The sequence below is a fragment of the Calliphora vicina genome, chromosome 2, assembly GCF_958450345.1.
Source record: "Calliphora vicina chromosome 2, idCalVici1.1, whole genome shotgun sequence".
NCBI lineage: Eukaryota > Metazoa > Arthropoda > Insecta > Diptera > Calliphoridae > Calliphora > Calliphora vicina.
In genome coordinates, this window is record NC_088781.1 from 107,165,417 (window position 1) to 107,309,595 (window position 144,179).

Genomic DNA, 144,179 nt, shown 5'->3' on the forward strand with positions numbered 1-144,179 from the left:
GCTCAAATTTTTTAAAGTATAGCTCCAAAACGGAAACTAAAGGGCTTGCTAGTCAATTGTTTTATAGATTGTTCGGGAGTTGATCTGATCAGAATATTTCTGTTGAAAATTTAATGATGGACTTTGTTTTCGAATGTTTTTTAACATTATCAATACTTGAATTGTTAACTTCAACTTTATTTTTTGTGTTTCTTTAACAATTAAATATTAAAAAACTGACATCAAAACTACATTCTTTACCTTTTTTTAAAAAAAATTAAATTATTCGAATAATTCGATTAATTTTAAACGTGTGATCGAATTATTCGAACAAGTTAAAATCTCTTATTCGTTTTATTCGAACAAGAGAAAAATCGAATAATTCGAATACCCTAGTGTCCATATTATCCAATTCAGGCAAAAGAAGTTGCTAATAATCGACCTATAGCGCTCGCCGTGACCAATGACTCCACCAGCCAAAAAACGCCACCAAATAGTGAATTTGTCGGGATGCATTGGATATCGTCCCAAATTCGACAATTTTGTTTGTTGATGTACTAATTCATCCAGAAATGGTCAACATCGCTGAAGATGATTTTTTGATAAAAATTAGGATCAATTTACAAATGCTCAATTTTGTACGCGCGCAGGCCCAAGCCACGATGCAAAATTTTCCAAGTTGTGGTCGGCGAAAGGCCGAGTTCTTGTGAGCTCGTCTTCTCCTTGTGTTTTGCCATCGAACATGTATTTGTTCATTGTACGGCTAATAGTCCTCTCGGTATGACGATTATGGTTACCGTCAAATAGACAAAGAGCGCGCAACGATGGAGATTTGGCAAAACAAACTGTATAAATGACTGGCAATTGGACAGATGCAGCTTAAACATTATGACCGCTATCAACAATCAAAGTTCGGAAGTTCCAGTTGGAAGATCCTTTATAAATCACACTAGTGAATCTTGTTACGATCACTACACAGAAAGAATTAAATTTCTGATTCAATCAAGAAATTCACCCAATCAGACAAAATATTGTTTGCTTTAGGACCTATCACAAAATTTGTAAATTCAAACACGAAATTTTGTAAAAATTTAATTGAAAAAAAAAACAATTTTTTTTTTTAATTAAAAAAATATGATATTGAATAAAAATGTTGTTTAAATTTACACACAATTTCAAACAAATATCTGTTTAAAACAGACAAAAATTTCACTGATTTTCTAGAATTTCTTAATTTTACTGATTCAGTAAAAAGTTTGCTTGTTTTAAATAATATTTTTAAACAAAATTGGTATAGTTTCAATAAAAGTTTTTTAAAAATAAAAATGTCTGAAAATAGAAATGTAAGAAAATAAAAATAAAGAAAAAACTACAAATAAAAAAAGGAAATATGAAAGTAAAGAAAAACATTAAACAATGCTATTATCTGTTTATCAGACAATTCACATATTTTTGAAAGCCTTTGACAAAACTAAAACTACTTATATATAAAATATTTTTAACCAAATGATAATTATATCCACACATCATAAAATCACACATGCAAACGAAATTACCCAATGTGACTAATATGCACATGATAACAACAAACACCCTTATTTACTTGCTTGTGGTGTTGTTTTATTCCAAGTGTTGTATTAAAAGAAAAATCAAACAAAAACATTAATAGAATCTATAAAAATATTTATAGAAAATAAAATTACTTTCAGACAGGCGATTGTTTGAAAATATTTTAGCAATAATTCTTTCTGTGTATGTCATTGATCCTATTCCCCATGTATGGTCGTCCAATTTTCAAATGTTCGTCAAAAAATATATTAAGGACAACTAAATTTATTAAATAGTTCCTGTGCGTATTTCACTGGTTGCTTAGGTCAGATCAGGAAACTTTTTCACAAAAGGATTTGCAAATTCAAATGATACGATTTTAACGGCTGATTTAAAAGTAGCAGAATGCTTTCAAATGCAGTGCTGTAATAGAAAACTGTAACATAACTGTGGCCATTATTAACATTGAATAAAAGCTTTCGGTTGACCATTGATCGTAAGTTGGCAACGCTGTTTGCTGCGACCGTATATTCGAATTCGAATATTCAGTTAAAGAACATTGTAGAAAGTACACCTCAGATGGCGTATGTATTAGAAAGCTCTAGACAGTTAAAGAGCAATCTAGAATGCAGATGGCAGAGGTTGCAGTCGTGAGTGAGTTTATCAGAGACGCTATTCGAATAAACATCAACTGAGTGCCTTAAAGAGTGCTGTATTTTTCAAGTGAATTCGTGTACACTATAAAGTGTCTGTATTTCTGAGAATTTATAAACGTGTATAAAAAATATTGAGTGACTATTTAATTCTGTTGTTGTACATTTTAATAATTAAAGAGTTGTTACCATTTTCAAACTACTAAACGGCTTTTATTTGCAATTAAAAGTATCCGGTTTATTTAAAGGAAATAAACCAGCGTATTAAAAAGGTTAAAACGTAACAATATTATACAAATAAAACTGTAGAGCGAATGGAAATTACATTCATTCATGGAAATCTTCATTTTAATCAATTTCATTTTCATATATATTGTTTATTCCATCGCAGAATACACTTAGCACTGTTTATTTAATCCTAAAAACGGGTACTAGATCCGTTAGGGCACTGCCACACGTTCAATATATATTGTAGCATGCAGTATTAATGGATCGCGATCCAAATCACAGAATAACCTAATTTTGCGTTATCCATTACAATGGATCGCGATCCAAATATTACAATATATATTGAACGTGTAGCAGTGCCCTTAGATTGTGTTTCAGAAAATAATGTGGGACACAATACTTACCAAGACCATGGCCAACAAAGTAAGACCAAATTACTTATTAATTGTCAAACCTAATGTTTTAGGAAATTTTAACAAAACAAGGTATTAATTTACAATTGATTTGATCTCATTTCATTACATAATTTTTATATTTTCACCATAACATAACATATTAGCTTTTATTTTTAATTGAAGTTCCAGGTTTGCCTTTATCTTCTGCCTTGTATTCCAAATATACAATTAAACATAAAATGTATGCAATATGCCACCATAGAAGTTTATAAGAAAATAATTTTAAAAAAATCAAAGAAACCATCATAATATTTTATGAATTTTAACGATTTTGATATTGACTGATTCATATATTCTAATTTTGAAAATTATTTTTACTTAAAATATGTTTGAAACCCAAATAATACATCAGCTCACACCTTAAACTAAATAAAAACAAAGATATTGGAAAATATGTTAAAAGTCACTAAATTTTATGGGTGTTTATAAACAGATACAAAACTCGAATAAAATTCAATACTACTTGAAATTTTCAATAAAATCAACTGATGAATGTATGTTTGGCATAAACATTATAATTAAGTAGTTGGTGTAAAAGATTTGAAACACGGTAGAGAATTTGTAATAAATATTAATGAAATTATTAGGGACGGCGAATTTAGGAAATTCCTTTGAAGTTCAATTATAGGTTAAAGGCGGCCGCTTTAATCTTAGGGGTTTATGTGGCGTTAATGGGAACATAAAATTACAGCAATAAAGAAATGGAGTTATTGAAGTGGTAGAAGTCTACTTAATAATGTCTAGTCTAATACTTGAAGACACAAAAAATATGTACTAAATAGAGTTTTTAGGGGTTTTTAATTGTTTGAAATGTAGTTTTCTTTAAAATATGGCAACCGAGAGGGGCTTTAAAGTCTTTGTACCCTACACTCAGCAGTATTATATGGGAAATTGATTTTGAGACACTGGTAAAGTTTAATTAAAAAGGTACTACTATTTTTATAAACCAAAATAGGAGAGTTTTGTTAAATTTTCTGACAAATAGGAGATACTTAATAATCTTGCCATTAGAGGTGCGAGTTTTATTGGAAAGTGACCCCGATACTATTCCCAATATCCCGCGGAAAATAGTAGAGCTCTGAAAAGCCGTATTTTCCTAACATCAAATCATTAGTTTCCTATACTTCTTTTTTTTTTCTTCTATGTCTGTGGGTGGCTGTTTGGTGGAAGTAATAATATTTTGTTTTTTTGTTGCTGTTTGGCGCCACTTTAAATTATTTATACGAGTAATTTTTAATATTTTATTAACTTTATTTGTTTTTCTTTTTTTTTTTTGTTTGCAACACAATCACTCCGACTCCCACCACCTCTACAAAACAATTGCTTTGAACTCAAGTGCATAAACTGATAAATAATTATGAATTGAACAGCAACGATTTTGTTATGAATTCATAAATTTTCATAAATCTTGCCACTAAAATGTGTAGATGTGGATGAATGAAAAGATATTCTCAATACAAAATCAATGCTAAGCATTTCAGTTTCGCCTCAATTTGTTATTTTGTTTGATCTTTAAATAGCTACAAATTAGATTTTTCCTACAAGCATGAATGTGTGAAAATTTTTAAATAAAAAAAAAGCAAAATTCAATTGTTTGTTTTATTGTAAGGAAAAAAACAGAAACAACAAAAATGTTGTAGGTTTTTTTGTTGTTGTAAATATTCCAAAACAAATTAAATGTCACTTTAAATTAACCACAAATGAACGTGGTGCATGTGTGTGTGCGTCTGTGCCCAGCAGTTTAGCAAGTAGTCAATGTATCCTGTATAGACAGTATTTTGTTGCGTCATTTAACACGTATGTGCTTTTGTAGTGCAAAGAGAAGTCAATTGGTTACTCCATGCATATCAGGTAATCAAGCTTGAATACAATTGTCACTTATGTGTCTCTAAGTAATCTAGAGTGTAGTCACTTTAAACGTTTTTTGAGTAACTGGTTTTATGCGAATTGTGTTGATTTTTATATTTGCTTAAGTACACTCATATCTATGAAGCGTGAAGTCAATAGTCACTTTAGTGCCTCTAAGAAACCTATAGTGAAGTGAAGTACCAGAAGCCATCTATTGGAGAGTTGTCGGAGGAAGATTTGTTTATAAGCAATCGTTTATTGGACTGTCTGTGGTATGTCTTTTTAGCTGACTACCAGTTAGGTAGCTAGAAAGTTAACTGACGCTATGTAACCAGTATGTGAATCCAATGCGTTGAATACTTTGGACCAGCTATCGGACAGTCTCATTGTAATAAAAATAGGTCAATGCTTCGGACATGCACGTGTTAAAATAACTAGTCACGTAGCTCTTAAAGTAACTATTGCCCACCCTAAATGATGGGTAAAATCACTAGTTTAGGACTGTCTCCTAGAACTGCTGGGTATATAAAGGTGTTTAAGTGTATAAGTGTTTATGTGTGTGCCTGTGTACGAGTATTACTGTCGACAGTTGATAATTTCATTTGATTTTTCAACAATAAATTGTTTAATTACAAGCATTTTTTTTATATGTTCTCACCAATAACATGTTTTCATACATAAGCAATTGAATGTTTAAAAAATGAACGAATAAAATGTGGCATGTTACAAAAATAGGCGTGGATTTCCATTACAGGCACTATTGTATACATCTATACAGATTTCAACAGTTCCAAGTAGTTTCTGATTTTTCTTTTCGAAATTATATTTGAAAAAACCTATTCCTGAAAAAAATCGCTAATCGACTAGGATGAGGATGAAAGTTTTCACAGACAACTTTCCTAAAGAAAATATTTAGATGTCCACAAATGTTTTTTTTATAAAATGAGTTGCTTATTTCTAAAGAATAAATGTAGCTCCAATAATTTTTTAAATGTAGTTTTGAAAACTAAGACAATTTTTATTTTAACTAAAGGGTGTCTAAGTAAAAATGCACTTTTAAAATTTAGAGTAATTTCTTTGTGTGCTAGTGGCAAGTCAGAAATTAGGCAGCTGTCACATATTTATTATTCCGATTATTAAAAATGCACCGATTTACGAAAGAACAATGTTACAATTGTAAAAATTTATTACAAAATTTTTATACTGAGACCGGTCGCAAACTTCGAATAATTTTCAATCGATAAAGTGCACCTAATGTGTCAACCATTCAAAGAGTTGTCAAAAAATTTTAAGAAACAAGGTCGGTTATGGACAGTTAGACTCTTGTGCGTCAACGTACCGGTCAGGTTCTTGAAAACATTGCTGCTGTAAACAAGAGTGTCTCCGAAAACCCAAAAACATCAATTCGGCATCGTTCTCAACAACTTCAAATTTACGATGCACTGCGCAGCGACTTTTGACAACCAACCAACTTCATGTATACAAAATTCAGCTTACTCCGGAGCTCAAACCAGCAGACCATGGAAAGCGCCGGCAATTCGTTCAATGGCTATTGGAGAAAAGTGAAGTCAATACCAATTTTTCTAAAAAAAAGTAATCTTCTCCGATGAAGAATTTTCATCTGAATGACTTTGTGAATACACAAAATTGGGGCTCAGACAATCCTCCATCCATCCATCAGAAACCAATGCAACCACATTGTGTAACTGTCTGGTGAGATACAGACACATCTCCCTGAAAAAGTCATGGACAATTTCTTGAAAAGAGTAATGACCTGTCATCCGTGACATGGAGGCTATTTGATGGATATTTTATTTCACGCTTCATCGGAACATGTCTTCTTTACAATCCAGTTAAAAATCACGACTATCTAAATACATGTTTTTATTTTAAAATGAAAAAGTAAGAATGAAACACCCTTTCTATAAAATAAGTTAATCTAACCACTTTTTGTAAAAAAGCTTCACCTTACTTCATACGATAAGGCCCCGAGCGAATATAAACCTCTTCAAACACTCTATAGCGCAGATGACGTAAATATACGAATAAAATATTGAGTCATATTTTCCAATTCTAATATTTGGACCTCAAATATCCATCCGGTTTCGCCATTTGTCTATTTGGATCCGTCCGTGAACCAGTGAACTAAGGTGTTTCCGTCCACTGGTCACCTTTAACGTCAAAGGTCCTTTGTAATGCAAAAACCGGTAGTCTACAGTGTGGTTCCATGATGTCTGGATATACTAAATTAGTGAGGTCCTGTGATAGGATTTTATGTAGCTGTATCGCCTTAGTCAATCTTTTCGCAATAATCACTTCATGGTGACCTTTCAGACCATTATTATAAGAACCAATCGTCTATTTTATTGGCTCTGTTGAATAAATGTCTTACCTTAATCTTTAGTTTACCTAGTAGATTGTTCCATCGGGGTACATGATATATACATTAGAGTTCGTTTGTGACCAGGTCATGTCATTTGATTTTCGGGTATCATAATTTTTCTGAAGGTCTTTGCGCAAATAAAAATAATAGCGTCCATTTTTTTGGAAAATTTTCACTCCTTGTGGTGGTTCAACGCACCTAAAGACGCGCATTTTGAGCACATTTTTCTGTAGAGCAAAAACGGTTGATTATATTGCAAATCAGATTTCAACAGTCTCAAAACTTAATACAATCGATGTTTTTTGAATACTTAAAAATAGTTCCAAAAACCCACAACAGGGGCGCAAATTTCATAAAAAAAATAAAAAAAGTTTTTTAGATTTTTTAAATACACACGATGAAAGGCCATTTTAAGCTTATCAAAATTGTACCAATATTTCCTTTCTATGACAACCCGTTAAAAAGTTATGTGGTTTTAAAAATGTTTTTGTTAATAAAAAAATTTCTAAAATTTTTTTTAACAAATATTATTTTCTTGTTAAATAAATAACTTTGAAGCCACATAACTTTTTAATGCTTAGTGATAGAAAACAAATATTGGTGCCGTTTTGCTAAGCTTAAAATGGCTTTTCATCATGTTTAAAAAACTAAAATTCTTTTTGATATTTGTTTATGAGATTTGCGCCCCCTGTAGTGGGTTTTTGGAACTATTTTTAAGGATTCAAATAACATCAATTTTATTAATTTTTGATTCAGAATCGACTGGTGAAATCAGATTTGCAATATATTCAACCGTTTTTGCTCTACAGATAAATGTGTTCAAAATGCGATTCTTTAGGTGCGTTGAACCACCACTTGGAGTGAAAATTTTCCAAAAAAAAGGACGCCATTATTTTTATTTGTTCAAAAACCTTCAGAAAAATTATGATACCCGCAAATCAAATTTTTGAAATTAACTCTAATATACATATCTACATCCATTTCAGAGTTACATACGAGAAATTTCAGCTGTGTTTCTAGGATCTTGAAATTGATGTTCCTATACCAAATAGTTGTCTATTTCAAAGATCGGATAATGAAGAATAGGAATGGATATTTCATCAAATATGATTGCTCTAGAACCCTCCTACTCAGATAGAACTTAATGTTTGGCAGCATTTGATGGTTTTACGGTTTCTGATCCATTAAGCAAATTCTTTGCCTTTGCAATTGAAGACCTGCACCCAGGCATAAATGTGTAGCCTTGCGATTTTATTGAGTGTATTCACAACTGACATTAAATAGCTTCAGCTTATCAATGTAACACATTTCCAGTGACATTTTTACTAGATGTGCGATTACAAGGATTTCTTTATAGGTGATTTAGGACACAAATCCACAAACAATAAGATATCACTCATTTCAATAGCAGTATTAGGATCTAAATATTAGAGCTTAGTTTCCAAAACTACTACTTTATATTAAGCTAATTAACATATAGTTCTCTCTTTAAGTTCTTAGACAATTTAGAACTTAAAACTTCAATATCTTTATTAAACTACTTGTATAATGCGGAACTCTACAATCTTGCCTATTCCATTCCCCTAATCAAATTCAACACCGGCTGTTTAACGGAAACTATTATTTCCATATATTCGTTTAATATTCCTTTTTTAATTATTGTTTATACATATTTATGTATTTATTTGGTAGGTAATATTGATAATAAATTAAAACCACTTCAATGGAAAATAAGCGTATTTATTTTAATCTCATAACGCAAAAAAAACTGTAAAAATATAATTATAAATTATATTTAATTGAACATAACAAATAACTAGAATAAAAAAGGCTTTTTGAAAATTCTAAAAATGACAATACAAATGAAAATATTGTAAATTATTTATACAATAAAAAAAATTACAAACAAATAAACTAACAAACGATTAGAAGCACTTTTTTTTGCTACTGTTTGCCAAAACATTAATGGGGGATTTTCTAAATAAAAATGTACAATAAACATGAATATGAATTTAATAATGAAATACTACAGTAGAGGAGGATACACAGTAAGGGAATAAAATAGAACTGAACTACAACTGAACTATAACTGAACTATAACTGAACTATAACTGAACTATAACTGAACTAGAACTGAACTATAACTGAACTATAACTGAACTATAACTGAACTATAACTGAACTAGAACTGAACTAAAACTGAACTAGAACTGAACTAGAACTGAACTAGAACTGAACTGGAACTGAACTAGAACTGAACTAGAACTGAACTAGAACTGAACTAGAACTGAACTAGAACTGAACTAGAACTGAACTAGAACTGAACTAGAACTGAACTAGAACTGAACTAGAACTGAACTAGAACTGAACTAGAACTGAACTAGAACTGAACTAGAACTGAACTAGAACTGAACTAGAACTGAACTAGAACTGAACTAGAACTGAACTAGAACTGAACTAGAACTGAACTAGAACTGAACTAGAACTGAACTAGAACTGAACTAGAACTGAACTAGAACTGAACTAGAACTGAACTAGAACTGAACTAGAACTGAACTAGAACTGAACTAGAACTGAACTAGAACTGAACTAGAACTGAACTAGAACTGAACTAGAACTGAACTAGAACTGAACTAGAACTGAACTAGAACTGAACTAGAACTGAACTAGAACTGAACTAGAACTGAACTAGAACTGAACTAGAACTGACCAAGAACTGAACTAGAACTGAACTAGAACTGAACTAGAACTGAACTAGAACTGAACTAGAACTGAACTAGAACTGAACTAGAACTGAACTAGAACTGAACTAGAACTGAACTAGAACTGAACTAGAACTGAACTAGAACTGAACTAGAACTGAACTAGAACTGAACTAGAACTGAACTAGAACTGAACTAGAACTGAACTAGAACTGAACTAGAACTGAACTAGAACTGAACTAGAACTGAACTAGAACTGAACTAGAACTGAACTAGAACTGAACTAGAACTGAACTAGAACTGAACTAGAACTGAACTAGAACTGAACTAGAACTGAACTAGAACTGAACTAGAACTGAACTAGAACTGAACTAGAACTGAACTAGAACCGAACTAGAACTAGAACTGAACTCGAACTAGAACTGAAACTTAGAAAAGTTTCTTCTGCTTTGCTTTCCACTGTATTGCATATGACAATATGCATAGAGAAATATATATTAATTAAAATTATAGATATTTTATGCAAATACAATTGTTGAAAATATAAATAAAAAATCCCAACAATAACAATATACAAAATTAAATAATAAACAAAAAATTTTACAAAATTAAAACAATTGAAAATAATAAAATTTTTGGCGATTTGGAGAGCTGCGAAAAAAACTCAAAAAAGTGGAATAAATTATGTTGATCTTTTATTTGGATAAAATATTTAATTAGTAATTTTTTCTGAACAAAAAAAAAACAATATTTTTGTATTTTTGCAAAAAGAGAAAAATTTAAATAAATAAAATAAATATTAAACTAAATTCTAATCGTGTACATTTAAAATTTTAATGAATATAATCAATTTTTTTGTGGCAACATTTTTTTGTTGTTGCCAAAAGTGAATGTGGCAAATACATAGAAACAAATAGAAACCCATAAATGAAAAAAAAATATTTTAAAATGTTTTAGCATTGTTTAATGATGGTATTTGTGAATAATTTCTATGTATTATTATCCTTTTTTATGTAATATATTTTATAATTAAACAAACTAATGCAAATATCAATATTTTAATGCATACAAACGTGTGTGTATGTAATGCAATTATTGGAATACATATAGATATTAGTTATTTACAGTGTCTGAGAATATTATAGGTACAGACAAAGTGACAAAAATGTATGAGATCTAATTATACCAATAGAATGGAGATATACTAACATTGTCATATCGTTTGTAACACATGTTGCTCATAGAACCAAATAGTACCCAGCAGTTCCAGGAGACTATCCCGAACTAGTGAATTTAGCTATCATTTAGGATGACAACTAGTTACATAACTATCTACGTGACACGTGCATATTCTAAGAAATTGGTCATTAAGCCCTTTTGTATTACAATGAGATTGTTTGAAAGCTGATCCAAGTTAGTTAACGCATTGGATTCACATACCAACTACATAGTCAGTCACCTTACTAGCTACCTAACTGGTTACATTATCAGCTATATAACTAGTTATTTTAACATGTACGAGTACTACTAACCTCAAATAGTCAGTTAAAAAGACAATCCAATAACCCTAACTAAACCATCCTCCCACAACTCTCCAATAGATTACTTCTGGGGTGTAAAATAACTACTTTCATATTGGTTATATTGAGAGAATAATATGACAATTGACATCACGCTAGGTTACATGATATCTCAGTATACTTAAGCATAACTAAAATAAACTGTATGAGAATTATATCAACACAATTTTTATAAAAACAGTTTGAAAAAATTACTCACGAAAAGTCCTCATGGACTACACACTAGATTACCTGGGATGTATAAAGTAACTAATTGACTTCTCTCTGTACTACAAAGAGCTCATACGTGTCAAATAATCCAAAATATATAAATTGGAGTTAGACAAATGTATTAGTGTCTATAAGGGATACATTGACAGCTTAACTGCTGTGTATGTATATTCAGTATGGTATTCAATCGATTAACCGTTAATCGGTTAACCGATTAATTTTGGACGGTTAACTGTTCGAATAATTTAAAATTGCCGATTTTCAAATAACAAATAAACCGATTAATTTGTTTCGATTAACCGATTTACCGCAATTCCTTTTTTTGCACTTTAACATATTTTTTTGTATTTATTTTTCCAATTTAATTACAAATTTCAAATTAAAATTTCGAGAGAGTTTTTTCAAGTCAAGTTTTATTAAATCTAAAAAAAAATAAATTATATTCTTTTTATAAAAGATTATTTCAGAAGATCTCACTAAAATCCTATAAAAACTCATATGTGTATACAAAAAGGATCTCAAATACAATATTTGCTATTATTATACCCTTTACCTTCGTGAGAAGGGTATATATAAGTTTGTCATTCCGTTTGTAATTTTTCATTTCCGACCCTATAAAGTATATATATTCTGGATCCTTATAGATAGCGGAGTCGATTAAGCCATATCCGTCTGTCTGTCTGTTGAAATCAATTTTCTGAAGACCCCAGATATCTTCGGGATCCAAATCTTCAATAATTCCGTCAGACATGCTTTCGAGAAGTTTGCTATTTAAAATCAGCAAAATTGGTCCAAAAATGAGGAAAAAATCAGGACAACCTCGATTTTTGACCTATATCTGGATTACTAAGTCATTAATATAATATGGATATCTAATGATAGATATTTCATTAGATATCCATATTTGCAATGACGTATATAAGGCCATAGTAAGTTGGACCTACAATGGGTCAAAATCAGAAAAAAAAATTGAACCAGAATTTTTTTTCACAAAAAAAAAAAATTTACAAAATAAAATTTTTTTTCTTAAAACAAATTTAAAAAAAATTTTAAATAACATTTCAAAAAAACATTTTTAACAAAAAATTAAAAAAACAACTTTGGAAAAAAATTTTTGTTTACCTAAAAATATTTAAAATTTGTATTTTGAAGTATAATTTGGTGAAGGGTATATAAGGGTTTTTTGGTTGAATTTGTTTGTTTATGTTTTTGTACACAAAATTCGTGGTTGTATTTTCAATTTAAAATAGATATTATTCGGTTAATCGAATAATTTTAAATTAACCGATTATTAACCGAATAAATCTAAACCCCGATTAATTATTTGCTCGGTTAACCGATTAATCCAGGATCCCGATTAATTGAATACCCTAATATTCAGCCTAGAGGGATGAAAAGAGAGGAATGCAATGTTTCACAAATATGGTTTGTTGATTACAAATCTTTGGTATTGCAAATTGGCTAAAATCGGTGGGTCAAGTGGACCAATATGAGGGACAACCTATTTCATATTTTTCCATTTTTTTTCAATTACCACGTGACAATGGTAACTTTTCACCATTAATTTCAGTGGTAAAGAAGTAGTTTACAGAATTTCGTTGTGGCCTTTCAATTACGGAAGATGCTGCACGTTCACGACGTGGTATTGCCCGATCGGAGATTGAAAGTATGAGAGATTGTGGAAGCTATAGGCTTCTCACATTGCTAAGTGGTTTATATTTTGAATGATCACTTGGGTATAAGAAATCTCTCCGCAAGATGGGTGCCGCGTTTGCTCACAATCGTGTTTGGCATTGTTCAACTGCGCCTTTTCGTAACCGTGGACGAAACGTGGATCTACAACACACCAGAGATCAAACATTACCTGCCCTATTGTTTCCAAATTGATTTGACTTCAACGATGAAATCATCTCACAAACAAACACCTATTTTGATGATCTCGACAAATCTTATTTTTGGAAGGGGATAACAAAATTGAAGAAACGTTGGACAAAGTATATAGAGCTCAAAGGAGACAACTATGTTGAAAAATTAAATGATGATAATGATGATCATAATGTCACGGACTTATTGACACGCCTTCGTATATAGCTATCAACGCACAATATTTTATGACGATTGTCCTTTATAAGGTGATTATCTATAAGGCAATTGAACATTTTATTTTTTCTCTCCTTCTGGAAAGGAGAAACCATTGAAAAGTTGTTGTAGAATGCCAAAATAACCATGCGGTCCGATATTATATTTCTGACAACTTTAAATGAAATGTGCAACACTTGGTTGCATTTGGTTTTTAGATGACAGAGAACAATTTAAGAGCTTGAGAGCATCGAAAATCGAATAAGTCTAATATAAGGGTACCCAACTGTTTATTAAACAGAATAAAATGTATTATTAAACTCAGTCATTAACTACTTATGTATATAAACAATATAATTTGGACTTTATAAGGCTATTACAAACAAGGCACAATTGTGTTCAAGATTTTCGTGCGTACCTGCCCAGAGGGCCTAATCGCACGGTCCTCCCAACACCGGATAGAAGTCAATGCGTCTATCACCGCCAATGCATGACTTAATGTACATACATTTTGCAACTTTTCGTACATTGAATGCACGGATCAATGAACAAGCACCTTGCTCGAGAGCTCGGGCTATCTAATCCCTGCCATCTCATAGCTCAGCTAGTCAACAAGATAGGAGACAACTGCCAGACTAAGACATGCCCGCTCTGGTTAATACCAGCGTAGCACATGACCAAAAAGTGCAATATTTTTGAAGGACGGAGTTTTAAAGGGGCATATTTTTGAATCTAATAGAGATATTGACTTGAAATTTTTTTTGTAAGACCAAAAATTAACTTATCTAAACATAACAATATAGCTCGGAATAAATGTGGATCAAATTGTTCCTAATATTTGCAATCCTATTAAAATTTTGATATAAATTTTAGTTTTAGAAACTCAATGAATATGTAATAAAATCTTTATTTATTAACGAAACTCAATGAAATTTTCAGCATTTTTTAAGATTCTCATTCTAAATAACAAGGTGTAAAAAAACTTGTCAAAAGCTCAAAGGGAATCCAGCAATTCCTAAAAATTGGAGCGAAAATCCCAAAAATGGTATTTTTTACAATTTTGTCTATAGGGTCCACGTTTCCTTCGGGGCTGGGAAATACTTTAGGGATAAATAGGGAACACATCAGGATTTCCAAAACTGCTTTCTGTTATCTGATCCCAGCTTTGGGATTTTAGAAATTTTGATAAAAAATATGTCAATTTCCAAAGAGCGTAGGGCCGTCATGTTCGAAAAATAGGACGTGTTTTTTATACCAAAATGTTCTCCGCAAAGAAACTTTATAGAAAAACATAAAATTGTTATATGTTCTTAAAGAAAGTTGTTTTTTAATAAAAAAAGAGTTATGTCACCTTTTTGTCCAAAAAACAGCAAAAACATACTATTTTTTGAATTGAAAATCTGTTATTTTTGGATTCGTAATTGATATTGCTCTGAAATCTTTTGTATGTTGTTGGCAATTTAGTTGTCTAACTAACAAAAAAAATTCGAGTCCATTCGGTCCAAAACTGCGGCCTATATTTTTAAAAAAGCGGACCAAGGTATGGCAAAATTTTAAAATTTCAATTTTGAAATGCCTATAACTAGAAAATTATAAGAGATAAATAGCACACGCAAGCATGTTTTTTCAAGATCTAGCCGAGCGCTTTCCAAAAATATAAAATTCTTTGAAATCGGATGGGAAAGAAAAAAATGGCACGTGTTTAAAAATTTTACATGTCGAAGGTACCCTACTTTGAGCCACCATAGCGCCGCCCCTGGAATATTTGTAGGGCCCATTTTAATAACTTAAACTCGAATACTCCTTGGCTAAGCCCAATTCAAATTTTATCCCGATCGAACCAGCCGTTTAGAAATGCCAGATTTATTTCCAAAAAATTCGATTCTGCCCCACTGTGCAAGGGTAGGTTTGAGCCAGAAGCAGAATATAAAGCCAAGTATTCCTGTCTTCTGGATGCAGGCGCCAATTGGAGACACCAAGTTCTGCAAAGGCTCTGCTTACTGCTAGTGTGTAGCTACCAATGATGTCGATGTCGTTAGTATATGCAAGCAGCATGATACTTTTGCTGTAAATAATATCGGTGGTTTGATACGAATAGATGGTGGGTGTTGATTTGTGTTTCTTTGAACTTTTTCACGGTTTGGCGTAGTGTGAATATCTGGTCTATGGTGGACTTACCATAGATGGCTTCAATTGTTCACATATAACGCTAGAAAGTATTTTGTATGCAATGGAGAGGAGACTAAAGTTGGTGCAAAGGATAGGGTCTCATTTCTGGTGAATAGGGCAGAGTACACTGAGGTTCCATCCATCTGGCATGTATTCTTGGGACCTTACCAACTCTTCGCCGGTTTTAAACAGGCCATAGCTATTTTTACCTCAATATAGTCGATCGGTTGTATGTCGCCCGACACCAATATCATTGGTGTATTTAAATTTAGATGCTGTAAGTTTAATAATAATAATATGTATAAACTTTAAACATGTAAATACATTTAACAAATATTAATATTATAAATAAACTAAATAGTATGTGTATTTATTCATTTATTTATTATTTACACATGTATAGAAAAATGCAATTTATTTAACAAATTATCCCATTTTTAGTTGCTTTGTTTTGTCAAATGAGGTTAATTTGTGTTTAACCTGAACTGTTTACGGTCTTAGTTTGAGGTGATGATTATGATGATGAGTTAGTCAGTCGGTCATAATAAAAATATGCAGCCAAATAGTCAAATACACACGAGTTAAATCTGTCATAAATAGCACCGAAAATAATAATAAAAGGGCTGCCTACTATCAGGCGAGGGAAAACAATTTGTAAACGAGTACTAATTTACAAAGCCAGCGAGTGCAATATGAGGTGAGAGTGTATTGTATTTGTTGATGTTGTCATCAAAATAAAAATTAATTATGCATTCTATTGTGTTGAGGATTAATGTGGCATTAAACAACCTGCAGCATTTTTTTTATTTGTTTGTTTGTTGTTGTATTGTTGCCATATTGCCAGTTAGTCTAACTAACAGTTTGCCCCAACTACTGTCATGCCACCATCATTTATAATTAGTGTGTGTTTGTAAGTTTGTATATAAATTCTAATTGTTGTTGTTTTTTTTTAATACGCATATTGTATCCTTTAGGCAAATAAATATTACAAATATAATAATTAAACGACCTTATTTTGACAACAGCGATAACAATTCTCTCTCAAACTAACACACCATCTCCATTATTCATTTCACATAATGTTTATAATTTCATTTGTATGCGTGTGTCTGTGACATAATAAAAAGTTATTTTGAAAAAAAACATTACCAACATTGTATTAATATATTCATATTGAAAAAATTCAATTGCATTTTTTTCACCTTTTGAAACCACCTCAAAACGCCCACTTGCAAAAAATGTCATCATCTGCCCTATTCTGTTAAAAATGTTAGTTTATTATACATATCTTCATGAATTGAAGAGAAGTCACTTAAAGTAACTTTGTAGTTGAAACTTTATGTTTGGAAAAGGTCAGTATGATCCCAAAGATGCTAAATCTAAATATTTATATTTAACTTTGGGAACTCAGGCTTTGTAGGCTTCAATAGGATGTGAGATGCTTTAAAACTATCCTTAAATCTGCGATGCCAAGACATTAGATATGTGCTGAGGAACTATTGTATGTTACTTTAAGTGATTTAGAAACAAATTATATGATATATTTTAAATATGACAGAAATAGATGGATATGATTGAGTTTAATTATCGAGATATTCGAGGCATTTGGTCTAACATTCAATTCTGAAGAATTCTAGAAGCTTTCTTTTAATTGGAAAGATCTGAGCTGTCGCAACTTTCTTTGATGAACCAGGATAGTATGCTTTAGTCCAATTAGCTACTCACCGTAAATTTGAAGATTACAGAAACCGCAACGAATGAAAATGGACACGATTTGAAATCTGGAATGTCCGTACTCTTTTGGATACCATTTTACACAAGTGTGTAAAGAAGTTAAAAAATATAATCTGCTCGTTGTGGGCCTTTGCGAAACCAGATGGCCTTAATCTGGGGAGTTCGCCACATCACATGGTCTAACTCTCATATAATACGGCAGACTATCAGAGCAACCAAAAATTAGTGGGGTAGGCATTCTCTTATCAAGAAATGCAAAAGATGCTCTTATTAAATGGAAATCACAGTCCGACAGGATTATAACAGCCCGTTTTCGATCCGGAGCAAGAAACGTGTGCACTGATATGTACGAACCGATGTTGCAGAACCGTCGGTGAAAGACCACTCATACGTGATACTTCTGACAGGCGACTTCAATGCCCAAGTAAGCCCTGTAAATACTGGACTTGCGAGGGCAATACGGCGACAAGTTCTTGGTAGAATGGCCGAAAATGGCAAGCTCTTCCTGGAAACATGCATGAATAACAATTTGGTCATTGGTGGAATATTATTCTCTCACAAAAAGGTGCAGAAGGTTACCTACATCTCCCCCGATAACGTCACCGGGACTCAAATCGACCATATTGCCATTAGCCGAAAATGGAGAGGGTCTTTGCTAGATGTCGGAAACAAGCACAATTCGCGCAATTGGCATAATTCGTTTGAAAGTAGCAGCCATCAGAAGAGAAGATAAAGCCCAAAGAAATTGTAACATCGATAAATTGTAGAACTCAACAATCAAAGACAACTACATGGATGATCTCAACTCGTCCCTCCAAACGATTTTAAATAATACAGTGCATAATTGGAATGCCATTAAAACTTGTTTCGTTAACGCAGCCGACGAACAAATAGGTTATAAAGAAAATAAAAGAAAATAATGGATGTCTGACAATAGTTGGAACCACATATCCGAAAGATGAGACACAAAGGAGCTATTGGATACCGCCTGAACCCGTAATGAAAAAGCAAATCTGAGCTAGACAAGAATTTTAAAAGATCTGGCCAAAGAAGCCGAAACAGCAGCTGCAACCTATAGAACAAAATTGCTAAAAAACCAACTGAAAAATCGTTTGCTTCAGTAATGGAGATTTAGTCACATCCCAAAAAGACCACTATTCCTCGATGTTAGCGAAAGCGTCGAACACTGATCACATTCAGCACAGTGTTAGGGACGATATTCCCACAAACTGTCCAGAAACTGAAAAATAGTGTCCCTGAAAAATCACAAAGCTGCTGGACCGAATAATTTATCTCCTGAACTATTAAAAGCATCACCTGAAATTAGAGCTAAGTTTATTCACCACATTATAAAGAATCTTTGGGTAACGAACTTACTGTGCGATGACTTGTCATTAATATACCAAAAAAAAGGAGACATGTCACAATGTAAAAATTGGCGTGCCAAACCCATTATCTATATGGAGTACGCTAGCATGCAATGGAGGGCGCTAGCATGCATGTGGAGTACGCTAGCATGTTAAAGCCCTAAATCACAACTCAGACTGCCGAATTCTTCATGATGGCAGTATTAGTGACTCATTCAGAATTAAAACTGGAGTGAGACAAGACTGTATTCTGTCGTCCCTACTTTTTAATTTCGTCCTGGACAATATAATGAGAAGAGCCTCCTGTGATCAGGGGAGGGGGGATTCAGCAAAAGGATAGAAGATCTCGACTATGCCGACGACATTGTCTGATATCTCACAACTTCAATGATATGCAGAATAAGATCAATGCAGTACAAACTGAAGCAGCTAAGCCGGTCTTAGAATATATATTGCCAAAACTAAAGCAATGAGAATTAATGCTTCTAACAACAGACCATTCGCAATAGATGGGAAGAATCTTGAAGACATATCAACGTTCTGCTAATCTGACTATAACAGGAGGTTCTGCAGATGTCGTAAGAAACAGAATAAAAGCTGGCGATCAGCACATATTTCAAGAAGAACATATTTAATTCCTGCATAAAATCATAAACCGCAGGCTGCGATTTATGAAGACCTGTGAGTTAGGTCTTCATAAATCGCAGCCTGCGGAAAAATTTAAAAATATTCTGCCCAGTAACGATATCAAATGAAAGTCTATGGGTCCAAACCTACCAAAAACCCGTATATGTCTAGATCCGAAAAAGAAAAGGGCCATGACTATGATATACTATACGAAAGCCCGTTCACGATGTCACAAGAAAAGCCATCGAATGAAACCCTCAAGGAAGCCGTAGAAAAGGAAGACCATCTGACCAACAAAGACAATGGCTGGAACGAGATAAAAACACTTGCATCAGACAAATCAGAATGGAATAAATTTGTTATGGCTCTATGTTTAAGGAACTACGGGAACTTATATATAAATAACTAGATATTGAGGAATCCAATGGAGCCATTAAAGACAATATAGGATAGTATATGTACCATCTTTAGAGATGGAGAGCAGCTTTTTAAAGTCCAACGCTCAGAATATGCAGTGTAAGGTGTAAGTACATTCAGTGTACAATATAAGGTTTGAGACACCAATTTAAATTCTGGAATTACTCTCGAAACTTCCGGAATGTGACCATCCTACAGCGATAGTCTAAATTTTATATCTTCTGGTAAAATGAGTCAGCCCTTTAAATTCCATTACTACCAGAGATTTATAAATATGGAGTAGTTCAGAATATATAGAAGATGCAACAGATTTTCCTATATGATCATTTAAAACGACTTATAAATGCACACACAACTCCATCTATTCGTAACATGGGGTTGATGATGTTTTAAATATATGACCAACTAGATAGTTTTACATCTAAACTGGAAAATTTTCTCCTCTAAAGTTATTAATTTCACCTTGAACTCTCTGCCTTTATCCGCCAGAATGAGGCAGATCAACAATTTCTAATTTTCATTTATGCATAGAGAGTATAATATTAATTAATTACGCATAATGACAATTTGATAAAATTGAAAAATTACTTTTTTTTTGCGTTTTTGGTATAAAAATTGATTTATTTTAATTAAAAATTCACAAATAGAAATAAAAACGTGAGCGTGTGAGTGAAAGAGTGTCGGCTGTTATATATTTATGTGAGTTTGTCATACGTATTGCATTCAAAACAATGCAAATGTATTTATGCATTATTCTATTTTATATTATTCAATTCGTAATGTTTTTTTTTTACATTTTTGTATGTTTCTTTGATGCGTTTATGTGCACAAACCACTAATAATAAATTATAATTTATTATATTTAATAAATATTTGATTTATTTATATTTATTATGTTCATGTCTAAATGAAATTGCGATTAGCAGACCGTAAAAAAAATTCTATGGAATTTGTATTGATGTGTATCAGTGTATAGATGAAAATGACAAACGTAAATCTTTGAGTGTAAGAGGGAGGTAAAAGGGGAGGTTTCAAAGCTAATTATAATGAAAGTTAACAAGCTTCTTGGAGAAGAGACAAAACTAATCCTTAGCCATGAATTCCAAATACCAATCTGAAGGTCCATATCGAGGGAATATATTCAAAACCCTCTATCTTAGAGATATATGCAGAAAACAATTTTTAAAATGATTTTGGCAAAAACATTTACTTATAAATTGTATGCAAAACTTCTCACAACTCTAGGATGAACTAAAATTTTAATTTATTTTCTACATAAAATGCTAAGATAAAGGTATGGAACAAACTTTTGAAAGATATATCAAATTGAATCATATATACCCTCCGAATCTTATATACTCTTCACCAAATTATACTTAAAAATTTTTCTTTTTAAATATTTTTAATTAAACAAAATTATTTTTTTTTTAAATTGTTTTAAAATTTTTTTTTTCAATTTTTTGTTTTAAAGAATTTATAACCAAAAAAAATTTTTTTATAAAAAATTCGCATTAAAAAATAATTTTTCCCGATTTTGACCAATTGTATGTCCAACTTACTATATATACATCGTTGCAATGGACTATAAAATATCTACATTAGATATGCATATTGTCTATATTAATGACTTAGTAATCCAGATATAGATTAAAAATAGGCCATAAATCGAGGCTGTCCCGTTTTTTTCGTTATATCTCAGCCATTTAGGGCCGATTTTGTCGATTTTAAATTGCAAACGAGCGGGAAGAATTCCCATATATTGATGTATGAATAGAGATGCTAATCGGGACTGATTTTTGAAAATCCCGGAGATCGGGATTTGGTAAAGAAACCCCGGGTCGGGATTTCGGGATTTTCGGGAAATCTAAAATCCCGAAAATTATAAGAAAGAAACGTACATAATTATGTCTTTACAATTGAAAGTAAAATATTTATTTAGCAATTAATTTTTATTAGACACTAAAAAGCCTACTATTGCATCTATGGTTTCGTCTGCCATTCTGGAACGAATTTTGTTTCCGACATATGCTGCTGCCGAAAATCATCTTTCATATTGGCAAAACCGTTTGCAAATACTTATAACAAATCTGCAAGTATTTTCCTCTTGTTCCTTCAGAAATAAAGTGATCTATTTCTTTTGCAAGTTGCAAATCTACATTATAACTTGGTTTCGTTATTGTTATTTGGGTTTTTTACATTTATTAATAATATCTTTTAGCCTTTGAGCATTCGAAATATTTTCATTTTGTTCGAGCTCCTCATCTGAGATAAAATCAATTTTATTTGAAGAGGATTTAAATTGAGTTTTGTTAGATAACTTACAAATAAATGTGAAGAATTCATTTTCCAGAGCCCCACTCCAGGAAAACCGAAAATACCGCTTTCCTTTACTAACTATGTTGTAGCAGGAGTTGAGCGATATTCGGGCATGTAGAATGTCAAAAAGCATAAAAAAGGCACACAAAAATGACAATTTACCCTATTTATTTATGAAAAACGGGATTTGGAAAATCCCGAAAATCCCGGGATTTAATATTAAAAAATCCCGGGCTTCGGGGTTTAAGAAATCCCGAAACCCCCGGGTATTTTCGGGAACGGGATTCCCCGTTTAGCATCTCTATGTATGAATCATGTATTTAAGTTATTTTAGGGCTACGGAAAGTTGGTTTCAACATACAGACGGACATGGCCATATCGACTTCGCTATCTATAACGATCCAGAATATATGCACTTTGTGGGGTCGGAAATGAAAATTGTAGAAATTACAAACGGAATGACAAATATATACAAGGTGGCGCAAAAGTAATCCTCCTATCAGAAAATCCTATAAATTTTGCGATTGGCCCCTAATGTCAGTTCTGTTTTGAAATTTGTGTAGTAAACACATGCGTTAATAAACAATGTTAAGCTACACTGCTCCAGAACGCGGAATATTGCTGACTATTTATTTGACCAATAATCGGTCGGTGACTTCATCAAAAATAATCATGAGTGATGAGGCCCATTTCCATCTTAGCGGGTACGTAAATAAGCAAAATTTACGCTTCTGGGGCACTGAAAATCCGCGTGTAACCCACGAAGAGCCAATACACCCGCTTTTTTCTTCGAAGACGTCGCGGGCCAAACTGTTACTGTGAATGGTGAGCGCTACAGAGCAATGATCAACGAGTTCTTTTTGCCGCAACTTGATGAATTGGGATTGGAAAACATGTGGTTCCAACAGGATGGTGCAACGGCACACACTGCACGTGCGACAACCGATATGCTGAAGGATGCATTTCCCGGGCGCCTAATCTCCCGTTTTGAAGATTTGCACTGGCCAGCAAGATCGCCTGATTTGATCGCTCCAGACTTCTTTTTGTGGGACTTTTTGAAGTCGCGGGTTTATGTCAACAAGCCTCAGACTCTTGCAGCACTTAAAGACAATATCAGTCAAGAATGTGAGGACCTATCGCCGGAAGTATTGGCCAAACTGATGGAAAATGACATAAAAAGGGCTCAAATGACAATCATTTACATGACATCATATTCTCGACTTGATGCAAAAAAAATTAAAAGACCAAATAAAAATAATCCACAAGAAGAATCAAAGTTTTTAATTTTTTTTTTTATTTTACAGCCAAAAAACATCGGAAGTTTACTTTTGCGCCACCTTGTATATACCCTTGTCACTCATGGCTAAGGGTATAGAAAGTAGAAAATAATTAAAAAAACAAGTTAGAAAGTATGGTCGGTCAAGTCCGACCATATAATACCCTACACTAAGTGAAAGAGCAAAAACATTTTTCTTTTAAAATTTCAATAATTTATATTTTTGAGTGATTTTCGGAAGTGGGCTTTATATGGGGGCTATGACCAATTATGAACCGATTACCATGAAATTATGTCGTGTCATTTATGTCTATATGAAAGTTTACTATGTTGAATTTTTATGCACGTTAAAGTGATTTTCGGAAGCGGGTCTATATGGGAGCTATGACTAATTATGGACCGATCGTAACAAAATTTAGTGACATGAATTTTGTGTATATAAAACTTATTTCGAGCTTAATTTGTGGAGATACATTTATAAATTAAATATTTGTGACCGATAAACTCCAATTTCGGAAGGACATTTGTATGGGGGCTAGGTGAAATAATGCACCGATTTCAATAGGCTTGGTCCTTGGGCCGAAAAAATAACATGTACCAAATTTGATCGAAATATCTTCAAAATTGCGACCTGTAGTCTGCGCACAAGGTTTACATGGACGGACATCGTTTAATCGACTCAGAAAGTGATTCTAAGTCGATCGGTATAATTTAAGGTGGGTGTTAGACTAATATTTTTGGGCGTTACAAACATCTGCACAAACGCACTATAGTGGTGTAGGGTATAAAAATGTTCACAAAAGAAAAAATTTATTCATACAGTAATATGGGGGATTTCATGTCAAGTGAACAAATTTTTAAAACCGATGTCTTCCGATCGGGACGAGGTTAGTCCTATTGGATAGTAATATAGACACAACTTTTCAACAAGATCGGTCAAGAACTCTCTAAGTTAGAGGAAGTCAAAGTTTTACATGGTGACATGTGTTTTTTTCTCATCCATGTAGCTTATTACCTGTTGTTCTTATCAAAGTTGTCCCAAAAAGTTTAGATGGCTATCACTCAATCAATTTCAATCTTTCGAAAAAAACTTAAAATTTTTGACTTATTTTTGTGTCTTCCTTTCAAAAATATATAAAATTTTTAAGAATTACAAAATTTATAAAAGACATTTTGCAAAAAAAGGAAATAAAAAATGTTAGCTGATTTTTTTGGAAAATTTTAATTTTAAAAAAGCAATAAATATTTTGTTTATGAATCGCTTTTATGAAATTTTGCAGTTATATAGAAATTTTTGATCAAAATGCAAAAGTGAATAAGAAATTTCTGATTTGTTAGTGAGAATCTCACAATTCCCAAATATCTTTTAAAAAATCCCCAAAATGGTATTTTTTAGACCGAGTTCCGATGTATAAATTCCTTTTCCAAAATATTTAACAACATATTGGGGTATACAATACTCTATAACAACATTAACTGTGAAACAGCTTAAACTCAAGGTGATCAATATGGAAATAAACCATTCAAGTTTTTGCGTTAGATAATTCATGAAACTACTAGAATATTGTACTGTGTATATTAGGGTGGCCCTTAATAAACAAAAGTTGGATCTTGGCCAGTCTTACCCCCCAGTTTGATGAAGATTGGTAAAAAAAAATCATCCTGAACAAATTTTAGGTAAATCGGGGTTAGGTAAATTTAGGGTTAAGACAAGGGCAAGCCCCCTGAAGTTTTGATATGCATTTACAGGGGAAACAAATGCAATTTTATCAGTTTTTGTAAAAATTTTGCCAATAAATAATTACTTTTGCAATTTAATTTAAAAGAAACGAAATGTGTACGTAATTGTCGTTCTAATGAGACATAAAAAACAAAAATTGGTTAAAAAATATTAAAGTTATTAAAAATTCGCCAGGTTTTTAATGTGTCTCAGGCCACTTGAACAAGAAATGTAGGAACAAAATTAACATATTTTGATAAATATTAAAATAAAAGCCCATGTTTACTTAAAATATATCCGTATTTACTTGTATATGAGCTTTTGTCTTAGTAGAATACCGTTAACCTATTCGCAGCTATTACCAAAAAATATTTTTTTACGGCAGTTTCAAATCTCCATTTTCAAATTTTTAAAAATTTTGTTAAACAAATTTCAGAATTTTTCGATCATCACGTGGGGATTTATTTACAACATCAAAGGGAATAAAAATGTGAAAAAAATATGTCAATCCCTCCTGTAGTTTTTCCGTACCTGCGATTTAAATATTTAAATTTTCGAGAAAAACTAAATATTTGTTATTAATTTTAAGTAGAACATATTTAGGATATTATAGTCAAGATAAATTTAAATTTACTCTGGAAGTTTTACTAAAGTTGGAAAACGTTAAACCTTAAATCGTGAAGGTCAAAGGTCAAATTTTTCAATATTTGGAATGGAAAGATAGATAAATGATATATATTTTTGGGCCGATTATATATAACATGAAGTCAAGTATTTATAATAACAGCACAAAAATGGGAATTAACCCTTAATGGCACTTGGGATTAAAATGACACTCGACTTTCAAAATTTTTTCAGGATGAATTTTTTTTACCAATCCCAGCAAAAACTTCGCTTACAAAACTACAATTGCTACTTAAGTAATGTCTTTTTTAATAACTTTCTTTTTAAGTACACTGTTTTTGTTTTTTAGACTTTACTATAAAATAAACAAATAAAACAAAAAAACTGTTACTCTTTTTTCAATTTGCCCATTTTTTTATTGCATGTTTATTTTTAGAAAAACAGAAAAGAATATTGCATTACTGTGTGAAAAGCATTATTTGACACACAATAAAATAACTAAGCAGTGGTGTAGTGAGTACAACAACAGACTAGCAAAACGCGTGGTTGATGGTTCGACTCTTGGTTGCGACTTAATTTTTGTTTTCAAATACAAAATTCTATAAATAACTCTACTAACAAAACAACTTATTTCCGGCCAAAATATAAAGGATTACTTTTGGGACATCGCGAACAAAAATAATGACTTCTTTCAGTAGAAAAATAAGTAGTCGAATCGTCAAATTGCCCTTATTTTTCGGCTTATTTGTAAGTAAAGTTTTTGCTGGGATGTTCACCAAACTGGGGGATGAGACTGGCAAAAATCCAACTTTCTTTTATTAAGGGCCACCCAAATATATATACTAACAGAGTATTGCTGAGCAGACAGTTATTGTAGGCGTTGTTAGAGTTAACATCAACTGTATTACCAGTGTATTCTTGTAAATTATACAGTGTGTGTATTAAAAGAGAGTGACCCAGCAAAAACTTTTCTTACAAATAAGCCGAAAAATAAGGGGAATTTGACGATTCAACTACTTATTTTTCTACTGTAAGAACTCATTATTTTTGTTCGCGATGTCCCAAAAGTAATCCTTTATAGGTATTTTGGCCAGAAATAAGTTGTTTTGTTAGTAGAGTTATTTATAGAATTTTTATTTACACAAAAAAATAAAAATAAAATAAGTCGTAGTCCCGATTCGAACCTGCAACCTTCTGTTTGGTAGTCTGCCGTTGTGCTCACTAAACCACCGCTTAGTTATTTCATTGTGCATCAAATAATGGTTTTCACACAGTAATGCAATATTCTTTTCTGTTTTTCTAAAAATAAACATGCAATAAAAAAAATGGACAAATTGAAAAAAAGTAACAGTTTTTTTGTTTTGTTTGTTTATTTTGTTTTTTAGACTTTACTACTTAAAAAGTAAGTTATTAAAAAAGACATTATTAAAAAGACATTGTAGCTTTTGTAAGCGAAGTTTTTGCTGGGGACTATTTAAATTAAGAGTTATTTGCAATTAAAAGAATATGGCTTATTTAAAGGAAATAAACCACCATTTTTAAAAGGTAAAAAAAGTAACAATATTTTGTGTGATAGGAATTGTTTTTTATTTAAACAACCACTTCTCTAGATGTTGAAAAACACGAGAGCAACTGCTTTCGAGATATTCGTCTGCTAAAAATACTTAAGTGTGCGGCGTAATTTCTCAAGATCATTGATCAGCATAAATATACAGCACATGGATTATAATAACATGTTATGTAATCTTACCTTCTCTGTTGTAATCTTACCAGCTATTGATTGTGAATTTTGTTTTTTATCTTTTTTTTCTACAAACGATGACATGAAAATTACCAGTGCAATTATGTCAAACATATGTCTAAGCTAAAATGATATAAATACATAAGTACCTATTACAAGTTTTTTACAAAAATTTTTTTTTACTTTTTAATACATTATTTAAATATTGTAAATTAAACTCCTGTAATTTCATTAATTCGTTAAACATTTTTTCTCTCCAAAATCTACATACACTGCTACAAATACATATATAGTTTTATAACGTTCCCGAACGTTCGCCTGAGTGTTGACCACAATGATGGCTGTTGACATTTCAACAATTTTTATAGAAAAATAACAAAATGACATGAATAGAACAAAAATGAAATTAAAACAAAAAAAAACTAAATTAATTTAAGTAATATTAATAAACAGCAATAACAAAAAAAATATTATATAAACAAAATAATACTTAATAGAAAAAATGTGTATTTTATAGTCGTTTATTATAAAATCTATTTAAAATAGAGCTTAGCTGACAATGACAATAATGTATAATTTGTTGTTTAAAATAAAATATTGAAAAAATAATAAAAATAGCAACAACAACAACAATACTATGTTGTAGTAACCAGCAGCAAAAACTACAATAACAAGAAGTGTCATCAAATAAACATAATGAAACAGGAGTTAAAAGAGACATTTAAATGATGCAATGCTGGGGAAGAGGCTGACCAGATTGGATTTTGTAGAATGATTTTAGCTTAAATAAAAAAAAATTATGCCATTTTGTAAAACCAAAAAAAATAGTTCAACATTTTAACAACCAACATCCCCCCCATAAAAACAATAAAGTATAGTATGTTATCAATTTTATTGGCAAAGGACGAAACCTATTGAAATCATTTTTTCACCCAGCTCCGATAAAAATGTTTGAAATATATTACTACCCTTTCAAAAATTGCCACAAATAAGTTTTATTTTAAAACAAATCAAACTTAAATAATTGCACAGATAGGTCAATAACAGATCATGGGTCCCACAGAAGCCCTACATCCGAAAATTAAATGCCTACAAATCTCTCATAATTGTGTGTATTATGATTTAATTAAACCTTGATTATTTGTTAGTGGGAACATTTCCGAAATTTACTTTAACGATCAAGAGACAAATGTTGTCTGCTTTTCGCCATACTTTACAGTATAATTTCAGAGTATTCTGGGTGGACATTAGTATGCGGGCTAGGTGAAATGATGGACCGGTATTTGTGAAAACTTCCTAAAAATTAAGGCGAAAATCCCAGAAATAGTATTTTTACAATTTTGCCCATAGGGTCCACCTTTCCTTCGGGACTAAAAAAAAACTCTGGTGATAAATAGGGAACACATTAAGGTTTCCAAAGCTGTTTCCGTTTTCTGATCCATCTTTGGGTTTTAAGAACATGTGACCCAAATTTTAAATTCCGATAAAAAATAGGTCATATTCCGAGGGGTAGGACATGTTCTGTATAAAATGTCCTCCGTAATGATACCTTACAGAAAAACATAAAATATGTTCTTACAGAAACTTTTTTTTAAGAAAAAAGAGTTAAGTCACCTTTTTGCCCAAAAATCAACAAAAATTTACTATTTTTTTGAACTTTTAAACTGAAAATTGTTGGATCCATAATGGATATTGCTCTGAAATCTTTTGTATATTATTGGTAACTAGTTGAACTCGGTCCGCGTTGCTGGTCTTTAGAAAACATCTGTTTTATATTGCATCTCGATCTCGATTTTAATATACAGTGTCCGACAAAGTCGATGAACCAACCTTCAATGTTAATACATGTAGTGGCATTTCGGCTGGTTGCAATGAATTCAAAAATTCAGTATGGAAATTTCTTATTCATGCACCTAATATGCAAGAGTAAACAAAATTGTTTATCACAGACTGAAAATCAAAAATCTGACTTTACACTGTTACCCAAAAGGCTTTTCTGAAAAATTGGATTTTTACACGCCCCTCCGAACACATACCGAATATGAAAAATCTGACTATACAGTGAAATCCGCTGGGCTATTCCCTGAAAGTGTCATCAAAATCGGTGCAGCCGTTTTTTATATATATAGATGGCATTAGCGGTACAATGTAAAAATTTGATTATGCCACGCCCATCCGCCCACATACCGAAAATCAAAAATCTGACTTCACAGTGTTACTCGCTAGGCTATTTTGAAGATTCCCTGAAAATTTCATCAAAATAGGTGTAGCCGTTTTTGAGTACTTTCGGAACATACATACAAACATCCATTTTTATATATATAGATTTAGTTGGCCCAAAAGTACGGCCTATATTTTTAAAAAAGCGGACCAAGATATGACAAAATTTTGAAAAGCCTATAACTCGGAAGCAAACTTGTTTTTTCAAGACCTAGCCTAATCTTTGATATCGGATGCGAAACAAAGAATTGGCACGTATTTAAACATTTTACATGTCGAATTTACTATACTTTGATCCCCCTAGCGCCGACCATGGAGCATTTGTAGGATCCATTTTAATAACTTAAACTCGAATACTCCTTGTCTATGCCCAAGTCAAATTTTATCCCGTTCGGATCAGCCGTTTAGAAATGCCAGATTTATTTCAACAAATTTTGATTCTACCCCACTGTGCAATTGATCAGCATAAGGAAGATGAGGAGATATTGTGCAGTATATCCTGCCAATATCTGGCTTTGGTTAGCTACAAGGAAGATAATAATGGGATATCTATCATTCGTGCTTGGAGGAACTATCATGCATGAGCCTTAGGTCTGTCGAATGGCAAGGCAATGACTAAAACAACCGGCTCTTTGATCTTAGTTAACAAAACAGGATCAGATAGTTACTTAAATAGTGGCTTGCCATAAACCTTAATTAATATGTGTAAGATCATAAGTAGTTTACACGTGGTAGACAGTGGGAACTACTGTGTCATATCTACAAATAAGTGGTTGTTCCAAAGTAAAACGTATCCTAGAGAGATTGTTCAGCATCTATTGAAACAAATTGCAGTCAAACGGAGCACGGTCAGGATTATAAAGCGGATAAGATACAACTTCCCAACCACATCATTATAAATACTTTTTAATAGGTATTGAATATGAGGTCGAGCGTCGCACAGTGGGTTGAATCGCATCCAAATTGACTCTTAACTCAGGCAATAATGTTAGAATTTTTTTATATATTTATTTTTAAAGATTATACCATATTAAGTAAAAAAAATAGAAACAATTTTAAATAAAAAATTTTATAAAAAAAATTTTCAAGTCCATTGAAAAAATTTTTAAAACTGATGTTTTCCGATTGCACGAAAGATAGTCCTATCGGATAGTAATATAGACACAATTTTTCAATAAGATCGGTCAAGAACTCTCTGTGTTAGAGGGATTCCAAATTTGACACTTTGACCAAACAGGTGTTTTTTCTCATCCCGAGTTACCTCTCTTTGAGGCCTTGAGGCTCCGGCGCGTATTAGTGATTTAACTCCAAATTCAAAACTTAAACTCAGCTGCACCTCCTCTATTGTCGTAGGTAATTTTATTAAAATCGGAAAATACGTTTAGAATTTACAGATTTACTTCCATTTTTTTTTCATTTATCTAGTTTTTCATTTTCGCCACAGTGCAGCTCAAACCTTTTAATAAAATCTTAATTTTGAGAAAGGCGCGCAAACATGCGCAACATTTTTTTTGTTAAAATAAAAGCCTAAATGTTGTACTTTTTTATTATATATTTTAAAAACAAACAACTATAAACATATTTAGTTCTCATCCATCAAAAATTACAAATACTCTAAATTTGGAACATTTAGAAAAAAAATACTTTTCCAAAAAAATTTATATAAAAGATTCTTATTCATATACTCAAATATCTGAAGTTGATGGTTCCATCATAAAAAGTTAGCTTTTACATGTTTTAAACAAAAAAAAAATAATTTTAATTGTGTTTAATTTCAATTTTTATTACTTCATCTAAAAATACGAAAAATTTATCCACTTTGACAGTAACTGCAGAAAAAGTATGCAACCTAGAATAACGATTTTAGCTATTAGTGATGTAGAATTTTGTCTACTTTTAAGCGGTACCAAATCTAATAAATAAATATTAATTCTAAATAATCAATTAAGCGCCACTGAATCATGGCCAACGTGCGGCGTCCAGAATAGAATGTTCTGATTAGAATGTCTCGCCATTTCGTTAAGAGATACCTCGCATTCATGGTCCAATCTGGATGTAGACACAAGATAGGGATTTGATAGCAGGCTTAGCGTCAGTACAGATTCGGATATTCACACGAAATAACCTATAGTACTTCATCCAGTATACCGCCCTTTTAATGGCTGAAATCTCAGCTTGAATTACGCTACATTGATCCTGTAGCCTGAAACATTCTGAATAGCTTTCCATACTCCTACAGAGCTTAGGCTGATCGCCGAATTTATGGCAAATTGTATGTTCATGAGATCAGCCGATAGCCAGTGCAGCATAATGAATAAAATACGACACGGGGTGCTGCGTGGTGCAAACGTAATCATTAGTGCAGATATTCGCAGGATTTATTTAGAGCTTTCCACCATAATAGTGCTCCATACATTAATATGGGCTTTACCACCAAAATGTCATTTCGCATTCCTAGGGCTTATTCCCCAATGACCCTTCTGAAGGCATAAATAGCGATAGTCTCGCTTGGATATTCGGACACCAGGATAGCTTAGAGTCTAGAATGATTCCTAGAAGCTTCGCACTGTCGGAGAGCTTAAGTTCCACCCTGTTAAGGCCCGTTAATGAAAACGAGGGGATTTTGTACCTTTTTGAAAGGTGCACAAGCTCCGTTTTCTTAATGACTAAGTGTACTAAGTGAAGTTTGTAGACATAGTGATAATGTGTCAAGATGTTTCCCAGAAATAATGACTCTATTGGTCAGAAGTCTACATATGAAGCATATAATACACTAATATATATCCAGTCCATCTAAAATCGAAAGAATTGTCTCTGGCGTCGCATTGTTAAAGGGGTCCCTTCAATATCCAAGAAGGCCACCAATGCATATTATTTGTGCTCGAGTGATTTTTCTACAAATCCAACAAGCGAATGTAGAAACGACTGAATGGATCTGCCCTTCATGTAGGCATGCTGAGACAAAGAAAGTCGATCAGGATCAATCGATGAACGAAGGTGCAGATCAATTAACCTTTCCATGGTCTTCAAGAGAAAGGGCGAAAGACTAATAAGCTTAAACAAAAGGTCTAGTATTAGAATCCATCCCGGAGATTTATATGAGTCAAGGCCTATTTCAGTCTATTCTCGTTTATGAGAATTGATGAGACTTCAAAAGCTTGGTCATCCCAAATTATTTAAATGCAATCTAAAATAAAGTTTAAAAAAAAAATCAAATACATAATAATATATTAAAATTTATCTGTTTTTAACTAAATGCTGCTCATCTTGGGAAAGGGAATCTAAAGCACCCATTAAATGTTTAGCTGTCTTTTTTCATATTGTAGATTTATGCATAGAAAATAAACCTGTGGTTAAAATGACAGATCATTATATGTGCACTTTTGACATGAGTGAATTTGATTATCCATTTTTAAATATAAATAAATATGTATATACATCCAAACATACCAGTTATGTATATTTATGTACTTTTTTATAGTTTTGTAAAATTTTTGCAATTTAATACAAATTATTTACACTTAAACGCGTTTAATAGTGGCTACAAAACAGTTGACCATTATGTTGGATTTTTTTTTGTCTTGAATTGTGTTTTATGGGGCCCATAAATATGACGGTTTAGCAGAAATCATTTGAGCCAAGTAGGACACATGTATAGAGATCATTAAAATTCAGTTTTATGTGAGAAATAAAGATACAAAACGTGTAACTTAAGCATTTCGGAATAAAAAACTTGTGGTGGTGGATTTCTTTTGAAAAGGGAAGGAAGACCAGCAAAATATGTCTAAGGATTTGAAGGGAAATATTCGTCAATTCTGATTATATTACAAAATTAATCAGAAATTAAAAGTAGATCGTTTTGCAATGAGTTTTTTTTCCTTATCTACACTCGTGATTATTGATATTCACAATTAAACTTTTTACAATAACCAATTCCATATCGTCATAGTTCCCTAGTTTATTGAAAGTGAAAATAAATGACTAAATATAAACCAAGTAATTTACAAATAACTTTACTTGTGTATAAATTCTCCCATAATATTATATGAAGAACTCTTATCATTTCGACTGGTTATTTCATTTCCAAACTGTATGTTTGCTTGTATATCAGCTGCAAAGTGATTGATTTATACGCCCACCTTTATGAAAAAATCAATCATAACAATTGCCAGCAAATCTTATCTTCAATAAATTTGAGTGATTTCGCGCTCTGGTGGAATAAAAATTGGAAACGTGAATATTTGTTAGTTGGTTTAAAAAAAAATATGTTCATAAATTTGCTTTGATTGATAGCCGAATATTATTAATCGGTTTATTGCTCCACAGTTAGTAATAAATGTTAAGAGAAAACCAAAAGTTTTTAAAAGCATTGATTAGAGGTTAGTTAAGAACTACATACGAGGGATGTAAATAAAAGTATGTAAAGTGGGCTAGAGAGAAGAGTGCGGCTATTTTTAATAATATAAAATTTGTGTAAGGAAATCAAATGTAAGAACAAATTGTAAAGATCCCTATAACCGCTATTAAAATTATAATGTAGTTTTTTATACCGCCTTATAGATTCAATTTTATTTTTTCCGATCACTTTAGCGATCCTCAAAATTTTCAATAATTTTTCAGAGGTTTTGAAAATATTACATGCAAATGCGTATTTGTCATTAATATTTATTAAGGCTAGTGCACAATGGTTTATATATTGTAACGAAATTTCACATGGTTGGAGGTATTTTTGAAAATCGTGAAAAACCCAATTGTGATCCGAATGATCTGAAATTTAAAATATAAATAGTCCATGAGATGATCTACCCACAGGTCTTTGAAATATCTATCATTAGATATCCATATTGTCTATATTAATGATTTAGTAATCCAGATATGGGTCAAAAATCGAGGTTGTCCTGGTTTTTTCCCTATATATCAGCCATTTGTGGACCGATTTTCTCGATTTTAAATAGCAACCGAGCCGGAAGAATTTCGGAGATACTGATGTATCATTCGTGTATGTAAGTTATTTGGGGGATTCAGAAAGTTGATTTCAACACACAGACGGACAGACGGACATGGCTATATCGACTCCGCTATCTATAACGATTCAGAATATATATACTTTGTGGGGTCGCAAATGAAAATTGTAGAAATTACAAACGGAATGACAAACTTATATATACCCTTGCCACTCATGGTGAAGGGCATAAAAAGGGTATACAAATATATTTAGACAAATTTCAAGATATTGGGTTGTGGGACTTATATGGGAGATATGAGACTTATGAGTCGATTGTCATAAAATATTTTAACGTGATTTTTATGTATTTATATGGGAGCTGTTGCCAAATATTCAGTAGTATGATTTTAAAAATTACTGATCTGTGTACTATTTTGGTTCAATATATGAAACCTATGACCTATTATGGGCCTAAGTATTTGAGTGCTATTTTTGTACAATTTCATATAAACAACGCCATTAACAAGAGTAAACCTTATATGGGAGCTAGTACGATTCTTGGATACTAATTACTGATCGGTGTAAAATTTTGGTTCAGTACAGATTATTTTGGATATTTGTACAGGTTATTGTGTTTCCCGGAAGTGGTTCTTATATGGAGGCTATGATCAATTATGGGCCTATCATCGTAACATTTGGTACATCGATTTTTGTATATATCGAATAAATTTGTTTCGAATTTCAACCTGATAACTATATTTGTAAGAAATTTATGAGAAATTTAGTGATTTTCGGGAGTAGACCTTATATGGGAGCTATGGTTAAATATGGACCGATATTTACAGTAGTATGATTGCTGGATACAAATTACTGATTAGAGATTTGTATAAAATTTTGTTTTGATATTGATATTTTTCAGATATTTATGTAGGTTAATGTGTTTTTCGGAAGTGAACCTTATATGGGAGCTATAACCAATTATTGGCCGATCTTCATAGACTTAGGTATAGCGATTTTGGTATATAATGGGACTATTTATGACGAATTTAAACTTAATAGCGATATTTATAAGACATTTATGCTTATTTGAGTGATTTTCGGAAGTGAACTTTATATGGGGGCTAAAGTCAAATATGGGCCGATCCACAAAACATTTGGTATTGTGATTTTTTTAAGCACGAAACTTATGTTTCCTAAATTTTGTGTGGATACTGCAATATGGTAGGCTTTTACAGACCATAGAACCATATTTCGGGAAGAAATTTGTATGGGGGCTAGGAGAAATCATGGACCGATTCCTATAATTTTTACCAGAGTTAGTCCTTTAACATAAAAATAACGTGTGTAAAATTTTATATTATTATCTGCAATATATTTGCACAAATAAGGAAAACTATGTTAAAATTATCAAGTTTTTTTTTAGGTTGTCTCACATTTTGGTTCATAACTCTGTTCCACTGAACCGATTTTCAATACCAAACTGCTTAGGAGAACAATAAACAATTTTCTTGCAAGTTTAAAATGGGTATGAGATGAATATTTCTCAATGTTACACACGGAATGACAAACTTATATATACCCTCATTCACCACTTATGGGACGTTTTCCAAAAAAGTTCCAAACATTTCATTTATTGTAAGAAAAAATTTTCTTCGGGACTATATACAACTTGTATATGATCCGAAAAGAGAACTTAATGCAAAAGCGTGTGAAGTAAAACATGTCTCATTTAAGCGGACCTAGTCCCTCCCAGATCAATGCCAACTGGTCCAATTTTAAAACAAAATTTTAGCTTTGAGTAAAAAGTTCTAAAAATACAAAGCATCGATCTTCGAAAAAGCTACATATTTGTATAACCCTACACAGAGAAAACAGATTCGTGATAGCAACCGAATTTGTTGCCAATCGAATGATTCGGTTGCACACATTGAATTTTTCAGTTCTAACAACAGAAAGTCAGTTGATAAAGAAGAATTTCAGTTGAGGCAACCAAACTTTAGTTGTCCCTTCCAAAATATTGTAGACACAACCGTAAAATTCGGCAACTAAGACAGAATCATTCGATTGGCAACAAATTCGGTTGCTATCACGAATCTGTTTTCTCTGTGTATATGTTATTTAAAAACTCAGTTTTTGGAACACATTTTCCCCGATTTAGGAAGTTCGGTATTTAAAAATGAAAAATTACAAAAATTACACCGGTCCGATCGGTGCCGTTTGGAAATGCCAGATTTATTTCCAACAAATTTTGATTCTGCACCACTGTGCAATGCAAGAAATCTTTAGAAAATAAGATATGTATTGCTGAGCCTCTGAAATACCCTATCTGCTCGACTACCGTTACCTCTAAAATATTGGGAGTAGCACTTAAAAATGAGGAATTTACAATAGATGGCGTATCTTTTGAACGCGGTTTTTGTTTTTAATAACTAATATGCCATTTTGAAGGTTACATATCTGTTATTTATTCTCACTTAGTTATTAAACATTATAGTGTAAACAAAGCTACTTTAATTAAAAAAAAAAAAATGCCGCTGAACCATAGCGATTGCTAGCCGAAGCTTATGGTGAATGTGTTCCATCGGTTTCCAGGTGCGAGAGATGGTTTGTGCGGTTCAGAAGTTGTGATTTTGATACGGACACGGTTTTTTCAGATTGTTCAATAAACTAAACCGTTTTTGAGTTACGCGAATATATGTTGAGCAACCTCCTTCTTTTTCGAAATATAGTATACTTGAGTATACTTGTTATAATTGATGAATATTACTCATACGTTGACATGGTGTATGCGAAAACAAGTAAGAAAGTACTACACTAAGTAAAAGAGCAAAAACATTTTTCTTTTAAAATTTCAATAATTTATATTTTTGAGTGATTTTCGGAAGTGGGCCTTATATGGGAGCTATGACCAATTATGGACCGATCACCATGAAATTAGGTAGTGTGATTTATGTCTATATGAAAATTATTTGGTGACATGAATTTTGTTTATATAAAACTTATTTGGATCGGAATTTGTGCAGATACATGTATAAATTAAACATTTATGACCGATAAAGTCCAATTTCGGAAGACATTTGTATGGGGGCTAGGTGAAATAATGGACCGATTTCAGCCAAAAATAATATTTACCAATCGAAATGTCTTCAAAATTGCAACCTGTACTCTGCGCACAAAGTTTATATGGACAGCCAGCCAGCCAATCAGCCGACCAGCCAGACGGACGGACATCGTTTAATTGACTCAGAAAGTGATTCTAAGTCGATTGGTATACTTTAAGGTGTTAGACTAATATTTTTGGGCGTTACAAACATCTGCACAATCGCATTATATCCTCCCCACTATGGTGGTGTAGGGTATAAATGCAGCTGTAACTGAGAAAAAATTATTCTTAAAATTCATTTTTCTCAATTTTTGTTTCAATAATTTTTTTGGTTTATACTGAATTTTCGATGCTTTAAAGGTCAAAAAATTTTCTCCGTCATATAACCACGAATTCTGAAAATTTTAGTAAAATTGGATAACGTTTACAGGTTGCACACTTTATTTGAAATTTCTAGTTTTGAGTCGAAGTTTTGAAACAAATTAAAAAAATTAGTGTTGAAAAAATTTCAATTATTATATTAAAAGGTTTATAAGACAGATTTTCCATACAAAATCTGTTTTATAAAACTGTAATAAATTTAAAAATTGATTATGAATAAGGCCAAAGATGGGCACCCAGCGGCTTAAACTAATTCGGGTGGTGCTAAGCGTTGAATTCAGTGGTGATAACCGTTTTTTAGGTTAGTTCGTATTTTCGAGATATACCGTTATTTCGAAAAAGGAGGAGGTTGCACAACATATATTAGCTTAACTAAGAAACGGTTTAGTTTATTGAATAAACTGAAGGAAACGAAATTCCGCATATGATATGTTTATAATCTTCGCAGTCGTTTTAGAAAGATAAATGATTTTTTAGACAAATTTCAGAATTTTTAGTTTTTAAAACGGCATTAAAAATTGAAAATGCATATACGCTTTTAATTTTTTTTGCACATACAGAAAATGAAGTTCCAAATAAAACAAAATCTTTGAAAATCTGTCCACAACTCATTTAATTTTATTCACAAAAAATAATACAAATATCCCCTAATATTTTATCAAAATACATAACTCGTAGTTATTAGGTGCATCGTGCAGTGCACAGTGGTATAGAAAAAAAGAGGGAAATAAATCTGATTTGAATGAAATTTGATACGTGTAAAGAAGAAGTTGTCGAGTTTAAGGTTTGAATTTTGATTGCATGAGTCCACCAGAAGTGCGGCCAGTGGTGCCCAAAGTAGGACTCGGGTATGATCAATTATTTTTAAAACGATCCTATTTCTTTGTGTTCCGATTTCAAAAAACTTACACATATATTCCAGTTTTTTGATGACAGCGGGTCCAAATATTTCCGGATTTGCTCTTTTATTCTTTTATTGGACTAACCAAATGTATATTGCAAACAAAATAAGAATTGTTTACAAATCGTAACTGACTCCAAAGTTATATGCATTTGAATTTAAAAATTAATAGCTTATATGCATTTTCCAATTTTTAATGCCGTTTTAAAAACAAAAAATGACTGCAAAGATTAAATACGTGTCAAGCCTTGCTTAAAGGTAATTTTGTTGCGGAATTTCGGTTTTTTCATATTGTTCAATAAACTAAACCGTTTTTGAGTTACGCAAATATATGTAGTGCAACCTCCTCCTTTTTCGAAATAACGGTATATCACGAAAATACGAGCTAACCTAAAAAAGTGGTTAGCACCACTGATTTCAGCGTACCCGAATTAGATAATCCATTAGCTTAAGCACTGTGTAATTATATCCATAACAAGCCTTTTTTTAATTTATTTATTCTTTATTGAATACTTCTTTTAAGAAATTTACAATAAATATTAATTTAATTGATCGAATTTCTGCCAACAGCAAAGAGAGTATTGTATTTCTACAAGTTGTGAGTTCCGCATTTTTCAACGCCCATTCATCTATTAAATTCGATATCGCCAATAAGGGAGTGAAAATGTCCCTTTGAACAAGAATTACGTATAGACACTACATGCTAGTTAAGCACTCATCAGATATATCTAGAACTCATATCCACGCTATACGTGGAAAAGACACAAACCCACCTCTGGAAACAAATTCAAGCCAGGTTTCCACTGAATATTAGTCAGACGGATCGTGGGTTTGGAGGAGACCTAAACCACAGACCGAGACCGACATCAAAATTCATGTTTTTAACATAGGGAGCAGACGCTACCGAGTTGATGTGGTGGTCGCAATGACGCAACCGAATCTTCCATGTACAGCCAATTTGAAAAATCATTAAATATTCATAGTTTAAGACCTATGTAAGTTATCTTTAGAAATGTTCCTTTTTTGAGGTTATCTCACAATTTTTCCCTTTAAGTAACATTTTTTGTATATATGTATGTAATCAGTTTTTCCAATGCTAAACAATGACAGACATTGTAGATTAATCTTCTTGCAAGTATTTTACACAGACATAAAGCAGCATTTTATGAAACTATTATGGATTAATCAGAGTTTACCGATTATAACATCCTTAACGAAATATTATTGACATATTCACGATTCTATACATATATTTTTTTCTAATACTTCATTCTGTTACTCCTTTTTGCCATATATGTATTCCGTATGCCTTACAAGTCAATCAATATCTCAACTGTCACTTGACAAATGATTTAAAAATCACTTATCATTTCGTTTCTTTTTTTTATTTCTTGTACTAAACAACCTATAAAACATATTTCAGCAACAGCATCATTTCCCATATAATAATGAAACCCAGCGAATTGTTTTTGAAATGCGGAAAAATAGAAAAATAGTTAATATGCTAAGGGAATTAAAGGATTCGATTTTTACAACAATTACTAATGAATCAATGAGAACACAAATAAGAGTGATAATTAAAAATTTTATGAAAAAAAATTTGGTAAAAAAAATTTGATAAAAAACGGAGTTGGTGGAAGAAAAAATTTTGGTGAAAATATGAAAAAAAATTTGGATTAAAAAAATAAATAAAAAACCTTTGAGTAAAAAAATAAGATGAAAAAATATTTGGTTAAAAGAAATTTTGCTTTTGGAAGTCCGACATTAAGGCCTGTTTAAGTGGAGATATAAATTGGGCAAAGTTGAGAATTTTTAACTAGAAACCAACAATTGAATTACTGTCAAAGCAAGAGTCATTTTTATATAAAAAGGTTCGCTGGCTCATGATAAAAATTGTGTTTATAAAATAACTTTTTTCATGCTTGTCCCTAAATACTAAATAAGTTGTAGTGGTAAAAAAAAATATTTCGTTTCGTTGTGGGTTAAAAATTCCATAACAGGAAACAGACACTTTAAATGTCAAGCTTTATTGTCAATCAAAATTCAATCGTTCTTCAGTTTTTTTTATTCTTTTTTGATGCCAACAACACCATCATCATCAAGATTCATGAATCATTTGACGAAAATGCAGAAATATTGTGTAAAATGAAATATAAAATGTATGTTTTTGGAGTGTTTGTGTTAAAACATGTCTTATTCATCATTATTAACGCAGTAGGAGATGGAAAACGTAATAAAAAAGTACAAGGATGTTTTGCAGTCATATGGGTCATTGAATGAATTCAATGAATTGAAAGAATTTACTGAGATATTCCAAGGAGAGGATTCTTAAATGAGTCTTAGAACTGAATAGCGGAAACAGAAATTTATGAATAAATTCGGGATAATTTACAAATAAATTTTTTTCAAACACCAATTAGTACTTTTTATAGCATGATGTAGTGTGAGGGTTGCGGGTTCGATTCCCAAAAGAGACTCAGAGATATGCATGATTAAATTAATGTACAACATGTTTAAATAGCTACAGTAGTGAACGCTTCTATTAAAACCGTCTTTGGATACTATTTATTTCACAAACTCATTTTATTATGGAAAGTCCCATATGTTTTTTCATCTTTTATTAGAGACATATAGTATGATGGAACAAATGCCTTTAGTCTTTGTTATCATGACACTATAAATGTGTTTTTTGTGCAGAATAATAAAAAAAACTAGAAGAAAACTAAATGTCTGCACTTGCACTCATGACGGAATTATCAGGATTCATATGTGCTCCATGAACAAGAACCTACAATAAGTTTGATTGATTTCTATTTTTATGTTTTTCTGCACATTTTTTTCAACTTTTACTTATTTCTTCTATTGCAAATAGTGCCAGCATGATGATGGAATTGTGGTTTCTTTGAGTGACACTAGAAAGAAAAGAAAAAATAAAACAAACTTCAACACTATCACTCAATGTCATTCAGGATTTAATACACATAAAGACAGTTTTATGAGTACAAATAGATAAAAATGGGAAAATTGAATAAAAAAACAAGCAATAGAAATATCAGAGCAGAGTAGAAGGTGAAAGTTTTCCATAAGGTTAAAGGTTGTGTTCATGATATTATTTTTGCTTTAAATAATATTTTTCCATACTTTTTGTGCATAAACTAAAAACCATAAATTTCACACAAAATCGGAAGTTACTTAAATCACTAATAACTTCACAAATACATAAATAGAAATACACTCATACACATCTACATTTATAATATGTATTGCTGTAGAGTGTAGTAGTAAACAAAACGGAAACGGATGTACAATTCATAATATAAACAAACGTTAAAAATCCTAACGGCAAACCACCGCGTTTTATTTTATACAAAACTAATATGACTTCCAACAACAAAAAAAAGAAAAAAAAACGAGTAAAATTAAAATGTTTATATTTTAGATTTTATTCATTTATCATAAAAATATAACGGATGTGATTTATTTAACAGGGTTCAATTTTTATTAAAACACAAACGAATTGCCACAAACAAAAACAAAACAGAAAAAATATCAGCATTTTAATCAGTTTTCTATGTTAAGCAATAATAAATTTTATTATTTTGATTTAAATATTAGTAGCGGAAAAAAAATCATTTGAATTTATTACTCTCATTTTGTGATTTATGATTTCGCATTGCTGAACAAATCATGTGAATTTATATCAATTATTTTTATTATTATAAAAGAGTTTAGCCCATACTTTTTGATTAAGCGGGTCATCTATGGAGAATAATTGAACTACATATATAGATACTTAAAATAATGGAAAGAGTAGAAACAATAATATAGATTAAACAAAAAACCTCTAATTTAGTTAAAACCAAAAGTTCGAGTGAACATTACACAAAATGAATTTTCGAATATAATTTCTTTAAATAAAATATTACACAATTTGTCAATTCACAAGGTCTCCTATCGTGTCATATTGTTTTAATGTGCTAATATTTCACGACTCGGCTCACAGTGTAGCAAATTTAAAAATAGCTTCAAAAAGTCTGTAACTTTTGACACAGGCGGAATTTTTTAATGTGGGTTTTTTCGTTTGATAGGTGACATTTTTACCTTAATTATAGACCGATCGTCATGAAATTAGGTCATCTGATTTATGTCTAAATTAAAGTTATTTGTGTTGAATTTTGTGTAGCTACCAACATTTTTAAGAGATTTAAGCTCGTTAAGGTTATTTTCGGAAGCGGGCCTTATATGGGAGATATGACTAATTATGGACCGAACGCCATGAAATTAGGTGATATGACTTCCGTATGCATAAAACTTATTTGGAAAGGAATTTTGTGTTGATACCTATATTAATTAAACATTTATGACGTATAAAGTCCAATTTCGGGAGGACATTTGTATGGGGGCTAGGTGAAATAATGGACCGATTTCAGCCAGTTTCAATATGCTTCGTCCTTGTCCCGAAAAAATTTTATGTACCAAATTTTATCGAAACATCTTCAAAATTGCTACCTGTATTTTGTTTACAAAAATGAATTTATACTATACAACATTTATGGTGGTATAGAGTATAAACATCAGACTTGAGCAGTGTTTCCAATTTAGCCCTTTTCTGGCAAAATTTAGCCCTTTTCAATCTTGTTTAGCCACAAACAAATTAATTTAGCCTTTAGCCATTTTTTTAGCCTTTTTTATTTTCATTTAGCCATTTTTATGGCTAAATCAAAACTTATATATTTACTCTAATGATCTGAAATTTTGCTGTTGAAAATTAGTAAAATCAGTTCAAAAAAATTTGCAGGGATATTATGACCAAAATTAACTAAAAACTTTGAACCAATAACAATTTAATCACATACAAATTGTTGGAACCTTCCATACATTCTTCAAAACTGCTCTAGTTCTCTAATTATATCTTTAAATTTTTGCTCAAGCATTTTATTATTTGCACTCAAATAATTTGGCTACCTTAGTTTGGATATGTTTACTGACTAAAGCTAGGTACTCTGTTCAAAATTTCGTGCGAAATGCTGTCAAACTACATATAAAATATTTGGAATGAAATATATGCGAAATAATTTCGCAAAAGTTGTACTCTGTTTTTATTGTGGAAAACATGTGAAATACATCTGGCAACCTTATTTTTCCACACGAAATAACATGGGCAGCACTTCTTTCGCACGAAATTAAAAGCAACAGCGAGCTGTCAAACTGCATATACAATTTTTCGCATGAAAAAACCATGATTTTTTCAAATATGAACAGAGTACTAGGCAAGGCGAATTTATACAAGGTGGAGTCTGTCCAACAGCTGATAATTTTTTTTTCGCTTTTTGGTCAAAGCTTGTTTTTATATTTAAATATATACATATTCTAAGCTTATTAACAAAATATTTATTGATTACATAAATAAGTAAAACCCTCACTATTCAATTATCTACACTATATTAAGTTTAAATACTTATTTGTATAATTTTTCATTTTGGTTTTTTGACATTTGTAAAGACCAATCGTTGTTTTTGTAGAACTGACACCACCTTGTATGAATTCGCCTTGGTACTAGGCTTAATGGCAAAATTTATGTTTTTGCCAATGAAAATCAATTCTGTCCGGCGACACGCAGTGGTATGAGAATAAAAAAAGATGGAAATAAATCCGTAACTTCTAAACCCTTACGATAGTCGAGTTTAAGTTTTGAATTTGGACCTCATGAGCCCACCAGGAGCGGGACCAGGGGTTCCCAAAGTAAGACACCTCGGGTATGTTAAAATTCTCAAAGCGCATACTTGATATCAAAATATAGTAACCTATTTTAGATGGCTCAATAAGTTCTTAATTATTTTGTAAAGGGTTCCGATAACCCCGCCCCTGGTATGGATATTATAGCCAAAAAACGAAAAAATCCCATTTTTGAGATTTTTCAAGATTTTTTTGGGAATTGCGGGATACTTGATAACAAATTTAAAAATTTGTTTTTATTTTTCCATTTTAAATAGAAAAATCTAAATAACTGTGAAATTTCATTAAAAAATATTCATAAATAAAAATTTTATTTCAATTTGAAAAATTTGTATCTATGCAAAATTCAATAAAAAGCATTTTTTGTCATATTTTTCAAAAAAGTATTCCATGAATTTTTTAATTGTCAAAAGTTATATAAATTTTTGAAAAGTAGACAAAATCCTCTATCCATAGGGTAACATAGAGACGAGACGGAATTGTCAAAAATCTAAGTCTGTTGTCAAAAACCTATCTCTTGCAACAACAAAATACATGCTAGTCAATGTATTTTGTTGTTGTATCGGAAATATTATTTGTTGTATTTTTGTTTGACAAATCAGAGTGTCTCGTCTCTATGTATAATTCTCTATGCCTCTATCCATTGATATATAACATGTCTACCTTATGTTTTTTACGTGTCAAATAAATTAGGGAAAAGTTAACAACTCGCTGAGAATTTACCTCATGAGGTCCAAATACACTTCCTCTTTGCGCGTGTTAAATTTCATTCAAATCGGCGTAAGGGTTACAGGTTTATTTTCCTCTTTTTTTATTCTCATACCACTGTGCGACGTGTATAATTTTTAGAATATATTTTTTCTGCATTACTTGAGAGGCATATTTGCCATATATTAACTTATCAAAATATTCTCCATCGATTTCGAAGTTATCACAAAGGATTACTTTATACATAATTTGTCTTCATATAAAGAATTTGCTTAGGAGCATTTTGTAGACCAGGTGATAAATACGAGGTTTTAAAAACATCGGCATGATATACGTGTGGCCACATATTACGTTATTTTAAAGTTAAGGATCAACATACAGGAATAAATATTCTTATTTTCTTCCATTTGAACGTGTTTGTCTATTCGGCATAGCCAAATGTAACATTCTAAGTTGTTTTTTGTGTCAAATGTATGTATTTTTTTAATTAGAAATTTTAGCCCTTTTTTAGCCTTTTTTTCCTAAGAATTTAGCCCTTTTTGTTCACCAAGAATTGGCAACAAAGGACTTGAGGTGCATTTACAAGGGAAAAATGCAATTTTTGTAAAAATTTTGCCATTAAATAATTACTTTTGCAATTTAATTTAAAAGAATCGAAAAGAAGAAAAATTGGTTAAAAAATTTTAAAGTTATTAACAAATCGCCAGGGCATTAACGTGTCTCAGGCCACTAGAACAAGAAATGTAGGAACACAATTAACATATTTTGAGATATATTAAAATAAAAGCTTATTTTTACTTAAAATATATCCATATTTACTTGTATATGAGTTTTTGTCTTGATAGGATACCGCTAACGCAGGTATAGCCAAAAAAAATTAATTTTTTTAATGGCAGTTTCAAAGCTCCATTTTCAAATTTTTAAAAAGTTTGTTAAACAAATTTCAGAATTTTTTAATCATCATATTGGGATTAATTGAGAACATAATATGAAAAAAGCATGACAATACCTCCTATAGTTTTTCCGTACCTGCGATTTTCGAGAAAAACTAATTTTTTGACCATATTTTGGCGAATGAGCCGAATTTCCTTACTGTTAATTTATTTACTTAGTAATCTATCTGAAATATCGGGTACCAGACTGTGTGATCTAATTGTATGCCTAAATTCAACAGACTGTATCAAGTACTGTTTTCAGTAGTATCTGGAATTGATTTAGTTTTCACCGATATCTATGAGTGTTGAGGTCTTATGAAAACTAAATCATATAGATTCTACATGATTTGCTTATGTGAGTCGTAACAAATGTATTACGCAGATATATCCTAAAGGAATATCCTGATTATTTGGTCATTAGATCCCTAAAAAATGTATTTACCACATGGCAAAATTGCTCTGTATATATGAAGAATATAGCGAGTTATTAATAAGTTATCCTTTGGGTTATTATTGGAAACTGCATAGGTGAAACACATGTAAAGGATTTTAATGAGTTATGTTGTCAGATTGGTAAAACCTAATAAATTAATATGACTTAGGTGACTTGGGCAGAAACTACAATTTCATTACATCAACAAGTTGGCCAAAAAACATAGGACGAGTGGTGTGAGGAGTTCAACGTCAACTGTGAAAGGTGTAATTAAGAATGCCGGGAGATTGGATCAATTAATTTGTTGTGCCAAGCACACAAAAACAAACTGTTCAAATATCTACATCTCAGCAGAGCTTGAGAGTGGAATATCAATTCGCGTCAAGGTGATAAATTTCAATTTTGAGGAAGGTCTCTAGAACATTTACTCACTGAAGATCTACGTATTTACACTTACAAAGTTCAATTAGCACAAGAACTGAAGCCTAATGGTCAAGGAAAATGATTGTCGAAAAATAAACACGTTCACAACGTGGGAATCAGAATGCAAGGAGTTTGGATTAATTAATGACAAGCACACTCGTAGCCTAAAAAAGGAGTTTGGTGTGGATTTTGGACTGGAGGCTCATTATTGCATGACTCATTTCCTGGTTGTGTACTATATTGTTTCGATGATCAGAATTGGTCCCCTAGATTGTGTGATTTAATACTTATATATTTTTATGAGGTTATTTGATGTCAAAGATATATGGCAATAAGTCCACATATCTTTTTAAAAAACCGGTTTGTCGGTTAACCGAAAATTGGGCTTTTTTTAGAAAACCGGTTTTTCGGTTAACCGACATCGAAAAAACCGGTTAAACTGGTTAACCGTCATATATATTTAGAAAACATAAAATGTCCAATTAAGTATACACAACTTTACAATTTGGAGTTTTTAGTAGTCCGGAATGGTTAATATTAAATACCTATGAATATACAAAAGTGCTAAGTCCATTTTATTTTGTAAAAATTTCAAAATTATTATCTCAGTCAAATGGAATTGAGTATAAATATGTTACTAAATATATAATATACTTGTTTTAATTATAGGTTTATTCATTAAATTTTTCTGATATGGAACAGAAATGTAGCAAGTCCCAAAAAAGGACCTATAAGATGCAAACGCACTTCTTCTTAGTTGTGATTATTTGTCATTATAAATAATACCAAATAATTAATAAAACTCCATTATCAGATTTCAAAATATTTCAAATTATGGATTTTGGAACGTTGTTATTTCTGAAAAGGACTTTGTACACTAAGCTAACGAAATGAATAATAAAATAAAATTTTAGGAACAAAACACACTAATGAAGTCAAATTGATTGAAAGAAGGTATTCACATCAAATTCAACTTGACGTTTGGTAAAATCATCACTAAGTTTATAATGAATCATTATTAAGATTTTGCTTAACTTCTAGAATTCTGCGGAATTTAATTTTTATAGTTTGATTATGTGCAATTTATTCTGAAAAAGTTTTTAAGTAAACTCATCGTCCTCTACTATTTAGAATCATTGTTATTCTTAAAAATATCAATCTAAATAGGTTTATATTGTAAATCAGCAGTTTAGGTTTCAAATCAGACCAATAATGTTTGAACAATGAATATAAAAAATGCACAAAACAATGATATTTCATAATTTTAAACCTAAATTTTAAAAACCAGTTAACCGAGTGATAAAAACCGGATAAACCGGTTAACCGAAAATCAACATTTTAAATTAACCGGTTCGCAAAAAACCGAGATACTTTTTTCGATATCTTTACCTATATTTCATTATCTTTAATGTACAAAACACTTTAAAACAAATGTATAAATTAAAAATAATTTTCATACGTTAAATTTAAAACAGTTTTAATAATCAACATTAGAAATTAAATATAACGACATGTTCAATATAAATAAATGTTGCTTTTTTATGATTGTTGCCTATTTAATGTGTCAATCAGCAATATTTTAAAACATCATAAAACTCTCACATTTAGATGGATTGATGACTCAAATTAAAAGTTGGAAGCACTAACAAAGCAAAATAATCTATAAACGTTTTAACAGCACAGGCAAATTTAATAAGGGAGGTTAATGAAAAAAGGTATTTGGAAAGAAAATTTTAATTTAAAATGCTTGATATTCTAGGATACAAAGGAAACAAATTAATAACTCTAATAAGATTGGACAAATATTTATTTAAGAACAATAGAAAAGTATTATCTGAAAATTTCTTAAATGTGTTTAAGAAAATTGACTTTGTAGCTCTTATACATTTTGCCTTTGCTGTTACACTAATTTGTCATCTGATAAGAGTTTCGTTGACAGTTGCCACAAAAAACATAATTAATAATTATTTTTGATGAAAAGTTACTCTAATTTTTTGTTATTTGTTTCCTATTTAATTTAATTTTTTTTTTCTGATTGCGGTGATTGAATAGAATTTATGATGTACTTGATTGGTTTTATGTTTCAGTCTGCCTTTGCTGGCCAACAAATATTGACACATGAATCATAAATTATGGGGAATTTTTTATTAAAGTCAATAGAGGTGATAAACGTTTAAAAGTTTAGGGCAAAAACGTTTAATAAATTTTATTAAACAAAAGAAATATTTACGATTATAGCGCCAGACAAATTGTAAATTAGTAACGGGGTGATAATAGGATAAAATTAAATTTTTAAAGAATTGGGTAGGCAGAGATATAGGGGGCATGAAATAATAATTTCTTTTCGAAACAATGATACATATATTTCATCCCTTTATGAATTTTATTTGAATTTCACAGAAATATAAAGAAAGTAAGAAGGAAGTGTAGGTCAAGCCCGACCATAATGAGCAAAAACATTTTTCTTTTAAAAATTCAATAATTTAATTTCGTGAGTATTTTCGAATGTGGGCTTTATATGGGAGTTATGAGTAATTATTAGGGTATTCGAATTATTCGATTTTTCTCTTGTTCGAATAAAACGAATAATTCGAATAAGATATTTTAACTTGTTCGAATAATTCGATCATTCGAATAATTTAAATTTGTTTAAAAAAGTAAAGAATGCAGTTGTGATGTCGGTTTTTTAAAGTTAACAATTCAAGTATTTATAATGTTAAAAAACATTCGAAAACAAAGTCCATAATTAAATTTTCATAAGAAATATTATGATCAGATTAACTCCCGAACAATATACAAAACAATTGACTAGCAAACCCTTTAGATTCCGTTTTGGAGCTATGCTTTAAAAAATTTTAGCTAGTTGGACATGATCCTGAATTCAAGTACAATATAAACGTATTAAGAATATTTTTATGTTATTCATTAATTTCTAAATTGAATTTGAATGTGCTGTCGAGCGGAGAACCAACATACTGGCCTACTGACCCAAGCAAAATTCCCGATGTAATTGATTTTGCAGTTACAAACAAATTTACCAATGGAACTAATGCAGGTTAAATTTTCATTAGAATTATCCTCGGATCACTCACCCACCTTCGTTACTCTATTGAACCCCCTAGAAATAGTATCCACGACTGGTCACTCTGCAATATCAAGCACGAAAATAAATTGGTTGAAATATAGAAAATATATTAGCACACACAGTACAGAAAATATATCGCTAAGAACACCAGAAGATATCGATATCTCACTCAAAAATTTTGAACAAAACTTAAAACTTGCTGTTGAACACGCCACTCAAATAACCCAACAAATAAGATACAATAGACTCTATTCTGCAGACATTGAACTGAAAAAAGAAGAGTTCGTCGAGAGTGGCAACTCTACAGATCCCCTCAACTTAAAACGGAGCTTAGAAAATGTCGCAAACGACTCAGTATGCTTCTTCACAAACGCAAAACTGACTCAATTAATAAATATCTGGAGAACTTAGATGCCACCCAGTACTCAAATTACTCTCTATGGCGAGCTACAAAAAAATTAAAAAGGCCTGTTATGAACAGACTCTCCTCTTGTCAAATATATCAAAGCTATTCGAAAAACTGTTAATGCACATGTTAAAGCCGATAGTGAATCATTTTGATTGTATTCCAACTCATCAATTCGGATTTCGAGAAAAACATAACACCATAGAACAAACTCACAGGTTGGTAGAAATCATATCCAAGACATTTGAAGAAAAAAAATATTGTTCTGCACTCTTCATCGACGTTTCGCAAGCCTTCGACAAAGTATGGCATGAAGGATTATCGATAAAAATAAAAAGTTATTTAAGTCATCGAAAATTCGTTCTTAAAGAGGGAGACTTCATAAGTTCACCACAGCCTATTGAAGCAGGCGTACCCCAAGGAAGTATACTGGGTCCCTTCCTATATTTGCTATATACTTGTGATATGCCTACAAACAGTCGAACCCACATATCTACTTTTGCTGATGACACAGCTATACTAGCCATTCATGAAAACCCCCAAGAAGCATCTGTACTTTTACAAGACCATATACTCGACATAGAAAGGTGGTTAAAGCAATGGAGAATAAAAGTAAACGAGCAAAAATGTATACATCTTACATTCACATTGCGTAGAGAATCGTGCCCTCCAATCCTAATAAATAATCATATAATACCTCAACAAACTGAAGTTAAATATCTAGGTCTGCATCTAGACCGACGTCTTACCTGGAAAAAGCATATAGATACGAAATTGACTCAAATGAAGTTAAAATTACTAGAAATTTACTGGCTAATTGTTAAAAACTCGAGATTGAGTTTAGATTGCAAACTTTTGCTGTACAGCTCAATAATAAAACCCATATGGTGCTATGGAATTCAATTATGGGGGCACGGTCTCAGCTTCTAATATTGAAAAAATGCAAAGATTCCAAAATAAAATATTACGAATGATAACAGCAGCGCCTTGGTATGTGAGATATATTAACATTCATAAGGACCTAGGTGTCTCCCTGGTGAAAATTTAAATAAAAAAACAAGCGGAGTCATATTTGAAAAAGTTAGAAGTTCACCCAAACCCACTTGCATGAACATTAATGAGAAGTAATGGCTACATCCGACTAAGAAGAAGGAATCCAACAGACGTGCGCTGATGATAGGATCTATAAATTAAACATAATTTTTCGTCCAACTGTGGTGGGACGTAAATAAAAAATAATATTTAGATTTAAGATTTGAACAAATTATTGATAGTTCACATTATTTTGTGAAGATACAATAAATAAAATATGAAATAAAAAAAAAACTGGTTTTAAATTGAGTAACTAATTCATTAGTAAATTAATTACATATTCACTATTTCTAAATTATTTATAATAAATTGTTTTATACATCAACCTCTATCAACGTTGCCGAATCTTTGCTTAATAAAGTGGTCTTGGGGAATTACACAATAAAGGGAATCTGTCCAAAGTTTTATATCATTGTCAGTGAACGTGCCTAATTTGAGGTCAGGCAGTTCATGATTGACGCATTTACAAATACGCAAAAAGTTTATTACGATGTTAGACAAAGATGTTCAACGATCATGTATAAGACGAACTCCATGCTTTTCTTGCAACAAAACGTTAGTTTGCAATATTTGTGTTTATCATTCGATTAAATATTTTGCAACACTTACGTACGCGGTTAATAACATCACCTAAATATATTTTAAGATTGTGTCCTTTGTCTATTTCAACGTTATCATTATAAATGTCATCCACAATATCACTTTCGACGACCGTTTCAAAATCACATTCAACTCCACTTTAATCTAAATTAATATTTTGATTATTAATTGCGATTCTTCTAATATTTCGCCAGCTAAATAACAAATATTCTATTCCGTACCTTTTATTTTCATTGGTTCAAGTCCTAAGTTAAAAAATTATGAAAGATTTGTTTTTAAAATTGTAACTTCTTGCAGTAATATTTATATATTTATAGAAGGAGCTATCGGAACACTCATCTACAGTGATCGAAAGTCCCTTTGTCTTTAGTTATTTGTCGAATTTTAGAAACAATAACATTTTTGTGAGTCATTATTACTTATTTAAATTTGGAATTATGAACAATTTTAAGCAATTTAATAAATGACCATTTATTCGTTTTATTCGATTATTCTAAATAAAATTGTTCAAATTATTCGTTATTATGAAATGGGAATTTTTAAATTATTCGAATAATTATTCATAAGAAATTATTCGATTAATCGAACGATCATTAGTCGAATGAATACCTTAGTAATTATGTACCGATCGTCATGAGATTAGGCTGTGTGATCGGCTGGTCCGATCGGGATAAAATTTGACGTGACCGTAGCCAAGGAGTATTCAAGTTTAATTTATTAAAATCGATTCTACAAATGCTCCAGGGGCGGCGCTATGGGGGCTCAATGTAGAGTACCTTCGACATGTAAAATATTTAAACACGTGCCATTTTTTTGTTTCCCATCCGATTTCAAAGATTTTTATATTTTTGGTATTGAAAAAACATGCTTGCGTGTGCTATTTATCTGTTCTAGTTTTCGAGTTATGGTCATTTAAAAATTGAAATTTTAAAATTTGGCCATACCTTGGCCCGCTATTTTAATAATATAGGGCGTAATTTTGAACCGAATGGACTCGATTTTTTTTTATTAGCAATAACATACAAAGGATTTCAAATCACTATCTATTATGGATCCACAAATAAACGATTTTCAATTTAAATATTGAAAAAATAGTAGATTTTAGCTGTTTTTTGGGCGAAAAGGTGACATAACTCTTTTTTTATTAAAAAAAAACTTTCTTTAAGAACATACAACAATTTTATGTTTTTCTGTAAGGTATCTTTACGGAGAACATTTTGGTATAAAAAAATGTCCCATTTTTTGTATATTTCGCCCCTACGTCCTTCGGAATTTGACCTATTTTTTATCAAAATTTCTAATTTGGGCCACATGTTCTAAAATCCCAAAGCTGGGATCAGAAAACAAAAAGCTGCTTTAGAAACCTTTATGTGTTTTCCCTATTTATCGGCAAAGTATTTTCCCAGCCCCTAAGGAAATGTGGACCCTATAGGCAAAATTGTAAAAAATACCATTTTTGGGATTTTCCAATTTTTAGGAATTGCGGGATTCCCTTTGAGCTTTTGACAAGTTTTTTTACAACTTGTTAATTAGAATGACAAACTTTAAAAACGTTGAAAATTACATTGAGTTTCGTTAATAAATAAAGATTTTATTACATATAACATATTTATTGAGTCTCTAAAACTAAAATTTATATCCAAATTTTAATAGGATTGCAAATATTAGGAACAATTTGATCCACATTTTCTCCGAGCTTTATTTTTTTTAGATAAGTTAATTTTTGGTCTTACAAAAAAAAGTTCAAGTCAATATCTCAATTTGATTCAAAAATATGCCAGTTTAAAATTAAGTCTATCAAAAATATTGCACTTTTTCATACTAAATTTTTTTTATAAATTTTCTTAATATTTTGTTCAACACAATTCATTGGTTCTGACTCAATAGTATTATACTAACTAAAAAAAAAAATTTGTAAGTTAATGTCTGAGAGAATTCTTAATATCAGAGTTATATTCTGGAATTTTATGGGGATCATTTTTGTGGAAGATCATAACCCTCTATCTCCTCTCTTTAGTGGTCAATTTAACTCTTTTTTCGAGAAAATCAAAAAAAGTCCATTTAAAAAGGCCATTTAAGGATTAAAATATTCTACGAAAATTTTTGGCGGAAAATTTCCGTGGGGGTCACCAAAGATACTCTAAAGAGAAGATCTACACCAAAAATGATCCCCCTTAAAATTCCACAATATAACTCTGACAATAAGAATTCTCTGAGACATTAACTTACAACTCTTTTTTAGTTATAAAAAAATTAAAAAAAAAAATCAGACCAGATGGACTTTAAGTTTATTCTACAAAAATTATCTACTCAGCATGCGCTTTCAGAATTATAGGGTCGCTATTCTGTTCCAATAGAAAAGTCCCAATTTGTTGTTATGAGGGGAACATGAAGGGGATTTTTTATGGAGACTAGGAACAAATGTTGCTCGATTTTCGCCATTCCAGAGTACTTAGAACTAATTTGTAAACAATTTTATTAGGATTGTCGCATAATTAACATATTGTTGCGTTTTACCTTTTAAAAACGGTGGTTATTTCCTTTGAATAAACCGGATCATTTTGATTGCAAGTCAAAGCAGTTTAGCAGTTTGAAAATTGTAATAACTTTTTATTTATTTAAATTTACAAATAATTTAAACAGTTCCTCTATTTAAATACATGCACTTTAAATACACAGTGGTAATACAGTTGATGTTTATTCTAATAGCGCCTATGATCGACTGCAACCACAGCCACTATTTATACGCAGTGCCATCTACCTTCGAGTAGCTTCTACAATGATATTTACGCACAAAACTAGAATGTTAGAATTCTAGAGATTTTAGCAACTTCAATGTTAATGGTAGCAGCTTAAAAACAATGATTAACTCATAGCTTTTATTCAATGTTGTATTTTCCATAGCTATGTTAATAATATCCAAAGTTATGTTAATCGGCCGTCAAACAACATTGTCCACAATTAGAAGTCTCCAGAAATAGAAAGGTTGAGAAATATGATGCAACTTTTAACCATCCGTTAAAACCGTTATATTTGAATTCAAATACATACAATTTCATAACAATATTTATGACTTTTCAAACAGTATTTAGGGGGCTGGTTTAAATCATGGACGAATATTTTCAATATCACACCAACCTTATCAACAGAAAGTAATTGTGAAAAATTTCAGATAGCTAGATCCTTTTGTTTGGGTCCTATCGTGTTTTCAACAGACAGACAGGCAGACAGAAATAGCCAGATCGTCTTATGAGGTCCCAAGATATATATAATTTTTGGTTAGTCCCAAGTTTTTATAACCAACCTTGAGGCTACCGTTACCGCTAAGCAAGCGTTTCCACTTGATCGGCTGTCTTAGTACAGAAAACTACTAGCAGCTCTCGCATTAAAAGATATCAGTTTTATGTCTTAATGAGGCTCTACACAGCGTCCAACCTATACATTATCGAACAGTTCGTCCTCTGAAGACTGTATATGGGAATCTCTTTAGATGCAACACCAATAATAGCCTGGCTGTGCTTCTCTCGAAATCAGATAATCCTTCTCCAACTCTGTGTACGCTATTGTCCCACTAAAATTTTCATGGGACAACCCACAATAGCTCACTTCTACGAAATCATTTGTAGCTTAGAATTATGTGCAAACTAATTATTTAAACATGTAATTTAAATTTTTTTTTTACCATTTTCCCAAAAAAAAATTTATCACATTAAAATGTCAAATCCATGTAAACCTTTGTGACAAAAATTCCAGTAATTATGTTTCTTTCTATTTTTTTTTGGTTGCATTCCAAATTAAATTCTATATTTTTACGCCCTGACTAAATTATAAATATAATAATATGTATAATCAACGTATAATCTCATTGTTTTGTAGTTTTAATAATTATTTTCTATGTTGTTTTTTTTTAGTTTTGGCCTGCCGTGTTTGTTTTAATAAATGTATTTTGAAATTAATTATTCTAATAATTTTGTTTTTCTATATCTGTATGTGTTATTTTTTTAATTATAAATTATATACAAAATTCAATTAGAATTAAAATGACAACAACAACAACAAAAACAATAATTTTTAAAAATTATTATAACAATATAATAATAAAAATAATGATAATAAATAAATGGTTTTTAAATGCAAATGATTGTTGTTAACTCCTTCCCAGATACAAAACAGAAAAACAAAAAAAATGTTCACCACTTTTTTCTAAACTGGTTGGTTGCCTTTGTTAAGGTTGCCACAATAATTGTCATCAACACAAAGTTCATCATCATCATACCCAAAGATTTGTTTCGAAAATATTTCAACATTTTACATTAAATATTTTATTTGTGTAAAATTTAATTTAATGTTGCAGTTTTTTTTGTTGCTGTTGTTGTAGCTGTTTAGTTTTGTTTGGTCACGACTACAAATTAATGATCGAATGTGACAACAAAATTAAAATATCACCCAGTTACAGTGGAGAAAGATGACAGATTATGCAATGTGTTACAGAAAACTTTTACAAAAATGCTCTGCTACACACACAGACAAAGTTGCACTGTCCCACAAGCAACTTTTCTATAGGAAAAAGTTGCCCTGTCTATACGAAAAGTTGCTCGAGCAACTTTTCTATAGGAAAAAATGCTCTGTCCCCACGAGCAACTTTTCTATAGGAAAAAATACTCTGTCCCCACGATCAACTTTTCTAGCAACTTTTCTATAGGAAAAGCTGATCTGTACCCACGAGCAACTTTTCTATAAGAAAAGCTGCTCTGTACACACGAGCAACTTTTCTATAAGAAAAGCTGCTCTGTACACACGAGCAACTTTTCTATAAGAAAAGCTGCTCTGTACACACGAGCAACTTTTCTATAAGAAAAGCTGCTCTGTACACACGAGCAACTTTTCTATAAGAAAAGCTGCTCTGTACACACGAGCAACTTTTCTATAAGAAAAGCTGCTCTGTACACACGAGCAACTTTTCTATAAGAAAAGCTGCTCTGTACACACGAGCAACTTTTCTATAAGAAAAGCTGCTCTGTACACACGAGCAACTTTTCTATAAGAAAAGCTGCTCTGTACACACGAGCAACTTTTCTATAAGAAAAGCTGCTCTGTACCCACGAGCAACTTTTCTATAAGAAAAGCTGCTCTGTACCCACGAGCAACTTTTCTATAAGAAAAGCTGCTCTGTACCCACGAGCAACTTTTCTATAAGAAAAGCTGCTCTGTACCCACGAGCTAGTTTTCTATAGGATACAACTTTAAAGGAAAACTTTTCTATAAAAATATATTGTATTTCTAGTTTTTAGCCCACTGTCACACATTATTTAAAATTGACTCTCCCTTTGTCGTGGTAGTATTAGTTAAAATGTATTAAAATCTACATAAAATTATTATAAATATTTAGACAAAGCATTACAATATATAAAAACCAATATTAACATTTATAACAGCATGAAAAAAACTTTATAATTTAGTTGCAATAAAAAAAAAACAAAATCTAAAAATTACAAAAACAAAAAAAGAATTATTTAAATTCAAGTATTATTTAAAAACCAAAAAACCACTACCATCAAATACAATGTGAATTGCGAAAAAAAAATAATATCTGTAAATAAATAAATTGTAAATATATTTATTTAAATTTATTATGTGTATTGTATGTGTATCTATGTGATTGTCTAATAAATTGTATGTGTATGCAATGAGTGTGTGTTTGTGAGCATTATGTCGGTATATCAATAGTAATTATAATAAAATGCCTAAAATAAAATTTGAATTAATAACTATTTATAAATACAAATACAATAATACAACTTGACACATACATATACACGCGTACAGAAGTCGACAGTCAAGGGCATGATAAGAGCAAATTTGAGCTACTTTATGAAGGACCAGAATGTTTAGACAAAGATATAATAGGTGTAAAAGTATTCAAAATTTATAGCACTTAAAAAACTCTGTCGCATAGAGCTACATATTCTAAAAGTCAAAATGTAGTTTATCCTGTCTAAAACATGTCAAGGCTTTTATATGAAAACCCGTACTTTTATTAACATTTTTGCTCCTGAACTAATCGTGTCTCAATCGAAATTATTTTGCATGAATATAGTAGAGAGTTTAGGTGTCCTCATACCATGTTCTTTTTTAATTTTTAACACCACCGTCTTTGATATTTTCTACATTGAAATATATACTCCGAAAATTGACCTTTAACCTTTTGGAAGTAAACAATTTTATTAACATCATTTTAAGGGCAATATATTTGCGTTTAAAAAGGAATTAAAAATTATGCTTTGAGTAGTTTCAAAGTTATGGGAAATTATGTGTTTATAATTTTAGACAATTTTATTCAATTTTTTAATTTTCAAATCGCGATATTTTTGAAATGGAATGGGTTTGCGATGAAAAAGTCATTGATTTGAGAAACCCTTTGGAACCGTAAGTCGAAATTGACAAATCCGAAAATAGCAGTTTTTTGTCTGTTTTGATATGGATTCTCTCTACTATTGGATAGTTAGACCATGTCATTATCCTATAATTGAGACTCGTAAATAATATCTATCTCGATGGATCCTACAGGTTGTGTAGAAATGGGTCCGATTCTTTTAACATTTGATCAACCATTCACTGATCCGGCTGATAAAGCTTACTTTATGGCTGAATTATTCGTAATTATTACTTGCCAGAAAGTGATTTACCATTGACCGATCTCTAAAGAGTATTAGTGACTTTATCAAATATATTCTTTCGAGTTTGCGCTGTTATCGTATCTCAGCAAGAATGAGTACCATGAGCATACCAAGACTAGTACTGAAGCATCTCGTTTATTAGCTAACCTTTTTAGTAAATTTGTACTGTGTGGGCGAATTTCCTATATGTTGGATGATTATATAATTATTGACCAATAGCAATTTGTTTATATGTATTTCGTAGGGTTCATTCTATGGGAGAGGTGATATCCTTCCTATCGGTGTCATTACATTCACCATTTTGGCTAAAGTAAAGTGATGGCACTAGATATTTCCAAGGCTTCTCTCGATTAATAAAGAGCTTTCTCAGATATTATTGAGTTGATTGAATCTTATCAAACGAGTTCAGATACATACATTTACGGGTATCGCAAGGCTATTTTTTATTTTCTTCTACTCTACTCGTTATAATATTCTAAACGAATTATCGCTATAAAGCAAAATATGAGTGATTAGCTCAATCAGGATTTTGTGACAATCTCTGAATAGAGTCGATTTCATGTTAACACACAAACGCACCAAAAATCATGTGGCTTCATCTGTAATTATGAGAGATATTGTGGAAATCAGACACTCTTGATGTCATGGGCATGAGAATTCAGTGAGATTTTTACTCATCAAGGACTTATCGCTTTGTCGTTGATTGGCCAGTGAATCGCATAACACGTTACATGGATCGCCTTACTTCCTCGTTCCTGCCTTACATAACCACTTATTATATAAGTATTTACGAAAGACCATCCAGTCTAAGCGGAACACCAACCAAGAGTGCAGCCTGAAACTATCTTTATTTCGAAAGCAAACACAGATCCATCAGTATAAGTCTCGAATGACGCATCTTCTTGAAGTTGAGCTGTAAGTGATCAATACAGAAAATCTTGTAAATCTTGAGACATTCGCATAACCACTATTCCCGGAAACCCTGCAGAAATGAGTTTGACTTCCAAGTCCAGGTAAGGTGATGATCTTTAGTTGGTGGGCGCAAAAGGGTCCTATCTGTTATGAGCCGCTGAGATCTGGCCAGACCATCACATGCAACACATACCGAACGAAACCAGACATGAAACCGTAATATTCCATCTTGACAACGTTCTTCCACATTATGAAATACCTTTTAAAAACTATTTAGAAAGAAGTGGTTGGGAAGTTTTGCCTCACCCGCTTTATAGTGTAGACTGCGCCCCGTACGACTACTATTTGTTTCGACCGATGCAGAACGCTCTCTCTGGGTACGGTTCACTTCAGAACAGACTATCCGATATTGGCTTGATTCGTTCTTGTCCTCAAAATATGATCAGTTCTTTTGGCTGGGAATCCATATGTTTCCACAGAGATGGGGAAAGGTATTTTTTTAAGATATCGGAAAAAGTGCCACTATTTACCCAATTTTACAATTTTCAATTGATTTCCGGCACGGCTTCTAGTTTTAGCTACCATTGAATAAAATAAGGCCCATTCAAAGCAAATCTATTTTTAGATTTGGCAGGTCTAGTGAACATGCTAAATACTGAAAATAATTTAATGTTGGTATGTTTACAAATAATAAATGTTAGGACAAAAGGGAGCATGATAATCATAATTCGGTTTTAAATTTTTTACGTTTGAGATGCATTTACAAGGGGAAAAAATGCATTATTTTCAGTTTTTGTAAAAATTTTGCCATTAAAAAATTACTTTTGCAATTTAATTTAAAAGAATCGTATTATCTCATTAGAACGACAATTACGTACTGTTGTTCTAATGAGACATAAAAAACAGAAATTGGTCAAAAAATATTAAGGTTATTAAAAATTCTCCAGGCCATTAACGTTTTTCAGGCAACTAGAACAAGAAATGTAGGAACAAAATTAACATATTTTGATAAATATTAAAATAAAAGCTAATTTTTACTTAAAATATGTCCATATTTACTTGCATATGAGTTTTTGTCTTCGTAGGATACCGTTAACATATTCTTAGGTATGAACAAAAAAATAAAATTTTCATAATTTTTTCACACTTTTTTTATTCCCTATTATATTCTTAATAAATCCCAATGAGATGATCAAAAAAATTCTGAAACTTGTTTAACAAAATTTTTAAAAATTTTAAAATGGAGTTTTGAAACTGCCGTTAAAAAAATTGTTTTTTTGTTCATATCTAAGCATAATTTAATTGCAAAAGTAATTTTTTAATGGCAAAACTTTTACAAAAACTGAAAATAATGCATTTTTCCCCTTGTAAATGCATCTCAAAACCTCAGAGGGCTTGCGGCACGTCTTAACCCCAACCAATTTACCTTAAATTTTTTCAGGATGATTTTTTTTACTAATGTTCACCGAACTGGGAGGGGGGGTGAGAATGTCCAAAATCCAACTTTCGTTTATTAAGGGCCTCCCTAAAATATCATATATATATATATGATATTTATATAAATATATTTATAAACAAGTAAGAGAGCTATATTCGGCTGTGCCGAATCTTATATTCCCTTCACCAAATTATACTTAAAAATATTTTTTTTTTAAAATATTTTTATTTAAACAAAATCAAAATTTTTTTTTTAATGTTTTAAAATTTTTTTAAAATTTTATTTTTCCAAATTGTTTTTTAATTTTTTTTAAAAAAAGTTTTTTTAAATATCTTTAATAAATTTTTTTGGAAAAAGAAGTTATGACAAAAAAAAATTTTTTGATGAAAAAAAAATTCGGGTTAAAAAATATTTTTTTCCGATTTTGACCCATTGTATGTCCAACTTACTTTGGTGTTATATACGTCGTTGCAAAGGTCTTTGAAATATCTATCATTAGATATCCATATTAATGACTTAGTAATCCAGATATAGGTCAAAAATCGAGGTTGTCCTAGTTTTTACCTTATATCTCAACCATTTGTAGACCGATTTTCTCGATTTTAAATAGCGATCGAGCCGGAAAAATTTTGGAGATATTGATGTATGAATCGTGTATGTAAGTTATTTTGGGGCTTCGGAAAGTTGATTTCAACACATAGACGGACATGGCTATATCGATTCCGCTATCTATAACGATCCAGAATATATATAAGTTATGGGGTCGCAAATGAAAAATGTGGAAATTACAAACGGAATGACAAACTTGCCACTCATGGTGAAGGGTATAAATATACCATGTGCTATTTATATAATCACGACTGTGTATGAATACAACAAAAAGCGATTATAAAATTGTAATAAAAATAAATAAAAATAAATTGTCAAAAAATGGCAACAACTCATAAATCAACAAATAATATGCAAATAGAATTAGTTTTAATAATAATAATTATAATAGGGACACAAGTAGCAACAACAATTTTTTTTTTATTTTTTTTATATGTAAATACATTTCATATAATATTGAAATTATTTTTAGCATCCTTAACAATTAACACATACACACTGTGCAAATATATACACAACGTTCATACTTTGGGGAATCATTAATTGAAAACCATATTAGAAATGTGTTACAAAATATACTTCAAATGTTAGAATTATATTTCGGATGGAATTACATTAAAGCTATAATTGTTTAAAGTTTTCCTTTTCGGAAACCCACTTTAATTTATCGTACACATATATGTATATATTTTTATACCCACCACCAAATGTCATTCCGTTTCTTACATATAGAAATAGTAGTCGTAGACCCAAAAGGTCTGTCTGTTGTAGGCATGAGAGGGCTCTACGGAAGGTCTTAGGTGAACAAAATTGGTCTCAAATATTCATTGACGATCATATATGTTTGGAATTGAAAATGAGGGTCATTTTGATTTTTCATTCCGTTATATATTAAGGTTTGATTTTATTTTTTAATTACATTTTGTTTACCTCAGTACTTAGTGGAATAACCATTATTTTCAATGACGTCTGCGCAACGTCTTGGCATTGAGTCCACAAGCTTCTGGCAAGTTTCGTTTGGAATATTTCTCCACGCATCTTCAATCAATAACCATAGCTGTTGTTCATTCGATGGATTCTTTCCTCGTAGACGCATTTTAACAATTTGCCATAAGTATTCAATAGGATTTAAGTCTGGCGACTGTGCAGGCCAGATTAGAACTTTTATGCCATTGTTCTGAAACCAATTTTTTGCCCGATTCAATGTGTGTTTCGGATAATTATCTTGTTGAAACACCCATCGAAGTGGCATTTCCCATTCAGCATAAGGCAACATAAAGTCCTTTAGAATATTAGTGTAGTATTCAGCGTCCATTCTTCCCTCAATCCGAAATAGAGGTCCTGTGCCATTATAAGAGAAACAGCCCCATACCATAATATTTCGCCTCCATATTTAATAGTTTTCGTGGTATATTGGGGACGAAATTCGGTGTTAGGAGGTCTTCGCACAGTAAGACTGCTCCGGTCAGAGTTAAATAAATTAACTTTTGTTTCATCTGCAAATTCTAGTCTTTTCTTCTGGAGTTTTTTTTGTAAGATAGCTTACGTATAGCTGAGTTGGAAACATCTAAGTTATGCTCCTTTTTAAGGGCAGAATATGGAATAGAAGGGTCCTTTTTTACATGACTCAAAATTTTCCGCTTCAAATGGGGTGTTAGTTTTGATTTCCTTCCTCTATTTGCCAGTTTAAACTGACTCTTTACAGCATTTTCCACCATTGTCTTTGAGCAACCAACTTTTCCAGCCATTTTCTATAGCTCTCATCTTGGCTATGTAGTTTTTTATTAATTCCCTGCGGTCTTGAGTACAATGTTTGCCTCTGTCAATTTTGTTTTTCTAAATGTTATTTTCTATTTTTAAATTATTGTGGAACTATGAAATATGTATTAAACTTACCGTTTCAATCAAATTCAATTAGAAATTTTGTTTGCAAATTCTTATTTTTTGCAATTTTTGACAACTGTCTCTATTTTAAATCATACTACTTTTCACGCCTAAATTCATAATTATATTAAAATTACAAATAATGACGCGTAAAGAATTTGAAAAATGACAGGATAATATTTATAAGAGATCAATAAAAAAGGGCATTTATTTGTTTTTGTACAACTCTTTGTTTAAGAGATTTAAAATGTAAAAACTCTTCATAAAGAATGTGGCCCTATTTTTTCGAACAGCACGTACATATATAAAAGTGGTTGCATGTGAAAGACGCACAACTACGAGGAATTTACTTTGGTAACATTTTGCACATCTTGGCTGAAAATGGGCGGAATTGGATAAATGGGCGTGGTACCATCCATACCAAGTAAATAGTTATTTTCAATTATCTGCAAAACCATAATTGTTACAGTCTTCAAAATTTATACGAATCAATTTCTTATCAATGAAATCGGAACAGAGGGTGTGGCACCTCCCATACAATGTCAATTGTTATTATGCAATATCTGGAGAACTATAATTGTGGAAGTCTTAAAATATTGCCCAAATATCAGTCATATTATTTTACATAGTTTGACTGAAAATGATCGGTATTGCATTAGTGGGCGTGGCACCTCCTTCGATTTTTAGACATTTTTTAGAAACCTTTTTCGGTTTCTTCGAAAAATTGAAATTTAATATAAACCGGTTTCGGGTTCGGTTTTTTAATAATAACCGGTTAACCGGTTTTTTGACAAAATATTAAAAGGCCTAGAAATAAGAAGAAAAATATTTTATTTGTTAAAATAATAGTTATTTAATAATGGGAAAACAACAAAAAAAAATTATTTTCTATTTGGGTCAAATTTGACCCGAAGACCGTTAACGTCGGTAAATTTGAAGACCTTATGTTGGTTAAAATAATCTGTTAAACACAGTTTAAATGTTTTGGAGTATATCGATTTTTTTCTTTTGTTTTTATAAAGCTAGACATTGAAAATTATCTTTCAATCAGTGTACTTGTGGGACATAGTTAACAAAGCATTCAGTAAGTTTTCAAGCATTCCAGATGAATTGTATCATAAATCTAAATACAAAAGTCTTCTAAAATAGTTGGAGTATTTTTTTAAAAAAATCTTTTGGATTTTGAATATTTTTAAAGTTTTTAATACACTAAAACTCATAAAAACACAGGCTGACTTCATAAACGCATTTTGCAAAGCAACACTGCATAAGCGGTATTCACTGTTAAGTGCGAATGGTCTAGCATCATTGCAAATGCAAAATTTTACCGTAATCCAATAACAAAATACACACAAAAACATTTACAATTTTGCATTTGCAATGATGCAATACCATTCGCACTTAATACTGAACTCCGCTATAGTGTTCATAAACGCAATAGATTTTGTTTTGGCAATATCGCAAGTTCATTATTGTATGGCAATGCTTGTCCATGCGCAGCATCTGTCAAATTTGTGAACTGTTTTTATTTATGATTCTTTACCAAAGATTTATGCGTTCAAGAATGTCACAAAGTATTGCTTTGCATTACTACGTTTATGAAGTCGGCCATACTTTTAGAAAAAAACCGGTTATTCGAAGAGAAAAACCCGGTTTATTCGATATTCGGAATGTGAGCTTTTCAAAACAACCGAAATCGACTTAACCAAAAAAACCGGTTATATCCTATACAGTGTAAATTGTTAATTTGAAAATCTGAAGAACTATAATCGTAAAAGTAGTTAGACTTTGTAAGAATTAATATCTAATCGCTATACGGAATTGATGGAATTGGATAATTGGGCGTGGCACCACCCAGTAAATAGTTATTTGCGAATATCAGCCGAACAATAATTGTGACAGTCTTCAAACTTTATACGAATCAATTTCTTAACCGAATATGGATGAAATCGGAACAGGGGATGAGTCACAAAGTAAATAGTTATTTCTGAATATATTGAGAACTATAATTGCGAGATCATTCAAACTTTGTCAGAACAGTCGTGATATACAAAATGGTCGTGATATACAAAGTAAATAGTTAATTTCGAGTATCTAGAGAACTTCTTATAAATGTAAAAGCATTAAAAGATGGGTATAAGAGATTCGGCACAGCCGAATATAATAATCTTACTTGCTTTGTAATATTAAAGAACAGTATTCTGTTGCAAAATATGCATTGTACTTTAAATTTAAATACCTTTCTTAAAGACCCAAGACATTTAAATTACCAAGTTATTTTAGATTTATGTATATATTTCATAAATAAATATGATTTATGTGTCAATTTATAAGCAAAATTTACAAATTCCCTTCTTTAATTAAATTCCATGGTGTGAACCATAAAATATTTAAAGATTATAGAATCTGACAATGTTGATGAACTTACATATTGTAGCTACAACATACTAAAAGCCATCCTATACAACTATAATGTTATGAAAATTTAAATTTAACCCTCAAGAGGCAAAAATATTAAATTTAACAATTTACTTCCATACAAATATTGATCCACAACTGTAGTTGGCTTAATGAGAATATGGAATATTGATTATAATGTCCTGTTATGAACTTTAGTTTTCTCTTGTAATCTGTGCAATTATTGCGATTTTGTTACTTATATTAACAATCTTATAAAGTTGGTAGTGTTAGATATCTCGTGGCTATGCGTTCCGACAACTGCCTTATAACCTATTGTTGATCTTGGCTTGTTTAAGACATGATCTGCATGCACTTCGATATTACGATCGCTGCTTCCATTTGGATTATTAAAGGATTTTTAGACTCTTTTGCAATTGGTCTTTGTAACGAAGTCTCAGTCTTTCCTTACCAAGACTATTATGTGCGCAAGTGCAAATTCAGCAGTGGCCTGAAGTTTTCTCTACTCAGTTGATAGTTGAATACAAAAGTTAATAACTTGTATTGTTTCCTTTAGTTATGTAAAGATTTTAGTATGCATTTTAATACTTTTCATATTACTTTATATATTTTTACAAATTGTTTTACCTCATTCTGTCTCTCCTACCATTTTGGGGGTTAAATAAATTGTAGCAATTTAAATAATATATGAACGTGAACTCGTATGTATGAATGTCTATTATAAACCTGGTTAAATTCTTGCGTCTTGTCAGTCATTCACAAATATTTGCCTCATAAACTGACAGATTTATGTGACAGCTTATTGGACAGATGTTGGCTTCATTAGTGTTTCACTTCAGTTTAGTATCTCACACACAAGCACATGAACCTATATAGAGATACAGCTACACATTGTAGCCATGCAAGTTTTAAAGTGCTTTAACAATTTATAGTGATTTTTGACTTGGTAAAATCAAATTTTTTGGCACCCTTTAGCTTAAGCAAGTGGATAAACTGAGTTTGTTATGCAGTTTGTAACGCAACGATTAATTAGGTTTACAAAGTTTGTTAAATTGTAGTATCCGAAAAGAACTACTTATTTAAATATGTAGACTATTTGTGGTCATCTGGTCAGATTTATTGTGCTAAGTATTGTAGGAGTGGTAATTTTTATTTCCCATTGGGACCATATTTGGAAATTGGGACCATATTAGAAAGCTCTAGACAGTTAAAGAGCAATCTAGAATGCAGATGGCAGTGTTATAAATAGTGGCAGAAGTTGCAGTCGTGAGTGAGTTTATCAGAGACGCTTTTCGAATAAACATCAACTGAGTGCTTTAAAGTGTGCTGTGTTTTTCAAGTGAATTCGTGTACATTATAAAGTGTGTCTGCATTTCTGCGAATTTATAAACGTGTATAAAAAAACATTGAGTGACTATTTAATTCTGTTGTTGTACATTTTAAATAAATAAAGAGTTGTTACAATTTTCAAACTACTAAACGGCTTTTATTTGCAATCAAAAGTATCCGGTTTATTTAAAGGAAATAAACCGACGTTTGGAAAAGGTTAAAACATAGCAATATATAAAACTATAGTTAAATGGGAAATTTTGTCTTTCTATCATGATTGAAACCCGTGTCGACTTGCGATTTAGTTTTGTGGTGCATTTACAAGGGGAAAAAAATGCATTTTTTTCAGTTTTTGTAAAAATTTTGCCATTAAATAATTACTTTTGCTATTTAATTTAATAGAATCGAAATGTTTACGTAATTTTCGTTCTTAAAAGATATAAAACACCACAATTGGTTAAACAAATTTAAAGTTATTAAAAAATCGCTAGCCCATTAACGTGTCTCAGATCACTAGAGCAAGAAATGTAGGAACAAAATTAACATATTTTGAGAAATATTAAAATAAGAGCTTATTTTTACTTAAAATATATACATATTTACTTGTATATGAGTTTTTGTCTTCGTAGGATACCGTTAACCTATACGCAAGTATGACCAAAGAAAATTATTTTTTTTAATGGCAGTTTCAAAACTCCATTTTTAAAAATTTTGTTAAACAAATTTCAGGATTTTTTAATCATCACATTGGGATGTATTGAAAACATAATAGGGAATAAAAATATGAAAAAAGTATGACAATACCTCTTATAGTTTTTCCGTACCTTCGATTTAAATTTTGCGATTTTCGAGAAAAACTATTTTTTTGGCCATATTTTGGCGAATGTGCCGAATTTCCTTACTGTTATGATTTTTAAGTAAAAGCTATTCAGAATATTATAGTCCAGGTAATTTTAAATATAGTCTGAAAGTTTTACTAAAGTCGGAAAACGCCAACCCTTAATTCGAGAAGGTCAAAAGTCAAATTTTTCAATATTTTTGGAATTTCTAAAGGAAAGATAGCGAAATGTTATATATTTTTATGCCGATTTTGATGAAACTTAAGATGAAAAAGGAAAAAAAGCCAAATGTAAAACAAATTTTAATTTAAACAACCCCCTATCCCCCAAATTGTTGTCCTTATGAAAAGTTCGTCCGTCTTTCTGCCTGCTGAAATCACGAAGGGCCCAAACTAACAGAGCCAAATATCCATGGCGTTAAGGAATTCTCTGTATTTGGTGAAATCGGCTAAAATCGGCTAATTTTTTTTTAAATATTCGTAGTAAAATTCGTAATAAAAATTTACCACGACCACTTTTTTTCGATATATCTAAAATCATTTTTATCTAAACATTTTTTAATGTTTTAAATATGCGACCAAAGGTAGTGACATGGTATCTGGAAAATGGTTGATCGACCACCATCACAACATTGACCAGATTTTTTGATATGTGCCGGAATGATAAATTTGCCCGAACCTGCTATACTCCGAAATGGTAGTATCTTGGCATATACTTGGAATCAATCGTCAAAGAAATTTCAACGGCGGAAACAAAGAATTCCAGTTCCAGTTTTCCCCCATTTATTTTCCAACGACGCATTGGGTCCATCCGAGAAACGATGAGTGCTTCTAAGTATTTGCGTTGGCCAAAAATCGATTTTTTATATAAAAACTCACAATGTCTAAAATCGCTAATAACTTGGCCAATAAGAGTTTAATCAAGAAAAGCTGCTCGATATTTCACTCATATTTCTGACCAAAAATCTATTTTTTATATTAATATTCAAAATATCTAAATTCGCTAATAACTTGGCCAATAAGCGTTTAATCAAGAAAAGGAGCTCGATCTGTGATCACTCATATTTCTGACCAAAAATCGAGTTGCTTATATACTTGGCCAATAAGCTATTAATCAAGAAAAGGAGCTCGATCTGTGGTCACTCATATTTCTGACCAAAAATCGATTTTCTATGGAAAAACTCAAAATATCTAAATTCGCTAATAACTTGGCCAATAAGCGTTTAACCAAGAAAAGTAGCTCGATCTGTGATCACTCATATTTTTTTTATATAAAAACTCAAAGTATCTAAATTCGATAATAACTTGGCCAATAAGCGTTTAATCAAGAAAAGGAGCTCGAGCTGTGATCACTCATTTTTTGGAAAAAATTTCGATTACTTAGGTTTTTGACAACAAACTTAGGTTCTTTGTCTCTTTATTCTATGTCTTATATGAATAAAAATTATCACTCAATAATACGTTTTTTTCTTTTTCGAAGAAAACAAGCATTTTTTAACTTGAACAGGACAACGTCTGTCGGATCAGCTAGTACTTTAATAAATTTGTATTGTAGAAATGTTTCAAAATAAAGAATAAAAATTGGAGAAAATACCTAATTTTTAAGAAATACACCGAATAATATCTAATAAAAGCATTGAAATTTGTTATGTCTGACTTCAGGAAAAAAAAAATAAAAAATCTAAATTTTGGAATTTTATATTTAAAGACAATTTCATGTAAAACGGATCAGTCAGTTAGATTCATTTCAAAAATATTTTATTCTCGTGATGGATATCGAAGGCCAAAATCTCAAAAAGTAAAATTACGATCAATTATAATGGATCACGAACGTTGTAATGCGGCCGCGTCGTTTTATTATTTCGAGTACTGCCTTTTCCGCATTGACGGGCTATCTATTAATTACTCAGAGAGATACGCAAAAATACATCGTTCCCAACCGTATTGTAGGGATCACTAAGCATTCGGTTACAACATTATAATATTTTGATACAAAAATTTAAGTTTTGTTGTTGGTTACATTACAGTCTGCACTGCCTTTTATAAAATTCTACATCATTTTTTTTTTGTTGACTTATTAAGAATTTTAAAACTTTTGTTTGCTTAACCTTTTTATTTGACTATTTTTTATTATTTGTTTTTATTAATTTCAATTAATGGTTTAACCAACAAAATAATGTTAATTAAACAAAAATATGCACAATTTGAGGACTTTATAAATGACAGCTGTCATATATTTGAAATGAATTAATGCAAACACACGAACACACATATAAAAATTAAACAGAAAAGTGAATAAAAACACGATAATAATGATTAATAAAATTGCAAAAATACCCAAGGAATATAAGTTTGCATGTCGTTGTCAGTTGTCGTTTAAATTTTATGTAGAAATTTTTATTTTTATATTTTAAATCCCTGTCATAAATAACATGTCATATCAATTTTAAAATTATTTGTCAAACTGTACTTGTGTGACATTAAAATTTATGACAATTGCAACAAAATGACGATGAATGACAGTAATATGCCATCATCATCATGAACAGCAACAACAACAATAAAGACTTTGTTGTCGTCCTCGTCGTTGTCGTCATCATCCTCATCAGCATACCAACAAACAAACCATTAAAATATTTATGTTAACCATCTTTCCAACCAATTCATATTTTTTTCTACCATGATAGGGGGGTGTATGGCAGCATTTGTATGTTTGCAATAAATGCAACTCTGTTTCAAACCATTCAAATACACAGCTGACAAGTGTTTGATAATTTTAGACTGGCAGTTAGATATATTTTATGTTTCATATACTATGTACAATATGAATGAATATAAAATAATATAAGGGTGCATATTTGAATCGAACAGGTCTGGGTGCATACGCACTCTTACCAAAGCTTCATTACAAAATGTGCGTAACTATTCTTCTACTTCAAACATTATGCAGCATAATAAATGAAATTGTTAATGACCTCATACATGCATATAAAATGACAAACATTCAGTCAAATTGAACACATAGTGTAAATAATTATTCTTACTATTTAATCGATTATTCGACTATATTTGTAGGTTTATAGTCTTGGTGATTTTAAAACGAATTAATAACCATCTAGCTAGAAAAATTAAAAAAAATTACAGAAAATCTAAATATTAGCATTAGATGAACGGAAAAGTACCATTCCCTTTTTTAGTACCATTAGTATCATTAAGCTTCTATATCCTGAATTTAACCGATGACATGGGTTATGTTGGCTTTGAGAGCCGAGAGGTTTAGGGCTTATACGTATAGACATGCGACTGAAGAAATCTGTAACTTCTAGATGCTTAGTCCGATTTAAATGAAATTTGACATGCGCAAATTTTGCGGCCAGGGGTCCCTATAGTAGTCCTACTTTAGGGACCCCTGGCATACCTCGGGTACGTTACATTTTTGAAACGATCCTATTTCTTCGTTTGGCTTACGATTTCCAAAAAAATATATATAAAGGAACTCTCTCTCTGCGAGTTGTTATGTTTAATTTGCCAATTAAAAAACATAAAGTAGACATGTTATATATCAGTGGATGTTGTCTATTTTTCGTTTATCAATAAAAAAATTCATGGAATACTTTTTTGAAAATATGACAAAATTTAAATTAAATTGCCCAATTCACAATTGATGTCGTAGTGTTGTAGCATTGTATGTCGTAAATATTTTTCAAACAAATTTTTCGTAACAAAAACAAAACATTAATAAAAAAATTACGACATACAACGCTACGACACCAATTGTGAATTGGGCAAATGTTTATTTATGAATATTTTTTAATGAAATTTTACAGTTATATAGATTTTTCTATTTAAAATGAAAAAATAAAAATCAGTTTTTAAATTTATCATCAGGAATCCCGCAATTTCCAACAAAAGTGTTGAAAAATCCCAAAAATGGGATTTTTTAGTTTTTTTTGGCTATAATGTCCATACCAGGAGCGGGGTTATCGCAACCCATTACCAAATAATTAAGAACATATGTGGCCATCTATACTATATTTTGATGACGAATATGCGATTTGAGAATTTTCGACCTTAAATTGAATTTTACATACAAATTAGGCGTTATTTGGATGGAACTGGTACCCCCGGAATCAAAAATTTCCAAATTTTTTTTTCATTTAAAATATTTTATGAAAAGTTTGCTTTCAGAAATTTTGTTCGATAACTTAAAAAGAAAAAAAATAAATTTTTCCCAAAAACTAGCGAAAAATCGTTTTTTTTTAAATTTTTTAATTTAAAATGAATATAACTTTTCTTTTTCTTTTTGACATTTACATTTGTTGTTAGTTTAATAAAATAAAATTGGAGAAAATCTGGAAATATTTGGACCCGCTATTATCAAAAAACTGGAGTAGGGTTTGTAAAAATGTTGAAAATTTCATTTTAAGATGCTAATAACTCCTAAGCTATAAGAGTTAATTGCTAGGTACGACGTGGTATAGTGCTCTACAAGGAGATTCTTTATATGAAATCGGAACCCAAACGAAGAAATAGGATCGTTTTAAAAATGTAACATACCTAAGGTGTCTAGCTTTGGGGACCCCTGGCCGCGCCCCTGGTCGATCCATGAGTTGCAAATTCAAAACTTAAATTCGACAATACTTCTTCTTTGCTCATGTGAAATTTCATTGAAATCGGACTAAGTATTTAAAAGTTACAGATTTATTTCCCTATTTTTTGTTCTATACCACTGAGCGATGTCTAATCGCAAGATCTCAGCGATCAGTTAACATCACTTCCACTTGAGTTGGCAATGCCCTGAAATCCCACGTGCAGAATATGAAATGTGGCATGAGCTGTGTGGCACGTAGTGTCGTCCCATTGATAATACATCTCGTTGTTGTCCATATCATCCAATTCAGGCCAAATTAAATTGATAATTACCTACCTTAGCGCACGCCGTTACGATGATGTCCTGGCCAATACGATGTGGATTGGTATTGGTACCAAATCTAAAATTTTGTTTGTTGACCTACCCTTCCACCTAGAAATGGGCGACGAGCTCGCAACGTATCATTAGTAAAACAGTACTATTTAGCCATCTTTTGTGGATTTTAACTCATCTAGGACAATGGCTTATGGCTTCCCACTCATGAACATATAGGATTAATTTCATGTTTCTCTCTCCATTATTATAAAACATAAAAAAATGTAACATTAAATAGAAGTAAATTACCATTAAGTCCCCTTTTGAGCATTCTCTATTCATTGAGTATCATTAATTGAAAAAGTACAACTTAACCCTTTAATACATATTGTTGCCAAATGTCTACATTCCAGTTCCACTTAATTTTAGACGAATATAAGCTTAATACTAATTCAGATTCTAATTCCGAAAAAACAAATGGAATACGAAAAGTTTCAGCTAAAGAAATTCTAAATCAAACTAAAGCTAAAGGAAATATAATAAATAAAAATCAACTAAATACTTGATATTTTATAGAAAAATAAAAGTAAAAATCATGCATTTAAGGGTTAAAGAAAAAAGTACCATTTTTCATATATACTCAATAATATGCCTCAAGATTTATTATAGAAAGTACCATTAGAAGAAAAGTATCATTAAATTAGGATTTTAGAGTAATTCAGGATCATGTATGACTTAAAAATGCGGGATTTTTTTCAAAGTTTTAGCTTTTATTTTGAAAGTATTGGCCTCTTCTCATCTTTCTGGAATCATATGGATTCCGAGCCAAGAAAAACTGCTCATCTTTTGCAGCCAAGAACGAATCAAGCCAATATCTGTTCCAAAGTGAAGTCTATCTCCCACAGACAGGCTTCTCCACCGATCGAATTAAATAGTAGTCGAAAGGGGTACGTACTGGAATATAAAGCGGGTGTGGAAACACTTCATTTTAAATACTATTCTGGGCGTTTTTCGCTGCGTCCCTCTGATGATCAAGTCAGATTTCAGCAGCTCAAAACAGATAGGAAAATTTTGCTGCCACCAAATACAGAGAATTACCTTAGCGCCATGGATATTTGGCTTTGGTATCGATTCGGCTTATTGACCGGGCATCACATACGATCTTTTATACTTCGGGTTACCGTAATGGATCCATTTTTCATCTCAAGTAATGATTTGGTACAAAAATTATTTTCTTTTATAATCACCCCTATCGCGAATCACTATTTGACAGGAAATATGTTCCCATTTCCCATTTTTCGTTCATAAACTTTGTTCATGTGAAAAAATTTCCCATGTTGTGAAATTTTTAGATGAAATTTTGTAAACAATAAACAGCTGCTACGAACAAAATCAACTATTGTGAATGAAAAGTTTAGGGGAATATCACGATAGTAATTTTCCCTTCGAGGGAAATGGATATTTCATGGGAACATAAATTTCACATGTTTTTCACGATAGGGGTGAATATATTTTTGGACATGCATAATCGTCTTTCAATTTTTCTCGGCTACAATTCGTATGGTACCCAATTTCCTGCTGCTTGAGTAGCTCCCAATTATTTTGCAAGTTTCTGGGACTAAATAAACTATAGTTCCAAATGTTATAAAAATTAACTTAATTACTTTCAATAAAATGTACCATTTTTGGTACTTTTATGCAAACTGAGGCAATAGAAATTTCGTTCAAATATATAGTGTATATGTGAATGTATAGGAAAATATATTTTATAAAAAAAAGTACCCAAAATAAATATAATATTTACCTCTTAAATGCTTCAATTTCCAAAAAGAACCAAATTTATATGTTAAGTGAAAAATATGATAACAACATTATTTCAATATTTTTTGGTTTAGAAACTATGTTTCCAAAAAAGTACCAAAATACAGTTTTTAACAGTTTTCTTCCCTAAAAGTTCGGATTGTAAAAAAGTACTCAACACCAGTTACTTCTATAAATTTATGAAGATGAATTTCAAATATGTTTTGTATAAGTATAGAAGATGCTTTTGTACCAACTAATCACTCGAATCTCCAAGTGAATCTATTGGGACGGACACAAACATACAGCTCAAATTTCATGACTCTGTCTTCAGCCGTTTGGGCGTCAGTCAAATATTTCTAACTAAGAAGTGGTAATGTAACATTTACAAACTATTCGAATTTACAAACTATTCAAATATTCTCTAATCGTTATCATATAAGGTTTTTCTTAAAAACAGACAAAAATTTGGTGCAAATTGATTCGTGCGTTTTGCTCGTTTTAAAAAAAGCACTTTGCAGTGTTGGACTTATATCCATCTTCTATCAAATCTCAGAACTAGACGTCCTTTAAAAATTTATAGGTTTCATTAACCAATTGGATTCTCTTTAGAGCGCTTGTTAAGTAGGTCATTCGGTAACCAACATAATTTCGTGACACTACAACCGATTGGCGACTGATCAATTTTGTTCTTGATCAAGTTATGATCTCCACAGAATTTAGAACGAGCTGGTTTATCATCTTCAAAAGGTCGATTTAGTTAATAAAATGTTTTAGTAGAATTACATTTCACGATAAATTCATATATTTTTATTCGGTAAAGTATATTGTTTGGATCTCTATACAATCGCAAATTTCTCTCATATAATAAAACTTTTTTTCCACACCAAGCTTTTGTTTATATGCAGTTAGAACAGCATATACAGTCTGCGAAATTAAAATAGTCGCATTTAATATTTCGATGTCTTATTAAATACGAAAGAACTTATTTAATTGTTTTGCCAAATGAATAACATTATTCAATCTTAAATTAATATATACATATGTTTAAATTTTAAAAATAACAATAAATTAAAATATTATAGGAAAACAAAGTAAAATGTATGCGAAATTTAAAATAGACGCAATTAAAAAAATATTGATTTCATTTAGACTAAAAAATAAATTAATAATTGATTAATATTTAGTAATTCCTCCTCTACTTTGTATAACACCAAATATACGACTGGGCACTGATTCCACTAGATTTTTTAATATTCTGAGCTCAATATTTAGCCAGGCCCGTTGCAGTAAACTTCTCTCGACATGATTCCCCAAAGATTTTCTATCGGATTCAAGTCCGGGCTTCTAGCTGGCCAGTCTATCCAAATTATCTAGATAATTTACTAAAACATCTTCCAAGATTTCCACATAGGTTTCGGAATTCATTTTAGTAGCAATGAAACACAGCTGAATCTTCCCGTAGTAACTGAAACCGCCCCATACCATTACGGTACCTCCGCCAAAGTTTCTGCTCATTCTGGGTGCGTTCGGTTTTTGCAAATCATGCCAATAATGACTGTGTCCATCCGGGCCATCCAAATTTAATTTTTTTTGTCGGAAAAAATAATATTTTTCCATTCCTCTGTCCATGACATGGTATATTTGGCAAATTCCAATCTTCGAGATTTATGAGAACATGATAACGGTGGGATTTTGGCTGATTTTTTCCATTTAATGTTAGAATCGGTTGATAAAATTTGTTGAACTCGACGTTTTCCTACAGGTAAGCCCAATTTCACTACAATTTAGGAGGCATAAAGCTTATTTTTAGTGGCCTCCTGTTTAAGTTGACCTATTTGGCGTTTGGTTAGCTTTGTGTTTCTCTTATTTCTTTTAGCTAAAGTTTTATTTTTTGTATTTTTTTGCAAACACGTACGAACTAGATGCTCCAATCTTCCAATTCTTCTACCTAATTCTCTTTTCGAATAGTCTTCTTCATTTAAATCTCTTATTAAAGACCGCTCCTCTTGTGTAACGTGTTTTCCTCTACCCATTGCGTCTGATACTTAATGATGCAAACACGAAAAAGCACATGGGTTTTTACTAAAAATCTGAATTTTGTAACGGTAAATATTAAGTAAAAGTAATTGTGCCTATTTAAATTTCGCTCTTTAATTTTTTTGAGTAAAACTCCCATTATTATTTTATCGAGGGGAAATTACAACAACAATGTATATAAAAAAATTTCCTGGTTACCAACTACTAAGTATTGGGAAATATTAGTAAATTGGAAACAAGGGAAACCAACTACTTAAAAATATTCTTAAATCTGCGACTATTAAAATTTCGTGCACTGTAGTTCAAAATTAGCTTCGAAATATACGTATACTTATTTGCGAACAAAATATTCGATTACTTGCCATACACTACATTTGCCCACCCAATATTACAATACATTGAAATATTTAGCTGCTGTTTAGTAAAACTGGGTTCTGTTAAATTTTGTGAGTGGGTTCTACATTTGTTGCTAATGTCGTTGTTGTTGCTGTTGTTGTTTATTTAATATGTTATTTTATTGTTATATTCGAGACAATTATGTAAATTGGGCATTACTGTGTAATTACTTCAACTGTTGTGTTATTTTGCGATATGCGTGTTAAAATACTCAGCAATAGTCTATGCGTTTTTGCAACTAGTAGTGGTATTCATTAGATTTGGCAGGAGTTTAAATGTTTATGTATATGGGTGAAAACACTTTTCTTTTAAAATCAATGAAACCGAACTTAATTGTTAATTAATGTTTATGATTTTGACCAAATAGAAAATAATTGTATATCAATGACGCTTCTAGCAACAAATCGGCAAAAGTTGAAAAATACAAAGAACTGATTGAATCTAACGAGAGTTTTTTTCGTTTTTAAAACTTTTGAATTTAGATTTGCATAACCAAATAGCTCAGCAGATATTCAGGAGCAATATTGTTATATGCCTTATTACTCAGTTTTACTGCTTAGCTATCAACTTAAAGCGTGAAGAAAATTTAAGTTTGTTGAAAAATGTGCAGTTTTTGAAACTTAAGCGGCCGAGATATTTTCCAACGGATTTTCATAAAATCCCTTCCATTTGAAAGGTAAATCATGTATCTTTTTAATAAAAGAAACAAATTTAAAACCAATTTCAAAACAACATACATAAAAATGATTTTTTAAAATAGTATCCTTAAGAATACCCTACATTAAGAATACACCACATAATCTAATAAAAGAATTACTAAACGAAGTGAAAAATTATATGGGAATATTTGGTTGAAATATTCCCTAACGAATATTAAGAGACTATTATTTGCTATTATCTTTAGTGCACACCCTTATTTATTTTCAGTTTGTTGTCTGTCTAATATTCATTTGATATGCCCGGTGTGAACAAGCTAATATCATAAAAATATTTGTTATTTATTAATATAATTTTAATAATTTTATTTCACTAAAGTATTTTAATTAAAGGCAGCAATACTCGTATATTCTATAATGAAATAATGATAAAATTGACACAGTAACAAGAAATGATTGAATCAAAACTAATTATAACAAGTTAGATTGCTAGCTTTGTTTATATTAAAAACTAGCACATACAGTTCGCTTCTACCAGGAAATGATTTTGGAAAATATTTATTTTACTTATTTAATAAACATTTTTTTGCAAAGTAGTTTGATATGAGTCACGCGTGATCTATTAAAAGGCATATTGAAAATCAAACCTCACGATGGAGCACTATTTATTTTGATCTAAAACTTTTTACGGATTCAACATAATTTTGGAGACATAATTTAGCTATTAGCAATAACTATTTGTGTAAAAAAACATTACCATGCTGTAAAAACGTCCTTTCCCGTCATATTTACATACAAAAATTGGACCTTTTCTTTTACAATTTCTGATGAAATCGGAATATGATTGTTTCTTTGATGCAAAAACCATATGTAAAGCGCTTCTTCCAATTCTGGATTTTCTGCTTTTTTCATAACTTTTCTATTTCCTAAAACAATGTTTTATGTAAATTGTTTTATAAAAATGTTATTTTTATTCAAATTTTACCGGGTCCATTATAAGTATACGAAATAAATTGTTTTATATTCTCCTTATTTTTTTAATGTCTCAAATCGATGATTCAGAAACATATAATTTTTCGGAAACCAGCCTAATAGTTTTTCCCTCATCAAGACTTTGTAAAATATCACACTTTTCCTTTAATGCTAGTGTTAGTAACAAATACGTTTACGGGGGAAAGAACCGAAACAATGGTAATCCCAGCGTAAATGTGAATCAAAGTGTGAATAACTAAACATTCGAAGTAAAAATGGTAAAACAAGGGTAATTTTTGTTCTTGCTTAAAAATAAATTTCCGAAATGTACTACAAATTGACTTTAAGAAGGGGCTAGGTCAAAGATGGACCTATCATTAAAATTAAATTCTTGTGATTTATTTTTGCACGAAACATATTTTTACTGAATGGATGCTATTCTACCATTCACGTACCATAGACTCACGTTCAATAGACTCGTATTTCCGGAATTCTTTTATATGAGTTCAAGGAGAAATCATGAAGCGATTCTTAGTCTTTTCAACGGAATTTATCCTTTTAACATATGGGGAAATAGGGTGGCCCCTAATAAACGAATGTTGGATTTTGGACATTCTCACCCCCCAGTTTGGAGAACATTAGTAAAAAAATCATCCTGAAACAATTTTAGGTAAATCGGTTGGGGTTAAGACGAGCTGCAAGCCCTCTGAAGTTTTGAGATGCATTTAAAAGGGGAAAAAATTCATTTTTTTCACTTTTTGTAAAAATTTTGCCATTAAGAAAATAATTTTGCAATTTAATTTAAAAGAATAGAAATGTGTACGTAATGAGATATAACATATCCATATTTACTTTTATATGGGTTTTTGTCTTCGTAGGATACCATTAACCTATTCGCAGGTATGACCAAAGAAATTAAATTTTTTAACGGCAGTTTCAAAACTCCATTTTCAAATTTTTAAAAATTTTGTTACACAAATTTCAGAATTTCTTGATCATCTCATTGGAAATTATTGAGAATATAATATGGAATAAAATTATGAAAATATCTCTTATAGTTTTTCCGTACCTGAGATTTAAATTTTGAACTTTTCGAGAAAAACCATTTATTTGGCCATTTTTTGCCGATTGAGCTCTATTTCCTTACTGTTATGAATTTTAAGTAAAACCTATTCAAAATATTATAGTCCACATAATTCTAAATATACTCCGGAAGCTTTACTAAAATTGGAAAACGTTAAACCTAAAAACTTTAAGGTCAAATGTTTCAAAATTATTTATTTTTTGCCGATTTTGATGAAACTTAAGAAAAATATAACATAAACTCTAGGCAGCATAAGAATGGAAATTAACCCTTAATGGTACTTGGGGTTAAATGACACCAAACTTTTAAAATCATAAATTTTTTTATGGTTTTAGAAGTTCTGGGTCATTTTAACACCAAGTGCTATATAGGGTTAATTTTAATTTTTCTGCTGATTTCGTAAATACTAGACTTTGTGTTATATTTTTGTTAAGATTCATCAAAATCGGCCCAAAAATATACAACATTTCGATATCTTTCGAAGAGATATTCCAAATATTGAAAAATTTGACATTTGACTTTCACGATTTAAGGTTTAACGTTATCCAATTTTAGTAAAACTCTCAAAGTATATTTAGAATTATCTGGACTATAACATTCTGTATAGGTTTTATGTAAAATTTATAAATTTGTAAATACTAGGTATTGTGTTATATTTTTGTTAAGATTCATTAAAATCGGCCCAAAAAATTGGTTGGTAAAATTTCAAAATTTAAATTGCAGGTACGGAAAACTACATGAGATATTTTCATAATTTTTTCACATTTTTATTCCCTATTATATTCTCAATATATTTTGAATTTTGTTTAACAAAATTTTTAAAAATTGGAAAATGGAGTTTTGAAACTGCCGTTAAAAAAATATTTTTTTTGGTTATACCTGCGAATATGTTGACGGTATCCTACGAAGCCAAAAACTCAAACACACATAAACATAAACATGGATATATTTTAAGTGAAAATAAGCTTTTATTTTAATATTTCTCAAAATATGTTAATTTTGTTCCTACATTTCTTGTTCTAGTTGCCTGAGACAAGTTAATAGCCTGGCGAATTTTTAATAACTTTAACATTTTTAGACCAATTTCTATTTTTTATACATCATTAGAACGAAAATTTGGTACACATTTCTATTCTTTTAAATTAAATTGTAAAAGTAATTTTTTAATGGCAAAATTTTTACAAAAACTGAAAAAAAATTAATTTTTTCCCCAACCGATTTACCTAAAATTGTTTCAGGATGATTTTTTTACTAATGTTCACCAAACTGGGGGGTGAGAATGGCCAAAATCCAACTTTCGCTTATTAAGGGCCACCCTAATGGTGCATTTCATGCCAAGTGAACCAACTTTTGAAATCGATGTCTTCCAGGTTAGTTCTATTGGATAGTAACTCAGACACAATTTTTCAACAACACTCGCATTCCACTAAGCGACCAACACCATCTTAAAGGAACAGATCTAAGCTTGCTTTACAGCAAAACAAAAATTTAAAAAAGTTTTTGATTTTGCCAAAAAAAAATCTAAAATTGTATATCTTGAGTTGCAAAACCTTTATTTTGATATTTATTCCACTCGCATCCCACTAATTTAAAAAAGGAGCCTATTTTGAAAAAAGGGCAATAATTGTATGTCTTGAGTTACAAAATATTTACTTTGATAGATATCCAACTAACATCCCACTAAGCGGAAAAATAATTCTTAAGGGAAAAAACATAAGCTTTCTTTTGAGCAAACATTTTTTTTTAAAAAAGGGCCCATTTTGGAAAAAAAATCGATTTTACAAAAAAAATTCAAAATTGTATATCTTGCGTTACAAAATATTTATTTTGTTAGATATCCCACTCACATCTCACTAAGCGACCAAAAATATCATAAAGGAAAGGACCTAAGCTTTCTTTTGAGCAAAAAAAAATTGAAAAAGGTCCCATATTGGAAAAAAATTTCGATTTTGCAAAAAAATTTCAAAAATTTTATTTCTTGAGTTACAAAATATTTATTTTGATAGATATCCCACTCGCATCCCACTAAGGAACCAAAAATATCTTAAAGGAATTGACCTAAGCTTTCTTTTGAGCAAATAAGAAATTATGAAAAAGGGCCTATATTGGAAATAAAGTTCGAATTTGCAAAAAAAAGTAAAAAATTGTATGTCCTGAATCAGCTTTTGTTTGAACTAAAAAAAAATTTAAAAACGGATCCATTTTGAAAAAAAAGTCAACAATGTTTTTGATTTTGCAAAAAAAATTCAAAAATTTTATGTTTTGAGTTACAAAATACATATTTTGATAGAAATCATACTCGGATTCCACTAAGCTACCAAATACGTCTTCAAGGAAAATATTTCAGCTTTATTTTAAGAAAAAAAGGGGCCCAAGTCAAAAAAATTTTAGATTTCGGATAAAAAAATATTTTAAATTTTTTATTTTTTTAAAAATATTTTTTTTCGAAAGATTGAAAAAAGATCTATCTAAGCTATTTGGGAAATATTTTGCTAAAAAGAATAGGTAATAAGATACATAGATAAGAAAAATCACCTGCTTGGAAAAAATTTTGACCCCCTCTAACTCAGAGAGTTCTCGACCGATCTTGTTGAAATATTGTGTCTGAGTTACTATCCAATAGAACTAAGCTTAGTGCAATTCTCATCCCGATCGGTAGACATCGATTTCAAAAGATCACTTGACATGAAATGCCCCATTTGTAAAATTCAATATCAATCTGTTTAAACAAAATACCATAAAACATGTGAAAATTATAAATTTTTTTTTTTGAGGTAGACCCATTTTTTGAGGTAGACCCAAAATAAAGGATGTTTCAACCTGCAATACTGCAATACAACAACAAGAGCAATGTAAACATCAAGAGGAAAATCGAACAGTTAAAAAAGTGCAATCGAATATAAATGGAATTTGGCTGATATTTTTGCCAGGGAACCCTAACAGCTTATGAAACGGATCGTTTCCAGCAGCTATAACGTATTATGATGGAGACTTCCGAACATAGCCACCATAATAGGATATTCATTCGAGTTATGATCGTTTGATTAAGCGAATAATTTCTTGTGTTTGTTTCCATTATTGTTTGATGACGCGATCTCACCGTTGCAATCCAATATTCAGGCCTTTGCTTTCCGTGCTATTAAATGTTGTTTACAAATTAACATCAATATAACCAAGTCAATGTGCATTTCGAGGCATTTCGTTGAGTACATTTTGGAGATCGCCAAATATCTCAACTCACAATCGAGAAAGCCTGTGAATGATATAACTCAACAATCCATCCTTAGGCTTCAAGGGACGTGCAAATACTTAAAGACGCCGAATTGAGAACGAGCTGTAAGAACATGGTGTAACCTGGAATAAGATAAAATTGTATAGATATAAGTTTTTTTGTCTAAAACTTCATTAGATAAATTTTATTAGATTCCAGTAAATATATAAAAATTTTATGGGTTCTGTTACCACTATTTTAAAGTGTTATAAACAGAATAAGAAATTCTATATACCCCATCTAAAACTCTGAAAAGACACACAAATAGTCATGCATAAATAATAGAAATAAACTTACTCATCAAAATCCAATGACAAACAACACATATCCTTCTTAAAGTTTTCTATATTTTTTTTCCTTGTACTTGTATCCATCACAAACATTTAGAAAACACATGATGATGATCACACAATGCCGGTGTGTGTGACAGAGTGATAGTGAGAGTATGGTAGACATGTCAAAGACTTAACCCAGTCATAGATACATAAATATATGTATGTATTCAGCTAACAAACAAATAAACTTGGAGAAATGCAAGTTTTGCAATAAACCTCATGGTACGCACAAGGAAATAATAATAAAAAAATTGTAGAAAATAAAAACAATGCAATTAGATTCTAAAAGAAATATACTCACGCAATATTGCGAGTTATGCACTGGCAGTAACTAAATGTTGTTGTTTATCCAAGGACTCCGACAGGAATTGTATACAAGTGTAATGATGACGATGGTAATGAACAATTTTATACACTCAACGGTTTTTTGTGAGTATGAGATGGAATTAATAACCTGAAACCTGTTATGAGAAGAGAAATTTACAAATTACTATTTGGAAGTGATGAAAATTACCTCTAGCACTGATGTTTTTTACATCTCACTGAACTCCGAAACTTGAACTTAATTTCCATCTCGAAAGTTGAGAAAGAGATGAAACAGAATCCCTAACTCTCCCTGCATCATGACATTTTCTGAGCGTAACAGAAAAACTGCAAGTCAACACCAGTTCATGCAGCAAGAAAAATAAAACGAAATAACTAAGTAAATTGTATTATTTGAATTTAAGATTGAGTCTGAAACTGAAACTATCACTGGAAGTATCACAAAAGTGTAAGAAAGTATAAGGAAATATAGAAGTGTTTTAAGTTGCAACTCATAGTTTTTGAGTTAAATAACAAAAATAACAGAAGCAGCAGCATTCACATCAACAACAACAGCAGCAGCAACATAAACAGTTGTAGTATTTGTTGCAATAGAAACATTGATAACAGAAGATGCTGAGGAAGATAAAGACGAAACGGCAGCAAAAGATGCAGTAAATGAATTTCAGTTGTAAGTAGGAGTATGTACATAAGTATGTTTAAGGTTTCTGTTATGTATTTGTCGTCTTCTGGAGCTGTCAGTCATTGCGTCGTGTTGGAGTCTTTCCAGCTGTCTGTCACTGGCATGTCTACGTGACATTATTTTAAGGATGTGAAGGGAAACTTAAGGCACTGATTTTTAGATAATAAGAAGAAAATTTTGTAAATTAGAAAAAGCTTTATGGATTATATTGAAAGATAGTTGCAGTACATTTCTGTAATTAAATATTATGTTGATCAAACGATCGCTGTTCCTTGTTTAAATAGTGCCCTAATGGGTTTAAACAATCAGAAACGTGTCAAATAGCGAACTTGTGGAAGTTTGGTTGGATGAACGAAAGCAAGAGGAGAAGAATGCTGCTGTTTACAATTTGATTATTGCACAGTGGGGCAGAATCAAAATTTTTTGGAAATAAATCTGGCATTTCTAAACGGCTGGTCCGATCGGGATAAAATTTCGAGTAGTCGAGTTTAAGTTATTAAAAAGGGCCCCACAAATGATCCAGGGGCGGCGCTATGGGGCTCAAAGTACATGTAAAATAGTTAAACACGTGGAATTTTTTTGTTTCCCATTCGATTCCATTTTGCTTGCGTGTGCTATTTATCTCTTATAATTTCCAAATTATAAGCATTTCGAAATTGAAATTTTAAAATTAAAACTGAACTTCGTATCGTTTCACGACCAGCTACGAAGCGTTCAACTTTTATTTACGAAAAAGCTCGTTGGGCTGAGCTCTACGAGTTCTTTCGGCATTTTAATTGGAAACTTTGTTTCTTAGACAATAGTGTCAATGCCACGGCGAAAATGGTGGAGAACATAATTATGATGGGGATGAAAAGCTTCATTCCATCTAAGAAAATTTCGATTAAAACTATGGAAAATCCTGGTTTAATCTGAAGTGCAAAATTGCAATCAGATCTAGAGAGGAAGCATTCAGAATCTGGCGTAACAACAAAAATGCCGAAACTGATTCGCTACGCAAAAGGGCGATATCTTCGTGTGCCAAAGTGCTGAGGCGTGAAAAATCTCTACACGAGCAGCGCCTTCGAGTCAAAGTCTTACAGTATGTTGGAAGGTTGCTAATGTAACGCCAATTCCTAAAAAGGGAGAGGCTAACAACCCTGCAAATTATCGCCCAATAGCAATTTGTTCTGCACTTTCCAAAGTTATGGAGGGTATGGTTAACTACCATCTTGTGAAATATTTAGAGTCCAACAATTTACTCAGCGACCGGCAGTATGGCTTTCGTAGAGGACGCTCTACGGGAGACTTGATAGCCTTCCTATCGGAAAAATGGTGTCGTTCTATACACCGTTTTTGCGAAAGTAAAGTGGTGGCTCTAGATATTTCTAAAGCATTTGATAGAGTATGGCATGGTGCGCTTTTAGCAAAACTTACTGCTTTTGGTGTCGGTAATAACTTCTTTCGATTTATATCGAGCTTTCTCAGAGATCGCACTTATAGATGGAATTTCATCAAACGAGTTCAAGATCAATTCAGGGGTACCGCAAGGGTCCGTTCTTTCTCCTACTCTATTTCTTATCTTTATAAACGACCTTCTACGTCAAACTTCCAACCCTATCTACTCTTTTGCAGATGACAGCAACATTTGCCATTCATATGCATTCAATTATAGACCAAGCCTGTCGGAGATTGGGGCAATGAGGCAAAATATGAATAATACAATGTGACAATCTCTGAATGGGGTTGGGCGAATAGAGTTGATTTCAATGCACGCAAGACTCAATGTTGCATGTTAACTCACAAACGCACAACAGATCATGTTGCTCCATCTGATTTTATGGGTGGTGTAAATATTAAGGAATCAGAAGCTCTTGATGTTCTAGGCATGAGTATTCAGTGCGATGTCAGCTGGACAAAACACATTTTTCGAGTGTCGAAAGAAGCATTCAAGTGCCTTGGTTTTCTAAAACGGTGTAAGAAATACTTCACTCCATCTGATCTCCTTACTATTTACACCACTTATATCCGACCTAAAATGGAATACAACTCTCATGTGTTGGCCGGTGCTTCGAAGTCTATTTTGTAGTTACTCGACCGCGTACAGGAGAGGGCGAAGATGCTTATCGGTTACAGTAGGGTATCCAGCTCTATTGACTCACCGGAACATAGTCGCAATGTGGATTGTGTTTCACTGTTCTACCGATACTACAATGGTATGTGGTCTGCTGAAATTAGGGAACTTGTTCCCGAAACCCGTAGTTTTTTACGCAACACACGCTCTTCGGCAAGGGCACATCAATTTGTTGTCGACTGGACAGTAGATCGCACAACACATTACTGGGAAAATTCGTTCTTTAGCCGTACTGTCCGTATGTGGAATAAGCTTCCTCCTGAAGTCTTTCCTGTCACTTTCAATATAGGAAAATTCAAATCAAATGTCCACAAACACTACTCCCTCTATCCTCCCTCCCATAACCTATTTTCCTAGTTCCAACACAATATTTTGAATGAGTAGGGGTCATCCCCTGAGTGCTGGTCCAAGAAAAAAAAAAACAAGTAAGAAAGTATAGTCGGTCAAGCCCGACCATATAATACCCTACACCGAGAAGAACAGTTTTCTTTTAAAATTAGGTTACATGACTTCTATATATGTATATGAAACTTATTTGTATTGAATTTTATTTGAATGCTAACATTTTAAAATAATTTTCGGAAGTGGGTCTTATATGGGAGCTATGACTAATTCTGGACCGATCATCACAAAATTTGGTGCTGTGAGTTAGGCTTATATAAAACTTATTTGTTGTGAATTTGGTTGGTATATCAATATAAATAAGATATTTATGAGAGCTTAATTATTTTCAGATAGGGCAATCGTATGGGGGCTATGAGAAATAATGGACCGATTCTAATCAAATTCAACAGGCTCCGTTGACAATAAGAAAGCTTGTACCACATTTTGTCGAACTATCTTTAAAATTGCGACCTGTACTTTGATTACAAAGTTTACATGGACGGACAGACGGACGGACATCGCTTAATCGACTCAAAAAGCGATTCTGAGCAGATTGGTATAATTTGTGGTGAGTGCTGGGACAATATTTTAGCATGTTACAAACATCAGCACTAACCCAATATACCCTCCCCACTATGGTGGTGTAGGGTGTAAAAATTTGTATAAATTTTCTTAATGTGACTAAGTCAGACCCAATGACTTGTTTTTGAATAAAATATTAAGAAAATTTATAAAAAAAATTTGGTATGATAAAGTGCAATATTTGAACCTCTGCATTGGTTGGACATTTCTGTTTAACACAAAATTTTATAGCAGTTTTCTAAAATAATAAAGAATATATTTTAGAATCCATGGTAATTTTCACAGTTTTTAGTATTAGTGTTGCCCACCAGCCACCATTACTATTAGTTATCAACAATTGTAGTTACATTTTCTGAGGAATGAAGTTTTTATATTGTAGTTTCATTACTGTTTTTAGCAATGAATCTATGTAATTAGTCCTTTAATTTTGAAACTCTTGTAGGTTAATAAATTACTAGTATTTGATAACGAGATATTTAAAAGGTGACTCTACTTTTGTGTGTGGTTTTCCACACATATGCAATTCTTATGAATTTTGCATTAGGAACAGCATTTTTGTCGGCAAATGACCTTTTTCTGCCAAAAAGGTTTATTATGTAAGATTATGAAATGTTTTGAAGATAATCTAATCAGATGACAAACCCGCCATCAAATATTTTTCTAATATATGGGTATGGTTAATTATGGAACGATCCTCTCAAAAGTTAGTAGAAAGATTTAGATTCATATAAAACTGGTTTATAAGAAAAGAGGTTGCAAATAAAATATAAACGTTAACCGATTTTGCTAAAATTTGTATCATTATGTTTCTAGAACCATGGTAAAAGAGCAAAATATGGGCCACCCTATTATACATATACCCAAATTTTGTTCTAACCTTTACAAGACTAACAACATTCCACTCTCTTCTCTTCGTCCACTCCAACATCATAAACACTAACAACACTTAAACCTCCAATATTTTTCAATGTTTTCTTAATGAACATCAATCTATTAATTAAACTTAACATAAAAACATTGACACATTGTCTAATTTGTCTGCTCTCCATCTCTTGTAAGTTTTTTTTTTTTTTTTCGTCAAACAACATTAAAAAATTAACGGACAACACAGAGCAAAATATAAAATTATAATAACAACAATATTGGAACAGACACTCACATACTTACTTTCATAAAAAAGGACATGAAACAATAAATAACGCACTCACTCAAACCCTCATATTTTTTCCATGACTCTTCCCCCTACACCCCATCATCTTTATATGTATACGAAACTGAATTTGAAAGAAGATGCACAATGACTTCCCATTAACACTACAAACAGATTTTTTTAATAAAATCATCATCATAAAAACACAACAACAATAGTGATGAAAAAACATCAAAATATTTAGACAGAGAATGAGAGCCAAAGAAGGTGAATTCATCCTTAAAATTTATTGTTTATTTTTGGTAAAATATTTTCCTTATTTTTTTAATTTTTCTAGTCATCTACGAGTATATTCATCATAGTTGGAACAGTGTTTTGGTGGGGCTTTATTTATATGTTCAATGAATTGAATTTTATTAAAACTGCCAAAAAAAATTAATGGTCATTTTTGTCTTATATAACTTCATGAAGTATGTTTTTCAGTTTTACTCGATTGTCTGCATAACAAACTTATCAATTAAACTGGTAGCATTTACTATACGGATCCAGAAACCAAGCTTCAAGCTAACATGGCTAAAGAAAATTACATCAATACTACGTCCGATGTTGATAATTGGATCTTTAGCATCAAGTACGAAATTTATTGTAGATCAACTGTATAGAATTCTGAGATCAGTGTAAAATTTGGTATAATTTATATTTAAACAAGATTTATTTTTTTAATATTTTTTTTGAAATGTTACTTGTTTGGAGGAGAGTGTGCCCCACCTATTCTGTCAATGTTACAAACATTACAAACTTGAGGTTAGATGAGTAATCAAGGATGAATATGAGACGCATCCACTCCTTCATCAGAGAATCGGATTGGTTCACCTTGAAAACAACGGATGTAATGAAAATACCCTGCTGTTTTGTTCTTGGGTATCACAATGATATCAGTTTTGAATCAACCCAAGTCTGCTGCTTGACGAATGACTGCCCATGGAACCTAACCTACTAGTTTGTTGCAACCTCTAAGCGTTATCCGATTTTGATCACATTTTCAGCATTTGAGTTGTAGATGGCGATGAACAATTTTAGACCTTGGCTGTATGACTCAAGGTCCCAAAGTGAGATATCTTGGCTATAAGAAAAATTAAAAATAATGCTAAATGTTTGTTCTCAATGCGGTTTGAAACCTTTTTATAAGGGGTGTTTTTAAGCCGCATAAAACTTACAAAAAGTTGAAGTGCCAAAGAACTGTCAAATTGCGCTTAATTTTTGATATTTATGATTTGTATACTCTGGCAAATCATCATGAATATATTGACGCTTGAATAACTCCACAAAATTATCCAAATTTACTTTTAAAACCATTCATCGATTCGCACAATTTATAGACGACTGCTTTATCGCAAAATTGTGTTCAGCGATGAGGCCCATTTTTGGCTTAACGGTTTGTTAGTGACCAAAATAGCCTTATGTGGAGTGAGACCAATCAATAACAGGGTCTAAAAGACTTCATTACATCCAGAAAAATGTACCGTTTAGTGCAGTTTACACGCAAAATAGAGTGAAATAAATCTGTAACTTCTAGACACTTAGTCCGATTTCAATGAAATTTGACGTGCACAAAGAGGAAGTGCTGACGAGTTTAAGGCCCTAATTTTGTAAATCACTTCACAAAGTGATATTTATATTTAAAGCAAAAACAAAATTTCAAAAATTTTAAAAATTTGTTTTTGTTTTATATACAAATTTACAAAATTAGGGCCTAAGTTTTGAGTTTGGATCTCATGAGCCAACCAGGGGTCTCCAAAGTAGGACACCTCAGGTATGTCACATTTTTAAAACGATTTCCACAAAATTACATATAAAGAATCTTCTCGTAGAGCACTATAAAACGTCTCGTCGAAGCTATCAATTATCTTTTATAGGTTAGGAGATATTCGCATTTTAAAATTAAATTTTCAACATTTTTACCCACCTTACTCCAGTTTTTTGATAATAGCGGGTCCAATTATTTGCTTAGTTTCTCCATTTTTATTTTATTGGACTAATAGCAAATGCATGTGTTAAACAGAAAAATAATTGTTTAAAACTCATGACCGACTTCAAAGTTATATGCATTTTAATTTAAAAAATGCGATTAATCGCTATTTTTTGGAATAAAATACTTTTTTTCATTTTAAGTTATCTAAAAAATTTGTAAGAAGATGTACATATAAATAAATATATAAAAAAATATTCTAATTGATAAAAAATTTGCAATTTTTTGATACCGAGGTCCATCCAAAAAACGCCTATTTTTATGTAAAATTCAACTTTAGGACAAAAATTCTCAAATCGCATAATCGATATCAAAATATAGTAAGCCATTTTAGATGACCAAATATGTTCTTAATTATTTTGTAATCGATAACCCCGCCCCTAGTATGGATATTAAGCCAAAAAAATAAAAAATCCCATTTTTGGGATTTTACAACACTTTTTTGGGAATTACCGGATTTCTGATTACAAATACAAAAATTAGTTTTTTTTTTTATTTTCAATAGAAAAGTTTATATAACTGTGAAATTGCTTTAAAAAAATTCTGAAATAAAAATTAAATTTCCATGATTTTTTTAATTATCAATAGACAGAATACCCTATCTATTGATATGTCTACCGTATGTTTTTTACTTGGCAAATTAATTATTGAAAACAAAGAAAGCAAAGAATTTTAAAATTTAATTATAAAATGCGAATATCTCCTAAACTATAAAGATAATTGTGCTTTTTTATAGTGCTCGACGAGAAGATTCTTTATATCTAATTTTTTGGAAATCGGAACCCAAACGAAGAAATAGGATCGAGGTGTCCTACTTTGGGGACCCCTGGCCGTGCATCTGGTAGGACCATGAGGTTAAAACTTAAAACCTAAACTCGACAGCACTTCCTCTTTGCACATCAAATTTCTTTGAAACCGGTCTAAGGGTCTAGAAGTTACAGATTTAATTCCCTCTATATTTTTTCTATACCACTGTGCGCTGGTGGCCGTAGCTCGCATGACGGTCAATGAAGATCGAAACCGCACCATGATCAATGATTTTTTTTTGAAATTATAAATGACATTGATCCTGGCAAGATGTGGCGACCGCAACCATTGATTTATTGAAAACAAAATTTTAGCGATAATTTGATTTCGAGAAATTGATGCGTCAATTGGCCCTCAATATTGGATCGACACTTCTTGATTAGTTCCTTTAGGGATACGTAAAGTCACTGGTTTATGCCGATAAAATAGTAATAATTGACGTGTTATTTGTTAAAAGTTCAAGTTCTATCATGTTAAAAAACAACCCTTATATGTAGAATCTACAAGAAGAGAAACTTTTTAATTTTTTTTTAAATGGACATAACAATTCACTCAGTACTGCTTTTGAAATACTTATTTTGTGTGGATACTTACAATTTTGTTTTTAATTCTAAAATATATATTTAGAAAAAATCGGGAAAGATTTGGATCCGCTACTTGCAAAAAACCAGAATAAGGTAGTTAAAAAACTGAGATTTTAATTTTCAAATGCGAATATCTCGTAAACTATAAGATATAATATATATATATTAGAGTGTCCCTTAGAATTAAATTTTTTGAAATGTTGAGACGGTACCCCCTGAAAACTTGTGTAATGACATAAAATACCACCAAAAATTTGTTTAGCTTGTTCTAAGAAGGGCAACCCGTGCCGACTTAGCGATTTAGTTTTGAGGTGCATTTACAAGTGGAAAAAATGCATTTTTTTCAGTTTTTAGTAAAACTTTCAGATTATATTTAAAGTTACCGGGACTATATTATTCTGAATAGCTTTTACTTTAAAATCATAACAGTAAGGAAATTCGGTTCATTCTCCAAAATATGGCCAAAATATTAGTTTTTCTCGAAAATCTCAAAATTTAACTCGCTGGTACGGAAAAACTATAGGAGTTATTGTCATATTTTTTTCATATTTTTGTTCCTTATTATGTTGTCAATACATACATACTTAATAAGGAACAAAAAAAATTTCAAAATTTAAATCGCAGGTACGGAAAAACTACAAGAGATATTTTCATAATTTTTTCACATTTTTATTCCCTATTATATTCTTAATAAATCCCAATGAGATGCTAAAAAAATTCTGAAATTTGTTTAACAAAATTTTTAAAAATTTGAAAATGGAGTTTTGAAACTGCCGGTAAAAAAATTTTATTTTTTTAGTCATACCTAAGAATAGGTGGTTAACGTTACCCTATGAGGACAAAAACTCATATACGAGTAAATATGGACATATTTTAAGTAAAAATGAGCTTTTATTTTAATATTTATCAAAATATGTTTATTTTGTTCCTACCTTTCTTGTGTTATTGCCTGAAACACGTTAATGGCCTGGCGAATTTTTAATAACTTTAAAATTTTTTGACCAATTTCTGTTTTTTATGTCTCATTAGAACGACAATTGCTTACACATTTCTATTCTTTTAAATTAAATTGGAAAAGTAATTTTTTAATGGCAAAATTTTTACAAAAACTGAAAAAAATGCATTTTTTCCCCTCAAATCTCAAAACTTCAGAGGGCTTGCGGTATGTCTTATCCCCAACCGATTTACCTAAAATTTTTTCAGGATGATTTTTTACTAATGTTCACCACCCCTATAGTTTAAAGTCCAAATTAAAAACATTAACGCAGCTAAACGTCCTCTATAGCCACGTGAAATATTATTAAAATCGGACTATCCGTTCAGAAGTTACAGATTTATTTCCACTTTTTTGTATTTTCCTCACTGTGCGCCATTTAACAACACTAGCAGCTCTATATTCATTTTATGAACGAAAAAGTCTACCGATGTATCAACCTTGATCACGTCATTCAATTTAGTTGAATATTGCGTTTACAAAATGTACTTAAGCTAACAATAACCCAAAAACACTGAAAAATACGAGCAGTAACAAAAACAACAACTAAACAAAACGAATGCATAGAGCTGATGGTACACGAAATAATGAGAAGCGCATAGTAAGCAATGTTTAATATAAATAAATCTGTGAGGGAATTTTTCAAGAGGAGTGATTTGCGCAGTGGTATTTTAAACTATAATAATCAATAATATATGACATATTGTATATCATTGGAAAGGTAAAGTAGTCTAGTTTTTGAAAATGTTAAACACCTATATTACATTATAGTTTCAGCGTACAAAATTGATGTTAAAACTCTCGATAAGTTTTTAAGTGTTATTAAACATAATGGATTTTCTGTTTATTTTTTGAAGAAATATACCTAAAATTCATAAATTTCTACTTACAATCCAACATAAACAAAAGTGGAAAATGTCGTTCAAAACTCATGTCTTACTTTAAAGGTAATCACGAAGAAGTGTTCTGTCTCACCACTGTTCATTACTGTTGTAGTGTTGAACTTTTCATTTTCATTGGAGTTTGATGAAACCTGAAACGACACAGAAATTAAGAAGAGGAAGTGTTTGGTTTTTTTTTTTGATTATTAAAAATTTTTCTGCGCTTTTTTTTGTACAAACATTTTTGTCGCATTTTTATTTTGTTTGGTTTCTGGCTCGCAGATAAAGTGAGAAAAAATAACACAGACATTATAATAAATACGAGTAATTAAATTTTTTTGTTACTGCTATTAATTTTTAACAACAAAATAGCAACCAACATGATGAAAGATAATGGACTGAAACCATTAAAATTTAAACATGACAAAATTTGATTTTTATGAAAATAAAAAAAACAAATAAGAGTGATGTTAAAAGTCTTCATAGCCAAGGGTCAATTTGTTTAGAGAAGTAGAGAATTTTTGTAATTATTTATTATAATTTAATTATGCTTTTAGAAAGTACACACATTTTAATATTATATTAAAGGGTCATTGCTCCCTCAGCTTAGTTGAGTATTTGAGTTCAATCAATAAAATACTTCAATATAACATTTTCATATTAATAATATTCATATGTGATGTGATTGCATGTTGAAAGGTTTGTTTGAGAAGAAGTGGTGATATACATATTTATTTGTAATATTCTCAGTACCCTATAGTCTCTCAGAAGGAGTTAAACTAAAGTATGTCACCATTGTGTGGAAAACTACACAACATTGCTTAAAAGATTTCTTAAGCAATGTTCATGATATTTCTTGACATTTACTGCCGCATCAATATAGAGGCAAAAATTCAAAAATATTTTTTGATAACTAGCTTTTTAAAAGCTGACGTTGTTGTGTGGTTTTCCACACATACGTAATTTATATGTATTTTGTTCTAAGAACTGGATTTTTTTGTAAACAAATGTGCTGTTTAAGTCAAAATGTATAAAATGCATTGCAGAAAAACTTATTTGACGTAACACATAATAAAATATACAAAGAAAAACAGATTCGTAGTAGTAACCGAATTTGTTGCCAATCGAATAATTCTGCCTTAGTGACCTAATTTTACAGTTGTGGCTACAAAATTTTAGAAGTGGTAACAAAAGTTTGGTTGGATCAACCGAAATTCTTCTCTATCAAGTGATTTTCTGTTGCTAGATCCGAAAAATTTGATGTGTGCAACCGAATAATTCGACTAATTCGATTGCTATTACGAACCTGTTTTCTCTGTGTATAAAAACAAATAAGTTATAAATAGTAGATTATGATTTTGGTTTAAAAAAAAAAATTCTTTTCTATTGCCAAATATGTAGACATACTATATGTGTGAAAAACAATACACGAGGGTAAAGAACGTAAGTTTTTTTGGTGATGAGATGAAGAACTAAATTATGATTTTGGTTTTAAAAAAAATTTATTTCTTTAGCCAAATATGTAGACATATCGTATGTGTGGAAAACAACACATAAGGCTAAAGAACGTAAGTGTTTTTGATGATGAATTGAAGAATTAAATTATCATTTTGGTTAAAAAAAATTATGTTTTTATTGCCAAATATGTAGACATTTAGTATGTGTGGAAAACAACACACGAGGCTAAAGAACGTAAGTTTGTTTGGTGATGAGATGAAGAACTAAATTATGGTTTTGGTTACAGTTAATATTATGTTTCTATTGCCAAATATGTAGACATACCGTATGTGTGGAAATCAACACACGAAGGTAAACAACGTAAGTGTTTTTGATGATGAGATGAAGAATTAAATTATGATTTTGGTTACAAAAAAATTTTGTTTCTATTGCCAAATATGTAGACATTTCGTATGTGTGGAAAACAACACACGAGGTTAAAGAACGTAAGTTTGTTTGGTGATGAGATGAAGAACTAAATTATGGTTTTGGTTACAGTTAATATTATGTTTCTATTGCCAAATATGTAGACATACCGTATGTGTGGAAATCAACACACGAAGGTAAACAATGTAAGTTGTTTTTTATGATGATGAGAAGATTCAGAAGAACTAGTAAAGGACAAGATACCGCTGTTGCCTTTGCTAGATCTAGCATCATTCTCTTATAAAAGTACCAAATGCTTACCATCTTTTTAATCCAAACATTCCTTTAAACAAAATATTTAAAGCTTGAATAGATCCAAAATTTCATTTTCTGACCATAATAAATCCATATTTACAAAAAACCTTGACTGTAGCCTTCAAATCATTCTCCTATTACCCGCATTATATTCTCCACTTTTATTCTCTATTTCTTTTATATTTTCATTCTCTGTGTGTTTGACTATTGACGAGTTTGATAAACTTTATACATTTTTCTTTTTCTACAAACTCGTATCAAAAATTGACGAAACTTAGTAGCCAGTGTTAAGAAGATGAAAAAGTGGCAACAAAATAAATATAGAAAAAAAAAACGAAACGAAAATCATTCAAAAACTTTTCTCCACATATGCTGCTGTCCATATGGGTGATGGGTAAATAGCACAGGACTAACGACCGCATGGAACAAAAAAGGAACAAAACATATTGAAGTCTGCAGCAACTATAAACACTGTGGAGTCTAGGTCATATATCAAAATTGAAAAGAAAATTGTATCAGGAGGAGGATTTATTAAAAAAGAAAATCAATTGATAAAGACTTGAATATATAGCTACATATTTATATTGTGGAATGAATTAAAAAGGGATAAACAAAATCTAACAAAATTGATTTCTCATCTAAGATCATAATGATTATTTAATTAGACAGTATAATTCGATCCATTACGTTGCAAAAATCATGTTTTCTGATGGTTCAAATGGGAAAAGAACGATCATCTGTGATCACATTATATTTTCAACCAAAAAACGATTTTTATATGAAAATCAATTAAAATATAAAATTGGCAAAAGTCAGTAACTAATGATCTAAATGGAAAAGGGCGATCACTTATATTTTCAACCAAAAATAAATTTTTTTGTATGAAAATCAAGAAAAATATAAAAGTGAACCTAAGACGGTAAATTACGATCATCTGTGATCACTTATATTTTTAACCAAAAATCTATTTTTTATATGAAAATCAAGTAAAATATAAAAGTGGCCATAAGATGGTAAAGTACGATCATCTGTGATCACTTATATTTTTAACCAAAATTTTTTGTGAAATGAATTAAAAAGGGATAAACAAAATTTATCAAAATTGATTTTTCATTTCGTTATACAGTATAAATCGATCCATTATGTTGCAAAAATCAAGTTTTAATATCAAAATCACGTAAAACATAAAAGTGGCTATAAGTCGTTAAATAATTGTTCCAATGGAAAAGAACGATCATCCGTGATCACATTATATTTTCAACCAAAAATCGATTTTTATATGAAAATGAAGTAAAAAATAAAAGTGGCTAAAGTCAGTAACTAATGATCTAAATGGAAAAGGGCGATCATCTGTGGTCACTTATATTTTCAACCAAAAATCATTTTTTTGTATGAAAATCAAACAAAATATAAATGTAGCCATAAGACGGTAAAGTGCGATCATCTGTGATCACCTATATTTTAAACAAATAATCGATTTATATATGAAAATCAAGTAAAACATAAAAGTGCCTATAAGTCGGTAAATAGTTCACCAAATGGAAAAAGGATGATCATCTGTGATCACATTATATTTGCAACCGAAAATCGATTTTTATATGAAAATCAAGTAAAACATAAAAGTGGCTAAAATCGGTAACTAATGATCTAAACGGAAAACTTTTATTTTCAACCAAAAATCAATTTTTTGTTTTCAAATCAAGAAAAATATAAAACTGAACATAATACGGTAAAGAACGATCATCTGTGATCACTTATATTGTTAACCAAAAACCGATTTTTTATATGAAAATCAAGTAAAACATAAAAGTTGCTATAAGTCGGCAATTAGTTCACCAAATGGAAAAAGGATGATCATCTGTGATCACTTAAATTTTCAACCAAAAATAATGGTTCAAATGGGAAAATAAAGATCATCTGTGATCACATTATATTTTGAACAAAAAATCGATTTTTATATGAAAATTAATCAAGTAAAACATAAAAGTGGCTAAAGTCGGTAACTAGTATGATGATCATCTGTGATCACTTATATTTTTAACCAAAAATCATTTATTTGTTTTCAAATAAAGTAAAATGTAAAAGTGAACATAAGACGGTAAAGAACGATCATCTGTGATCACATATATTTTTAACCAAAAACTGATTTTTTATATGAAAATCAAGTAAAACATAAAAGTTGATATAAGTCGGTAAGTAGTGGTCCCATAATTTGCCAGTAAATTTAAGGGGATCACCTGGAGATCATGGGATATTTATTAAAAAGAATTTGGCTTTTTTTTCGTTATATATTGCAGCACTTTTCTATGTACTTATCTTGTCATCATTATCCCACATTCAGTTCACCTACTGTACAGTATCCAAACATCTTTCCACCTCCCAGACCATTTTCAAACACCATCTCCTTGCCACACCCCCTCAACATTGACTGCCATATTGTCGATTGATATGTCAACGTCAAGCGTTGAAGCTGTCTAAAAGAAAAATATGTATTATAAACTATAAAAGAAAATATAAAGATTTTTCTTTACTGTTTCATTTTATTCTATACAGTTTTTTGTATTTTTACTAAAAAAATATATATATATGTTAGAGTAAGAATGAATATGAATGCATTTTCTAAACATGCAGGACACATAAGATAGATTATGGTACGCTAAGTTTACAGAATGAACTTTTACTCACCACATCACATTGTGCACATACATTTGCAACACATCCAAACAATACATGACACACAAACATACATGAAATATGTAGAGATGTGCAGAGATTTGAAATGATGTATTCTTTATTGGATGGATTTTAAACATATACCCACTAAATACATTTAGTACTCATTAGGGATCATTTAGTGATCGCTTGATTTAGTCGTAATCATAATCGCATCTTAAATATTGCGATCACAATTTCAAAAACATTTGAAGAACCCAGTTTTAATTATTAATCTAAGTTAAAGTATGTTCCAAACTGTTTACAAATACATATCAAATTAACTTTCATATGTAACGGGAATCTTAATTTCTATGCTTTATTATTTAAATCGAATACTGAAAAATTACTTCACATTATTTCATTATATTTAAACCCTACACCACCATAGTGGGGAATATTAGTCTAACAACCACTATAAAGTATACCGATTGGCTCAGACTCACTTTCTTAGTCGCTTAAATGATGTCCGTCCGTCCATCTGGCGAGCGTACAAATCGCAATTTTGACGATATTTCGATCTATTGTTTAAACTTGCTGAATTCAGTTTATTATTCGTGCATAAATCTTTAATTTATATATCTACACAAATTTCGCTCCAAATATGTTATATATATACGGAAGTCATGTCACCTAATTTTATGATGATCGTTTCATAATTTATCATATCTCCCATATTAGGTCCGCTTCCGAAAATCACTTTAACGAGTATAAATCTCTTAAAAATGTTGGTATCCACAAATAAGTTTCATATAAACGTAAATTACACGGCCTAATTTCATGGCTAACGGTCTATAATTAGTCATAGTTCTCACGTAAGACCCACTTCCGAAAGTATCCACTAAAATAAATTATTGATATTTAAATAAAAATATTTTTGCTCATTTACTCAGTGTAGGTCTTGACCGAACATAATTTCTTACTTGATTCATTATATTTTTTGTATTGTTATCTTTATATCGCTGACGATACTTGAGTTACGTGTTATAGTGATTTAAAAAAACAACAATGACACTTCCGTCACAGTTGGAACCATTTCTGTTCTTTCCAATACATTGCATTTTTTGAGCTTCATATTCAGGTCTTAAGAGGATAAACGAATTAGCTGTCATTTATTAAGTTTGTTTTGCCAAATCACCATGGACGGATGCACTATAGGAAATTTTCCCCATTTTTTGGCCATAATTAATTACAGCCAAACGGCTGGACCGATTTCAATAATTTTTTTGGATTCGAATTTTTGAAGACTCTTAAAAAGGAGGAGGGACCATTAAAAGTTTTTCATGCACTGAAAAAAAAAATTTCAAAGACAAAAATAAAATTAACTTAAAATTTCTTCCAAACTGTGTTTCCGGGTTGCTGGTTCCTGGATCCAGTCCAAACCTGTAACTAAACTCTTTTCTTCTATTTTGTCTTTTGAGTGTAATCTAACTTTTGATAATAAAACAAACATAGTTATGTTTAAAATTTTATTTTATTCATCAATTTGATTTTCTCATTCTAAATTATTAACTATATTTAAAAAAACAAAAAAAGCTAGTGCTTCATCATCAGATAGCTTAGTTGGGTTGTACTTGAAATTAGTTTTCGCACTTTGGAAGCTCTAGTCGGAGCCTCATTTAAAATCACTGCAAAATCTAATTGGTTACATTTACGAGCAGTCGCACATGCATCAAGTAGTAGAGGTTCAACTTCATTATTTTGATCTTTAGCGATTTCGGCTGCAACTCGTCTTTTTGTTCTTTCAGGTTTTTAACAAAATGTTAATTGCGGTCGACCAGGCATGAATTCAGTGGGGCCAAGGTGCACTTTATCTAGTTTCATTGAGGTATTACCTTTAAGCCAAACAGCATGTTGTTTATTAAAATATAACTATTACTCCATTTGGTTTTTATATTTGCACAAAACATTCGTGACTGCTTCTTTAAACATTGATTTAGATTTTCTGAACAATCACTTTCATCAATATGTGACAAGAAATATGCATATATAGCGGCTCTTTTTTCATTTTCACTATATTTCTCATGCCATACATTAAATAATTCTGAGTTTTTCACACTGTATTTACCTGAAAAAATGCGTTTTTTGAAAAAGTATGCAAATATATGCAGCTGAAATATGAAAAATTCTGTAGGTAATTGACTGTCCTAAAGAACTGTTATGATGTTATGACTAACATCTGCTAACATTTTTTTGTAAGTCCAAATTAAATTCCGTTTCATAATTTTATTATTTCATCGTAAGGTCACTTTAATTTTTCCAATTTAATCGGTCTAATAGCCGAGTTCACCAAGACATCTATATATTAATAAAGTAATCACTTTAGCAATTATTTTCCATTTATTAATTTTTAAAAACTCTATATTTTTATTATGAAAACTTTTATTAGAAATTGTATGAAAATTTGCTGCACTCAATCGTTATATAAAAACTTATTTAGAAATAGAACATAAAACAACTGATAAAGTGACAGATAATCAACTTTTCTCCAAAATTTAAAAATATATGTTTACTTTGTTATATTTTTATTTATACTAGAGCATAAAAAATATATTTTTCAAAAATTTTAATTTTGCATTTTGGCCAAGAAATGGGGAAAATTTCCTATAGTGGGATGTAGCGCTAGACAACACGTGTAAATAATAAAATTGTTTTATCGGAATGGGTGTTCTGTTCGGGCAACGTTCCGCAAGCTTTACCCATTTTACGGTCATAATCGATATACCATTTCTGAATGAATGGGTACGTCAACAAACACAATCATCATATTTAGGATGATACCAATTCACACGAGATTTTGGCCAGACCATCACCATCAACTGCGAGAGCTATAGGTCGATGATTAGCATCTTCTTTTGGCATGAATTGGATGATATGAAGAATAGCGTTACATGCCACATTGGACTATCTGCACAAACGATTTGAGGGCATGGTCATGTGAGGTGATGTGAACTGGCCACCGAGATCGTGTAATTTGACACTGTTAGACCTTTTCTTGTGGGGTTTTTTTATGTCGCAGGTCTATGAGAATTAGCCACACACTACAGCGGACCTCAAAGCCAACATAGCCCATGTCATGGGTCAAATTCAGCCTGATTTATGCGTCAGTGTTATTTGAAATTGGAAATTTTGGATGCGCGCCAATCTACGAAGTCGCGATATATATTTGAACGATGCACAGTGGTATAGAAAAAAAATAGAGGGTAATAAATATGTAACTTCTAAACGGTAAGTCCGATTTGAATGCAATTTCACGTGTACAAAGACGTGGTGCTCACCAGGGGCGCGACCAAAGGTCCTCAAAGTAGGACACTTCGGGTATGTTACATTTTTAAAACCATCCTATTTCTTATACCTTAGAAGCATTCGCATTTGAAAATTAAATTTTAAAAATTTTTACCCACCCTACTCCAGTTGTTTGATAACAGTGGATCCAAATATTCCCGATTTTCTCCAATTTACCTTTATTGGAGTAACAACACATGTATGTGTCAAATATAAAAAGAATTGTTTAAAAATAATAACTAAGTCCAAAGTTATATGCATTCGAATTTAAAAATATACATTTTTTTAATGGACCTGGTACCCTCCGTATCAATAATTTTCAATCTTTTTTTCTTTCAGAATATTTAATGAAAAGCTAGCTTTTCAAAACATATAAATTCCTTATACATCCTCTTAGAAAATTTTTGCAATAACTTAAAAAGAAAAAACTACTTTTTTCCCAAAAAATTTGCGAAAATTCGAATTAGTTATTATTTTTAAACAATTCTTTGTCTATTTGTCATATACATGTGTTGTTACTCCATTAAAGTAAAATTGGGAAATAGATCAAAAATTTGGATTTTTCAAATGTGAATATCTCCTAAGCTATATGAGATAATTGATAGCTACGACGAGGGGATTCTATATGTACAATTTTTATGAAATCGGAATACAAACTAAGAAATGAAATCGTTTTAAAAATGTAACATACCCGAGGTGTCCTACTTTGGTCGCCCCCTAGTGCGACCATAAGGTCAAAGTTCAAAACTTTAACTCGACAATACTTCTTCTTTGTACATGTGACATTTCATTCAAATCGGACTTACCGTTTTTTTTTTCTATGCCACATAATTGCAACATACATAATTGCAACAATAGGCCTTTGAACGAATCAAAAATGTCGATGATATCTCACACATACTTTCTTTTATTTAAATTTAAAAATAGGAAGCGCTTAATGAAAGACCCTGAGCGTTTTGATCAGATATGACTAAGAAATCAAGAAAAACTGGGACTTACATATTTCTTTGGACTTTTGCTATGACCGTTTCCCATATTTCTGCCAACATATGGATTCCTAGGCAAAAGAACTGCTCATCTTTTGAGGGCAAGAACGAGTCAAACCAATATCGGATACTCTGTTCCAAAGTGAAGCGTATCCCAGGGACAGCGTTCTGCTTTGATCGAAACAAATAGTAGTCGAACGGGGCACGGACTGGACTATAAAGCGGGTGAGGCAAAACTGCTCAACCACTTCAATCTAAATACTTTTTAACAGGTATTACAAGATGTGACCGAACTGTATCATGGTGAAATATTACGGTTTTTAGGCTAACATCGGCACAAGTTCCTGTGATGGTCGGGTCAGATTTCAGACAGGTCTCCTTTACTCCCACCAAATATTGATTCGGCTGCTATGACCGTGTCCCATTTTTATGGCAACATAAAAGCAGGCAAAAGAACTGCTCATCTTTTGAGGCCAATTTCGAATCAAGCCAATTTCGAATACTTTATTCTGAAGTGAAGCGTATCCCAGAGAGAGCGTTCTGGATCAATCGAAACAAATAGTAGTCGAACGGGGACGGACTGGACTATATAGCGGGTGAGGCAAAACTTCTCAACCACTTCAATAAATACTCTTTAATAGGTATTACAAGATGTGACAGAACTGTATCATGATGAAATATTATGGTTTATAGGCTAAAATCGGCACAGGTTCCTATGATGGTCTGGTCAGATTTCAGACAGGCCTCCTTTGCTCCCACCTAATATTGATTCGGCTGGTTTGCCAGGCTAATTTGCCAGGTAATTTATACAATTTTCATCATAAGAAATTTTTCATCGGTGCAAAAATGATTTTCTTTATAGCGCTCAAGCATTATTACGGACATGCAAAATCATTTTTCAAGAACTCTCGCCTTCAATTGGTATTGTACTCAATTTCCCTGCTTTGGATGAATCCTTCTGCTCGCAAACATTTTGAAACGGCTGCTTGAGTATCTTACAATGATTTTGCAGGGTCTTGTTGAGTTTTACAACAATCTTCATGGAGTAATGCCTCCAAAACGTCTGAATCGCACAAACAATCTTTCGCTCGTTGAAACAATTGGAACAAATTCACAATATGCTTTGGTGAACAGTCGGTGTGGTCCAACGGCACCTTTTTCACAATTAAACCAAAGTAATGCATTGGTATAAAATTACCAACGAAGTGGGACATTTACGTAGCCAAAAAGAAAATTTGTTCAATAACTGAGTGAGAATTAATGACAGATATGTACCCTTCAAAATGACCTGAGCCATTTATTATAAATTCCGCATTTTTAAGTCAGACACCCAATAAAATACTTAAATAACTTATAAAAAAATCCTGGTAAGTCATTTGGAACTTTATTTAAATACGAATAGAGATTTAAAACGCTTGAGACATTAAGTGGCGGCCAGCTATTTAGGCAGAAATACATGAATTTTTTTAATCTACTGAATTTTAAGTGCAATAGTGCCAAAACAAAAGGAATTTGGGGTATTAAATTTAGTACTGTTTGGAAAAATCGGTAGAATATATATGAACAAAGATATATGGAAATACGTTGACCCGTCTCAGTGAATATTCGCTGTTAATAACATGATATAACCAAAACAAATGGAACTAAAAATACGAAATTTGGTCTGAATATGTTCTAATAAAAATGGAATTTTTTGAAAATTCAAACTTGATGAGAGCTGAAGAGTGAAAAAGGAAATTGGAACATTTTCGGCTTTGCTATTGTAGTATAAGATAAATTTGTATTTCATTATGATTAAATTTATGATTTAAATCCTTTAAAGCTCTTTCCTATGGCACATACAATGCACAAATGCATCTTTAGTTTGATAGATCTCCTTTATGGATTTGAAAGCATTCGTTGTAGTTGTTGTTTCACTTTCTTTGTATTGCCAGAGAGCAGAAAAATGGAGCAACAAAAAAAATAAAAAATAAATAGCAGAAGAAAAACAACTACAACGAAGATAAAAAGTCCACTAAGATGATGCAATGTAAAAGACATTGCATCAATATTATAACAAACGTCACCCATGGCGTCTACAGACTTTTGTAAGGATGTGTGAGTTTGGATGGGTGGGTGTGTGTGTGTTGAAGATGAAAGAAACAGCAAACTAACGAATGGAAGGAATGAAATGGATGAATGAATGGATAGATGAATAAGATGTCTTGGAAAAAGACAACAGCAACAACAAGAAATCGTTGTTGATGTAAAAGTTCAAATCTTTTTTTATTTTTTTTATATATTTCTTTTGTTTAACAGTTGACGAATGAGCTGTCATTGAGTTTAGTTTTTTTTAGCTTATATTTTCAAAGCTTGTTTTTTTCAAAACAAAAATTGCATTTTTTAGAATTTATTTAAAAATTTATTGCATATCATATGTTAGTATTATAACTTAGTTAAGCTTAACCTAAAATTTTGTATTTATATAACTTAATACAGCTGAGTATATATTGCTTGTCAATTACAGATGTCATTTATGCAGTTATAGTTATGATGACATCAATTATCGATTTATATTATTCCAACAGTACAAAGTGGTAAGTTTAATTTTCGTTTATTACCCATTTGTATACAGTTTGCTTCTAATTTTAATGTCAAAATCTTTCAATTAATTAAATTTTGACCTTTTATTTGATTTATTAAAATGTTTTATTGATATTAATATCAGATACTCACATTCGTATATACAAACATGCACTTTTATTTCAATACACAATCAAAATCATTAGTTTTCCATAAAACTAAAACTGTCGAGACCATTAAATGAGCGACAAGTTTTATTTTTTTCTTTCTGATTTTTGGTTTTTGTATTGTATGTGTGTGTATCTATGTGAGCTTGTGTTATTTGCCTGAAAATTATGGTGGCGTTAATATATCAATGTGTCTAACGTACCGAAAAGGTATGTTTGTTAGATTTTTATACATATCAAATGTTATAACATTACCACAGTTTATTTATTTATATTTATGTGTATACCAGTAGGGCACAGTGGGATGGAAGTGAACAAAAATTGGATGAAATGAAATTATAACCATATTTTGTTAAGAACTAATTGTTTTTTATACATTGGTATAAATTTGTATAAGCTTTCATCAAAATAAGCAATGAAAAGCGACTAAAATCAAAAAAGTTGATAAATTTTGTTTTTCTTTTAGATATTCTTAACAAAAATAATAGTTATAACTTACAAATGTATCAAAAACTGCACGCCATTTTAAAGCATAATTAGTTTTCTTTCAAACCAGTTAAACAATTTAAAGTCGAACAAAAACTGACTAAGCTACAGGTCGATAAGTCGACGTACATCACTGAACAAGTTTTTCTTAGAATATATTCTGAATTTGAGGGTGTTTTTGAAATTTGTAATGTACTCAGCAAGGCCTATAACCCAAGCTGGGTCGTTTTCCAAGTTTTTTTTTCCATTGTAGCACCATGTAATTTAAATAATTTTCCGAAAAGTGTAAAGCTATCCAAAAAGTGCGATGACGGAGTATTCCACTCTACAGCAAATTATATTTTGTGTATAACTTAACAATGCGGGATTTACAAAAGATGACGAATTTTTGAAGGGAACATATCTTTTATTTATTCTCTCTTAGTTATTGAACATTATAGTGTAAACAACAAAGTTTTTTTTTGCTTCGAACGTGTCGAATTTTATGCCAACAAAGCGTCACATGCGCGAAGTTTTACTTTACTTCTTTAATTTGAAACAAGTAAGAAAGTATGGTCGGTCAAGCCCGAACATACTAAGTAAAATAGCAAAAACATTTTTCTTTTAAAATTTCAATAATTTATAATTTTGAGTGATTTTCGGAAGTAAGCTTATATGGGGGCTATGACCAATTATGGACCGATCACCATGAAATTAGGTCGTGTGATTTATGTTTATATGAAAGTTTACTATGTTGAATTTTGTGAGTATAGCAACATTTTTAAGCGATTTATGCACGTTAAAGTGATTTTTGGAAGCGGGTCTATGTGGGAGCTATGACTAATTATGGACCGATCGTAACAAAATTAGGTGACATGGATTTTGTATATATAAAACTTATTTGGAGCGCAATTTGTGGAGATACATTTATAAATTAAACATTTATGACCGATAAAGTCCAATTTCGGGAGGACATTTGTATGGGGGCTATGTGAAATAATGGACCGATTTCAGCCAGTTTCAATAAGCTTGGTCCTTGGGCCGAAAAAATAATATGTACCAAATTTTATCGAAATATCTTCAAAATTGCGACCTGTACTCTGCGCACAAGATTTACATGGACAGCCAGCCAGCCAACCAGACGGACGGACGGACATCGTTTAATCGACTTAGAAAGTGATTCTAAGTCGATCGGTATACTTTAAGGTGGGTGTTAGACTAATATTTTTGGGCGTTACAAACATCTGCACAAACGCATAATACCCTCCCCACTATGGTGGTGTAGGGTATAAAAAAGTAGCGCTGAAACACACCGAAGCTTATGGTGAATGTTTTGTATCGGCTTCAATGTTTTGGAGATGGTTTGTGCGGTGATTTTGCCGCGGAGAACAAAGATCGCCTAGGCCAGCCAAAACAGTATAAGGACCTGCTGCTCGCAGGATTCATCCAAAAGAAAGGAAATTGAGTACCATACGAATTGAAACCGCGAGAACCTGAAAGAAGATTTTGCTTGTCCGAAATGATGTTTGAACGCTATAAAAGAAAATCATTTTTGTACCGAATCATTACTTGCGATGAAAATGGATCCATTATAATATCCTGAAGCGTAAGAGATCGTATGTGAAGCCTGTCCAACCAGCCGAATCGACACCAAAGCCAAATATCCATGGCGCTAAGGTAATTATCTGTATTTGGTTTTTTTACGTTTATTATAATATTATTCCTGTCATTAATTTCTAGGCCTTACAATATGTAATTAAATCTTAAAACTAAACAATTATTGTTCTCTCAGTGGAGAATCATATTTGGAAAATTAGATGAGTGGTAAATCAGCTCTACGCAGCCTTAAGTCTCTGTGGATGTTCTTGTTTCTTATGTACCATGGAGCTCCCGTCATGGTTCTAAGAATTTTGGATTGTGCCCTCTGTATAAGATCTATACTGGTATTGCTTGCTGTTCCCCATAATTGGATTCCGTATGTCCAAATTGGTTTTAAGACTACAGGATGACTTTGCAGTTAAGGCTTAATTTCGATTGGTGGTGGATTGGCCAGTGTAAATTAGACGCTTTTAGTTTCATGTGGAGCCGCTTTGCTTCTATGTGTCGATGCCAAGTAAGACGTCTATCTAAATGAATGCCAAGGTATGTAACGTGGTCAGACTGTGGGATGTTCACACAGTTTAGTGTCACTGGTGGACAATTTCCTCTCCTAAGTGAAAACGTTATGTGCTTGCTTTTAATTTCGTTCACTTGTATTCTCCAATTTTTTAACCACGTGCCTGAGATAATTATCAAGGTTTCTAGATGCTACATTTAAGTCCACATGAGAACTAAGAATTGCAGTGTCATCTGCAAAGGTGGAAATGGTTAATTCTTCGGACTCGGGCAAGTCTGAGGTGTATGATAAGTACAGGATTGGTCCTAGAACACTTCCCTGAGGTACATCAGCATTGATGGAATAGTCGCTTGTCACATAATCGCCGCATTTTATCCTAAACAAGCGATCCGATAGGTAAGACTCTAGTATTTTTTGAGTACGAGTACTAGAAGGCATTTAATCTTGTGTATTAGACCTTTATGCCATACCTTGTCAAAAGCTTGGGCAACATCTAGAAATATTGCCGAGTAGTAATTTTTAGTTCGAAAGATTTTCGTATCTCTCCAGTTAGGCGGTTAACTTGCTAAATTGTTCCGTGATGTTTACGGAATCCGAATTGATGATCTGGGATAATGTTTTGACTATTTAAGAATGTTAAAATTTTCCCTTGGATTATTCTCTCAAATAGTTTAGTGAAGCAAGGCAATAAGTTAATAGGTCTGTAGAATGATGCCAATGTCAAATCCTTTCCTGGCTTGGGTGTCATTATAATTTGGGAGATTTTCCAATCATTCGGAAATACTCCTAGAGACAAGATCGCATTGAATAATACTGTGAGCACAATAATTGCCACATCTGGTAGGTTTCCAATCATGGAAGGTGTAATTAAATCATAACCTGGAGATTTTCTATACTAACATTGATTAGTTCGGAGTCCGAACAGGTAAATCCCCCAATACAAAATTATTCGATGGGGGTTTGGTTGGAACACATTACTTAAGTGTTCAGCGAAAACTATGGCTTTATCCTTTGCTCTACTTGCCCAGGAACCATCAGATTTTCTTATCGGAGTTTGACCCCTACCGGTGGCTTAATATTCTTAGCTGCCTTCCAAAGGGAGAAGTTTGTGTGCTAAGTACTGGTTAAACTTTCAATATAGTTTCGATTACTGCTCTCCTTTTCAGACTGAAGGGCTCTTTTTAATTTCTTGCTTGCAATGGACAGCCTCTGCTTAGAAGCAGGGTATCTGTTGTGTTGCCAATCTCTTCTACATCTCCTCTTTTCGAGGACGAGTCTATTAATTTCTGCATTAGAAATACACATTTTAGGATTAGGAGGAATTTGGCACTTAGAGTGATCCAAGGCCGAAAAGATTAGAGACTCGAAATCTCTGATACAATCATTGATATTTTCCTCACACTGTATGCTGATGTATTTTCTATATTTCAACCAATCAGTCTTGAATAATGAAGCTTCCGTATGAGACGATTGATATTGAGACGATATATAGTGTAGTATAACGGGAGAATGATCAGAAGATAGTTCTTATGATATTTCTGCACTAATAGAGTTTCTGTTTATATTCCTTGATATGGCAAAATCTATTAGATCAGGTATAGTCGCCACAAGTCAGGAAACGATTTCCTAGTATATTAAAAAATTCTACAAAATGTTCCTTAGTCACAGAAAATCGTGGGGGCAATATATTGAGCTTAGAGTCAAATCTCCAACTCCACATTCTAAGCAAATGGATGTTGCTTGCAAATAGTTTTTGGAAAAATATTCTAGGGTATTTCTAATTAAAATACCAGTACCACCGTGTGCCTTACCATTAGGATGATTCGTGGGATGAAATATAAAACCTGTAATATGAAAATAATATTTATTTGTTAAATGAGTCTCCGAGATTAACAATACATCTATATTGTTTTCGTTGATAAAGTGTGACACCTCAGCTTTGTGCTGGTTCAACCCATTTGCGTTCCAGAAACAAATTTTTAAAAAACTGCTTTTGTATGGTATTTTGCATGGATGTTATGAAATTCGACATGTTTTGGTTAAGTGAGGTTATGTTACTTGCAAGAGTATTAAATAAATTTTCTAACCCTCCCGAATTTTGTGGGACACTAGGTTATTTAATATCAGATTTTAAAATACTTGACGGTTCCAGACTGAACTGGAACCTCTTATTATTTTTAATTGGAGTGGGAACTCCAGAAATTGGGGGATAGGAACTGCAGTTCAGATTTACTGGTTAAACTATTTCGCCTCTTAACCAATTTTTTCTATCTCTTAATCTTTTCAACAATACTTTGTAAACTGGGAACCGCGATAGTTAGCAGATGATCGCCGCCACAGTTTCCGCATTTTCTAATGAGACCTTTCTTTACAATATCACATTCTGTTGAAGAATGCTGGTCTCTGCATGCAAACATACAGTTCGTAAAGTGCAATAGTTTTTCGTGTGTCCAAATTCCTTACAATTTCCGCATTGTACAGGATTATTACGTTTGATAGGTTCCTCAACTGTTACCCTGTGATTCAACAAATACCGTAGGGAGTATATTGGATGGACTTCATTACCTTTTAATTTTCTGTCATCAGGCTCCAACTCAACTCTAAATAGTGTTTGGGGAATTTTATCTCTATTAAAGATATTGACCACAATTCGTATATATAGCCTTATTCTTCCAAGGCCTCCTTGAATTCGTTTTGCTCTACACTGGACTATATTCCCTTAATTACCACTATCAAGCCTTTACTGCTTTTCAGCTGTTATTATTTAGATATTGAGTGACTTTTCTGTAAACGTCTTCAGTGTATATAACGATTTTTGTTTCTTGCACACCTCTTCTTATGGGAACAATATGGAAATTATTATTCTATCTAACCCCATTACACAGAGACATACTTGTCTGTCTGCCTTTCTACCTTACTTTTTATTTGCTAATGGTGGTCTGGGTAGAATTAGTCAGTGTGTGTCTTCATGATGATTAAAATGTACTACTAACTACTTACTTACTTGCTTCCTTCTTCTAATGCACACTGCTCAAGTTAGTAGCCAGTATCAGTTTGTAGCACAAGTTCAAGTGTCTGGATCTCAATACTTGCCCGTATATGTACGAGTGTGTGTTTGTATATTTGTTATACGCCATCTTAAAGTTTAACCATAAATCGTCTTTGTCAGTTCATTTAAAAGATGTCAGACAACTCTGACATTCTACTCTGGACTATATTCCCTTAATTACCACTATCAAGCCTTTACTGCTTTTCAGCTGATAGGTGTAAAAATTTTTCTTGTTATTATTTAGATATTGAGTGACTTTTCTGTAAACGTCTTCAGTGTATATAACGATTTTTGTTTCTTGCACACCTCTTCTTATGGGAACAATATGGAAATTATTTTTACCAATAAGTTCAATAAGTGTTATCACTAAATCATTCGAACTGGGTTCGCGAAGGAATATTGGAGGCGGTTTAAATGATTTTCGGCTAGAACTATGATTACGGACCTGATCGTTATTTTCATCTTCACTTAACCCTCTAACCGGCCAATTTAATTTCGAGGTAAAATAATATACCAGCTTATTGTTTGAAAAAAAAGAAATATGTTGGAATAAAAACAAACAAAAGACAAGAGCACGTTCTTCTTAATCACAATAAGTAAATTGTTTGTCTCTTTACACATATTTACCGTTATAACGGGAAAAATAACCAAATAAAGCAGCATTACATACATTTAACATACCCGCCTAAAGGCAGCCTTGACGGTTAGAGGGTTAAGAGCGCATAACGATTTTTTATCAAGGGATTGTCGTTAGTCTTTTGTTTCTTTAATGAACTTTTTACCTTTTGTATTTGGTGGGAGCAAAAACGTTGTATCTATTATAATCTGCTGAAATCTAACCGGAACATCACAGGGATCTTGTACCAATCGCAACTGATTCGTTTGAAAAGAGTATTGGACCGAATATGCGGCCAGACATGAAACCATAATATTTTGCACCATTTTCTGAATTTTTTATTTTTTTTTGCAATGGAACCGCAATATTTATGTATTTATCAATAAAATATGTTTATTCATGAGTAAAACGCAACATTGTTTTTAAAACTCCATTAATATTTTGATTTTGCATATTTCTTTACCCGTAAGTCAAGATTTTGGAAAGTTTCGGCAAATTTCAAAAAGAGAATCTTATTATACACAACAAAACCTACTAGAAAAATATTATTCCTTTCCAGAAAAATATTACCACGGATCCACTTACACTGTTTACATTTCCCCTAGTTTTGACAGCTTCTATATTTGCTTAAGTGTTGATTTGTCGGTCAGATCACAATTGGGGAGTGCACACCCTTATTAAAAACGTCCCCTGCGAATAAAAATTCTCTTTAAAGAAATTGTCTAAGCATTGCAGAGTAGGTGCTTCGAATTATCTGGTCCACTTACATTATTTCTACTTCCTCCTCATTTTTATTTATTTTAAAGTCGTGATTGTATGCGATATGCATTGTCCTAGCTATTGCTGTCATATGTACATACGAATAGAATAGAAGATCAGTTTCCAAATAGTTCGAACATTGGAACATTGAAACAAATCGGTTAGAATTTTTAAAGATCAGACAAAACCAGATTTCTAAGTTTCAGTTACACTATATTTGAAATTATTATCGCGTTTTTCAACTGGATGAAGCAAAGAACACTTTGGTCTGATATGATACCTTTTGTCTATCGCACTATTCGTCCTATGTTTCTTGGCTGCCGTTATTCTGTAACCATCCAGTTGAGCTAATGAAGGTGCGAATTTAATTAAAACTCCCATATAGAGACCGGTTTTGTCAAGAAGTACTAGTTGACCAAATATTCTACGTCTTATGTTCTCAAATACTCAACAATGACAGAGAAGATGTTTAGTTGTATCCTCTTCAACCTCATCTTTACAGCTTGCACAGCAGACGTTGTAAGGGATTCACAGTAAGCGTGTGTATCTAGAGTGCTGATCGGCTCTCATAGCCACCAGGGGCAGGACCAAATCTGTTATATTTCTCTTAATTCTTTGACACAAATGTGAAGTTCATAAACATGATCAAATAAAAAATTAATAACCTAGACCACAGTGACCAGTAATAATCGCTATAAGATTTCATAGATGGAGTCAACGCAGATTTACCGTTAGTCGTGATCTCTGCATATTCATGTTACGATAGATTTTTCTGGTCTCCTTGAAAGTGGTTTCTCTCTTCCATATTTCTTTGGCAATATTATGAAGTTTGTGAGAAATTAGTTGTTTATCTCTCAAAATAGAAATGCCAAGCCGATATTTCGACTAAACTCGTTTGAATTTACGGTGGTTCCACATTTAGAAGTGCATCTGCTCTACAGTTTACTTCAATGTCCACATGTCCTGGAACCCATACAAGGGTACTGCTCCAGAGACATCCGCTAATCTTAGACAATTTCCGATGTGATATACACACTCTAGTGATCAAATGGCCGCTATTATATCAGTATATCAATGGACACCGATATCCCTTTAATATAAACTTGTTACCAAGTCTCAGATTCAACTGCTTGGAATAAATACCACCTCCGACCCTTTCATGCTATCTTGTTCTAGTAGACAAATCAATTATTTTCTTTTGTTAGATATAAATTCTCATTAGCTCAAATTTATCCCATTACAATCCACTGTACCAAAATAAAGTAGTATTTAGTTTAGTAAGTAGGTGTGGTGTAGTTTGAAATATAATTGCAATGCGATTTTTTTTCTGTTTGTTCTCCAACTACGTCGACGATGAAGTGAATAAAAGTAGTACAGGTTTTTGATATACAAAATATTGGCAAAAATTAATTAAATATTTTCCAAATGAATGAATAGACAGATGGTCATTTAAATGAAACTAAATACAACAATGTTTGCAATAAAAACTGAAAGGCACACAACAACAAAAAAAAATCACAAGCTTTGGAACACAGTAGTCAAGCAGTTGGGGAGTGACTGTAACCACTAAGTCAACAAAATCGTGGAATATGAAGGTAATGATGAAGGTGGTAAGGGACGAATAAAACAAATACAGAAAAATATACAATAGTTGGTGTGTATTAACAGCAGCAGCAAAATTCCGAAATGTAATTGAACTCGTAACAAATATAGATTTCAGATTTTGACACTTTAACTAGAGCTGCAGTTGAGTTATGTCAAAATCAATTAAAATTACAACAAGCTTCTTTGATTACATTTCTTTTAGTTTTAGCATTTCTTAAAGTTAACAATATATACACATAGAAACTTGAGTAAATACAATTGTATTTACTTTAAATATTTAATTCAACAAAATAAAACCAACACAAAACTTCAAATACTTTGCAAATTAACAAAGGAAAAACTATTTCAAATGTCCATCAAATTCTATCTAACCCCATTACACAGAGACATACTTGTCTGTCGGTCTGTCTGTCTTTCTACCTTACTTTTTATTTGCTAATGGTGGTCTGGGTAGAATTTGTGTGTGTGTCTTCATGATGATTAAAATGTACTACTAACTACTTACATACTTGCTTCCTTCTTCTAATGCACACTGGTCAAGTTAGTAGCCAGTATCAGTTTGTAGCACAAGTTCAAGTGACTGGATCTGAATACTTGCCCGTATAAGTCCGAGTGTGTGTGTGTTTGTATATTTGTTATACGCCATCTTAAAGTTTAACCATAAATCGTCTTTGTCAGTTCATTTAAAAGATGTCAGACAACTCTGACATTCTACAGACAATTGATTGACATTTTAAAAGTTTAGCAGGCGGGTTCACCACCATCATCGCCAGCATTGTTTTCGTCTTCATACTCAACTTGGTTGTTGGTATTGCATTGCATTTTAGTTTGTATACTTTCGTTCATACATTTAAGAGTTCCATAAATAGATTTATGCATTTTCTTGCCCAGTAGTTGTTGTACTTTGTTTGTTCCTTGAAACTGGTCTTTAATGCCAAACAAGTTGCATGCGAACATGAAATGCAACATTATGGGTGTTCTTGGTAAACGGCAAGAAGTTTGAGACAGCAAATTAGTATATTTATCATTTAAAGTTTGAAGGATATAAGTATTGGAATTATTAATGGAATTTTACAACGTTTACTTTTCAGGTGTCAATTTTGAAAACATTATATTGTTAATTTATTTCCTTGGAGAATTTTCGATTCTTCGTCTCCGCGACATATAAGGAGAGACCTAGTTTGAAAGTTTCCCATGTGTTTTCCCTGCCATATTGATGATGCCTCAATAGACTAGACGATAGTGTGCTGGACTATCAATCTTAGGGTTGAGGGTTCTATTCCCACCAGAGACTGTGGGTGTATCTAAAGACAAGCTAAATGCTTAGCAATTTGTGAATGTTTAAAAAAAATATAAAATGGAAGATGATGATTTGATGATGTTGAAATGAGTAGAATACTTTCTAAGTTACTAATGTATCTACTTTATATACATTTGGATTTATACTGATAGTCAAGCTGCTACTAAATCTCAAACTAGTTAAGGAGTTCCGGTCATCATTGATAGAGTTACAGAGATATTGGCCATTTTACACTCATATGTATGCATATTAAGTTAGATTGTTCGCAATTGATCACTACTCTAGAAGGCTTCTAAGGCCAATGGAATACTAAAAATTGTCCTCACTAATCCTGATGACTTTGTAACATTTGTGGTTCTCAGAGAACCGACCGGTACTTCTTACCAATTTGATCAGTGATACATTTCCACGTTGGTCCAGATCATAAAAGAGGCAGAGATATTTTGTTTTATGCTCCTGTAGATTCCTTCTCTTCTACGTCCAGAAAACTTATATAGTGGTTGCTGCATGGGTAACTCAATATATGTAAGAAGTCTAATCGAGTTCCTACCAAAAGATAAGAAAGTCTTGGTCCTTTTCTTTGCCAGTGAGTGGCAAGGACATTTAAATATTCTACAAGCTGTAATCGTAGACCACCTGAGTTCCGTCTATCTCTACGCCCATTCGTCTATCAAATTCCATATTACAACCAAGGGGATATCAAAACAAGTATGAAAATATAGTCGGTCAAGCCCGACCTACACCGAGAAGATGATTATAAATAGTTTTCTTTTAAAATTGATATGGGAGCTATGACTAATTATGGACCAATTTCCATACAATTAGGTGGCATGTCTTCTGTATATATGAAACTTATTTGTGTTGAATTTGTTAAAATGATTTTCGGAAGGGGGCCTCATATGGAAACTATTACTAATTATGGACCGATCGTCACAAAATTTTGTGGTGCGAGTTCGGCTTATATAAAACTTATTTATTCTGAGTTTGGTTTGGATATCTATATAACTAAGATATAATCTGCTAGCTACTGGTGTCCAATAATATGAAGGAGGAGTTTTAAGGAAACCTAAAGTATCTGAATGCGCGAAAAATGCATCCTCTAAGAAAGGATGCAAAACTAAAACCAGCGAGGTGCCTCTGAAGTACCGACATAGGATCGGTAAAAATACCTGTTTCGGGAGCTGCTAGCTTGAAAACTCAGGCTGCAGCCAACCCAGTGCCGATTGTGAGCAAGGGTACTGCGAACAAGATTTCGGGTACCCAAGCTACACCTCTCCCCGCCAGTAAAGGAACTGCGAACAAGCTTTCGGGTTTCCAAGCTGTGACTCCTGCCCAACAGGGCGATAAGAACCCCACAAGGCATGTAACACCAGCTAGAAGGGCTTTCTTGAGACGGAGCGCCGCCGAGAAATTCATCGACCGGTTAGGTAGCAAACCTGCCGAGTCGCTTTCGTCTGATGATTTATCATCACTCAACTGGGCAAGGAACATCCTAAACGGCAACGTTCTGAGGAGGAGGCGCAATCGCAGAGCCAGCAGCTCGTGACGAAACGTCCTAAATCTCAAAGATCGATTGACATATCCTTCAGCTTGTAGCAAATTTTGTATAATAGTCATTGAAATTGGTAGTAGTTGTAGTTTGATTACAAGGTTAACATGGACGGGCAGACGGACATCGCTTAATCGACTCAGAAAGTGATGTTGAGCAGATTTGTGTACTTTTAGGTGGATGCTGGGACAATATTATTGCACGTTACAAACATCAACAATAACCCAATATACCCTGTCTACTATATTATTACGCATTCAGTCTCGTTATTTCGAGACTCAATTCTAGGATTTTCCTCGCGGTTCGAGGACCATTGATATCATTTTGCCTCGGAGGACAAAGTTTGTGATCTATCCATCCCTTGTCGCTATTATATCAATGATGGGTGTTGGTTTATATAGTCCGTCCACCTATACGCAATATATTTCATTACAGTTTCGATATACGTCATGTTTGTGGCTGGAATTAGTATAAGCTATTAAGAGGCCAGCCAAAAGGGGTGCGGTGATGGATGAGGAGGCGATCGACCCATTTTCTGGTATTTCCCTTGTTAAATGAAAGATGGTTGTACAGCAGAGACTATATGAGACTGCACAAAACAGGTGGACCAATGAACCATCCTGTGCTATAACGAGGTCAACTTGGCCCGTATATGATGTTGATAGGATGAATCTACTTATGGAATTCCATCGTGAGCAAATAAGGCTAATTATTTATTTTATTACAGGACACTGTATAATTGGGACACATGCTAGAAGACTGGGCCTACGGTACTGTATACTGTAGAAGCTGTCATAATGAAGAAGAGGAGGAGGTGACTGTATCCCACTTATTCTGCCAATGCCCGCTTTGTCGAACTTGAGGGAACGTATTCTCGAAATGAGTCATCAATAATGAATCTAAGACGAATCTAATACTTCATCAGAGAATCTGTTTGGTTCACCAACGGACGTATTATAAATATCCTGCTATTTACCTCATCTGTATCACAATGGTATCAGTTTTGAGTGGGCCCAAGTGTGCTGTTTGACGAGTGGCTACCCATGGAACCTAACCTATCCTATTAAGAGGCCACTAAAGTCAAGACTATACTCAATGCGAAATGCTTATTTTTTTAGGATTCTGTAACTTGGTGTTGACTGTCACTGGACATTGTATGTTCAAGGTAAATTGAAGGATAACTCATCTTTAATGTTTCTGTACTGTACTGAAGAGTATAATTAGATAGATTTGGATGATCTTACAGATCTTTCTACGATCTGGTTGCTTTACCAGGAAACCAAATTTGGATGAATAAAGAGATCTATGTTCGAATTACCACAAACTTTCGTATCGACCAAAAATTTGGATATTACAATAAAATGTACTAGAATGCATTTATCTCAAATAAGAAAATTACGATCAAGTTTATTTGATCGCGCATGCCTGCTATAACTTGATAGAGACTGTCACTGGACTTGATGGATATAATACGCTTTGAATTTCTTTTAAAGACATTTATAGATCTTATCATAATAAGGACAACTCATTTTTTATAACTTTGTCCTGTACTTAAGTATAAGCGAAAACCAACAGCGGATTGATCGTATTTCAATGATCTTATTGATTTGGACGAATGAAGTGATCTGCTGTCTATCCCATATTTTTTACTAAGCATTGTCACTATTAATCTTCTTTTATCTCTAATAATATGATTTTATATATCATTTCACCTTTCCCACCTCTTTGATCTCATGCTAGTTGTTTTGAAATTTAATTTTACAGATAAATTTGTCAGATTAAAGGGATCTTAATAGGTCGACGTGGGTAGTTTGAGTTTATCTGTTTAATATAAGAACTAACCCACATTATCACGAAGCCAGGTTATGTGTTTACTAATAGTTATACGGTCGGTTAAAATTATTTTTGTATTAAAACTGTCACTAACGATTAGTTAACACATAACCATGACTTTGCTGTAATCAAGAATATAAAACGAGAATTTATTTCAGTGATTCCTTCGCTAGACCTCTCGTCAGACCACTCGCCTACAGTTTTAACGTTATTAGAAGTTCCAAGTAAATTGTTTCCCTAATAAGAAAATGAACTGGTTAAAGTACAAAATGTATGTTAGCTCACATTTGCCACAGAGCATCTCATTGAAAAATGAATATGAAATACAATCCGCTGTCGATATATTTACAGACATTTTAACAAACGCCGTTAAAGTGTCCACGCCCCCAGTCACCCTGGGGAATTACAGACATTCAAAATGTCCTAAAAACATTGAGTCTCTTATCAAAGAAAAGAGAACACTCAGACGTCAATGGCAGCAATCGCGATCTCCGAACGTAAAGGCTAAACTTAATCAGTGCCAAAGAAGACTTCACGTCGCCCTAAAGATTAATAAAGAATCTAACCTGAGAAATTATCTTAAAAACTTAGACCCTACTCTGGAAAGCTGTGAAAAATATGCAATGCCCTATTGTATATGAGTCGCCCATACGCCTTCATAACGGAGAATGGGCAAAAAATACTTCAGAAAAAATCGAATCATTTGCCAATCACTTGGAGAATTTATTTACCCCAAATGATACAAATTCATATATTAGAGATAATGTCATAAATAATGTGGTGTCAGCCCCACTAAAATTCCGGTTCTCTGCCGTGAGGATGACGGTCAAAGGTCTTAAGGCTGGAAAATCACCTGGTATAGATAAAATTACTACCACGATGATAAGTAATCTGCCCAACTCAGCACTGAGAATTATTTTGTTCATATTTAACTCAATACTACGTATTGGATATTTCCCATCCTCATGGAAAATATCTGATATAGTTATGATACCAAAACCGGGAAAACATGTCACTCAAGTGACATCTTACCGTCCAATTAGCCTATTGTCAATATTATAAAAACTTTTTGAAAAGTTGTTACTTGAGAGACTTATAGTGCACCTTGACGAAAATTGCATTATTCCTGACCATCAATTTGGTTTCAGAAGGAAACATAGTACTATCGAACAGGTACATCGGATAAGTACTCTTATTCGAGAGCAAGCAGTATTGCTCCGCATTATTTATTGACATATCTCAAGCCTTCGATAAAGTCTGGCACGATGGACTAATACACAAAATTATTAGATTACTACCTGCGAACGTACATAAACTGCTTAAAAATTACATACAAGAAAGATCTTTCCAAATCAGATCAAATGATGTGATCTCAACACGTCGACAAATATCCGCTGGTGTACCACAGGGAAGTATTCTAGGGCCGTTCCTATATATTTTATATACTGCAGATATGCCTACGAGCGCACTGACTCACACATCTACATTTGCTGATGATACCGCTTTTTTAAGTACACATGAAAACCCCGTAATAGCTTCTGAACAACTCCAGTCTCACATCGGCGATTTGGAAAAATGGCTGAACAAATGGAAAATTAAGATCAATGCAACAAAATGTATTCACGTTACATTTACTTTAAGACGAGAAAGTTGCCCTTCCATACAGATAAATAATATCAAAATCCCAAAACAGAGGCATGTGCGATATCTCGGTATCCATCTTGATCGCCGTTTAACATGGTCCCACCATATTGAATCCAAGGTTACGCAAATAAAATTAAAGTTCAGTTGTACTGGTTAATTGGCCCACGGTCTGCTCTAGACTTGGAATACAAAGTGCTTTTGTACAAAACAATTATAAAACCGATATGGCTATACGGCATTCAGCTATGGGGAACAGCCTCCTCATCTAACGTTGAAAAATTGCAAAGAAAGCAGTCAGCACTGTTAAGGACAATAACAGGTGCCCCATGGTACATTCGCAATAGTTATATCCATAGGGATCTCAATGTCCCCATAATACACGAGGAGATCAAACTCTCCAGTCTAAAATACATTTCAAAACTAATGGATCATCCAAACCCCCTCGCCAGGGAGTTGCTGTCATTTGAGGGTCATAGACGACTGAGGCGAATGAAAACACTGGATCTGGCCAGATAATCATTTAACGAGCACTCACGTTGGACATTGCAGCGGCAATAACACCTTTAGTTTTAGTTTAGGTTAAGATTTGAATACTTATTGTAAATTTCTAGAAAGAAAGATTCAATAAAGAAAAAAAAGATAAAAAAAAACTGTGACTGGCAATATAAAAGACTATCTACCACAATGGATTTAGAGACTGTCTTCGGTTTGGGCTTGGGTCTCTACAGTTCTTTATAATACACCGATGAATGTGTTAAAGATACTTCTTGATCTAGAGTAGTTTGATTTGATTCGAATGGAATTTAGTTTGTCAGATTTGAACAATTGTTTTTTGACTTAAAAAACAATAACTTGAACAATTAATGATGTTCAACCAAAAACTCCAAAAAAGAATCTGGAGAACAGTTTCGAAAAAAGACAATTTTTGTTCAAAAGTCATCATCACCTATGTATACCATGCCTTTAGCAATTTTATTAATTGGCCCTTGACAATGTTTTCCAGTGACATGATTCTTGAATTGATTTTTTACCTGCTTTATAAAAAAGTCAAGGTTATTTTAAAGCTAGATTCCCTAACAATAGACCTAAAAAGTCAGTCATTCTCAGTTATGTCTGGAAATGCATATTTTAAGATCTTGATGACTCCAATTAATCTCAAAAGAACTGCTTGCATTTTTAGGCGATCTAGAAAAGTCAAAGGTGTAAATGGATTATGTACATTCTAGAACAATGAAGGAAATAAAGGACCTGAAGCGACTATCAAGAACCCTGTAATAAGAAATCGGGTAATATCTTATCGCACATGAAGGTGTAAGAGGCCAACGGAGTCTACTTAATATACTTATCTCAAGTGTAAAGTAACGCATAACAGCCAAATCAATTATGATTTCATCAGGTTTTGAAGGACATTGACAAAATTTAACCCTCGACTGCACAGTGGGGCAGAATCGAAATTTTTTGGAAATAAATCTGGCATTTCTAAACGGCTGGTCCGATCGGGATAAAATTTGAGATGGGTGTAGCCAAGGAGTATTCGAGTTTAAGTTATTAAAATGGGCCCTACAAATAATCTAGGGCGGCGCTATGGGGGCTCAAAGTAGGGAACCTTCGACATGTAAAATTTTTAAACACGTGCCATTTTTTTGTTTCCCATCCGATTTTAAAGAATTTTATATTTTTGAGATCTAAAACGTACACAGAGAATACAGATTCGTAATAGCAACAAAACTTTTGTTTCCACTTCTAAAATTTTGTAGCCACAACTATAAAATTCGGTAACTAAGGCAGAATCATTCGATTGGCAACAAATTCAGTTGCTACTACGAATCTGTTTTCTCTGTGTAGGAAATAATTACTGTGTTTGATTGTGAGAGATATCTCCCTAATATTTTTTGAAGATTTCAAAAAGATTAGATGATTGGATTCAGCATGGGTATTGATAATATTAAGAGTGAATGTTTGTATCAGCCTGAAGCGTTCTATTATGATGATCAACATTATTAAATGACGTCTATATTTTATTACATACTGGTCATTATGATGTCTTGTCTAGGGCATAGACAAGCAAGTTCTAAAGAACAGTCACTGTTAAATGCCTTAAATCTTTCAAACACATTCGACAAAGTTCCCTTTTAACTCCTTTAATTTGTGCACATATCAAAAATTTCTTTTATTCATCAATTTTTTTTTTTTCATAAATTTTAAAATTAAAGATTTATTTCTTAAATACTGGTCAGATAGATGTTGTAGTATTTTGTATACTTTGGTCTGATTTGTATGTTTATTTCTTAAGAGTAGTATCTACTATGTAGTAGAATTTGCTTCGTATTTTTTTTTGCTGTTGTCTTTTCCTAATTTGAACATGTTCCTTTATTTCAAAACAAAAATTCTGACAGAATTTGTTTTATTTGTTTAAGATGAAGGAAAAAAAAACAATATTTTTGTTCATTATGGTCTACCATTTATGTGAGTATGTCATGTTCTTAAATAAATATACAAACATATGTATATAAATATACTAAAATACAAACATAGATTTTAAACTTAAAAATAAAATGTAATGTTTTTAATACTACGGGTCATAAAAATAGAGAAACAATCAGATAACAATTTTAGACTTTATTAAATTGTTAAACAGATCTCTTGCCTTCAACGGAAACCTATTTGTACATACAATTTTCTTAACCAAATGAGAATTATAAAGAATCATTTTGTAATGGACACATTTAAATGCTACTCATTAATATTAGTTTAGAATCATATATACCCCTCATCATTTGTGATGGAAAACAATTCGGACGTGTCCGAATATGCTCTACATCAACCATTTTAATACTTATTTATAATGAATTCATGAAATTCTAAGACGATCTAGCTATGTGCGTCTGTCTGAATTTGTTTGATCTAAACCCTATTCCAATATCCCACAGTATACTTACATGTGTATGGCAAAAAGAAAACAACTATTAAAATGAAGACGAAAGAAAGTAGATGAAAAAAGTACCCCAACAAGAAGAAGTGTAGATTTAATTTAAAAATTGACTTCTTTTGTTGGATGATGGTTGTTGGTCATGATGTCGAAAGATTACTCGGACTATTACAATGATATTCCACATATAGACTCTTACTCTTACATACATATATATATATTTTTATACATATATGACTATTGTATGAATGTCTGTCTGTGCAGATTTTTATTTTACCATTGAAGAAATTGCATGCGTCAGTGATTTTTCTTATGCAAAATAAACATACAAAAATATTTATTATTTTTCAAATATTTTTTTTCTTTCTTTCATCTTGCATATAAATTTAATTTATTGTATATGGTAGAGTTTGTTGTAAGAAATGCAGAAAAAAAAATAATATTGTATAAGAACTTTTCGACATATGGTTATCAAAAAATATTTTTCAGTTTTCAATGTTTTTTTTTCTTGCTTCTCTCTCTCAACAAATTGTGTAAATTACAAGTTCATCTGTTTATGATGTTTTATTAAATTGATTTTAAATCTTTGCTGTCAATTTAAATTTTCTAGAGTTTTTTTTTTTTGTAAAAATTTAGCTGTTGGTCAATTAAAAATATATTTGTAAAAATTAAAAAATAATTTTATACCAGTAACTAAGCAATAAAAATAAAAGAAATCGATACTTGAGTTATAAATATATTTGCAATTTGTTAATTTGCTTTAAATCACTGTTTAATGTTGAACTGAGATCAATATAAAACCGCTTTGGCTAAATTACTTTGATGTTGTCATGTTACACCTTTCAGTATTTTATGTAAAAAATACTGGTTAACAGTGTTTCAATAATACCCTATTTGTTGGTATAAAGTATTTATAAAATTGTTCCACAATTGGATCAAAAAATTCCCTTATAACTCAAATATATATTAATTTAATAGTTTGTGTAAGGTCTCAGACATTAATATAAGTATTATATCTGAATTAAAAGTCCATATTTGGTAGAAAGATATAGGTTCATATAGAACTTGTTTATGTCCAATTTAATTACGATATTAAATATTAAAAGAAATGGATGAATGTTCAAGTCATTTTTTGAATGGGATCTTGTATGGGGACTAGGGGCAAATGTTGCCTGATTTTCGGCATACTTTACAGTATAACTTCAGAGTACTTAGAACTAATTTGTGCAAAATTTTATCAGGATAGCCGCATAATCAACATATTTATGGGTGCTCAAACAGTATTCCTAGGTAAAATCATGGGCTGATATTGTCCATTTTCAATACCATTCAATCCTTATCAACAGAGAGTATATATTCAGCCATCTAACATCTTTTGTTTGGCCCTATCGTGTTTTCAACAGACGGGCGGACATACATAGCTATATCATATTAAAATTTCTTAAGGATCCAGAATATAGGTCTGTGTGAATATTTTTATGTGTTACAACATCTTTTTGATGATAGGTATAGAATGTGTACCACTTTCAAGAAACAGTGAAAAATCCCATTAAAGCTCTCTTCAGGTACTCCATAAAAGTATACAAATTTGTTGTTTAAATTTTCATTAAAATAAATATTGACTTTTGACCTTCACGATGTAATGGTTAGCGTTCTCCGATTTTAGTAAAACTTTCAGACTATATTTAGAATTATCTGGACTATAATATTCTGAATAGGGTTTAATTAAAATTGATAACAGTAAGGAAATTAGTTTTTTCTCGAAAATAGCTAAATTTAAATCGCAGGTACGGAAAAACTATAGGAGATATTTTCATAATTTTTAAATATTATTATTCACTATTATATTCTTAATTAATTCCAAATGAGGTGATCAAAAAATTCTGAAATATTTTTAACAAAATTTTTAAAAACTTTAAAATGGAGTTTTGAAACTGCCGGTATCCTACGAAGACAAAAACTCATATACAAATAAATATGGATATATTTTAAGTAAAAGCTGCTTTCATTTTAATATTTCTCAAAATATGTTAATTTTGTTCCTACATTTCTTGTTCTAGTGGCATGAGACATGTTAATGGCCTGGGGAATTTTTTTAATAATTTCTTGTTTTTGTGTCTCATTAGAACGACAATTACGCACACATTTCTATTCTTTTAAATTAAATTACAAAAGTAATTTTTTAATGGCAAAATTTTTACAAAAACTGAAAAAAATGCATTTTTCCCCCTTGTACAGAAAAACCTACAGAAAAACATAAAGTTGTTATATGTTCTTAAAGAATGTTTTTGGTTTAAAAAAAGTGTTAAGTCACCTTTTCGCCCAAAAAACATTAAAAAGTTACTATTTTTTGAATTTTTATATTGAAAATCGTTTAGTTTTGGATCCATAATTGATATTGCTCTGAAATCTTTTGTATATTATTGGCAATTTAGTTTTCTAGTTACTCCAATCCATTTGGTCCAAAATTACGCAACATTTTTAAATATAAATTTTGAAATAGAGAAATAAATCTGTAACATCTAAATGATTAAGCTGCGTTTCCGCATACACCGTAATCGGCACCTAAAACGAAATTACACACATTTGCACCGAAAAAAAGTTCGTTCCAGAAAATTTTTTCGGTGCAAATGTATGGAATTTCGTTTTCGGTGACGATTACGGTGTATGCGGAAACGTAGCTTTAGTCGGCTTTGGACGAAATATCACATGCGCAAAGAGGAAGCGTTGTCGAGTTTAAGTTTTGGACCACAAGCACATACCAGGTACGCGACCAGGGGTCCCTAAATTAGTATACGTCGGGCTTGTTAAATTTTTAAAACGGTTTCAAAAAATTACATACAGTAGAAGTCAAAAATGTTTACGAGTAGTTGAAATTGTAGTTTACACATTATTTCTTGCACTCAACAACTGGTCTGATGATATTTTCCTTTTGTTAATTGTTAAACATTCTATTTACTATTGTCTGGTAACTCACTCTAAAACTAAAGAAACTTTTATACGTTTTCTGAATCACATCTGAACGAACTTCGTTCAGATGTGATTCAAAAAAAAAAAAAACCAATTTTAAGTCAAAGCTCGATTAAAGTTCGCTAAATCGTACGAAAACTTCTCCTTTGACGATTGGAAAGAAGTTACATGGTCTGATGGAACTGAGATTAATAGGGTGGTGTAAGATGGACACACATGGACATGGGTTGATAAACGCGTTGTGGTACAAGATCGCAGCATATGTGGATCAATCATGGTTTGGGAATGTTTTCGTGGCAATGAGCTCGGTGTACTTCGGCGTGTCAACGGTATTATGAGTGCCACAGAATGTATTATCATATTGGAGGACTCTTATCTCCCGAGTCTGGATATATTCGGGTTTGAACGTGGTCAAAAAGAAATATTTATGCAGGACAGAAATCCTAAGAATATCGCGATTATAAAAAAATGGTTTGTTGATAACGAAATCAAACAGCTCGAATGGCCATCCCAGTCCAAAGATTTAAACTCTATCGAGCGCCTTTGCACAATTTTGAAATACAAAAATTTTGCCGAAAAAGACTCTGCAAGACCGGTAGTTGAATTGTGGTAGCGAGTAAATAGTATGCCAGAAAGAATCGAAGCTCTAAACAAGTCACGTGGTGGTCCTGCAAAATATTAATTTTAAAACTACTATGTTTTTGAAACAAGAGACAAAACTGTTCATACCGACTTTTGTTTTAAAAGTAGTTTTTATGTATTGTTGAAGTTAGTAAACTGATACACTTTTAAAATTAATTAATATTTTTCTTATACATAGTGAATTATTATTCTGTAATTTAAAAACTTCAGGACTTTTTGTGAACGGTTTCGTCTTCTACTCTATATAGAATCTCATCGTCGAGCAAAAATCCTCATCGTAACCATAACTTATTTTTTATAGCTTAGGAGATCTTCGTATTTGAAAATTAATTTTTTAAGATTTTGACCCACCCTGCTCCTGTTTTTTTGATAACAGCAAGTTTTATGATAACAGTGAGTTCAAATTTTCTTTATAAGACTAAATAACGACACAGTTATATACATTTGAATTTTAAAAGTTAAAAAATTTGATTTTTCGTTATTTTTTTGTAAAAAAAATCTATTTTTTTTACGTTGTCTAAAAAATTTCTAAGAAGATGATAAGGAATTTATACCTTTTGAAAAGCTAAATTTACATAATATATTTTAAATGAAAAAAAATTTGAAAAGTTTTGATACTGAACGAACCAGGTCCATACAAAAACACCTATTATTTGTGTAAACTTCAAAATTAGGCCCAAAATTCTCAAATCGCATATTCGATATCAAAATATATTAACCCAGTTTAGATGGCCCAATATGTTCTTAATTATTTTGTGGACAGCTCCGATTACCCCGATCCAAGTATGGATATTATAGCCAAAAAAACTAAATAATCCCACTTTTGGAATTTTTCAAAACATTTTTAGGTCTTTTTATTTTTCCATTTTCAATAGAAAAATCTATATCATAACTGTAAAATATCATAAAAAAGTTTTAATAAATAAAAATTTAATTTCAATTTGAAAAATTTGTATCTTTTTCAACTAAAAATAGTTGTCAAAAGTTAGTTGTCGATATCAAAATATAGTAACCCATTTTAGATGGCCCAATATGCTCCTAATTATTTTGTAGACGGTTCCGATAACCCCAATCCTAGTATGGATATTATAGCCAAAAAACTAAAAAAATCCCACTTTTGGGATTTTTCAAAAATTTTTAGGGAGTTGCGGGATTCCTGATTACAAATTTCTAATTTTTTTTTTTATTTTTCCATTTTCAATAGAAAAATCTATATAACTGTAAAATATCATAAAAAAATTTTAATAAATAATAATTTAATTTCAATTTGAAAAATTTTTATTTTTGCAAAAACTCAATAAATATAATTTTTTGTCATATTTTCTAAAAAATTAGTCTATGAATTTTTTAGTTGTCTAAATTTATATATATTTTTGAAAAATAGACAAAATCCCCTATCCATTGATATACATATATTAGGGAAAACTAAAAAAAAAAATTGGGAAATTGATTTTTTCTTGAAGATTTCAAACCAAACATTATAAAAATACCTAAAAATCAATTTCAAATTTCATTCATAAAAACTTTCGCTGTTTTCTGTTTATGAACATATTAATTTTATGTACGACTTTTTAACCCTTAACCATAGGCGGTCCTGTCAAAAAATACATTTTCTCATTTTTTGGTGAGACTATTTGTGTTCCATCTTTTTTTGATTAGTCTTAAATTCCCGGGATTCCCGACAAAAAATCCCTGGAATCGGGTAGTGAAAAATTGGTAAAATTCGGTTGAAATTGGTACCGGTAATTCCCGGGATAAAATACTTACCTCCGATCACAGTAAATAACATTATTTTCCAAAAGCCTAAATATCGTTCACTAAGCATAGGGTGTATTAACACACATATTAAAAGGCGTATGTTTTATTATTTTGATATCGTGTTAAGGAAAATATTTCCAGTTTTAATGTTTTGATTGGACGAATCTGATGTTGCTGTCCGTTTTAGTAGTTGTTGTTATTATGTTTGGACGCTGGTTTTAGTTCGTTCGATTAGTTTGTTGTTGTTGGTTTTTTCCTGCCCGCAGTTTATTTTGGATGTGTGTGTTTGTTTAAATTGCCTTTCACAAATAGTGGCATGGAAATGCATGTGCAACACCCTGATTGATTAATTGATATCACACAAGTTAATTGCATTTCTTTTGATGTATAAATAATTTATTGGTTTTGTTGTTATTTTTGAAAATGTTTGGAATGGATTAAAAGCTAAACGAAATGCCAAACGGGTTTTTTATTTGCGATTTATTTTTAATTTTTATTTTGTGTTTTCCTTACCACTTACTTTATGGCAATATCTGGAGGCAGAGGAATTTATGATCATTTAGGCCAGAAATCAATAATAATGAAAATATAAATAAGTATTTCCCACTGTATGTGAGTAAATTAAAATAATGATTGGGTTTTGTTAAGATTGTTTTTAAAGTAAATTAATAGGGAAGTTAACCTGAGGAAAAGAGGTAATAAAATAAATATTAAATCACGAAAATAAAATTCAGATTTGTTTTCCATATGGTTTTATTTACCTGTTGTTTTTATAATTTAATATTCTTCTCCTTAATAAATATATTTAAAATTAGTTTTATTGTTTAATTATCCATGTTTTTCTAGTTCTAATTTTAAGTGCCATTTTTATGACTTTTTTATAGTAATTGATTTAGAAATGTTATTGGAATCTTGTTTGTTGGTAACCATTGAAAAATCGTTAAATTTTGAACGCTTAGAATTTGAATGTGAATTTTTTAAAATTTTTATCTTACTACTGAGATGAGATTTAATTTCCATTCCATCTGTCATTTGTATATATGGCTGTTTTGATTTTAATTTTCTTGTTTATGATAATTAGTTTAAAATAGTAAAAGTAGTTTAATACAATTTAATAATTTTATACTTGATCATGATCGATTTGATTGGGTGTAGGACTTAAAAATGCGGGATTTACATTAGACCATCTATCTTTTGAAAGATAGATGGTCTAATGTAATTTTGAATGGTACATATCTGTCATTTATTCCCACTTAGTTATTGAACAACAATTTTTTTACTTCGAAAATCAGGAATTTTGTACCAACGAATGGTTATATGCGGGATGTTTTGCTTTACTTCTTTAATTTGAAAATAAGTAAAGCACATGGATTCCTCACTGAAGCTTATGGTGAATCTGTTCCATTAGGTTTAAATCTCTAGAGAAGGGATGTGCGATACAGAAGTGGGGAAATTGGGTACCATGCGAATTGAGGCCGAGAAAAGAAAGCCAGTAATGAAACCGTAATATTCCATCATGACAACTCTCTGGCACATGTTGCAATATCTGAGTATTTAGAATGAAGTGGCTTTGTTTCGATCGAAGAAGAACGATCTCTCTGGGATAGGTTTCTCGTATGAATAGAGTATACGATATTGGCTTGACTGGTCTCAAAAGATGAGTAGTTATTTTAGCTCTGAATCCATATGTTGCCAGAAAGATGTGAAAAGGTCATAGCTAACAATGGTCAATACTTTGAATAAATTTATACTGTACAAATGTTTCAAAATAAAAGCTAAAATTTTTAAAAAATCCCGCATTTTTAAGTCATACAGCCAATACTATTTTATTATTTTTTAACCTATAAAATTCTATGAAGATCATTTAAATTACGAATACAATCGGTACAAAATTTTAGTTATAATCAAGCCTTCACAATTCGAGAATAGATACGATGGCGAGTCAATAAGTCTTTAACCCTTGGAATTTCCCGCTTTTTAACTGAAAGGTCTACACTGCTTCTGTAAACAGGCATCTGTCGGTTGACGCTTAGTCCAAACTTTGTGTTTGACAGCCGTTGATAGCATGACTTGAGAAGAAAATAGAAAACACTGAATTTCCTGTGCTCATTAAGCATTATTTTTTGCGGAAAAAAGTGTTTTGCTGAACTACGTTTTAGCCGTACTAGCACCAAAGATGTCAAACGTTCTGGACGCCCAGTTTAGGTCTCTACATCAGATGCAATTGAAGAAATTCACCAGATGGTGTTGGCCGATCGAATGGATACAATTGATATTCCTAATAAAGGCGTTGATACAATCTAATTTCATGTCCGAGAGTCCAGAAAGACTATTGAAAAAACGATGTCCCAGAAACCTGATGTGTAGATCTTCTAATGCCGGGCACTGACAAAGGAGATGAAAAATAGTCTCATCCTCCTATTCATTTTGACAGCTTCTATAGAAGTCATTATAGGGCAGGCCAAGCCACATAATACTTAATTGTGAGCGAGTTAGACCAAGAAGATATGTTGTCCGCTCTCGGTTTAGTCCAGGCCATATCATTCTGGTTGTCAGGTGGGTTCACACCCCCATCTTATCATAGTAAAAGTTAATAATTCGATGCTTGCATTTTCATAACGGAATGTATCCGTCAGACATCATGGCGCCTTTTTTTTTGGCAGTTTATCAGCAACACAGTTGCCTCTTACCCAAATGAGTACGATATTTGAATGCCTCGCCATCCTATTTAAGGATGCCCGGTATTTCTGGATTATGTTCGATGCTGCGTATACACCTGTCAGAGATTTTATTGCGGGTTGACTATCACTATGTATACGAATATCCCTGCCTAATAACTTGTTCTATCTAAGCCACTTAGCCGCCCTTTTAATAGCCGATATTTCAGCTTGAATAATACTACATTCATTTGAAATTCTGAAAGATAACCTTATTTCATATTCCTGAATGTAGACATCATCGCCAGCTCGATCTTCTTTTCTTAAACCGTCCGTATAGACAGAGAGACTCGTTGTGTCGAGTGAAGGTCCATCCATTAATTCCATTTTTTATGGAATTTAAAAACAAAAGTATCTCCATAGGAAGGGCCTGGGAGTGTAGTAATCAATATCAATATTATCTGGAAGATTCGGTATACCTCCGATTGTACTGGCATGACCGAATGATATGTGTTTCCATGCACCAAACGAATTAAGCCTGAAGGCCATAGTGAATGTCATTTTTCTGGCCATTAGATCCACAGGAATCTAGTTTTATATTGTAAAGAGCGACTTAGTTGCAGTAGTTCTTATGGCTGCTGTTATCGGGATTGCCATTCTCCTTAAGTTTTAATGGAAAAAATCCATGAATTAGGCTACGATATGCTCCCTTATCTGCCTTATTCTTCGGATTTAACCCCATGTGACTATTTCTAGTTTCCAAACCTGAATAAATGGCTCGTCGGAAAGTTATTTGACTCCAAAGATAAAATCATCTCATATCTATATTGATGACATCAACAAATCTCATTTTTTGAAAAGGAAAAACAACGTTGCACAAAGTGTTTAGAGCTGAAAGGAGACTATATTGAAAAATAAATACATTTTTTTCCATAAACCTGTGTTGCATTCAAAAATTCACGAAATTATTGAACCGCCTTCGTATGTCGGTTAAAGAATATTTTAGACCGTTTTTATTCTAAAGCTATCATTGATCCCAACATAGTATATATATTATTGATCGTTATGAAATTCTAAGTCGATTGAGCCATGTCGGTCTGTCCGTCTGTGTAAAACACGCTCACGTCCAAAATACGCAAACAAACTTAGTAGAGTTGCAAGAAAAATGTTTATTATTGTTACTTTTATGATAAAAGGAGTAACTCTGGTGAAAATTATATGAATCTGTCGAAGATTTCTCCTAGCCCCCATACAAATTTCTTCCTGAAATATGGTTCTATGGTCTATAAATGCCTACAGAATAGGAATATCCATATAAAATTCAGCAAAACTAAGTTTCGTGGTAAAAAAAATTATGTTACAAAATTTTTCGTGGATCGGCCCATATTTGACCATAGCCCCCATATAAAGTACACTTCCGAAAATTCCTTAAATAAGCATAAATGTCTTATAAATGTCGCTATCAAGTTAAAATTCGACATAAATAATTCCCATATATACCAAAATCGATGTATCTAATTCTATGAAGATCGGCCGATAATTGGTTATAGCTCCCATATAAGGACCACTTCCGAAAAACACAATAACCTACATAAATATCTAAAAAATATCAATATCAAAACAAAATTTCACACATATCCGTAGTTTATATTGGAAATCATACTACTAGATTTTGTGAATATCGGTCCATATTTGACCATAGCTCCCATATAAGGTCCACTTCCAAAAATCAGTTAAGTACTCATAAATCTATTATAAATACATTTGTCATGCTAAAATTCGACAAAAATTATACTCATATCTATAGATATCACTGTACCAAATTTTATGCAGATTGGACGATAATTGGTCATAGCTCCCCTATAAGGCCCATTTCCGAAAAAAGATATTAACCTCAAAAAATATTAAAAACTATCGATATCAAAATGAAATTTCGCACAGATCAGTAATTTGTATACAGTAATCATACTACAAATATAGTTATCAGGTTGAAATTCAAAACAAATTTATTCAATATATACAAAAATCGATGTACCAAATTTTATGATGATAGGCCCATAATTGGTCATAACCTCCATATAAGAACCACTTCAGGAAAACACATTAACCTGCACAAATATCAATAGAAATCTATACTGAAACAAAATTTTACACCGATCAGTAATTTGTATCCAAGAATCGTACTACAAGATTTTTTAAATATTGGTCCATAATTCGGCATAGCTCCCATATAAGGTCCACTCTTGTTAATAGCGTTGTTTATATGAAATTATACAAAAATAGCACTTAAATACTTAGGACCATAATAGGTCATAGCATCCATATATTAAACCAAAATAGTACACAGATCAATAATTTGTATTCAAATATCATAATACTGAATTTTGTGAATATTGGTCCATAATTGGCCACAGCTCTCATATAAATACATAAAAATCACGTAAAAATATTGTATGACAATCGAATCATAATAGTTCATAGCTCCCACATAAGTCCCACAACCAAATATTTTGAAATTTGTCTAAATATATTAGTATACCCTTTTTTATACTCTGTTTCTTAACTTGAGGTTAAAGGGGAAAAATGTTGATAGAAAAGTATTAACTAATTATTAAGTATATAAATTGTTAAATTTCATACGTTCTAATAGGAATTTCAGTTATAAATTGCTGAATTAGTCTTTCTAACAATTGTTATATTATTTCTAATTTATATATTTTCTAATTTTTCAAATGACGAACCACAAATGTTTGAGGTGCCCTACTCTGAGACCCAACAGCGACGCTACTGAGGGGCTGTGGGATCTGTAGTCATAAACTAAACTTGAATACTCCTCTGCTATGCCTATATGGAATTTTATATCAATCGAAATTCCACGGAAATTACAGTTTTATTTCCAAAATATTCTGATTCTGTCCCACTTGGGGACGTGGAGTCACTACAGAAAGTCCTGAATATGATAAGTTCTTCATTTTGTTTTATATTTAATCTGTGTTTCGGTTTTTTATATTATTCCTACATAAACCAGACGTGCCATTGTTTTTATTAATAGAATAGCTCACATTCTATGTTACCGATATATTTTTTCGGAAGTATAAACTTTTATTATATTAGTCACTTCATCATAAGAGATCATCCATCCTATATTTAAATAAATACCACTATGCTTGTTCAAAAAGTACTTTCAGTTTTATTTGGATAAAAATAACAAACAAAATTATATTTTATACATATATTTTACCAAACATCCATCGTCTTGTCAAATTCTGGTCTGTCTCCGTCTTAGTTTGTCTTGTCTTAGACGATTATGGACATTGTTTGTGGACCACAACTACAACAAATGCAACAGCAAAAAATAACATTGAGTGAATAATTTTATGTATGTCCTGTCTTTTTCCATTGCTTCAAATTTATTTATTGCAAACTAATGTCTGTCTACTGTCCATCCGACCAACAATCCATTCAGTTGTCCATGCTGATGTTCAGGCATCCATCCATCCATCTTAGATACTAATTGCTTTAGATCTATACATTACAAATACACACTCATAGATACTAAATAGACGAGAAGACGACCAAAGACAGTCAGTCACTTGTGTACTTACTCATTGGCACATTCACAGAGTGGGCATCTAAGGATGGTTGGTTAGATGGATGGATGGATGGTTAGTTGAAAGGATGGATGGATGGATGAGTGAGGGAATGTATGAAGAAGTGAGTGAGTAATTTTCCATTTCAAAATGTTGTTGACCATCCTCAATGATGTTTTTGTTTGTTATGAATGTAAGTAAAAGTCTTGTTGTTGCTCATCAGTTTGTGAGACATCTTTACACAAAATGCAATATGTAAACTGTGAGTTTTTTTTTGTTAATGCAGATGTTTAAAGGAATGCAGTCAATAATTAAAGAATAATTTTTAAGATGTGGTAAAACATTTTGAGGAATTTCCAATGGCTCCATCGCATCTGGTAAGATGAGGAAATATTACGTTTCTCCGATTCGTTTAACATTAAAGAAGACCAATTTTGGTTTTCTGGCCTCCAAATATAATGATGACAGTAAGTTGAATATATGCGGCATAATTTAAGGTGATAACTTCTTAAAGGGAACTGCCAAAGGCAATCAATGTTCCAAAATATTTTACCATTTCAACATTTCAATAAAATTGAGGCGATTAAAGTTTTTTTTAAAGTTTTCTAGAAATCGCGTATTTGAAAAAGGAGACAGAGTTAGAGTAGCAATTCCATTACATGCTAAGCGAAATACCTTTCAACATGAACTGACATTTCCTTAAAGTTTCCACCCCTTTACAACTCATTTCTATTGTTTGTTGAAGTGCATTCTAGATAATGTCTGTATATGTTACGAAAATTTTACGTTTCTTTTTTTCGTAGGAGTTTATTACTTATTCTTATTTTTCAATATTATTCCTCTTTTTTTAGTTTTATTTTTCTTTATTTCATTTTAGTTGAGTTCAGTTTAGTTCATTTTGTTCATGTTTTTCTTTCCAGTATATTATTTTCACATTTTCACAATATTCTAGATGTTCGTCCTTAAACTGTTTGACAGTCATCGGTTTAGACATCCATCCTTCTTGTTTTAATACTGTGTTGTACAAAACTGTTGACTTGTCTTGTATTTGATACGTGTAGTTGTAATATTAGACTGCTGCATTAAAATGGATTTGGGAATTTTTAATGTGACTGAATAAATTGGGGAAAAAAGCAGAAGTTCCAGACATTCGACCGGTTAATGGTCATACAATGGTGCTATTTAAAGGTTTTATTTCCGGAACTAGTTACTATTCCAGATAAATATGTCAATGCAGTTCAACTATATCCTATAATACAGAAAAGTCTGAACTATTCCGTAGATATCCTAATGATGAATAATGATAGACATCTGCTAAAAATTACGAAAAATTGCAATGTAGGGCACCTTAGTAAGCCAATTCATTAAAAAAACTAAAAATGTTTGCACAGAGAAATAAAGCATGGACAGTTTTCTTTTAAACTGTGTCCTCAAAAGTAAAAAAAATCGAGGGTCTTGACAAAGTTATAAAGAAAACTCAAAAAAAGGCCGACAAACCCGATTTTTGGCAAAAACTCGACTTGAGCGACCTGTAAACCTCTTCCGAAAAATCTGTAAAAAATCTCAAAAATACTTTACCCTGTAAGCTTTCAAATTATGCTTGAGCCCCAACAAAAAATTTGTTTTGGGACACCCTAATGTACATATATCCAAAAAGACATCCTTATTAAAAATTCAAGGATGTAACCACCTGCGCCAATTCGCTCTCCCAGTCTAGAGCCATATGTAAACCTACAAAGATCACTGTATAAGGACTCCTCTTCTGATAATACTTTGTAATTCCAGATTGAGAACCAAAAGTTTCAATGTGAGTTGAAGATTTTGCACAATCCCAGTAAAATGGACATCCCTGTACTATCAATGATTTCATGCACCGAAGGTGTCAGTTCAATTCCATTCAATCGGAACTGCATGGAGAAGGGAATGTTATATCTCCTTGAAAATAGTACATGTTCAGTACCGGCCTAAATGCCGTTTATTGCCATCATATCCACTGAAATTCAGATTATCATTACAAAGAGTAACTTTGTTCAATGGGCACCCATTTGAGAGCCATCCTTATAAATGGAAAAGATCATTGCATATACGGGGATCTTCTGCGTATACGGGGATCTTCTGCGCTAATTTCAAATTGGGAACCCGAAGTTTATCTAGAAGTTTGAAGTGCAATAGTCAATACGATCTGGAAGTTTTTGTATAATTCCAATAATACTAGCTTTGTCATACATTCCATTCGTCCATATCTTGATTGCTTTAAACATATTTTCGTATTTTCTTGGCTTCATTGGATCATCAGGATTGTCATTCATCTTAATACTCTTTCAAAGTGATAGCAGTGTTGCTCTTCACCATACAGAGACTTAGAGTAGAATCGATCTGGTGTTCGCATCAAATAGTCAGTTAGCACTATTTCAAAGGGAGAACAGTTTAAGAGTCGGTTTAGTGGTGTTTTGCATCAAATAGTCAGTAAGGATTCGAGGATTCTGTTTCCCCATCTATCCTGTAACATAGGATTTAATGTCCGTGCCAGAATGTTGGGTTTGCTGTCAATCAGTTGTCATTCAGTTATTTACCTTGTCCGAAAGTATCAGTTCAATTCCGTTCAATCGGACCAGCATGGATACAAGAATGCTGCATCTCCTTAAAAACAGTACATATTCAGTTTGGATATAGTTATGTGAAGGAAAAATGGACAAGAGTCACACAGCAGGATTGTTACTCCATTGTCATAATTTAAATCCATTTCAGGCTCAGGCTCTTCCCATAATAAGTGAACTCATGGAATCATTCATTAGCGTTCTATTACTGGCCAAGGTAAATGGTCTAGTCAGCATGGCGAAGGCCAAATTGTTACTCTGACCTATGGTGATCTTGTCTGGTAGGGAGCGTTGGACATTAATACACTCCTCTTCATTCTGAACAAGCTATATAGACTATCCTGTCTTGCTATTACAGGCTCCATGGGTTCCCCTTATCGGTCAAGTCTGGAAAAGTTATATAAACAAACGCATATCTGCTAACTCTGCTCTAATACTCAAGGAGTCAGGAGCACACGCTTTAGATATCTCCAATGCGGTCTCAGTAGCAATACCACTGGGGACTATTAAACTTTCTTACATAGGATGAGAATAGATGGCGTAAATTAGACACATGTAGGTTGGCCAAATTAATGTGGCCCTCTTTTAATGAAAAACGAACTATGCAACTGATAACCCGAAATATAAGGGTTACATCAAGGTTGCTGGCAGTATTATTGGGGCACTGAACGCAAGGCAAGCAAATCGACTAGGCCTTCCTTTTAACGACCATTGTCGTAGCTGTAAGGATAGGAAAAAAGAGGAAACGATTTTCCACCTCCTTTGTGAATTACCAGCCCTGAGTGTCAAGAGGCATATATTCATGGGCAACTAGGTAGCCGGGTGTAAACTTAACGACCTACTGAGTTATCTCACGGCTAAAGGTTGGGTTTATATACATTAAGATGTGAACGACATTACATCTGACGAGTGGTGTAGTCTTGCCATAACGGGGTCCTCCGACTCTACTTCAGTGTTCGCACGCAATGAACTACCAAATAAACCAACAAATCGAACCAGGTGGACATGACAGTATTGGTCCACAAATCCGAACCTTGATATCACCGTTAGGATTAGAATATCAACAATAGATGACTTCTCCACAAACTCTGTCATACGTGCGATGCGACCTCAATCTATATTGATGGGTCAAATACGGGTCGGGAAATATTTTCTGATGAACTTGACCTTTGGTCCCTCTCAGACTGTCAGTATCAGTTATTTCAGTAACCTAACCTAAAAAACACCTGAAGTTAATATTTTTTCTAGGACAAGATTGCCTTTGGGAAAATGAAACGGATTGTTCTTGGAAGTGGCTATTGGCTCTTAATAGGAATTTAATTACTGGGCACTGTATGATTGAGGTATGGGTTACTCACGTGACAACATAAGTTCTCTGAACAAAGAAGAGAATGAATCGTTGTAGCACATTCTATGAGACTGGCATACAGTATAGAAGCGTATCAAGGCAGTGTCAGGGATGTGTCACTGATGAATCCGATGACATTTGTCAAGAGTTATTCATGTATAATTCACATTTTACACGGAAATATTCAGGGATACTTGAAGGCGTACCGCTTTGACACTACCATAGCGACATCATCATCCCCATAGCAAGTTCATGCAATCCAATTTCCTGATGATCGAATTTCACAGAATTGGAGAGGTATGTTTGTTATGAGCAGTGTTGAGATCGAAGCCGGCTTTATTCCCCTTTGGATGATACTTTGGATTATTTGGTCTATGTTAAACCTAACAATTGATTGGTCTCTCTCGTTGATTGATATCTTTCGTAAGCGGCGAGACATTTCGAGAGCAAAATTAGTGTTACGATCGGAAAACATGCGTGTAGATTGGTATTTCCTGTCAATGATTGTTGTCGCAGCTGCCTGTGTCTTGGAAAAAGGATCCTGGAATTCACAATCCTCTCTTCTACACAAAATTTTGGACTAGTCTATTTTAATACACATCTGCACATGCACAGTAAAAGTGTAAGTATGTGTTTTGCAAGTGTAACACAATTACATGCAATTTATATATACATATACACATATTTTACACTTAAATTAAGTTTACTCTGGCAAAACGTCATTTATTTGGCATCATCTACTACTATTGTTACTCAAACTACTTCCCTGCAAATACAACTGTAAATCTTACTTGCAGTTGTATTTGTAATAGTTACAAATATTTGTAACTATTGTTTTTGTTGTTCGTTGTCTTTCTTTCTTGTTAAAGTAACTTGCATTTATTGTCTTTAGTTTAAGTTCATCTTGTTTTCAGTGTGTTTTTTTCTTCTTCTTTTTTCTTTCCTAATTCTTGCAGATCTTCTACGAATTGTGTTTTGTTACTCGTTCATTCGTTTTTCAAATTTGAACATTTCAAATGTCACATGTCTATGTTCATGTTCTTATTTATGTAACTGTCCATCATTAGTCTGTCTCTGTCTCTATAAGTTTCGAGAAAAATATACTTAAAACTAAATGCAAGTAGAGAAAATTTATTGCTAACTTATTTTTGGGAACAATAAAAATATGTATAGTATATAAATATGTATGTATATTTGAAAAGCTGAAAAAAGTTTATTAAAAAAAGGGAAAATGTACTCATATGTCTATAATAAAGATTTGTTATCCTTCAAAGGATAAGAAATGAGTTTATGATTTTTATAAAAGTAAAAAGCCTTTAATAGTTTAAGTCAATATTATAATATTATTGGAAAATCTCTGTTTATTTTTTAGATATGCCTACACAGATTAAATTTGAGGATACAGAGGATTGTTATAATATTTTCAGCAGTAGAGTAACTTCGGGTATTGTGGACAATGCGTCTAATGTGGACCAGTGTCTTTTTTCAGAAACTATTGAAGGTATGATAAAACTGATTTGTCGTACATTTTACAATTAGTTTGAAACAACAATTGCACATTTGCTTTCATGAGTAATTGATATGTTGGCTTTTTATTCTTGTATTGAAATTAATGCGCGTGCTCAACATTTTTTTCGGCTCAAGTAAGAAACAAAATTTGGTACAGTTACTTGGTAGAATTTAATGTTTGGTTGTTTTATATAATTAAAGTGGACACGTAGTTTTGCATATATTTGGTAAGAATTTAAGCAAATTTAGATTATTAGGTAAAAATAATTTTTTACCACTGTAACCCAAGTTCGTGTAATGTGGACCACTAAAATTACTTGATTATGTACTACTGGTCCATATTACCCGACAATAACTATGTACTTTGTAAGCAATCTGTCTAAGCCAAGAACGCGACTTTTTAGTTTGTATTAATAAAAATATATTGAAATTAAATTTTTTAATCATTCATGATTAGCTGGTTCATGAATTTTATGTATTAAATACTAGTCCACAGTACCCTCATATAGTGGTCCATATTACCCTCCATTTTTTTTAATGCTGGTTTTTGGGTTCCTTACAATATTTTCACATAAACTTTTTATCCTTTGACGGAAAAAATTTTCAACTGCAAAAACAATTAGAGAATACATTAGCTAATTTATTGCTTCACAACTTTTTTAATATCCATATATATTGTGGACAAAATTTAGAAAAAACAAAACGGTAGTCCACATTACCCGAAGTTACTCTAATGGTTTAATTAAAAATGAGACTTTTATTTCTATTCTACGTTATGCTGCACAGAGAAAACGGATTAATGATAGTAACCGAATTTGTTTCCAATCGAATGATTCGGTAGCAAACATAGAAATTTTCGGTGCTGTCAACAGAAAATCAGTTGATAGAGAAGAAATTCGGTTGAAGCAACCAAAATTTTGTTGTCAAAACTGTAAAATTCGGTCACTAAGGAAGAATCATTCGATTGGCAACAAATTCGGTTGTTATCATGAATCTATTTTCTCTGTGTGCTAATGAAGCACTACCACAGATTACAATTTGTCAATATTCAATCATAGCTGTTCCATTTTCGGTGATAAAAACTTAACGTAACAGATGATCTATCGTAATAGGAGAGACTTTTCGAGTGTAATGTTTTGTTGCCCAAGCTTTCTGTTTCTTGATCAAAAGATCATTGAACCAGGTATGTTTCACCATCAAGAAACAATCTGCAGTCGAATCAACTAGGAACAGGATCTGACACCTACACATGACGGCCCTACCGTCTCTATATTAGTAATGCAGCAGTAAAATAACAATCATACTGTTAGTGGGTACATCAACGGTCAGAACCACATCCGTACTATAGACACGGGAGCGTCGCACGTTGGGTTGAATTATGGTCAAAGTGGCGCTTAATTGATTTTTTAGAGCTATGAGACAAAGAGACATGAATCCTAGACATCGTATTTGTGAGCAAGTTTCAAATAAGAAAACTAGTGTTTGTTGAACATCAATAATTGCCACCGCAGTCAGAGGATTTGGAATTTACCCGTTAGGAAGAGGAGGATTGCATAGAGAATGGTTTGTGGTTGTTGGAACCAGTAGATGTGAAAAGTCGCCATACAACGATGGAGGCCCTCGTTGAACAGTGCACTGATGGAATGGTTCCTGTTGGAGGGCTTGGTCTGTCCCGCTGTGTAAAGGTCATCAGGCCGGGTTCCAAGATGGGTGAATGTGCTTCAGCAGAGGCAGTGACAAATTGTGAGAAATATACTGCCAGTTAATTCCCCAAAGAACTTCATGAATTCGTCCGGAGACGAATTAAAATGATCAACGACCAAATGATGGCCAGATATAGCCCAAAATGTAATAAAGGTTTGTCTTCCAAACTACAGAATCTCTGGAAAGGACCACATAGGGTAGTTAAGGAATTGGACGACGTGGTCTGTAGAATACGGAAATGTGGAAGACCAATATGGGGAATTAAAGTTGAACATCTGAAACGATAAGTGCCCACGGGAATGATGAATCTGTGCCTATTCAATCAAAAGTATCCGGTTTATTTAAAGGAAATAAACCACCATTTTTAAAAGGTAAAGTTGGGCAATTTCTCGCTCATCCATGCCCTATTAGCCACTGATTCAGTTTATTATAGTATATTGAATCATTGATAAAAATGTGTTATTGACCCCAAATTTGTCCTAGGATCTTTAAAGACTATCCACATTTTGTGGGTACTCTATTTTATATCTGATGTCAAAAAAGTAAGAAAAAATTTATTCACGTAAGTAGTGCTAATCATCAACCTATGCAATTATTCTACAAGTCAAGACGACAACATTTGTCCAAATTGGAGTACATTCCCTCACTGTCTTACTTGTTCTGCCTAAACATATTACTGAAAGCAATAAAAAAATTACCTTCTCTTAATATTACCGATCAAATCGGACAAGGATGTTTCCACTGATCTTGCTTCCATGAGTGCGGGTTATTCCCTGATATTATTTCAAACCATTTTTCCACTAATTTAATTAACAAACGACTAAATTATTATTAGTCTACCTTATTCTTATTCTCTCTCCTTTCCTTATGGGTAAATTCGAATTTAAGGATGAGTTCAAAGATGATCATAAAAACTGCATGATAACTGTT